This window comes from Pecten maximus, chromosome 18 (assembly GCF_902652985.1).
Source record: "Pecten maximus chromosome 18, xPecMax1.1, whole genome shotgun sequence".
Lineage (NCBI taxonomy): Eukaryota > Metazoa > Mollusca > Bivalvia > Pectinida > Pectinidae > Pecten > Pecten maximus.
The window spans coordinates 23,221,700-23,336,059 of record NC_047032.1 but is presented as its reverse complement, the minus strand read 5'-3'; the positions used below and the strand labels follow the sequence as shown (position 1 = coordinate 23,336,059).

General features: G+C 35.5%; 4 protein-coding genes across 8 annotated transcripts; 3 read left to right on the top strand and 1 right to left on the bottom strand.

Annotated features, from left to right (window-relative positions):
* Positions 1-6,614: 6,614 nt before the first annotated feature.
* LOC117316880 (opsin-VA-like) lies at positions 6,615-10,746 on the top strand. The gene is made up of 2 exons (XM_033871665.1): positions 6,615-6,683; positions 9,139-10,746. The coding sequence occupies exon 2, from the start codon at positions 9,139-9,141 to the stop codon at positions 10,144-10,146; it is 1,008 nt and encodes a 335-aa protein (XP_033727556.1). The 5' UTR covers positions 6,615-6,683; the 3' UTR covers positions 10,147-10,746.
* A 9,242-nt stretch (positions 10,747-19,988) lies between these two features.
* LOC117316318 lies at positions 19,989-22,772 on the top strand. The gene is made up of 3 exons (XM_033870858.1): positions 19,989-20,012; positions 21,920-22,085; positions 22,384-22,772. Exons 1-3 carry the CDS (start codon positions 19,989-19,991, stop codon positions 22,770-22,772), a joined length of 579 nt encoding a protein of 192 aa, XP_033726749.1.
* Positions 22,773-23,141: 369 nt separating this feature from the next.
* Positions 23,142-24,428, top strand: LOC117317034. The gene is made up of 2 exons (XM_033871816.1): positions 23,142-23,543; positions 23,924-24,428. The coding sequence occupies exons 1-2, from the start codon at positions 23,255-23,257 to the stop codon at positions 24,208-24,210; spliced, it is 576 nt and encodes a 191-aa protein (XP_033727707.1). The 5' UTR covers positions 23,142-23,254; the 3' UTR covers positions 24,211-24,428.
* Positions 24,429-42,307: 17,879 nt separating this feature from the next.
* On the bottom strand, positions 42,308-113,086 carry LOC117316530 (potassium channel subfamily T member 2-like). 5 transcript variants are annotated; one of them, XR_004529871.1, is made up of 32 exons: positions 112,515-113,086; positions 93,035-93,144; positions 88,535-88,633; positions 78,308-78,390; positions 73,374-73,470; positions 72,869-72,952; positions 72,227-72,335; positions 71,347-71,421; positions 70,909-70,995; positions 70,102-70,205; positions 68,428-68,614; positions 66,628-66,792; positions 62,860-62,996; positions 62,253-62,316; positions 61,579-61,687; positions 58,595-58,703; positions 56,145-56,294; positions 55,102-55,301; positions 54,608-54,875; positions 53,172-53,277; positions 52,602-52,774; positions 52,012-52,083; positions 51,651-51,785; positions 50,947-51,058; positions 49,600-49,704; positions 48,982-49,065; positions 48,224-48,361; positions 47,715-47,883; positions 46,827-46,911; positions 46,111-46,370; positions 45,904-46,024; positions 42,308-45,837 (listed from the first exon to the last, which is right to left on the bottom strand). XR_004529871.1 is itself a non-coding variant. In XM_033871161.1 (31 exons), the coding sequence occupies exons 3-31, from the start codon at positions 88,615-88,617 to the stop codon at positions 45,996-45,998; spliced, it is 3,579 nt and encodes a 1,192-aa protein (XP_033727052.1). In that variant the 5' UTR covers positions 88,618-88,633; positions 93,035-93,144; positions 112,515-113,086; the 3' UTR covers positions 42,308-45,995. The 5 variants fall into 5 exon arrangements, 4 of the variants coding, with proteins under 4 accessions (XP_033727052.1, XP_033727054.1, XP_033727053.1 ...); XM_033871161.1 differs by having other exon boundaries at positions 42,308-46,024; XM_033871163.1 differs by having other exon boundaries at positions 42,308-46,024; positions 88,535-88,619.
* Positions 113,087-114,360: the final 1,274 nt, after the last annotated feature.

The window sequence follows — 114,360 nt, the reverse complement described above, 5'->3', positions numbered from 1 at the left end:
TTAAAAGATTTGCACACTACGTCTCAGTGGTTCATGCTCTTTCAAGCGAGATGAAAAAAATATTTAGTTTCAGAATTTTTTTCCCGACATTTTGTTTACCCCATAGCGAGGTCGTGACCTTGACATATTCTCTCATAAGATGGCATGGATAAAAGTTAGCCCCGACCATGATCTACAATACGCACTGGGTTCGTATGGAATCGAACGATTTTTTGATGAAGTTATGGTCGTTCTAAAATCGTTTTAAAAAAATCTATTTTTAGATCTGTGACCTTGAACTTTGAACGTACGATCACCAAAATGTTAGTGTAATGTTCGGCTCGAAGTTCTCTATCATGTACTAAAATATGAACGTTTTGTCCGTTTCCGTTTTCGAACGAAAGTGTTATCAAGAAGTGTTAAGAATAATAATAATAATAAGAAGAAAAAACATAACAATAACAATAGGGATTTCCATCCGACATGGAAATCCCTAATAAGAAGAAAAAACACAACAATAACAATAGGGATTTCCATCCGAAATGGAAATCCCTAATAAGAAACTAGATTTGATCAAGATCAAAACACGGGATTTCCAACAAGAAAATGATCGCAGACATGTTCTCGATCTGACAAACGCTTTTGTTCGTTTTACCTACGATTTGTCTTCGTTTTCTCTTCGCTTCCCTTCTTAAACCAATCTTTAAAATAACGTTTTCTTTCACATACGATGAAAATAAACCGTTTTAAAAGAATTTGAATTTTTCGATTTTGTATCATTTGATGTCCGTAAATCGTGTATCTCGTACCTTGTATTGTGTTTACTGAACAGTGAATCGTGTATCTCGTACCTTGTATTGTGTTTACTGAACAGTGAATCGTGTATCTCGTACCTTGTGTCATGTTTACTGTATTGTGAATCGTGTATCCCGTACCTTGTATCGTGTTTACTGAACTGTAAATTGTGTATCTCGTACCTTGTATCGTGTTAACTGTATCCCGTATCTCGTACCTTGTATCGTGTTTACTGTACTTGTATATCATACCTTGTTTCGTGTTTACTGCACCTGTATCTCGTACCTTGTATCGTGTTAACTGTACCTGTATCTCGTACCTTGTATCGTGTTTACTGTACCCGTATCTCTTACCTTGTATCGTGTTAACTGTACCTGTATCTCGTACCTTGTATCGTGTTAACTGTACCTGTATCTCGTACCTTGTATCCTGTTAACTGTACCTATATCTCGTACCTTGTATCGTGTTTACTGTACCTGTATCTCGCACCTTGTATCGTGTTAACTGTACCTGTATCTCGCACCTTGTATCGTGTTAACTGTACCTGTATCTCGCACCTTGTATCGTGTTAACTGTACTTTATCTCGCTCCTTGTATCGTGTTAACTGTACCTGTATCTCGTACCGTGTTTACTGTACCTGTATCTCGCACCTTGTATCGTGTTTGCTGTACCTGTATATCGTACCTTGTATCGTGTTTACTGTACCTGTATCTCGTACCTTGTATCGTGTAAACTGTACCTGTATCTCGTACCTTGTATCGTGTTTACTGTACTGTTAATCGTGTATCTCGTACCTTGTATCGTGTTAACTGTACTGTGAATTGTGTATCTCGTACCTGATATCATGTTTACTGAACAGTGAATCGTGAACTCGTACCTTGTGTCCTGTTTACTGTACTGTGAATCGTGTATCCCGTACCTTGTATCGTGTTAATTGTACTGTGAATTGTGTATCTCGTACCTTGTATCGTGTTTACTGAACAGTGAATCGTGTATCTCGTACCTTGTATCGTGTTTACTGTACTGTGAATTGTGTATCTCGTACCGTGTTTACTGTATTGTGAATCCTGTTCCATGTATCGTGTATCCCGTATTGTATCATGTATCCAGTAACATTTATCGTCTATCCCGTATCGTGTATTCCATAGCGTGTATACCGTATCTGGTACCTTGTATCGTGTTTACTGTACCCTGTATCTCGTACCTTGTATCGTGTTTACTGAACCGTGAATCGTGTATCTCGTACCTTGTATCGTGATCGTGTTTGTCATACCGTGTATCGTGTTTACTGAACGTATATCGTGTATCCCGTACAACGTATCGTGAATCCCGTAACGTGTATTGTGTATACTGTAACATGTATCTCGTACCAAGTACCGTGTATCTCGTATCAAGTATCGTGTATAACGTACAGTATATATTATGTATCTAGTACGATGTATCATGCATACCGCAACGTGTATCTCGTACCAAGTACCTTGTATCTCGTACCAAGTATTGTGTATAACGTACCGTGTTTCGTGTGTACTGTACCGTATATAGTGTAGCCCACACCATGTATCGTGTTTACTGTATCGTATGTCGTGTATCCCGTAAAAATATCGCGAATCCTGTACCGTGTATCGTGTATACCATACTGTTATCTTCGGGGTTTTTTTGGTTTTTTTTTGACGATTTGACCTTGAAACGTTGCATATATCTTCATAAGAGCATTTTCTTCTATAGATGATCAAACTAAACAGATTTTAAAAGAATTTGATTTTTTTGATTTTTTGTCATTTGACCTCGGTGACCTTGAACGAAGGTCAAGGTCAATGAAAAGTAATAGAATTTATAGGCATCCGTACATGCTATCACTGTGCCAAATATCATATCTGTGTATGTAAAGATATTGGAGCAGAGGGTAATTAAGTGCATTTTTGGGACAAATTTGAATTTTGGCGGGAAAACGAACATTTTTCAAAGTGCCATTTCTACGCCATTTTTTATCGCACGACCATAAAACTTGCACAGTTCCTCTGCATTGAGGATGCACTTCAAAATTAACTCAATTTTGTTTTTTAATTTTTGACCCTGATTTGACCTCATGCTTAGACCTTGACCTTGACATATTTTCTGATAACATGTTACGGAGCAAAGTTAGCCCTGACCATTACCTACAAGATGAACCGATTGTGAAAGGAAAAAAACGAACTAACAAAGAGCTACAGTTAAAAGATTTTTTTTAATTTTAGTTTTTGGGACTATTTGACCTTGAATGAAGGTCAATTTCAATGAAAAGTAATTAGTTTTGTAGCCACTTGTATATATTATTGTTGTACCAAAAATCAAGTCTGTAGGTGTATAGATGACAGAGAAGAAGCATTTTAAGTGCATTTTTGCCTGATTTTTGAATTTTGGCGGGAAAAACTTTGAAATTTTCAAAGTGCCATATCTCCGTCATTTTTTATCCGATTATTAAAATATTTGCACGCACCGTCTCAGTGGTTCATGCTCTTTCAAACGAGATGAAAACATATTTAGTTTCAGAATTTTTTTTCCGATATTGTGTTTACCCCAAAGCGAGGTCATGACCGTGACATCTTCTCTCATAACATGGCATGGATAAAAGTTAGCCCCGACCATGATCTACAAAACGCACTGGGTGCATATGGAATCGAACGATTTTTCATGAAGTTATGGTCGTTCTAAAATCGCTTTTAAAAAATCTATTTTTAGATCTGTGACCTTGAACTTTGAACGTATGATCACCAAAATGTTAGTGTAATGTTCGGCTTGAAGTTCTCTATCATGTATCAAAATATGAACGTTTTGTTCGTTTCCGTTTTCGAACGAAAGTGTTATCAAAAAATGAAAAGAATAATAATAATAATAATAAGAAAAAACATAACAATAACAATATGGATTTCCATCCGAAATGGAAATCCCTAAAAACATAACAATAACAATAGGGATTTCCATCCGAAATGGAAATCCCCAACCAGTAAAATTGTACATAAAATATATTTTAAATTAGAAAATCATTTTCAAAAATTAATTATAAGCGCTGATGTCAATGTTTTTTTAGTTTCATCGGGGTATGAAACAAATTTTGTTTGCAAACTGTATGAATCCGCGTAGCGGATTCTTACAGAAGTTTTATTAACTTCTGTAAGAATCCGCTACGCGGATTCATACAGTTTGCAAACAAAATTTGTTTCATACCCCGATGAAACTAAAAAAACATTGACATCAACGCTTAAATAATGTCCTCCGCGAATATAATGAAATAATGTCCACACCGAATATTACCAGCTGTACCTACGTTTGGCATATTATTCTGAAATCTGATTGAAAATGTGTTGTTACTTTATGTGATGTGGTTTGTTTCCATCTGAGTTATCCTATATAAACCTTTTACATAAAACGGTATATTCAAATGGACGGCTCGAAATATCAATCGATCAAAATGATATTTGAGGAATTGAGGAATTAGCGATACCACAATGCTGGCTATCGAAAATAATGTAAAGAAACTTAACTTACCGCCAACTTGATTAAGATGAACATTTCAAGCTTGAACATAGCTAAAATAATAATTGTATATAATTCATTATACAAACTTACCCTAAGTCAGTAAACAGTTTTAGAAATCCTTGTATCTAAAAAATGATAATAATAATATACAACATTATCACAACACCTTACCTAATTCGCAAAAAATATTGCAATGTCCTTTACGTTGCATTGTATGATGATATATCGAGTGTTGTTAAGGAAAAGACATAAATCACATACAGTGGAACTTCGTTAACTCGAACTCGGATAACTCGAATACCCCGCTTAACTCGAAGTACCTCGCCGGTCCCGGCCGAATTCTCTCTTTATCTTAGTAGAAAAAACTCGGATAATTCGAATTCGGATAACTCGAAAAACTCGGATAATACGAAGTAAAAATTTGGTCCCAACAATAAAAATCCTACTTGAAATGTTCGAATAACTCGAAGTATAATTTTCGTCGATCGGTGGCAAACTCCGACATTTTTTAAGAGCTAAATTCCGTGTGTAATACTGAACATATCGGCACTACTAACCTACATGCTATTATAAGTGTTTCATAAATTCATAAAAGAAATTGTCGGTTGAATCTTATAACAACAAGTCTTGGTGATAAAAAGTACTGCTTTACTTACATCAGGTAATTTCCCAAGGCGGTCGCCGATATCAGTACACACGATAGTCAACAACTCATCTAACCGTTCGCTCAAGCGGAACTAATCTCTGACACACCGGTAGATCTACCCGGCTGATGTTTTTACAGGTGTAGAAATGACAGTCATCGGCGCCTATTAAATCTTTAAACTGCTGAAACAATAGCGTAATTACTGCCGAGGTGTTCAGAGTACAACTGTAACGGTCAGTGCTGTCTATTAATCGGATAAAACGCCAACTCAGTTACAGTAACATTTTATACGCACATGCGCAGCCCAACTTCCGGTGCTAATACACATGGAAATGGCGTGGTTATCAATAAAAAGTAAGTAGGCCGATCAAACAGTATTTTATATATGTCCAATAAAAGATAATGGTTCTGTTACGTTTTGTATGCAATTTGTGTTAAACTTAAACGGTTATTTGTTTTGACATTAATAACTTGTTATTTTGTCGAATTCCGTTTTATCGTTTACCTTTTGCAAACATGACTTGCACATCAGATCGTTATTGAAGTGACTAAGTGAAAGAAACTTTATCGTGACTGTATATCGGCAAAACTACACCAAATTACAAGTGACATAACGAAACATTACATATATATTTACATGTATTGACCAGTCTTCACACTAAACTGATGAGCGACAGAGCGAAGTTATTATGATTATATAATGTTGACAAATATTGACCAAACTTTTCACCAAAAACGATAACTCGCTTGATTCGAACACTCGGATAACTCGAAGTTTTTTTCGTGGTCCCGTCGACTTCGAGTTAACGAAGTTTCACTGTATATTTTGGACATTTGTTAGGGGTTTCGTCTCTTTGTAAACTGATGGTGAGCTATTCTATAAAGTGACCGCTACCTTTCCAAAGCACTTGTTTCTATAAGTCAGAGTACGGAAGTTTGGAACATAGGCCGCGCTTCTGTCTCCGTTTGCAGTAATCGGGACAGGTAGTGGTCCAGAGGCTGACAAGTTGTCTGTTTCTGAAGCATATCAATTTGACACTACCACAAAGAATTCTTTTCCATAGAAAGGTAAAAACAAGTATTGACGCGTGCACATTGTATATGTGTTTTTTCACAGTTAACCTATATATTCGATTTCCATTATCAGATATACAGACTGGAAAAATACGTCGTTGTTGTCAATTACTGTGATAATTAATGACGCACGTTGCCTTTTCAAAAATCAAGTTGATATAATGTGTCCATTCAACATATTCATTTAAATAAACCCCTAGATGTTTGTGATTTATAATATTACTTACCTCAATATTATTAGATTCTTAGCTTGTATGTAAGTTACTACTAAATATTCAGTTTTGTCTGGGCTGAAAAGTATACCCTAATCATTTGTACATTTCTACGTAAATCTTCAGTCTGTCACTTCTCATGACTAGGTAATTGGCCATTCCCAATGTTGGCACATTCCTACAGTCGCAGTAATTCTATATTATACCATGTAGTATATCATCTCTGATAATCCCATTTACCATATTACGTGTAAGCTGTTTAAATAACGTAACATGCCCTGACCTCGGTCTGAACTTCATTAATTACAATTCATAGATATATGTGACGTAGCTGTAGTGATATATATAAGTATGTTCTCTGTAAGCTACAGTACCTAGTTTCTTCTGTCGATACAAGCTGACCACATCTTTGTACTCCCATTACAGAAGCCTTCACGTTCAGACCGCACCATTAATACAGGTATGTATCATTTACTTTTTATGTTACAATCTTATCGACATTTTCTCTGCTGTTAGTAACTGGTCTCATCGATGATGCTTTATATTAAACACATTTATATCCTAAGCTGTCTCTGGAATATTTTCACATATAATTAGTTGATATATAACCAAACTCTATTTCTATGTTTTATCGTTGTCTACGCCAACACTATACAAAGAAGAAGTCCCGGTCAGACGTATTTTGCGTGTATTAAATTTCGCACAACCAATCCTTGTAAACGTTCTGTGGTAAATATTTTTTATACTTTTGTGAGAATATATAAATATTCGTTGGTAAATTATTTCCACTCTATTTGGTATGACAGCGAATGTAGCAAAATCACACCATTCACAAATACAGGAGCTGTAGTACCAACCATACAGTACACTTTTGTTTGTCTTTGGAAAAATACAAGATGATGTTGATATGGATTTTGATTGATGTAAACAATGGCGATATAAGTTAATATTTAAAGAAAACGTTGGACCATAAGCTTCTCTGTGCAACGTAATCAAATTCAGTAATTTTACATGATGGAAGGCGATATTTTTGTTTGTCGAAGTTTACATGAAATGGGGACCTGGGTAACGGATAATCTTAAAGTTTTCACCATATTGAAAAAGTTGTGTCAAAAAGTATGCTTGAATTTTTACATGTTGGTATATAGATTTAGCAAGGTAACAGTACTAAGGTCATTGTAAATAAGTTTAGTCAGAAGTCAATTGAAATTTGTGGCTTGGTCACCACACCAAACGCATTTTACACCAGCTAGAATCAGATATTTTTTGTTGATTTTTTTGTTAAGGAAATCAAAGCACTCTTAGGCAATTTAAATTTCCATAACTATCCTTATTCTGATATATGTAAACATTATAATCTGCCTTCTTTGAAAAGCAGACAATATCTTGATATTAACCTCCCTTTTTCAATGTATTCATTGGTTGTTCAATTGTTCTCTTTTGAACCTAAAAAAGATTGATATTTTGGCTCCGAGAAAATCTCTACGTTCTTCTAGGATTCGATCTTTTAGTTGTCCACCTAGTAGGATTGATATCCGAAAAATAACTACTTTTCATGGTGCAGTTAAAACTTTACAAAACTACCAGTGAACTTCACTGCATATTGACTGTATTTTGCGTACCTTTAAGTCTGACGCCTAAAACAGTATGTTTTAGATGAATATTATGCTTATGTAATACCATATGCATTGTATGCTTGTCTTAATATTGTTTGTATGTGTGTATCTATATGTTATACTTTGTTGCTATTGCTATAAATTCTGTAATTTGACCCTTGGGTCTGTTGAATAGAAATAAACAAATAAATATACCGATACAATATTATATCGTTGGCTACACCATCGCTATAAAAGAATGGTATATGGTATTATTTTCTGGTGTGTCATTAAGGAAAAGTTGAAGTGATGACGCGAAGCTTTGATATGATGGCATGTATGTTTGGCATCGTAAACTAATGCGCACTTATACATCTTGGCATTATATCGAAAAATCTAGTTCATTCTAAAAATTTCAGGATACCTTTAAGAATCTGTATAATACGTGAGACATGGCGGGCTTCATATTATACACAGGCAAAACTCCGTCACATATCATTCACATGCGCGAGGGTACTTTGTCTGTGTAGCGACAATAATATCATGTTTGCGCTAATTGTTCTTTCTACCTCATTTTTTGCTGAAGCGCCATATCAACATGGCGCTGATATTTTTATTCTGTGTCGCGCATCAAAATATTTACATATCAAGCCATCATGCATAGTCAGAACTACTCACAGATTACGCTTTGGAACAGAACCAATAGCCTTCCTCTTAAAAGTGAACGCTTTAGAACAGAACCAATAACCTTCCTCTTAAAGGTGAACGCTTTTGAACAGAGACAATAGCCTTCATCTCAGAGGTGAACGATTTAGAACAGAACCAATAGCTTTTCTCTCAGAAGTGAACGTTTCGAAACAGAACTAACAGCCTTCCTGTCAGAGGTGAACGTTTCTGAGCAGAACCAAAAGCCTTTCTCTCAGAAGTGAACGCTTTTGAACAGAAACAATAGCCTTCCTGTCAGAGGTGAACGTTTTTTAACCGAACCAAAAGCCTTCCTCCCAGAGGTAAACGCTTTGGAAGAGAACCAATATCCTTCCACTCAGAGGTGAACGATTTGCAACAGAACAATTAGACGTCTTCTCACAGGTGAACGCCCATTTCGAAGGCAAAACCAAAGGAAGTTATCGTGTGCCATAAAGAAACTTACAATGAAGACAAATGATAAGACCCCATTTTTTCTTTTGAATAACGTAGTATATGATACATTACACTTTACCTGAAAGACAATTTAAAACCTGTATGGGAATAAGAAAATATGGAATAATCTTTCATTGTTGTTTCTGATGTTTGATATTAGTTTTTTTATGTAATCAACAGATGGCGACACATTGCTACATATCGTCGAATTCCAGCGATCCCATAGACTACGACACGGACATTGCGCCAATGTGGATTAGAATAAGTGTGGTAGTGGTTGGTGTGGCCACAATACTGGTGAATATCCCTGCTATCATTGCCGTCATTTTCACTAAAATTCGGAAGCCTGTCGTCCGGAATACACATCTTCTAATATTGGGGATAACTGACATTCTCGCTGGGGTATCTCTGTTTCCAATTCTTTTAACCTTTATGGATCCTAATAACCAAATAAGCCATTGGTCATGTTTCTTGCGAATTTTCTTTTTCACATTTATCTACTACAACTCGATAGGCCAAGTATGTGTTATTTGTATTGACCGCTTTTTCCTGTTATCGAAGCCATCTTGGAGGTATACATCCAAGTATGAAAGAAGATACTTTCGAATGCTCAGTGTTATGTTCTTGCTAACATTTGTATCGGTTTGCCTGATATTTTTTATCCTTGGATATCCAAAAGGTCATCAAATTACATGTAAACTAGATACTCTCTTTTGTAACAACTTACATCAATTTAGTGCTATTAGTGGCGGGGTTGCTGTACTTATTCAGTGTTTGATTATAATATGTTGTATAGCTATGATTGTGGTTCTGCAGCAACACCGTCGCAAATGTCGACAAATAGCACCAGCAATCAGGACAGAAAGGTTATCAGAAGATACTTCAAACAATCAACAAGAATATCGTCGAAAGGAACATCAATATGGTAGAATGAACGCGGAATCGAAAAGTACTTTGACAATGATTATAATCATCGTCAACCTTTTTGTCTGTGTGACGCCATTGAACTTAGGATTCGTGATGCAAGGTTTGCATTTGGTGGAAACAACCAGCAGAACAACAAGACACCTCTTCATAACTTTATCAAGTGTGAATTCGTTAATCAATCCCTTTATTTATTGCTTCAGAACACCAGAGGTGAAGGCCACTTTAAATTCTGGACTTGCTAAATTTAAAGCATTGTTTTAAAGATAAAAACATCAATTTTATTGATGGAAACACCAACCCCTAATGTAAAAAGATTATTAAGCTTTCGATTTTATGCTTTGTGAGCGACCTTTATGTTAACTGTTGGTGCTCTGTACCCTACATATCGTTAAATGGCACAATTGGTGCCTGATGGGTACATATGTGATCGCGTTCAGTATGAACGGGTTTAATTCATTTAGATTTTTTTTTTATTTCTCCACGCGGACTGAGTTAAACAATATGAATCTAGATATACTTTCTGAATTGTGATTTTGGTGAAATTTGGTTTTTCAGACTTGTTGTCTGGACGATATATTAGTGTGTGGTTGTAATCAGATTACTAGCGCTATATACTCCTCTTTATTGTTGATCATATTTCAATATCAACCTCTGTACGATACAATTTTGGTATACTTTGCCGACAGGAAAACATTAACAATGTCTTGCTTCATATCTCCAATGTATGTTACTCTGCCAATGAATAAAACTGTGTTAAAATGACACTGTATACTCAAACGATGTACTATATTATGATATAGTGTAGTTTAGTGTGTAGTGTAGTGTAGTTTAGTGTGAAGTGTAGTGTAGTTTAGTGTGTAGTGTAGTTTAGTGTGTAGTGTAGTGTAGTTTAGTGTGTAGTGTAGTTTAGTGTGTAGTGTAGTTAAGTGTGTAGTGTAGTGTAGTGTAGTTTAGTGTGTAGTGTAGTTTAGTGTGTAGTGTAGTTTAGTGTGTAGTGTAGTGTAGTTTAGTGTGTAGTGTAGTTTAGTGTGTAGTGTAGTGTAGTTTAGTGTGTAGTATAGTGTAGTTAAGTGTGTAGTGTAGTGTGTTCGTGTGTTTGTGTGTCGTCGGTGTGTGTTTGTGTTTCGGTGTCGTTCTCGTGTGTCGTTGTGTGTTTTCGTAGTGTCGTTCGTGTTGTCGTGTCGTTGTCGTGTCGTTTCGTGTGTTTCGTGTCTGTCTTTCGTGTTGTGTCTGTGTTCGTGTGTGTCTTGTCGTGTCGTTGTTCGTTGTGTGTCTGTTGTTTCGTGTGTCTGTTTGTGTGTCGTGGTCGTGTCGTGTCGTTTCGTGTGTCGTGTCGTGTTTCTGTGTGGGCGTTTGTTCGTGTGTCGTGTTCGTTTTCGTGTGTGTCTGTGTTTTTGTCGTTGTGTCGTGTCGTGTCGTTTCGTGTGTCGTGTCGTTTCGTGTCGTGTCGTGTGTCGTGTGTCGTGTCGTTGTTCTTTTCGTTGTTTTTGTGTCGTGTGTCGTGTCGTTGTTCGTGTGTTCGTGTCGTGTCTTGTTTCGTGTGTCGTGTGTCGTTGTCGTGTCTGTCGTTCGTTGTGTCGTTTTCGTTGTCGTGTCGTCGTGGTCGTTCGTTGTCGTGTCGTGTCGTGTTGTCGTTTCGTGTGTCGTTGTCGTTCGTGTGTCGTTCGTGTCGTTCGTGTCTCTGTGTCGTTCGTGTGTCTGTCGTTTCGTGTGTCGTGTCGTGTCGTTTCGTGTGTCTGTCGTGTCGTTTCGTGTCGTTGTTTGTGTCGTTCTTGTGTTCGTGTCTGTCGTTTCGTGTGTCGTGTCGTGTCGTTTCGTGTGTCGTGTCGTTGCGTGTCGTGTCGTTTCGTGTTGTGTCGTGTCGTGTTCGTTTGTCTGTGTGTCGTTGTCGTGTTGCGTGGTCGTGTCGTTTTCGTGTTCGTGTCTGTTGTCGTTTCGTGTGTCGTGTCGTTGTTCGGTTTTCGTGTGTCTGCGTGTCGTGTCGTTTCGTGTGTCGTGTCGTGTCGTGTCGTTTCGTGTAGTTCGTGTGTTTGGTCTTTCACATATGAGTTCGATTCCCCGATCGAACGTGAAAAGGTGTGGAGTCGTCTCTGCACGACCACATTGGTTTTATCAGGGTACTCCAGTTTCCTCCCACAGTAACACACCCTCGCGCACTCCCATCACGGCCAACAAGAGTGATTAATATACGTTGATATAACTTGTTTCGCAATTGTTGTAAAATAAATAATGTTTACATTTTAGCATAGCATAGCATAGCATAGCATCGCATCGTTAGTAACTTTGATTGTATAATTCATCATGTCTTCGCCTTCTTTAGCACTTATATTATGTATAATCTATCACCCCATCGACGTCGTTAGTGTCTCGCGCATAAAATTAACGATTTTTATATGTCTCACAGACTACGTTAGCGCTGTTTTGTATGGCGTTTAGATCTTTTGTACGTCCATGAAAAATATCTTCTTACAAGCTAGATTAAGGATATTTAAACAATTTATTAAATTTATGGAATCTATAATTTTTACTGTTATTTGTATTGTATGAACGCCCAGTATCTCCCCTATGGAGATATAGTATTGATTAGTAAAGTGAATGGTTTCCATAACACTGGTTCTACGTACGTATCTGATTCTATGTTGTAACTTACGTGAATGACATGGACGACTTAGGAAATGCGTCTATACGTCCTTGATGCCCTTTCGTATTAACTATACATTAATATCTATTAAGATCAAAGAAAGTAATTTGCGCGCGCCCACATTCCATTCATTAGGTAGTTTTATGCATCCTAAATAGAAGTAAAAATCAATCCTCGTGTCTCCATGTTGTCGTGTTACTGTGTGGTATTCTAGTGTCTCTATGTCAAAAGATATATTTTCCAGTATATTGTCGACTTTTAGTAAGTGGTACGGATCTAATTTGATGTTCATATTCTCTGTTGTTTTCCAGATTTTATTTGTGTATTAACGAAGAAGCTGGTAAATAAATGTGTTGATCTTACTTGTTTACATGGTTTTATTTGTTGACAATAAACTTCGTTTAAAGTTACCTGGTGTGTTTGTGTTAAGTAGAAAAGATTTATACATAGGCAAGATGTTATTTTTACTGAGCATATCTATATGTCAAGCTCTTGTAAAATAACAGTGTAGGCCCTGTACAGAATCCGAACTTAAGCCTTTCAGAAACTATTTAGAAATAGTTTAGCTGCACATGTTCAAAACAAATACACACGTTTGACATCCTGATATATTTTGCGATAACAATTGCATGTAAGAAGCATTTTGATTCGCTCAAAAATGATGTTTTCAGCCCATTACTTAAAAAATGACGTCGCTGTTTGTAACGTCACTTTTAATTGGCTCATACAAGGGGAAAGAATTTCAAAGAAAAGAGTTTATCAATAAAAGTAGATTTTCACTGGGATTATGTGCAGTAGATTAAACTACCCATGTAGTAAGTATTAACCGGAATGTATAACATGTATATTTACTTATATAAACCTATATAACTATTCTACTCAGGTCTCACAACTATCAATATGTTACTCGTTTTTAAGTATCTCAACTCTCGTGTAATAGTTTGGCTGGCTAGTGCTCGGCAATCCTCGTGCTGACCAGCCAAACTCTTACATTAAGGTTGAGACATCCCTGTCCGCGGAACAGATCCATGTAGAATTCTTTCTTACAGACAAAAGAAAGAAATGTACATAGGTTTTCTTTATTATTTAGCGCATTCCGTAATTATATACAAACATCATATCGCTTGTTTGCCATTCGTTCAGTTGTTCAGTCTCTGTGAAGTCCCCAACACAAAGGTACGGTTAATGGTATTTTTATAAGCATAACACATCAAGTTCACCATTACCTATACCAATATAAACTACAACAATTCAAAATTTCGAAATGAATAGTCCTAAAGAATAATATATTATATTGGAGTTACATATGATCCAACTCCCAAATCCTGTCATGGAATAACAAAAAAAAGTTGTAAATTATTTATTTTTTTTCAGACATAATAGAAGTGGTTAATTCAGGTGAGGGTAGATAAATTCGGATCTGATTATAATTATGTGTCGTCATTATAAAGCCAATTTTTCCTGCGTTATTATTGCCGCAGGTAACAGAAGAAGTCGATTTGTAACATTTTTAGATAACAATGATTTCAGCAAAATATGTCAGTAAATAGTAATTCTACCATGTTTGCTATGCAATGCCAGTTTTGATTGGTTTAAAACCATGTATTATTTTCCAATAACCCACGCTCGTGACAATAATACACGGTCGTGAGTCACGGCTGTTACAATTTTATATATCTAATATTCACCCCTTTTATGAAAGGTTACTATAGCCGAGTGGGTTAATGGGTTAGTCTTTCAATAATTTTTATCGCGACGCGAGTTCGAATCCTACGGAGGCCCCCCGTATTTTCTTTTTTTTTTATTCTTTTTTTATTCTTGTTAATTTTCAAAATCAATGCCATATGATAGATGCTCTTGATCGTAGTACTGTATTACCTGTATATTTCATCAGCAAATAATGCAATAAGAAATAAATTTCAAGGTTTTCTCGGGGTTTCTTTGCTGTTTTTCTATTAGAAAGAGGTCGATCTCAGAACTAAACAGTACATGGTAGAATAGAAATAATCAACTTTGAATCGTGTATTGTTGCAGGATATACACGAATCATCGTTAATTATTTCTTAAATAAAGTTTTTTTTCTATAGTTACAGAAAAATATACATGAGAATATATGAAAGCCTTCAATAATATAACAATTGAACGGATATCAGAATACATTCATTGTTAATATGAATGCAATGTATGGAGCAGATCATTAATCAAGACTTTCAGTCGGATGTAATTATCTTTAATTGTCTCCCTATCAATCAGGAATACCTACAGGAGTTTTATATGTTCATCTCCCTTATTACATTCATAATGACAATACGTAAAGTAGAATGAGACGCTCACCTGACGTGGTTGACTTATCGACGCTAGATTTACGATTTTGTATGAAGGAATGTCGGTATTCTCTTGCAGTTATCGAAATACATGTAGTTATAATCGCGATATTGATAAATATGTATAATTAAGCATGATTAATTAAAAAAAAAGCACAACGAATAAACTTGGGACACAGATGATCCTACATTTGAGAGTAACGTTGATATGGAAATTATTAAGTACAATAATCAATTATGTCACGAGCTTTTTGTGTAAGGTTTTATTGATCACATAACCCAATATTCATTAAAAAATAAGCGAACATTCGGAATTGATTTTAATCCCTTAAATTGTCCAATTTAAAATTAACGGTAATTTTAGCGCCACCAACTCATCACACCAGTTTTTGATAACGTAACTTTTAGTTTATTACACACGTGTCTTAATTTTCATTTATAAAAAAGGAATTTTGCAAGCACATGGCAACAATAAAACATGACAATCACATTGTATATGACAATAACAACGATTAATGAAAATAACAATGATTTATGACAATAACAATGATCTATGACAATAACAACGATTAATGAAAATAACAATGATTTATGACAATAACAATGATTTATGACAATAACAAGGATTAATGACAATAACAACGATTGATGACAATAACGATGGTTTATGACAATTAAAAGGATTTATGACAATAACAAGGATTATTGACAATAACAACGATTTATGACAATAACGATGATTTATGACAATAACAATGATTTATGACAATAACGATAATTTATGACAATAACGATAATTTATGACAATAACGAGGATTTATGACAATAACAATGATTTATGACAATAACGATGATTTATGACAATAACAAGGATTAATGACAAAAACAACGATTTATGACAATAACGATAATTTATGACAATAACAAGGACTAATGACAATAACAACGATTTATGACAATAACGATGATTTCTGACAATAACAATGATTTATGACAATAACGATGATTTATGACAATAACAACGATTAATGACAATAACAACGATTTATGACAATAACGATGATTTCTGACAATAACAATGATTTATGACAATAACGATGATTTATGACAATAACGATTTATGACAATAACGATTTATGACAATAGCAATGATTTATGACAATAACAACGATTTATGACAATAACGATGATTTCTGACAATAACAATGATTTATGACAATAACGATGATTTATGACAATAACGATTTATGACAATAACGATTTATGACAATAACAATGATTTATGACAATAGCAATGATTTATGACAATAACAATGATTTCTGACAATAACGATTTATGACAATAACGATTTATGACAATAACGACGATTTATGACAATAACGATGATTTATGACAATAACAACGATTTATGACAATAACAAGGATTAATGACAATAACGATTTATGACAATAACAATGATTTATGACAATAACAATGATTTATGACAATAACGATTTATGACAATAACAAGGATTAATGACAATAACGATTTATGACAATAACAATGATTTATGACAATAACAATGATTTCTGACAATAACGATGATTTATGACAATAACAAGGATTTATGACAATAGCAAGGATTTATGACAATAACAATGTTTAATGACAATAACAAGGATTAATGACAATAACAAGGATTAATGACAATAACGATTTATGACAATAACAAGGATTAATGACAATAACAATGATTTATGACAATTACAATGATTTCTGACAATAACGATTTATGACAATAACAATGATTTATGACAATAACAAGGATTAATGACAATAATAATTATTTATGACAATCACAAAGATTTTTGCCAATAACAAGGATTTATGACAATAACAATGTTTAATGACAATTACAATGACATAAGACAATACCAATGCTATATGAATCATTGTAACCTGTAGATCATCTGATAGTTATCTTTTTTACTTTGGCGTCCAGGGGTCCACTTCCTTCTACATCATTGTTATATGTGGCCAGATGGCAAAGTATGCACGCGCATAACGGATGACACGATTTAACCTTCCTGTAAGCTATTTTTAGAAACCAAATCAAACGAATGCACTCGGTAGAATTTTCCTAAAATCTGTGACCTATCACAATGTAAGTTTCTATCATTGTTACACTGTATTAAGCTCGTGTAGTTTATTGAGCTGTCAATAAGTAGGGAAATAGCTAGCTGTTTTATTTTTGTTGTACCTTTTTATCGCTCCTTCGTCATACGTTCGACACACGCGCGACACAAGCGCGACACTCGAACACTCTGTCATTGTATACATGTTCGTTTACTGGAATACACGTGAATAATAGCAGAGCTGGTGTTATGGCTATATTTTCTGCCTACATGCCCCTGCTATGTCAGGAAGAACATAGACCTATATAGATTAATTATATACTATACAGACATATTTTCATCAACCTATATATATTTATCAATACTATATGGCATTCATTGTATATTTAGTTCCTGTGCTCTAACGTTTATTCAATGGAGTATTTTGTATGGCTTCTTTATGTGACACCCGACATTTCACGCCTCGATGACGAGTGATAATAAATAAGGTCATGGACCGGAACCATGTTTGATCATAAGCCGCTGTTATCTACAGTACTTGACAAGACTTTCCTTTTTTTTCCATTTTTTTTAATTTCTAAAACAGAATCCAAGATGGATTTGCTAGCATATATAATTCCATGTAGGATATAAGCTATACATCTTAATCGATAAAATGGGGACAACACAATATATAAGAACAGTGAGAAAGCACATGTCAATACTGCTAGGAGAAGCTAGTTGGCCTAAACAAGAATACGTCGGTCGTCTGAGAAGCTTCAGTTTGTAATCAAGAATAATTTATTTTTACATTTATCGTACCAAAGATAAAAAGATCGAGTTTAAATATGACACATCAATGACGTCTGAATTCATATCGTAATGAGAATTAATCTGCTTATCTGTTTAGGTACAAATGTATCATTAATACAAACGGGAATAAGTACGGGGATTAGTCAGGTTTAGCCGTATTTCCGAGTTAGTTAATGTCATTTATGTAAATTACACATTCTGTCGAATCATTACCATGGAAACCATTGATTTTGTAGTCACTGATATCTCTGAAGAGGCAATACGAGGGAATTTCTTTATTTTTCGACAACTGGCCCTGTAATGATATCTTATTTGCTCTTTCTAAAATAATGAAAAAAGGGCCATCTTCGAGAAAACATTGACTAAATTGGTATTTTGCTCATGAAAAGTAGCAATCAATTTAGTGAGAGACAGCATATCAAATATCACCAAAGTTTTTAGTTGTTTTAGTGGTGCAATACTTAGTATATAAAAGCAAATGTAAAATCTAGGTTATGTTCAATATATTGTCCCAAAATACTAATGTACATGTATTAATCTAGATGATATATTATACATACAGAAAGTACAAGCGTAGTCAGCTAGATGATATATTATACATACAAAAATTACAAGCGTAGTCAGCGAAATAATGTATTATACATACAAAAAGTACAAACGTAGTCAGCGAGATAATGTATTACACATACAAAAAGCACAAGCGTAGTCAGCGAGATAATGTATTATACATACAAAAAGTACAAACGTAGTCAGCGAGATAATGTAATATACAAACAAAAAGTACAAACGTAGTCAGCGAAATAATGTATTATACATACAAAAAGTACAAACGTAGTCAGCGAGATAATGTAATATACAAATAAAAAGTGCTAACGTAGTCACCGAGATAATGTATTATATATATACAAAAAGTATTAACGTAGTCAGCGAGATAATGTATTGAATTGAAAAAGCCATGTTATACAAGATGGCAATTTATTATAGAAACATGAAAATTATTATCATTAGAAATATTTTGAAAAGCTCCTCATAAGAAGGCTAATTCCGCATCAGTATTAGAACAAAATACAAATCTTATGTAAATTTACATTATTAGGTGGATATTTGACAGAATTACGCAAAACCGTATTACTTATATAAGGGTGGAATGAGGGTTGGCTTCAAAATAGCTTAATTTTAAGATTTAGTGCTAATGTAAAGAAGGCCAAAGCTGAGGTAAAAGCAATACAACAAGAACATTATCTTTATTGACATACATGGAAAAATAAAATAAAATACTGAACAAAATTCTATAACAGCTGTACACTAAAATGCACTTTGCAAACCTGAGGCCGGCTCAAGCAGGCCAAAGCTTAGGTAAAAGCAATATAACAGGAAACATTACTTATATTGATATAAATGAAAAAATAAAATACTAAACCAAATTTTATCAGCTGATGTCAACTAAAATGCACCTTGCAAAGCTGAGACCGGCTCAAGCAGGCCAAAGCAAACAGGTGAAGCAACCTACGGTGTCTGGAAACCTTACGGATATTGCTATTCATATACAAAACCAAGAACATTACTGAAGTATAATGTATACAAGATGACAACTGTGATATATAAACATGCGTGGAAACAGGCTAAAGCAGGTTCAAAGAGAATAAGCTAATTTATCAAGCCACATTGTTAGCTCTAATGTACTTGCGGAAAGCAGCAGATTTCCAGCGACCCATTGCACAAATTTTTGCATCTGAATACCCTTGTTCAGCAGCGTAAAAAGTAGCCCCTTTTCTGAAACTATGGCCTTTGTAGCGAGAGCTGTCTTATTTGCAAAATTTCAGACAAGCATGTAATTGCTTATCAAACTGAGACCTAGTGACTGGGGAATTGGTGCTTTGGACAAATAATGCGCCTGGTAGATTTCCTCTAACAGTAACGTACTCCCAAAAATCGTTTGAAGCAGATTACTGTGTAGGACCATGACCGAAAACGATTCTATGTTTGGATCAATTGCTGTTATGCTTAAAACGCTGAATAGTTACATGGACCTCCCTTTTTATTGCATTATCTTCAAATGAAATATCCGAAAGAAGCAAATTGTTTTCAGGGGATCCAGAGAGTGTAATTTCACAAATTTTGGCAAAAGCATTAAAGGCAAAAAGAAACATTGCCTGAAACAGAACTTTACAATAAACTGATTTTTTTGTCAAACTTACTGCCCGAACCATATAATTGAGAACACGCACTATGATTGGCAAACACGTAGCTGAAGTAAGGTTCAAACGACGGGTACCAGCTACCAATTTTTTCACTAAAAATGTGTTTGTAGGGTCGCTGTTATGAAGTAATTTGTGAGAATATCCAACTGCTGATAAATATGTAGATATTATGGAATGGGAGAGCTTTAGGTGAAACAAATGAGCAATGAAAAGAGCTATGTGTGAATTATTGACATTGTTACTGAATGGATCAAAACAATGTATTATTGCAAAGGCATGGAACATTGCTAACGCTTTATCATAAACCACCCTCGTGGATGGTGCTATGGAAGAATTCAACAGCTGTTCAATGACTTGAAAAAGCTGGTGGGTCTCAAATGAGCTGGGATTTCTGTAGGCTGGGGATCCGCCAAAGGAGCCAGGGCTTGGAATATGTGAATCTGTAACCGAGAAAGGGAGTTTGCCATAGTATTTCTATGGCCTGGTGTATGCCTAGCTTTAAATGACAAATGGATCTCTAAACATTTTTTGAACTAAACAGCGAACCATCTTAAGGAGCATGTTATCTTTGCTTGTCTGCTTATTAATGACAGAGACAATAGCCTCGTTGTCAGTGTAAAACAACACAGTATGATTAGCCCATGGATCACCCCAGATGAACACTGACAATAGGATGGGGTTAAATTCCAGAACAGCAATGTTGTAATGCTGATATATTGTAGGAAATTCACCAAAAAACCGACCCCTCCAAAACCAAAAGTTGTAGAAGCATCAGTGTAAAGCTGCAAAACATCACTAGACAAAAAATGTTCAGGTAGGAAAATTGTGCGACCATTATAACCAGTAAAAAATTGAGCAAAAGTGACAAGTCAGCCTTAACCTCAGAAGTAAGTCTGATATGATGATAGGGCTGAGTGACACAGATTGTGAGGTCTAAGAAAAGGTCGACCTGGTCTGACTACAGAACAAGCAAAATTTAACAAACCTATCAAAGATTCAGTTATGTTAGGGTGCCTTTTGGCTTACAGAGAAAGGATTTTATGACTTCTTTAGCTTTCTAAACCTTGTCTTGTAGAAGGGAAGCAGTAGAAGTAAGAGTATTTGGTTCTATTCCTACAAATGACATATGTGTAAACGTTTTTCCTCTGCTTAAAGGTATTACTATGGTATTACACATATCAATAAATGAATTGAGAGATTGCTGATCTGCCTCATAACTTTTCTCAATAAAGAAAAAAGTCATCCAAAATATGAACGACATGTGAACAACCAAGTTTATTTATCCCTCGTTCTCCATTCTAGAGCTGTACTTAAGGTTTCAAAAATTTTGGAAGATGAAGAACACCCACTCTGCTCTGATCATTACCAGTATTATTTGCAGACTTATTTCAGTACAAATGTTTGTAAAAAAACAGCTTTAGACAGGAAATGAGCCGAGATTTCGTATGGGTATGTTTGATTTTTTGTTAGTGCTGCAAAGCTGCAATAATTTCCATCTGAAGCGTGTATACATGCAATATAAAAGCAAAATGACGTTGTCCCTTTCTACTGGATTGGCCATATATCGGCAATAATTAATTGCATTTACAACTATGCTTTAAAAATATTTCGTGGATGAAATCAAACAAAAGACACTACAAACATGTATTTCAGATCAATCTTTATTGAATAGATTCTACAAATCAAACTTTTCTCTGAAACAAAATTCTGACAAACTATGGAGCATAAACCAGCTGTTAGTGAATTTAGTCAGGTTTTTTCTATGTATTCCGGTCTTCCTCCACCTCTAAAAACCAACACGCCCATAAATGACCCTGGTTGTTAAAATGAAATTGACCAATTCTTGTCTCTTATATATAATGCGATGTGAATACTATGTCAAGCTATTATATAATCTATGAAAACTACAATTTTGGAAGACCTAGTTGTTATTCTAGTGCACATTTGTGGGTTTTTCAGGTTCAGAGAATTATTCCTCGCGTACGAAAATGCTTGATGGAAACACTTGTGCCGATACACCTTAGATTTGGCCATTTGGCCCACAACGACTTTGTTGAAAAACACACGACGCCAATTGCCAAGGAGCTGTTTACGACAGGAAAAGAAGCCGTCCTTGTACTTGATGGTATGTTTTTCCACGAAGCTATTATCTTAACACTAATATATCTGGTACTGAAATTCAAGGATAAATGTTAAATATTAACAACCATAATATGCGGTCAGTTAACACAGTAGAACTATATATATGTATATTTGTAAATGTACGTTCTTCATTTACCATTGACTAGTATTTTAATATGTGTCTGAAAAAAACCAAAATTCATTTGTAATATGATACATCTGTTTGAATTGAATGATGCGTTAAAATGTAACCGTAAAAATAGTACCATGCCCATATAAGTATATTATTTATGTTGTTTTAGGGACATACCTATACATACAAAAGAGTATGGACTACAAATTCCAGAGGATGTCCTACTCACTACATAAGAACAGGCCATTGGTAAAGCCTATGATGGTGGTAGGAACAGATGGATACATCCTGAGTGTACTGGGTCCATACCTGGCTGACTACGGCAACAACGACGCCAGCATCACCAAGCATGTACTGAACCACAACCCTGAAGAGATTCGGACATGGTTGAAGAGAGATGACGTCTTCATTGTTGACCGTGGGTTCAGAGACGCTGTGGAATACTTGGAAAAGATCGGATTGAAGGTAGAAATGCCCGCTTATCTAGCCAAAGGGAAAAAACAACACACTACGGAAGAGTCCAACTTGTCCCGGTTGGTGACAAAGGTAAGTTGTTGAAGAATTTGCGATGAATGGCAACTGATAAAGTATTCAGGTTTTAAACACTATTAAACTGGATACCAACATTTTTAGATAACATTTGACAAAAATACGTGTGCGAAAATGTTGAAATAGCCTTTATCAGTGATTACATAATATAAACCATGTACTTCGTTAATTGTCTGTATACTTAGTCAGTTGTTTGAACTCGCGTTCACCTGATGCCGTGCTGTTATTCATAATTCAAGTTAATCAGGCTGCGTTCATCATGACAATAAAACATTGTACAAAGCATTTAATTGTTAAAAGTACTAGAAAGTAAATAGAACATCTTTATTTCCTTATTTTAGGTACGGTGGGTTGTGGAAAGTGTCAATGGGCGACTGAAGCAATTCCGCCTCTTTGACAAAGTGTTGCCAAATACACTTGTCCCTCATATTGGAGACCTTGTCAAGATCGTATGTGCCATTTGCAACCGATACAAAAAGCCCCTTGCCAGCATGGATCCAGAAACGCAGGCCGTTGCCGTGCAGATGCTCGAGAGAGCAGGAAAGATCAACAGAGTCCAGGTACTGATAGAAGAGAATGGCTTGTTGAACAAGAGGTCGATTTACAAACCGTTGGACGGAACTTCCTCTACAGACCTGGATGACTTTCCTCACCTATCACTAGATGACCTTAGGAATATAGCCATGGGTGTTAACCAGGTGAAACAGGCTCCAGCATACACTAAGGAGCACACTGATGATGATGGGGGATATGAACTGATGGCATGCCGTGACTTTCCCGGTAGGTAGTGATTAGATTATCTCTATTACTTATATAAACACTTATGTTTACATCCTTACTATATAAAAGCAGCAATATATGCATGAGGGTGAAATATAATTGTGCACGTCGTCGAAAACCGAACATTCTTGACAATGTAATGCATTGGTTACTCTTGAAATCCTTTAATATTTTGCTCCTTATTTACCACGTACCAACCAAGTTTGTCTTCCGATGATCAATGCCCGCGACTGTGACATAGTAAGCATAGTCTTTGACATGCAATATTAAAACAGGGTAACATCTTTGATAATATAAATATTGTGGCCATGGTGGGTTATAATTACTTCAGTCACAAGGAACACGGCAGATATAATTTCAATTTCTTGTTTATTCTGCAGATTTGCTGAGAGTAAAGATACAGTCCAGACACTCCAAAAATGCGGTCCACACCCTCTGGATTCAGTACACTACAGACACTGGGAATATTCGGGGCTGGTACTGTACGTGTAAAGTAGGCGCCAGAGTTGTTGGGTGTTGTGCACATGTTGCCAGTGTCCTTTGGTTTCTTGGCTGGAAACGACACTTGCCAGAGGAGCAATTGGGGAAGCCTGGACTAGCTTCATCTTGTTTAAATGCTTCGTCTTCGTCAGGAACATTCTCTAGTAACGATCCGTTGGAGGAGTGAAGATTGCACTGTGAATGACTATGATTGATATATTTTCTGAACATACAATGAACTATATTTCCTGTTGTATGTTTCCTCATTTTGTTTTTATTATTTGCCAATGAACGATTCGCAATCTGACACAATTTAATGCCTAAAATGTTTGTTTATTAACTGTATGTTGTCTTTCCTGGCTTCAAGGTTTGTTTTAATTCTTATGCAATACTCCATTGAAAATACATTATTTGCACATCATGTACATGTAACTGGTTTTTTTTCAATGTATTGATTTAATCTAACATATTTCATAAAAATGAGTTGCAAACTCAATTCTTTGCACTTTATACCGATTCCATAATTATTTTCCCGCAAAAAACTTAAATTAGCTTGTGGTTGCTAGGGATTTAAAACGGTTGCTATGGAAGAAATGCATGTTTTTGTTATAAATAACAGTTTTTTTCATGATTACTTACAATTCACGTATTGCTAAAAGTGTTTATCAGAATTTGATCATACATTACAAGGCTATGTCAGACAAAATCTTCTCAAAATATAGCAAATATGCATACTATGACTACATGGTTGTTATGGACCGTTGCTAGGCAACGAAAAAGTCGATCGCCTCAAATCATGCATTTTTGCAAATACTAACACTAGGTCTATGTTGTGTGTGATAATCAATTATATCGGATGTGGAGCCAAAAATAGCCTATAGTGCACTTAGTCCTTTATCTCAGGTAAATCTTATGAAGCTCGATACGACCAACATTTTGGTAAATATATTTCAGGTAAATTTTATGAAGCTCGATACGACCAACATTTTGGTAAATATATTTTAGGTAAATTTTATGAAGCTCGATACGACCAACACTTTGGTAAGTATATCTCCGGTAAATCTTATGAGATGATGGTAACATAAGATTAATTCTCGCAAGATATACATTGTTTTTCTCTCTCAGAAACGTACAGAACAAAAACACTTTGCTGCATATCATATTTACAAAATAATCTTGATAACATTTTCATAATACTTTTTAGGTAAAAACAAGATAATAGATTATTTACCCAAATTTTTCCAGATATGGAAAAGGTTATATCCGGTACAGACGCATTCAAGCATATGGAAGTCGTCTCTCTTTCGGGTACAGCCGCACGTCTGAGATCCTCCATCTGGCTCTCCGCTACCCCATGACCTCACTGACGTATTAACGGGTCTGTCGTTGCTGAGAAAAACCCACACGTTTACATCGTACTTTTTACGTCCGGTATATAATATGTCACTTGTAGCTGAAAGTAACAAATCAAATATATGTATGCCAAGTACAAACAACATGCATGATGTAATTTCAAAGTCACAAATACATAACTGCCTTTTGATGTTTCACCAGTTTTAGACAGTATAATATGTAATTGTAAAGTTATATGATCATATTAGTTAATTGTATTGAACTAACTGTTGAATGTAGATGAACTGATATTAGAATATGTTTAATGATTTGAATTCCTATTTATTAAAATATTTATGACCGACTCTCTGTTTTTCAAAATTGTAACATATTCATTTTGCGTTCGTTTTATGCTAAACATATAAGTTACAACAATATGTCAATGTGTTTTTTTTTTATATCAGTCAATCTGCAATCGCAATCATGATGTTTCGAACGATACTTAATTTGCATGGACATTCTTTGATGATGTCTCATTTAGTTCCCATTGTCTACCAGTCGGTTTCCTATGACTTTCTTATTGATGGTTATTTGGTGATCATGAATTTCATTTTATCTGGTTTGTTATAGATAAAAACATTGAATTAGGATTAGATTTGAAACAGTAATATGTTTACATACAAACACGGCCTGGAAGATTTCGCATCACGAACAGATCCTCTTCGTCTATTCGGAACTCCACTAATTTGGCTCCTATATGTCAGAACAGCGATTCTGCAGAGTAAGTAAATGTAAGCAAACTGAACGAATTTTTAAAGGTTGAATCAGTATAGCCGAAATATACGTTCTATCAATAGTTTTTGGGGAAAATTTGGTGCCTTTTCATAACTTCTGAAAAATGTTGATAATTATTCGATATCAGTAATGCAATGAACTACCGATGCGATATCGGGATCTGCTAATATTTAGAACAAAACGAAATTAGCACAATTAAATCAATGATCAACAAAACAATTTACAACAGCTGTACTCCAATTAGTTTTCTCAGATGGAGTGGAAACTAGTAACACTTATTCCCCGGTAATGTTATCAAGCCATCGTCACACACTGGGGCTGTGGTTGTAGAGTGGTGGAGGCGGAGGCGGTGGTAGTGGTGGTAGTGGTTATGGTGGTGGAGGCGGAGGCGGTGGTAGTGGTGGTAGTGGTTGTAGTGGTGGAGGTGGAGGCGGTGGTCGTGGTGGTAGTGGTTGTAGTGGTGGAGGTGGTGGAGGTGGTCGTGGTGGTAGTGGTTGTCGTGGTGGAGGTAGAGGCGGTGGTCGTGGTGGTAGTGGTTGTAGTGGTGGAGGTAGAGGCGGTGGTCGTGGTGGTAGTGGTTGTAGTGGATGCGGTGGTCATGGTGGTAGTGGTTGTAGTGGTGGAGGTGGAGGCGGTGGTCGTGGTGGTAGTGGTTGTAGTGGTGGAGGTGGGGGCGGTGGTCGTGGTGGTAGTGGTTGTAGTGGTGGAGGTAGAGGCGGTGGTCGTGGTGGTAGTGGTTGTAGTGGTGGTGGTGGTCATGGTGGTAGTGGTTGTAGTGGTGGAGGTGGATGCGGTGGTCGTGGTTGTAGTGGTGGAGGTGGTCGTGGTGGTAGTGGTTGTAGTGGTGGAGGTGCAGGCGGTGGTCGTGGTGGTAGTTGTTGTAGTGGTGGAGGTAGAGGCGGTGGTCGTGGTGGTAGTGGTTGTCGTGGTGGAGGTGGTCGTGGTGGTAGTGGTTGTAGTGGTGGAGGTGGTCGTGGTGGTAGTGGTTGTAGTGGTGGAGGTAGAGGCCGTGGTCGTGGTGGTAGTGGTTGTAGTGGTGGAGGTGGAGGCGGTGGTCGTCGTGGTGGTAGTGGTTGTAGTGGTGGAGGTAGAGGCCGTGGTCGTGGTGGTAGTGGTTGTAGTGGTGGAGGTAGAGGCGGTGGTCGTGGTGGTAGTGGTTGTAGTGGTGGAGGTAGAGGCCGTGGTCGTGGTGGTAGTGGTTGTAGTGGTGGAGGTGGAGGCGGTGGTCGTCGTGGTGGTAGTGGTTGTAGTGGTGGAGGTAGAGGCGGTGGTCGTGGTGGTAGTGGTTGTAGTGGTGGAGATGGAGGCGGTGGTCGTGGTGGTAGTGGTTGTAGTGGTGGAGGTAGAGGCGGTGGTCGTGGTTGTAGTGGTGGAGGTAGAGGCGGTGGTCGTGGTGGTAGTGGTTGTCGTGGTGGAGGTAGAGGCGGTTGTCGTGGTGGTAGTGGTTGTAGTGGTGGAGGTAGAGGCGGTGGTCGTGGTGGTAGTGGTTGTAGTGGTGGAGGTAGAGGCGGTGGTCGTGGTGGTAGTGGTGGTAGTGGTGGAGGTGGGGGCGGTGGTCGTGGTGGTAGTGGTGGTAGTGGTGGAGGTAGAGGCGGTGGTCGTGGTGGTAGTGGTTGTAGTGGTGGAGGTGGAGGCGGTGGGCTACTGTTAAGGTGCAACCTGACTATAGTATATTCTCAGAGCCGCAAAGTATACACTTAATTGCAAAGACAAATTAAGCGACACCACATAGTATAAAGACATGGTATAAACAAGAAAAATAGATGTGTATAAATATATGTTATAAACTAGGTAAATAGATGTTATACACTAGGTAAAAAGATGTTATAAACAAGGTAAATATGGATGTAAACAAGGTAATATATATCATAAACAGTTAAATATATGTTATAAACTAGGTAGTGTAAATAGGTGTTATAAACAAGGTAAATATATATTATAAACAAGATAAATATGTTATAAACAAGGTAAATAGATGTTATAAACAAGGTTATAAACTAGGTAGATCATGTAGATGGTATAAACTAAGTCATTAGATGTACAGTCATACATGTATTTAGCGGTCATCTAAGGAACCGACAGAAATTTGCTACTTAAGACAGGTGGCTGATAAAACCAGGTTCATCAGAAAAAAAATTATATAGTTTTTTTCTTCTGAAAAAATAATAATTGTAGATTGCTTGCTACATTTCACATAAAGTTTGTCATCGGTTCGCATGATAACGCTTAATCCCTCGAAGACTCAACAAGTATGAAGGGTCTGAATATGAAGATTATCGTAAACAAAACAAATCACGTGACGATCGATAATTAAATCTGGTCATGTGATCATCTCGGCTGTATACCTCCGAACACAATTGCCGCTTAATACGGGATGAGATATAACGACTACGTGTAGGTCCAGATTTTAGTGATCACTAGCCGCGTTAGACAGGTGACCGCTTATTTAAGGTCATTAGTATTGTTTTTCATCGGGCGGACCACAGACTAGCCGTGTAACGGAGGTTGCCGCTTATTCAAGGTGATCGTAATAAACTAGGTGAATAAATGTTATTAACTATAAAAATATATGTTTTAATGATAAATAATGTTTTAAAGAATGTCACTCAACAAATAAATAAAATCTACTCACGGTCAGCTTTCGACCACTACCTGGTGGTCTTCTTAAGCCCAAATTGTGGTCAATCAGGGGCTACAGACTAATCTGGTGTTGGATTCAGTCACGTGACCCAGGGATCATGTGACTGAATCAATTTGGCGTAGACCGGTGGTCCTATTTTATTGCGAGTCTAAATGCCGAGATGTAGATGACCTCTTAACCCCCTCTCTGAAACAAGCGGAGGTCCTGGTCAAGCACATTGATGCCGTAAATGAGTGGTTCATGTGTGCTCCCACAGGTGGTGATTCCCTGCGGTGTTCTATGACCCTCTTCCGGAGAGCTCTCCCTGTCCCGCCTACATATGAAGCTGGAGAGCCTGCACACAGTGGATGTGGTAGATAGCTTCTGACTTATCTAGTGTATTGGTCTTATCCTTAGGAGCCACTAGCATGCGACGGTTGGTGGTTGACTGGTTTGGTGTGGACCATCATATCCAGCTGTCGGATCTTTCTGGCTATAGCCTCTGACACACCGCCCACATAGGGAATAGTGATATGTCCTTTATCTGGGCGTTCCCTAATGATAGAAGGGTGGGGTGTCTTCTTCTTGCTGTTATGATTGTTCCCATGCCCAGTTGTTGTAACCGGATATACTCAGTACCTACGTTATGTGGTCAGTCTCCTGCTCCAAACTATCATTCGTAGAATAAACGTTGTTCGGGCGATGAGTAAGAGTTCTGATAACCCCAAGTGTGTGTTCCAGAGGCTAGTGACTGTCATACTGAAGGTACTGATATGTATAGGTCGGCTTACGGTACACACGGAATCATGTGAGGCTGCCATTATCTCGCCTGGTAATGATGGTGTCCAATACTGGAATCTTATCAGCATGAATCTCCTCCATTGTAAAATTTATGGACTGGTAGCAAGTGTTCGGGTGTTTTGAGAAGGTGTTCAATATACTGGACTTCATGATAACAAGGATGTACGTAGCGGCCCCAGTATCGAGACCGTTCAATGAAAGAGGTCAGCGCATGTGATTCAAAATGTTCCACGAGCAAATTAGCCACTATAGGGCTCACTTTGGAACACATGGCTGCCCACTAAGTCTGTTAGTGAATATCACCCTCGTACACAAACTAGATTAGATGAGACAGATGTCCAAGACTTCAGCGATCTGTAGAGGAGAGAGTCCGTTCTGACAAGGTGGTGTCCATCTCAAGCCTATCCTTAATCATCCTGATGCTCTCAGCCACAGGTACGCTAGTGAAGAGGGCTGTGACACCGTAGGATACCACACATTCCTCATGCGAAAGAGAAATATCTTCCAGTTCCTTGACTAAGTCAGCACTGTTCTTGCTATGGTGCTCTGCCATGCCTTCTACCGGTGACAGTATTTTGGCTAAAAATTTGGCAAGGTTGAATGTGATAGACCCCTAGATAACAGTAGGGATCTGAGAGGGACATATATTTTTTTTTTTTTTTTTTTTTCCATTTTTTTTTCTTTTTTTTTTTTATTTCACTCAGATAAGAGAATAATTCATTGATGTGAGCAGTTTTCTTATCATTCTTTACATTAATTTTGTGTTAACATTTCCTTACAATCATATAAAAACACCCATATAAGCACCACACATGTAGTTACAAACATGGGAATGGTACACATTACATACATACACATATACACACATGCACACACATGCACACACACACGCACGCACGCACACACACTCACACACACACTCACACACACACTCACACACACACACACACACACACACACACTCACTCACACACTCACACACTCACACACACACACACACACACATACATACGTACATACATACACTTGCACATACATACATACATACATACATACACACATACACACATACATACATACATATATTGTATTATTATATTTATATATCCATTGAAATATTCATAATTTATTATTGAAATGATACAATGCTCACACTTCATATTCTCGTTTCATCATAGTGGTTTGTTATTTTATTTTTCAATTTTCACATTTTTTAAGAAATGCATCATAAAGAAATTATTATATTGTTACAATTTTTCTTTTGATTTTACGTAAGTTCAGCAATGCTTGCCTATTTTTAAATGTATTGTATGCACTATACCTCAAGTCTTTTACAGAAAGTTAGATAATAGGGACATTTTTTTGTAAACTGTCAGGTACAATTTTCTTCTCAATTCGTACCTAAATAGCTGCAGTATATCCACGTATTTCGTTCTTGACTCACTGAGATGGAACCATTTGTATATTACAAAACCAATCAATGATAAAAGGGTGTTAATATCATTATATGCATTATAAGTAATTTTGTAGCCGAAAACTATATATTTCAAGTTTCTTAAATCAATGGTGTAGCCTAGTCTATCCATCGACTGCTTTATGTGTTGCCAAATTGGATCGACACAACAACAATCAATAAAGTAATGATTGTAGTCATCCTTTATATTACAAATATGACAATTTTCGCTATCTTTAATGCGCCATCTTTTTAACAGAATACCGTTAGGGATAATGTTATGAAGCAATTTCCAGCGAAATATTTTTTCATCGTTTTCAGGTATCATTTTAAAGACAAAACGAAATAGGTTTCTTAGATTGTGAGTCCCCTCTCCGATGTTTAGTATATCTTTCTTTATAACTGAATTAAGGGTATCACAAGTTTTTTCCTTTCTGAGTATTGCGTAAATGTGATGGTTATTTAAATTTGCCAATGACACTACACACTTTTTAATAGAATTGTATAGACAGACCTCTTTCCATAAAATCTGCACAATTGATTTAGAGTTCTCTGTTTTCAGCTCCTGTAACCAAATTCTAGGTATTGCGCGTTTAATTGTTAATAATTCCACAATCCAATTTCTTTTGCAAGTTAATTTTTGATGTATAAGATTTTCATCGATAATTCCGTCCTTTCCAATAATGTCATTTACATAAATTAAATCAGAATCGCACCAATGTTTAAAGAATAAAGCTTTGCCATTAAAAGTGATGTATTTATTTCCCCAAATCACCTGCTGTTTGATTACTCTGAAGTTTTTCTTAACATTGGTATCGGACTGAGCTTTATACCATGCAATAAGTAGATCCAAATAAAAATCTGTAACTCCATGGTGTTTTGGCAGAAGTTTTATAGTACCAGTGTTCATTTTGAATAAAAGATAATCATCTCCAAACTTTTCAAAGTATAAACTTGGAATTAGTTTCCAGTTAGCTTCCTGTTTGTCTAACAGACGTTTTATCCATGATATGCGTAATACATTAACATGGCAATCAATGTCCCTAACGTTTAGCCCACCTTTTGCATAATCGCCAATCATTATACTCCGCTTTATCTTGTCGGGTTTTCCATCCCATATAAATTGGTATGTCATCTTTTCTAAAACTGCTATAGTCTTGCTATCAATTCCGATGGTGTTTACAAGAAATGTTATCATTGGTATGATCAGACTTTGTATTATAATAGACTTTCCGAGTAAAGTAAGTTTTCTTTTCTTCCAGTTCTTTAGTAGAAGGTCTATGCTTGTTATTTTTTTTTTCCAACAAAGGTTTGAGCATGTTTTACTGTTTCTGCCAAAGTAAACCCCAAGCGATTTAACCATAGTGACCCATTTGATACCTGCATGACTTTCATCTTTATTTTTATTTCTTCCGACAAAAATCCCTTCTATTTTATCCTTGTTCAACTTTAAGCCAGATACTTCACCAAACTCCTCCACTAACTTCAACGCCATTTCAATGTCATTATATTTCATGAACAACGTCGTATCATCAGCTAGTTGAGATAACTTTATAACTTTTTTTCGTACTTTGACGCCATGTAACTCTTTTTCATTACGCAATGTACAAGCTAAAAGTTCTGCTGCTATTACAAACAATAAACAAGACAAAGGACAGCCTTGCCTTATACCACGTGATATCTTATAACTTCCGGTTAGCCAATTATTGTTTTTAACACTTCCTCTAATATCATTATATAACGTTTTTACCCAATTAATAAAAGATACCCCAAAACCAAACTTTTCTAAACTTTTGAACATGAAATCCCACTCAATCGTATCAAAGGCCTTAGAAAAATCTAAAAATAATATGCAGGCATCACTGTTATTTTTTTCCGAAAAGTCAATTATGTCTTGAATTAGCCTGATATTGTAGCCAATAAACCTATTTTTTATGTAACCATTTTGATCAGTACTGATAATCTTTGACATGAGAGGTTTGATTCGAGATGCCAAAGCGTAGGCAGCTATCTTATAGTCTGTATTCAAAAGAGAAATCGGCCTCCAATTACGTAAACTTAATGGGTCATTTTTTTTTTATAAATCAGTGATACAATTCCTCTTTTTTGAGAAGAACTTAATTCGCCCCTTCTATAACAGTTATTAAGGGATTCTTGTACAATTTTTCCTATTTTTCCCCAAAATGTTTTGTAGAACTCGGCAGTTAAACCATCACTTCCCAGACTTTTATTTAATTTCATATGTTTTACAGCATCTTCACATTCCTTCATGGTCAACTCTCCTTCACATGAAGCTTTCTCTTTTTCATTAAGTACATTATCTACCTTACAATTTCCGATATAAGTGTTTATTTTGTTTTTATCAGGATTGTCGGATTGGTATAATTTTGAGTAAAACAATTCAATTTCACGAAGGATTTTTTCTGGATCTCTTTCGATTTCCCCATTATCCGATCTTAATTGTGTAATCGTGTTTTTTAATTGTCTATGTTTTTCTATGCCCAAGAAATACTTGGTATTTTTCCCCCGTTTTCTACCCAATCCACCCGTGCTCTTATTTGGGCACCTCTAGCTCGTTCTTGGTAGAGAAGGTTTAACTGATTCTCAAAATCATTAATTTTATCTTGTGTTTCTTTGCTGGGATTTTCGTCAAATTTTACAATCTCAATTGCCAATTCCCTTTCTAGACGATTTATAATGCATAGTTTTTTCTTGCTCTTTTCTTTACAGAATTCGATAGTTTTATGTTTAATCATAACTTTACAATAATCCCATAAATCAGTTGGATTCAACTTTTCATTGCCATTAATAACATCATCAATGACTTTTTTAACAAAGTCTACATATTCGTCATTCTCTAAATAACTGTTATTGAGTTTCCAAATTCCGCTTCCCTTACCTTTTGAACTATTATATTGGATTTTTAAAGACACTGCCAGATGGTCTGTATGTTTTATTTGTGCCGGTCTTATGTCACAACTTTTTATGTCATTTAAGCAATTTTCAATCAAAAAATAATCTAACCTACTAGCATCTCCTGTCATTTTTCTTCTCCATGTAAATTGTTTTTTGTGAGTGTTCCGTAATCGCCATATATCAATTAAACTGTTGTTTTTTGTTAGTTGCTTATGCCCGTATGTGTTTCTAAACACTCTGCTTACATTTTTTGAAATTCTATCTATTTTATCATTAGTTTCGTTAAAATCCCCGCCTGCTATAATTACTCCTTGTTTAAAAGCATTCAATTCGCTGTTCACGTTTCTAAAAAAGGTGTTTCTGTTCTTTTCATCGTTTGGAGCATACAGATTTAATAAAGTATAGACATTATCATCCAATTCTAAATTGAGCATGACATATCTGCCTTCATTATCGGCCTTACTATCTATTACAGATATTGGTACGCATTTTGAAATCAAAACACATACACCCCTACTATTGGTTTTCCCAAAGCTATGAAAAACTTTAGCAAAAGAACATATTTCTCTATTGATTTGTTCAAACAAATCCTCAGAAAAATGTGTCTCCTGTAAAAAAGCAATCCCAAATTTTTGATGTTTTAACCATTCATATAGTCTATATCGTTTTTCCTTGTCGCGTAACCCTTGTACATTTAATGTTAATAAATGTAATACGTTCATGGCATTAATTTCATTTTAGGTTATTTTTTCGTTTTTTTGTTTTCTTTCCCCTCAGCGGGTGTAGGTGGGGATCTATGTTTTGATTGACTTCTGTCCCTTGCTCTGTTTGGTGTCTGGTCCTTCTGTTGTGCAGCTGACTTAAGGAAACGTTCCATTGGTCCAGCGTTACCTTTTCTGCCTTTCCTGTCTGTTGTACTTGTCCCCTTACTCGGAGATCGTGTCGTGTCCTTTTTGTGCTTTTCTTTCCGCTTTTCTTTCTTTGTTATATCTTTTTCCTCAACGTTACTGTCCTTGTCTGCGTCGTCCTCATCGCTGCTATCTGACGAATTGGCGAAACCTTCATATTCGCATTCATTCTGTCTATGTCCAACTTCATGACAGAAGTTGCAGACCCATCCCTTTTTACACTCAAAAGAAGTGTGGCCTTCTTCTTTACATTTCACACAGACGGAATTTTTTGTTACAGTATTTGTATTAGAAGCTTCTTTGGGTTGACCGTAGTACCAGAGACCGGCATTGTACTTACCAACTTTAATGAATTTAGGAAGATGGTTTGTCAGCTTTTCAACGATTACTATTCTGTCACCAGTATCACAGTTAGTAAGCTTGTTATTCACTCTCAACTTTTCACGGTACATGTCGATAATTTTACAGTTTTTGAGTGTTAGAGCTCGGCGTATCTGACCGTCATCAGCGGACAACGGGACGCTTGATACGCGTAACTTCGTGGTCGTTTCAAGATCGTATTTTGGACTGTTTGGATTCTCTGGTAATAGCATGATTTCTTTCCCTCTGACTACAACCCCTTCAGTTAACAGTTTAGTTCTGTCAGCCGTATTATCAACATATAACCTCCAAAATCTCCCCGTGCGTTGAATACCACTGATATGTTCGGGAGAGACTACATTTCCGAGAGACAGATAAAGTTCTTCATGCTTCAACCACATTTTTTTATCAACATAGCGAAAGCCAAAAACCTCTTGTTCACTAAGAAAAACAGGCTTAGCTTTTCCGTATCCGACAGGGTATACAGCATTTGTAGGATCATTTTGTTTAGACACAGATTCTGAAAGGATATGTTCATTGTTTATATTACTTACCATCTCTGTAGTGTTCGAACTTTGTTTTGGTGTAAGCTCCCACTCACCTGCCTCGAGGAACTGTCGCACGGACTCAGGTAAATCTGACATACCACGGCCACTGTTCATTGTGTAACCTACCTGTTCCGCTTGATTACCTCTAACCTGTTCACTATCCCCAATTTCTCCAAATTTCGACACTGTTGACTTGTATCCAACCTCACAATCCTCTGTAGAAATGCTAACTAAATCGCACTCCAAAACATGGATCAAAACATGCAGTATTTCAATCGCAATTTCGAATATTTTTCAGAGCTCAAAATCACCGGTCCATACCGTAGTCAGGTCCGATCACTCTCCCATATTTTTTGTGTATCTTGGATAGCCCATACAGTTAAGGGACATCAGTTGAAGTAGGGTATACGTGTCTGTGTTGTACATATGTGATTATACCACTGTAATTAAGTTTCCTAAGAGCCTGTACGACTTTGGTACAATACGAGGATTTTGGATCATTTTTCGGCTTTTTGTAGGTGTTACTTTCCTAGAGTAAATCCCTCACTTTCTTTTGATTCAAAGCTTTGGACATGATGACCATAGCCCGTACCTTGTCCGCTGGAAGGATCATGATGTTAGTGTTATCCTTCCTAACCGTTACCCTATCATGCAGTGGATGGCTTTCTGGAAAGCCAAGAAAAGGAGTTCCATAAAAGTGGCATTGAGCCCCTCAAACACCGCTGGCAAAAGTGTATAGATACTGAAGGGGATAATGTTGAAAAATAATACAATATGTCCGGAAAAATTCAAATCCTTCAATATGAGGATCATAACATATTAATCAGCCCTCATAGCTATCATGACCAGATCCTTCCCTAGCCCTCAGGAAAACCTCCATTTGGAAAACAAGGCGATTTAATTTCAGGAGGAGTTTGGAGCCGTATCTTAAATACCATACTCAAAATCAAAGTATACAGTGAATGTTTGAAGATTTGAAGACAAAATATTTCAATAAATGAGCCAAAAGATCCAGGTTTTTATTTGAAGACCTGTTCATTATACCGTAGCTTAGAAAAAATACCAATAATGCACTGTTAATAGAAATCGCTTTGGCGCCTTGGTATGTTGGAGTGTTAGCGCCTTGGTATGTTGGAGTGTTAGCGCCTTGTTGCGGTTGAAAACACCAAAGTGTATCTATTGAATCTCGCTTAGGCGTAGTTTGAAAACGTGCCAACTACTTTCGCAATGAAAAAAACAACTTTGTTTTGTTTATTTTTATGACTTTCTTCAAAATGTTTTATATCAGATATCGAAAAGAGATATACTACTCTACATTAATATTTAAACCGTGATGAAATTAAATGTAAAAACTATGGAATGACATTTTTGTTAATGGAGAATAACTACACTCATTTCTAATTGCGTAACATTAAAATATTTTAAATTGTTCATTAACTTCCATTCCTTCTTGGTATTTCTTCAATATGAGGATCACAACATATCAATCAGCCCTCGTACCTATCAGAGCTATCATAAACAGATCCGCAAGGTCTTTTTTCACTTTCTATTTATATTATACATTTAAGTTCGTCGCCTCAATTGACATATTTTGGGCCAATGATTTTAACAAAAAAAAACAAAAACAAAAAACAACAAAAAACAACAAAGCTTACTAAACATAGTCCTAACAATAATACCAATAGTATTACAATACATACTGATATAAATTTGACCATTCTATTTCTGATATATATTGATACGGCTACTACATTGGTATGAAGTATAACAGAAAACGTAACGATCATATAATTATAACATGATCCTCGTCTTATGTTAGGTTTGCTTTGGTTTGGATCTGTATCGTTTAATGTGTAAGATTTGGATGTGACGTTTCAGTGTCTACACTGTCACCTTCATTAGACATGACCAGTGATAGACTTTGGTATATATCACAACCAGTGTAGAATTTGAGTGTGAAGTTTCAGTGACTACACTGTCACCTTCACTAGACAAATGACCAGTGATAGACTTTGGTATATCACAACCAGTGTAGAATTTGAGTGAGACAATTTGGTGTCTACACTGTCACCTTCATTAGACATGACCAGTAATAGACTTTGGTATATCACAACCAGTGTAGAATTTGAGTGAGACATTTTGATGACTACACTGTCACCTTCATTAGACATGACCAGTAATAGACTTTGGTATATATCACAACCTGTTTACATTTATAACGTAAGATTTTACCAACTACACAGTATTTTGTCTCATAACTTTGCAAAAGATTTAAAGCCATCATTTTTGGCGTCATATTTTCGACAAGTATCATGAATGGAAAATGGCGATGCATGTTTGACAAAGATAAGAAAACAAGTATATCGGGATTATTTGCAAGCATGGTTCAATTTGTTTAGTTTACAATTGGCTGAAATTATTCGACTACTCCTCTTAGCGCAAATTTTACTAAATTATTCTCATTATATATATCAAATTTTAGCTGTCTATTTGTTTTTGTCTTTGGTCGCCGTTGGTCGAGATATTTTTACAATGTTGATCAAGACATCATATCCTTGCAATGATATATGATTATGTATATGTACACTACATAGACCGTAATTAGTCCACTATTATCATTTTGAATAAAGCAAATGCTCCAGACAATTATATATACAGTGATATAGATCAAGGCCATTATAATACGAAGTAGCTAATCAAAATTTGAGAGAGTATTCAATGTCTGTTGTTGTCAGGGGCCGCAGTGGCCGAGTGGTTAAGGTGTCCCGTCACTTTATCACTACCCATCCACCTCCGGGTTGTGACTTCGAAACCCACGTGGGGTAGTTGTCTGGTACTGACCGTAGGTCGGTGGTTTTTCTCCGGGTACTTCGTTTTCCTCCACCTCAAAAACCACACATGTCCTTAAATGACCATGGCTGTTAATAGGGCGTTAAACTAAATAAACCATAAACTCTTGTTGTCAAAAAGATGATATTACTTTTTCGGTGAAGGGTAACCTGTTAGTTCTTGTTATGTCAGTAAATGAAATGGTTATGGTTTTGTTACCAGTATTTGCTGTGATGATGGTATGCTTTCAATATTTGATGTGATCATGCTGTTTAAGACATGATGCAAGTATTTGATTAGGTTAAAGGTATGAGTTCACTTTTTGCTGCGGTTAAATGTATGATGTCAGTATTTGCTGTGGTTAAAAAGTATGATGTCGATATATGTTGTTGTTAAGGTATGATGTCAATATTTGATTTAGTTAAAGGTATAATGTCAGTATTTACTTTGTTTAAGGGTATGATATCAGTATTTGCTTTGGTTAAAGGTATGATGTCCATGCATGTTGTGGTCAAGATGTATGATATCAATGCTGCAATACAAGTCGTGGTTTGATATTTTCCTTGATTTTTCTTTAAATAATATCAGCATAGAAAACGCAATGATATTGCCTACGTTTTGTGGTGGTCTTTGCTATCACCTTCGTGTCAACAATTCCTTAATCTGTCATAATATCATCAGTCACCATAATGCCTTACACAAGTTATGATAACCAGCTAACATATAGGACATATTAATAACCATTGATCAATACCATAGTACTGTTTAAGATCGAATTTAAAGAATAATCCTGTATGACGAATATATATATAAGCTACTGACAGGCAACAATAGCGATGGGAATAATTAAGGTACGGACTTAACGCAATCATCTGTATTACGCTAAAGGCTATCTATATTAATCAGCAGCAAAGGTGGAATACAGTATATCAATTATGACGTCATATCTTATCCGCTTTTATCATTATAGCGTTGAATGTGTTGACATTTCTGAACATTTGGTAACTAATAATTTTATTGTGAGGATCAATACATATTATTCTGCTCAAAGTCTTATGATAATAAAATACTGATTGCATTATATGGTTCGACTTTATTTAAACTGGGTGTTTTTTCCTTTCCCAAAATGTTACCGACACCTAGTCTGAGCCTTAATGAATATAATATTTCAATCAGGACGTAGATTCGGTTTAAATGTGATATGAACACTCATAATATGCTACTCCTCAAGAAAAGGGGTTCCAATGGAGTCTCAAACCTGTTCATAAATGAATTATTTTGTTGTGCCACTATGAAGCAATATTTGTTGGATTTTAACAAATGTCATTTGATCAAAGGTCAAAGTCAATGCCTTATTTGTATCTTTTCCCTTAAAAAAAGTTATTTCACTTTCAAGCAATGTTGGTCAAGATTTAACAAAGAGTGTGATACTTTGATGATTGTGAAGTATTGTTCGATTTGATCGTTTTTGATAAGTGATAGTTTGAAATGTCACGAGTGCATTGGCATGGGTAGGAAATATTTACATATAGGCATGATGCATCAATAGTCTTATAATAACAGACACGCACCCAATAGTCTAACAATAACAGACACGCACCCAATAGTCTAACAAAAACAGACACTCACCCAATAGTCTAACAATAACAGACACGCACCCAATAGTCTAACAATAACAGACACGCACCCAATAGTCTAACAATAACAGACACGCACCCAATAGTCTAACAATAACAGACACGCACCCAATAGCCTAACAATAACAGACACGCACCCAATAGTCTAACAATAACAGACACGCACACAATAGTATAACAATAACAGACACGCACCCAATAGTATAACAATAACAGACACGCACCCAGTAGTCTAACAATAACAGACACGCACCCAATAGTATAACAATAACAGACACGCACCCAATAGTATAACAATAACAGACACGCACCCAATAGTCTAACAATAACAGACACGCACCCAATAGCCTAACAATAACAGACACTCACCCAATAGTCTAACAATAACAGACACGCACCCAATAGTCCAACAATAACAGACACGCACCCAATAGTCTAACAATAACAGACACGCACCCAATAGTATAACAATAACAGACACGCACCCAATAGTATAACAATAACAGACACGCACCCAATAGTCTAACAATAACAGACACGCACCCAATAGTCTAACAATAACAGACACGCACCCAATAGTCGAACAATAACAGACACTCACCCAATAGTCTAACAATAACAGACACGCACCCAATAGTCTAACAATAACAGACACGCACCCAATAGTCTAACAATAACAGACACGCACCCAATAGTCTAACAATAACAGACAAGCTACTGACATGGGTATAGCCATGTATGTCTTTCAAAATAGTCCTTTTCTTAGCGTATCGAAAAACACAAACTGCCAAGGGTAGATAGTTTCGAACTACATACTTTAGATATTCGTCTGAGGTTATGAATCCAACGCTCTAACCAATTCGAGGTCGTTTGGATCCAATAGTCAAAGACAAAGTTGATTTCTACGATTCTGAATGTTGATCGGAAAGTTTGGAATTAAAACCAATTCAAACTAATAAATAAATTGCGCCAGTATCTACATTTCTGTTAGCCCGGAAATATGGAGGTGGAAGAAAGCAAGAAAATAAGAACATTTAAATATTTTCCTTCCGGGCGTTTACTCTTGAAGTCCAAATGTCGAACATCAACCTCAACTATATGGGCAGATTTTTCTTTACGAAGTCCTTGCTGACCTGTCAATGTTCTATTTAATATTGTTTTAATAATCATTTGTCACAATTTTGATAAGTGCGATCCATTGTGGTATATATATTGCATATAACTAGTTATTTTCATGAAGACTTCCCAATACTGAGGCATTTCTATGTGTTTGCTATATATGCTTCAACTACACTTTCAAAGAATTCATAGACCCTAATATATATGTGCAGTTTTAATCACTAAATACTGTGTTTACTGAAGCATTAAAACAAGAGTTATGGTGTCAGTTTTGACCAATTATTTCGTATCATTTAGATCTGCATCGTTACTATTCTATTCCAACGCTTAAGTAGAATATCGAATCGAGTAGATATCAGAAAACTGAGATGTAATGACATTGTAATTATTCCTATTGAAACATATCTTGGAACGCCCAATATTTTCTAAGCATTCTATACAGCGGAGATAAACATTCATTCATCAGCAACGATTAATTAGATGAAATCGTAAATGGAATTTCCTCTCGGAGAGGACTTATTATTATTATCTCTGCAGGCCATGTGCTTAATTGTCCCAGCATTCTTGCTTGGTTGTATCTGTGTACGAGTTTTCTATACTCTAAAGTATAAAAGGCATATTTGATACATTTGCACGTTATATATCATGACACAATTTCGGTTATATTTATATAACTTTCTGTAAACTGTGATGTTTTAATTAATAAATAATATTCCTCAAAAGCCTTAAAATGAGATACGAAGATTTTCGAATAAAGATGAAGACATGAAAATAAAGATAACCTAGACATTTAGTACTTTTCCAGCATATTGTGGAGTGTAGGGGCTATACTATGAATGTTATTAGGCCTCAGTAAAATTGCACAGGGTGTCCTGATAAACTTTAAAGGAGACGACTGCCTAATGAGATCATGGCATTCCAGGATGTCACATGCTGAACAAATAAAAGATGGAAACAACTACGAGATAAAATATTCCTCGAACAAACTTTTATTCATTATTTTGGCCATCAAATCATACAAAAAACAACAACAATCATTTAATGACAGTTATACATAACAACATGGGAAATAGGAAAACGTCAAATATTGACAGAATAACAACAATCTCATATCAAATGGTTTAAATGGTAAAAAACAATGCAATATAAAGAAATACATGGTAATTTGCATAGATATGTTTCAGTATTTATTTCGTTTTCTCTCGATATATATGAGTGTTAAAACATAGGCTTAAGGAAGTGATCATTGCCCTTGTATTAGAGCTAAGTTAAAGAATTAAATGTATTTAAAGAGAAAATGTATGTATTTATCCTATTAAAATATGATTGTTTCAAAAAACTTCGTGTTTCCTAAAAACCATAACAATCAAGGCAATTTCAATTGATTTGATTTGTATAAAACGGCGGTGGCAAGTTTAAAATGGCATTTTTATAATCTGCTATTACTAATGAAATAATAAATAGATTCTTATTTCAAAACAATAAATCTCATAATCAGTAAATATCATAACAGCCACTTAAAATTTAAACAAAAAGTAATCGTAGCGTTCTGCCCTCTATATAACATGCTTTCTTTATGCTTGTGCTTAAAGAATCAAAGAATCGGGACTCGCTACATGTACTTTCTCTGTGATGAGGTTACTAACCTTCAAACTGCTACGGAAATATCAACGGATGCTATATGTTCAACGAAAGGATGATATTGACCAGCTTTGATTTTTCGAAATCGTCTTTATAATATTCAGTTTGTTTTGTTTTGTCCTGAAGACACAAGAAGAATGCTTTATGCGATTTTGCTGCACTGTATCTATAATCTTGTTGTGAAAAAAATATATTGAGAGCGAAACTCTTTAAAGAGACAATTTGAATAAGAAAGCGTAACATAGGTAAACAGGAGAAGCTATATACAGACGATGCCATCTTTATTGTGGACACCCTCGATGCCGTCATATTGGGGAACACAATATCAATGTTAAAAATAATAACTGAAAGGGTCTTAACAATACGATACAAATTAAAATGTTTTACATAATCCAATTCAATTGTTTATGTATTCACAGTTTCCGTGCCTGATATGGAACAATAAAAGAAAAGTAATACAGTAAAACAGTCTACTATCTAACACTGCAATCAGACGGAGCGGAGGTAACTAACCACAATAAGACATCAATCAATTGAAGAAATACCATGACTTCCATATGAACCTTTCAGGTTTACCAAGTGTCTTTCCATTAATGACTTTCTGGAAAACAACCATTAACCGAAAGATCTGTCGGAAGGATGGTTTACCTTAGCCTGAATGCAGACTCTGTAAAACACAAGAATTTACGTTTTTTTTAAAACAATTTCGCGGGGCTGATAATGCTGAGAATGTCAAAGTCAGAACTAGTTCGTCGATGTTAAATTTTGCTTAGTTAGCATTTACAGCAAACAGGCCAACTACTAAAATTAGCAGATGTGTTTCAAACTGAACTTGAGTTAAACTGCTTAAAACAACAGTTAATTAACTATTTTTATAAATTAACGATACTGTGTAAGAATACTTGAAACGAGACCGTACGGAACTGGCGTGCGCACTGAAACGCAAATAAATGGGTACATATAAAATGGAATGTTTGATATTGGAAATAGATCAGGATATTTAGGAATAATTAACATGTTAGAGAAACAAACTTTTATGAAAACGTTAGTCAACAAGTTCTTATTGTACTTATTGATATCGCAAATGTTTGAAGTGTCATACTACACATATATACCAAAGTTCATCACATTCAGGCAATATCTTAAGTTCGACTAATCAGATCTCGGTCTGGCTGACCGGTCAGTTGACCGATCGAAAAACGAAACTATTCTTGCGCACGGCCGGTCATACAAGACATTCATGCAAAGTTTCCTTGAATTCCGCCCTCCAGTTTTCGTGAAACATGTCGAAACCTCGTCGGCGGAAGAAAGTGGAAGAAACAAGAAACGGAGCAAAAGCCAAACCTAATAACATGTACATATTGGCGTGTTTTAAACGTACTAAAATGAAAGCGACATAACATTCACAATATAAACAACAATAAAAAATGTAAAGAACTCACTAACTTGCCGTTAACTTCATAAGAGTAGTCACGTGACATAACAAAAACTACTACCTTCGTTCAGATAATCAATCCTAAATTAAGATATCCAACGAGTCGATGTTTCACATCGGGAAGACACATTACAGAAAGGGAAGACACTTGTATAAATCAGCAGATGCGCAATGAACGTCTGCACATGTCATAAACACATGTCGATAAGTTATACCAATAGACACATTAAAATAAGGTTATCTCTGTCGAGATTTATAATGTACTATCGCTCACTGACCATTTATTTTTATTCATTTTGGAAGACGATAGACGCAAATGACGTCTAAAAATGGTAGTGGCGAAATTAAAATACTTATTCTCATCTATATATGTAGGAGCAGCTCGGTATTGAGAAAATTGATAATGTTTATTCAGACTACGAATCCATCTACACTCCACCAAAACGGTAAACTCGAAAACATACAAATGAGCGCTATTCAGGAATGCTATTCCAGAAATGAACGCAATATACAAAATGTACATGTTTATCCTTATGTCACATGTGACTAGTACCGATTTTACAACGTCCCTGATTTTCATTTACATCCTTTAATATAATGACTTATTAAATAGGGTCATGTAGTATCCTGTTACGCAAGGTGATTTACCTGAACAATACGTACTTTTTAAGACACAATAATTATTACGAATATGAGGAATTATCATAATATTCGCCAATCACCTTCCTCACATCAATAAAAGTAAAATGAATATACATTAATAAATATACATCAATTGTTTTTAATTAGGTCAAAACATAGTTGTGATTAAGAAATGAATACTCGTTCATATGCAAATCCTAAATTCATATCCTAGCACAACTCAGACATCGAAGTTAATGTCCATTAATACATGATTTAAAAAATGAATTTCCATTGATACTTTAATAGTTTGCTTCATACCACAGCACATTTGTCACTTAGAAATGGATATTCATTACCAAACCTTCGGCATCAAAACACTTCTTTAAGCAGCAGGGATAAACAGCCAGTATCTTACAACAGACACCCATTGTCTTTCAATCAGACACTCAATGTATTTCCATCAGACAACTAGTGTCTTTCCATTAGACACATAATGTAGTTCCATCAAAAACCCAATGTAGTTCCATCAGATACCCAAAGCATTTCCATAGGACACCCAATGTAGTTCCATCAGAAACCAAACGTAATTCCATCAGAAACCCAATGTAGTTCAATCAGACAACCAGTGTCTTTCCAACAGATACACATGCCTTTTCCATCAGACACCCATTGTCTTTCCATCAGACATATAGTTTATTTTTTCAGACACTCAGTGTATATCAATCAGACACCAGTGTATTTCAATCAGACACCTGCTGTATTTCAATCAGACACCTAGTGTATTTCCACCAGACACCTAGTGTATTTCAATCAGACACCTGCTGTGTTTCAATCAGACACCTGCTGTATTTCCACCAGACACCAAGTGTTTTAATGAGACACCCAGATCGTTCAAACACGGACACCCAGTGAACTTCCATCGCACACCTAGTGTCTTTTCCGTTGATTAGGTTGTTAGGATGACGGCACTACAGTGAATCTGCCATTTATTAGGTAGTTAGGATGACGGCACTACAGTGAATCTGCCATTTATTAGGTAGTTAGGATGACGGCACTACAGTGAATCTACCATTTCTGTCCTGTTCTGGACTTAACGTCGGCGTTAAGAAGTTCACTCGAGGGGAATGTTCTTTTTCGGTTTTTGGAGATGATGACCCTGGTGATGAAGATGTTGGAGACGTTGATCGAGGGGATGTTGAAATAGGTGGTGTTGATCTTGGAGATCTGTTGTTTCCATTGGTTTCCTTATTTCTTATTCTCACAGATCTGGTCCGATTCCATCGTTGTTTGTGAGGTATCGCAGCCATACTACTCGGTTGAACAACATACCTGAAACCAATAATGAATATCAATATGATAGTTCAAAAACAAACAAGAGCGCTAACAGTTAACACCCATTACCATATCTAATCTTAGTTATTTAAGCTACAATGTGAATTTGAACCTCCTAGACGTATCATAATTTCTTGAGAAAATGAGTTATTCTACTCCATTAAAATTAGATTTTATATCAATCAATGTTCTAATCAAGATAATACCGCAACCGTCACGCACCTACGCGCGCACATTCATCACGCGCATGGATCTCGTGCATGCATGAGGCGTTCTTATCTAACCCTACCTGTTGACAGGAAGTTAACTAATACAAAACCAATTCAAAATCGATCAAATATATTAAACCTTTTTGACAAATCCAAGCCACTTTGCGATGCCCATTTTTTCCAAACAGGAAACTTGATGCTGTTGGAATAGCATTGAACTATTATCTGAATAAACCATACTTACACAATATCTCCAACTCTCAATTTTCTCTTTGGCGTTGGGTTAAGTATAACGTATGAAATTTCATCATCTTTTGTTACCTCTTCGGCTGAAAGTTATAACGGGAGCAATTGAATATCCTTCTGTATTATGTTCACAAAACATGAAAAGTATTTCACTTTGACAATGAAACGACAATTTGCATCGCATAATTTCTTTTCTAATTTAACAATATTATTGAAATAATCAAGTAGTTAAACGGCACAAGTCTCTATACACGATATCATCATGCACAATGTACATTTTTATTCAACTGTACATACATGATGATTTATTTAGTTGAATTTCCGATTGTTTGTTGTCCCACTAAATACTTCGCTAAAATAAGTTTATCTCTTGGCATAACAATCTATTATTTCTTAATATTTTGTTGAAAGGAAGTATACATCACATAAAAGTTAACTAAACTATCCTATAAGCCTCTTATGATTCAATTCATTCATGCCTCTAGCGCAGTCTGTCTCGAAAATGGATTAGCGATATTATCCTTGAATTTTGGGTTCTCAAACAGACGATAGCGTTGTCACATTAGAATGGTAATGACAAAAGTTTCAATTTATGATATGTTGGTACAATGACATATTAATAACAATAATACAGTTCTTTTTTAGGAAATGCCACCCTTCTTCATTTTTTTGGGGATAAAAGTTTCATTATATTCTACCACCAACTCTTGTAGGTAAACGATGAACGATCCTGTTACTAAACAAAATTATTACATTTTAAAAAAACTATGTATTATATGTAAAAGGGTTCCTGGCACATCAAAGTATTAAAATAATTCAATCCATGGAATGTTGACAAGTGAACTAAGCATTACAAAAATAATGTTAATTTATTGATAATAAATACCATAATCATCTGCGTCCATGCCGAGACTTTGTAAACGATTCCTCACAAGATCGCACATGTCGCTATTCTGCATGTGGTTGCCCATGAAGGGGCCTTTCGGCAGAGACGGGCGGCTGTGTGATTCAGTAAGTCCATTCCGTTTTCCATCTTGGTTGTTGTTAACTGTTCCCTAATCACAATAAAATAAATATGGTTTGTCATAGTATGTAAGGAATAAGAATTAGAGAGTCGGGGAGCGAAGCAAGCCTCGACAGTAAATGAACGAGTTTTAGCATTGGTTTACATATCCCATATTGTCTTGTTAAAATGCTACATTCTTCTATTCTGACATTTTTATTGTACGTTGTAGATTACTTAATTAATAGTTGGGAGAATGTTGCTAATCCTCTGCTGAATCTACTAAAAACTTACTTCCAAAACGGAATCATTAAGTATATAATATATCAACTATCTGTACATTTACATTGGCTAAAATAAAACCCAGTAACACCATATACGAAATGCCTTACGTCTTCTCCCGATGTATCCGGTATAGAATTCTCAGTCCTATAAATAGCAATAGGGATTTCCCCTGTTGTGGTTGCCATTCCCTGGTATAGTTCTTCAAATGTCCGGTACCGTACAAGTGTCATGTTTTTAACACGAATCTGTAGATAAACAAATTATATCGTCATGATTTCATAATATAGCGAATATTAGACATTAAAATCCGATAATCATCTATATGTTATGAAGATATCTAGAACTGTTATTCATATCTGAACGTCGAGGTATATAATTATATGTGTGTAAAGGTTAAACTATTCATTGATAATATTCTAACATAACGTTGTAGACAACCAATCGTCAGGACGACATGAGCTACATGAACAACTGAAGCATAGCACAGTTGTATGTGTTTGAAGTTTTACATAATAATAGGACCTGTAGATTTCATATTCTATAACAACAGAGAGAGAAAAATCCTTCTATTCCCACAGAAGGAGATTGAAGAATTTGCTATATTTATCGTTTTGACCCCGTCCCTCTGGTCCCTTGGTGACAAAATCCACCGCTGTCAAAGTTTGGTTCCGCTTCATCTATAGAAGCTTCGGACCAAATTTTATCAAAATCCATTCAATCATGACAAATAGCGATTTTAAGGAAAAGTTGACGGACGACCGACGACAGACGGACGAAAGGACACGGCATGAGCTCACCTGACCTTCGGACCAGGTGAGCTTAAAATACTATGTCGAAAGTTACGGCTTTAATGTTTATAACTTACACTTGATAAATGACCTGAATTATCCTCTGCATCTATTCCAAGCAACAGCCGTACAAACGTGATGAGGTAGCCTTTAACGAACGTCTGGAAGAAAAAAAATCATCTTTTATGTCTTCATACTAGTATGCGAGACCATTCATTTAAGTTGGTTAGATTTTCTTTCATTTGTCGCTTTAGTTAAAGTTGTTTAATCATCACATTTTAAATTCGATATTTCAGAATTTTCAAAACATTTAAAAGAACACGCTTTTGTTTTGTTTTCTTAACATGACTTATCTAAATTCCTCTATAACTAATCATTTGTAATGTACATTGTATTTCATATAAAATTTCGTTGTAATTGACAATCTGTGTATCGAGTAACTGAGCTACATGTAAGAGGATATGTATATATTTGTGATGTAAAATAATGTTATTTATTGATACGGTATTGAGAAATGTTAATAAAGCACATTAGTAATTGAATAAAAATTGAATTTATTACCATTTTTTTTTTTTTAATTTTTTGAAAACCATGAAACCTGAGATCAATGAAAGAAACTTATTTCATGGCAGGTTTAGCTACACAAAGAGTAGAATAATAACACCATTTCTTGTTATAATCAAAATAAAACAAACCTGATATAAAAGGCTATCGAGCATGCTGGCACTGAATACCTGTCCTGCAGCAAAGGGAAGTCGGAATATGTGGGAAAGTGTCGAACTCATCCTTTCTTTCAGTTTCTACAATTAAACCAACACATCCTTCTTAGACTTGAAAAGAATTAAATCATACTGCAAGCGATCAGCTAAGCTTTAATCATTAGCATGACACAAAAATATATATTTCTAATTTATATTATATGTGAAAAATACATTTCAATTGTTCGATACAGAAATATTTATCTAAATTGTTGAGAGATTTGGGTAAGTGATCACTGCAATTTTTTAGGTGATTGTAAACCTTACATGAACATACCTCCCAAACATTCACCTCGCTTACATGGAGTGCAATCATTAAATGACCTTATATTGAAAAAGTAAGTCACCTCTTTTTGCAAATAATAAGTTCGGCATATATTGCTGATCCCAAACGTCAATTTTCATTGTTTTATGTTTTTTTCAGAAAAGTAGATGACAGTAGCCCAATTTTGGAAAAATAATTTTCGGGATCTATTGTTCATCTAAGATGTCAATCTTCATTGTCCTGTGCAATTGTTTTTAGAAAAGTTAGCCACATTGTCCCTATTTTATAAAATTCAAGTTAAGCATGTAGAGAAGTAGGTTAGAACACCACAGTCTCTGTTGATATCAAATTTTAACAGGTGAATATTTGGAAACAAAACATTTGCTTCATTTAATATCAATACAAACTGGATGTTATTTATCTTGCGTTTTGATTTTAAAATTTTCATAATCTGTTCACATTTACTACATTTAAAATTACTCAACACAAACTACACCTCTGTGTTTTACCTGATTTTATCTATTGATAATCATAACATCTATATCTAATCAATGCATATGTTTTCCGGGATGCCCTGTGTTTGACAATCAGTTTTACTATTGACAAAGAGGAAGGGAAGCTTATTCTAATTCTTTAAAAAAAAAACAACCCCACTGTTTGTTTGACCCAGGATTGTAGCAGCTCCGTCCTATCGTTAACTATTCGTTTTCTATTAAAACGTCCGATATTCTGTTCACTATATGCTTTTCAAATGGTTCACACTATAAACTATCAGTAAAAGTTTTACATTTTACATATGTTAATCTAAATATTTTCATTATTTCAAAAGATATTTCAAAATATAAATATATAAACATCACATACCATGTACACTCACACCTTATACAATTCCTATAAGCATTGTTTGTCAATCATTATTTTCGTTGCCATCCCTTTCATCATCATTTTCATCGTCACTGAATCTCATCATTAGCCAATGTAAACATTACATATTCTTGAATATTACATATAGATCTTACCCTTTCAAGTTTTGACACCTGTCGAGTATACTCATTGTTGGCTTGAAATTGCATGAAGCGGATGTTAGAAGCCTGGCTGAGTTCCGTAATGATGTTAGTATTCGGGAAAAGTCTATAAGAACAAAAACAAAAAAGCTATAAAAAGTCAATAAATATTATTCAACCTATAAGTACATATATCTACTAAAATATCGATTGCGATACTGCAATACATTATCTGTGTCACAATGCATGCTCTACCTGTTTTGGACAACTTTTCAAAATGTCCTGTTCCAATTTTTCATTTTGAAATAAATTTATCGAAAAACATACATAAGAAAACATTTGAATTTCTTGATAGTTGTTTCTGACGAATGGAAATTGTGAATATACAATTTGAACTTCGCTGATGCAAATTTATAAATCCGCATTCATCAATGCAAAAGCAGTTTGTCTGCGGTTTGATAATAGGGATGATGCTGGGAAACTAGGAAAGGTGAGGAGGTATTGAATATAATATGTTTTGATGTATATAAATATCTTATAGACCTACTCAAGTCTATATGTCCAGCTGAATATGGCATCAATACTGTTATGCACTTCCAAACATATTAAATTACTAGAGGGAAGAAAAGATAACTTTAACCGTCGCTATAATTACGTCATCACAAGCCATTGTCTTATTTGATATCAAGACGAGATCTCAAGAGATCTACACCACTCACTTCAGAATTGTTTGTACTGCTACCACAGATTCTGAATCCACCATTGTTTTCTCCATTTCTTTTGATTTTGACTCATGGTTTACGATCACAAGATGGCTGACTTTGTGAATTCCGGCTAAGATCAGATCGTCAATGCTGGTAACAAAATGAAAGATGCTTATTTTAAAACATAACAAAAATCAAAAATGGACAGATGGACAAATCTCCAAATACAAATGATCACTTGCCATCGACATAAAATATGAATTGCATCGATTTCAACTCTTTTATTATATTAAATATTACTCTGCCCGATTGCATCTTTCATTCGGAGAGTAATATTTCAATTCATCAGCGTATAAAATTTAAAAAAGAAAAGAACCTTGTTATCTTTCCTTGAATCCAGTAGACCAGGGGGAAATGTCCGATTGTTTCCAAAAATAGATTTGTCGGCCTGTGTAAACGATACAAAAGATATACAATGTAATATGTGAAAAAAATAACGAATTCAAGGCATATGAATGAAAGGTAGTTTTCTACGTTGTGTCATTGTAGTGATTCTGGTTGTGAATACAATTGTTCATTGTTTATACAAATAACGTTATAAATTGGTTTGTCATTCTTTCGATATGATTATGAAAAACGAAATTGATGAAATGAATGGACACTACTTCAAATACTTTATCGATAAATATAAACGTGTAACCACTAGCATTTCCACATACGTAATGAATTTACATGTTATGGTAGGATTCCTAAGACCTGAATTGCTGATATAAGGCACTTTGTTCTGAAATTGTTCACATTTCCATTAATATCATATCTACCGGAAGATCAATACAGGAAGCTTCCATCATTCGAGGTACGAATAGATATATTATATATTTTTTCATCACGAGTTCCTGCAATAACTTTATATGACGAGAAAAAAATGCACTATTGAATAAGTAGAGGTGCGGTATTGATCTGTACCTATCATTCAGTAGTAGGATTATCGGACTGAGGGAGTTCATACTGATGAAGTGTGATCTCAGAGGAACGATAAAGTTGTGGATGCCAACGCACGCGTGTTCTGCTGCCAATATAATCAGCTGATTGGTCCATCTACTATCACGTGCATTCTTGTATGTACAATGTTCGCAGTCCTGAAACATATATTTACATATTTACAAATGATTTAATTGGGAACATATACATAAGGACTTTGTTTATTCGTTTGCTGTTTATTGCCCCCTGAACAGCCACTGTCATTTCGGAGCAGGTCACTAAACAATAAAGATGGTCCAAGAAATGTTATTCAGAGCAATCAGGGTAAATGCCTTTTGACAAAGGACACACCTATTGCAGCACAACACGGTCAGTAATCTCATTGTAACTGAGAAACACAAATCGTCGTGGGACACATGTTTCCGTCGTTTCTGTTCATAGTTTAAAAACATAACTTCTTAACAACACATTTAGATAACGAAAAAATGGTTATTAACAAAATTAGAGCCTCCCTTATCCGGGATAAGGCTATGGTAAATCGGATATGAAACATACCGTGCCCCATTCCAAACAACATACGGGTCTTGGGGATTTCATCACGTGACACAGTGTTTTCTGTTTACTGGCATAGAGTGTAGGCGGTGGCGGGCCCGTCATAATACTGAAACATAGAGATAAAACAGTATATATAATACACAACTTATGATAGCACTACAAAATCCAACTTTAAAACTTTTGCCTGTCTACTTCATGGCGAAGATTTTTCATGTCGATGATCATTTACTTTTTTAATATTCACGGCAAAATGCCAGGTTCTAAGAGAAATACCATTATGGAAGTGGAGGCAAAAAAATGTTGAGGCTTATATTACGATGATAATTGCAATAAAACACCACCATATCGATGGAGACAATACATTTTCGTCATTTTTGTATTCCAGTTTGGTTACATAACTATATGTATATTGCCGATGACTTGTTTTGACATCTCCTTCTAGTATAGGTAACGCTCCATTTGGCCTGTTATTGCTAGCTTGGTTTTTAAAATATCCCATTTAGTATGTTTTTTGTCTGGAAAGTATAATGTGACATTAAGTGGGATTCCCTGTAGTCGTAATTTATTGGTATACAATACAGGTGGTTACGTGTAAATTTCGTTTGAAATGCTCTTCATAAGTAAGATAAGATTGGAAACACACTCCAAATGATCTCTTTTGGAATTTTGATAAACAATGGTCGGAGAGATTGTTGTAAAATAATTTGGGGAGCAAATCTAGATCTCATTAACCTAAAATTATTGCTTATGGCGTTTTGGAGCTCATAAGCAGTCAAAATATCATCAAATAATTTGTGTATATTATTTCAGGATAATTCTCAATGAGCATAGACTAAATATTTAAAACAAAAGGTATATCAACTAGATCTATCGGAGCGACACGAACGCCCGGGTCGGTAATATAGGACAAGTTTTGTGTAATTTTGTTCAGAACAAGTAAATTATTGGTTGACAATGGATGACTGTCTAACGACATTATCAGCTTGGTTGGTTAAAATTTCATTAAGGTGAGGTCTCTTTCAGTTGCACCCCAAACATTATCATTTTTAGTACTCATTTGGCCAAGAAATCATGCCATTTTTGTAAACCTGAAACTTTGTGAGACTAGAGATAGACAAGGCTTTCTCTGCAATTTCTGACCCATTGTTATTTTAAAATTTTAATTAAACCAATCTCCGAATCCCTCGACATAATCAACTGACCACAATCAAATTACAACACTTGACATAAGTTTTATCATTATATACCGACATCCCCAATAATGATTTCATATCTGTATCAGTTAAAGACTTGATGAGCGGAAACGAAATTATGATGGAATAATGAAATGACAGCTAATGCGCAAAACTGTTTACCTATCATGATATGGTGAGACGAAACATCATATCAAACTTTTAACTAACTTCATTATTGCTTAAAAAGTAAACACGACTAACCTTTCTTGTCCCATATCTTCATACAGTTGTAGGACTTTAGGTACGGCTGGATCTGTCTGACCGTGGGTGTCCACTTCCGTGTCAACCACATTATCGTCAAGGTCACTTTCTGATGCTCGGGGTTCCGGTGCTTTCGTACGCATACGCCGTGCAATCTCCAGACCCCACTGACAAGTGATAGTATTGTTGAATACACTTTCCTCCTGTTCGTCTTGTGGTGAACTCAGATCCTGCTGTAATAATTTTTCTAGGAGTTCCGATATTTGATCTGTAAATAAAGAGAGATGATTTTTTTGTGGAAATAATATAATGGACGATAGTTTCCGCATTTTAATTTCAAAGAATCAATGCTTCCGAATTTATTCCATTCCCAAGACAAAAAGGAAATATAGTGAGATCCCTCAGAAATAACATTTACAGCCGTTCTCAACAAAGCCTGCTACATCAATCGTATGTAGCCACACAGGATTATGAAGGCATTTAATCAAACGTACCTAGATTTTTGCTTGGTTCATTTCCTGTTTGTTTCTGATCGGTTTTTGCTTCTGAACATATCTTAGCATATTCCTCTTTAAACTCTGCTATATAGAAGCAATAATCCGAATCCTTTAGTTTGTAGTCGGCTCCAGGATTCAGCTGCAGCCGAGGATCCGGTTTGGTGATATCTAAAACGGCAACGAGACAAACTCCAAACCTGAAATATATAAGCAAAATAAGTTGTATAGACTATATATTCATCATTCAGCAGAAATGTGGACACATTTTTTTTATCCTTTTGAATACACGTTTTTGTACGTATTTGATCAAATATTTCATTCATATTCATATTATTTTGTGCAGCACTATCTTTTCGAACTTAGGTCGAAAAAGGAGAGTCTTCTTCTTGACATCTGTAATCTGTATTTTCAACGGTATATAGAACATAGTTATGAATTATATTTGATGCTACACATTGAAATATTAGACAGTACTATATCAACATATATATTATATCACTTAATCACGAACAAAGGACGATAAACGAATGAGTATGGCATTGACACGCCTGTTTCTAAAGTGCATGTAGTATTATGGACTACTAGAGTTTTAATTCTAAGTAAACAATTTATGACGTCTTTGTTATATAAATAGCCAGTTTTGATAATCATGTTTTCCTACTAAAAATTATCCCGTCGTATCGCCAGATTATTTCTAAATTTGTAAGTCATACCTCGGTATACTTAATCAATTAATAGTGTTTGTTTATCTTTACAATGATGTGACGAAATAGGAGGATTTCATTACAAACGTCCTTCGAAAGTGTGAAAACCATATTTACATGTTTAAGTGAAAATTTATGTCACTTTCCAGTCACAAGTAAACATATTCTCCCTGTTATGACGAACATGTTTTGCAGGATTATTTAATGAATTTAAACACTTCCCGAATGTGTTTTCGTTGAACTCATAGATATAATTATGTTATTGATAATGGGCATTAGTTCAAAGTGTGATAATTCCTATATATAAATATATATATATATATATATATAACAAACCGTTTATGGGCATTCGCCGAGGCGCAAGTGAAACTCTGTCCACTGTAACCACGAAAAAACATGCTTTTGCATAACTGTATATGATAAACAGCATTTCTGGAGTGACGCCCATACACCTGTTGCCATGGTTCCTGTCCAATATGCCCAGCCCTGAAACGAAAATATTTATGAAATTTAATCGCGTTATCCTGGGCAATCATTGAAACGATGAAAGACAAAATACAGGTCCAATTCAACCTACAATTTTATCCATGCACTTATTCATTAAATTTAACACTAACTTATACACGACTACGACAACATACCACTCAATGTACGACATTCTTGTCGCAATTTTGAGGTCTCTACTAAAATTTCTAACAAGGATATTTAATTGTCTATACATTTTTTTCTCACAAATGTGACGTGATTAACCTTACAATGTTAAATGTTATCTGACTCAGCAATATACATGTAGATATCTTTTTAAAAATTGGATCTTAAATTTTCACGCACGCTAAAACTATATGTCCAGATTTGAGGTAAAGGAATCTAAGGTTAAAGAAATGAACATAAAAAGGACATTTTATTGATTTGTTTACACTGTCATATATAAGAGTATTTGATTCTACTTTTTTGGGCGTTGAAAAGATTGATTTTTTTTTTTTTTTTTTTTGTAATTTAAGCTAATTTGACCCTTTTTGGTCCCGTCCATCAGTCCCTGGGGGTCAGTCAGGGCCAACATGTGCATACCATCAAAATGTCATCCGATGCTGATAATGTTAACAAAGTTAGAATTAATTCCAATAGAAATGAAACAAATGATAGTCTTAAATGTGATTTTCTTATATTAACTATAGCAACGTTTAGCCCCTCCCTAGGGGCAAATATGATACCCGAGGGTCATGAAAATCTCGATTGTTGTTAAGAACCTTAAGATCCTTCCATCTATGAAATTATTTGATTCTATCTTATTTGGGTTTTGAGAAGAAGATTTTTGAATTTTTAGTCAATTTGACCCTATTTGGCCCCGCCCTCTCGCCTCTTAAGGTTGGGATCACATATTTCACAATTTTGGTTCACATTTGGCCATGGAAGCTTCCTACCAAATTTCATTGAATTTTGTTCATCGGTTTTGGAGAAGAAAAATGTAAATTGTTTACAACGGACGACGCACGACGGACAAGCACGACGTCGTATCAGGTGACCTTAAAAGCGCGTCTCTTCCGAAATGGTGAAGCTGAAAGAAGGTTTCCATTTTTTTTTCATTACAAAATGTATCTATATTGTTATATCAATGAAAACAAACAATGGTTGTCAGAAACATACGAGGGATCATTGATATGTTGTGAGCCTCGTATTGAAGGAGGTAATCAAGGATGTTCTTTTTAGGTCCTACTATTCACTGACTATATAGGGCCGTGTACCAAAGGACTGGTTATATCGCAGAGGTAGCACACTAAAATAAACAAGACAAGCGGCTTTTGCAAAATTGACAAAATCGATGCAAGAGCAGTGATCTAATATTTGCATTAAAAAGGTGCAACACCTAAGGAGTGTGATATTGTAGCACATAGAAATGTGACGGAATTTAAGCGCGACCGACAGAGCCTTGATGATGACCCCCGTCCAGGAAGGGCTGTCAATGTTGCAACCCCAGAAATGGTCAATAACGTTCATGATATTGTTATCACTGACAGACGAGTCAAAAAACATATAGCTTGTAGCGTTGGCATTTCACAGGAAAAAGTACATTCCTTTCTGACAGAGAATGTTGCAATGAGAAAGATTTCGGCCCGACGGGTACCAAGACTTCTGACAACAATCGAAACAATGGAAGCACCCTAGCTCTCCCCGCCAAAGAAAGCAAAGACTGTTCCCTCAGCTGGGGAAGGTTTTCAAGGATGCAGATGGCATTCTGCTGCTAGATTATCTCCAAAGGGGACAAACAATCAATGGCACATATTATGCTTTACTTACGGGGAAATATTAAAATTAAGCGCCGCGGAAAGCTCACTTAAGGTGTTAATCCATCAGGACAATGCTCCTGTACACAAGTCTGTCATTGTCATGGTTGCCATTCACGATTGTAGCTTTAAATTAATTGAACATCCGCCTTATTCACCTGATCTCGCTCCAACAGACATCTATTTCCAAAATTGAATACAGCTATTTCAGGCACCAACTTTCAGTCCGATGATGACGTCATACATGCAGTGGATGACTTTCTGAACAGTCAAGAAAAAGAGTTCTATAAAAGTGGCACTGAAGCCCTTAAACACCATTGACAAAAGTGTATAGATACTGAAGGGGATTATGATGAAAAATAATACTATATATCCGGCAAAATTCAAATCCTTCAATATGTGGGTCACAACATATCAATCAGCCCTCGTACTTTGTTCAAATTCAGAAACGCAAGGAGCGATTTACATGAGTAGAATGTTAACTGAATCAAGCAGCTCACTTACTCCCCCGTAGATGTATGAAGCAACAGCGTAACCAGTGTGGACATTCCAGGATACAGACAGTTATTGGCCAACAGAGCATACTTAAATTCGTCCTCACAAACCACATGTTCTGAAATATAAAATCGTCAATGAAATCCATACCCAAATATATAACAGTTTTGTCTTGAAGTGATGAATATTGTAATATATGTCCGAATATATTTCATTTCTATAAAACCTGGAAATGATAAAAAGTGAAATCAATGCCCCAATAAATACAATTTCTGTAGAACATGAAATTGATGCGAATCGGAATTCATACTCGAATATATTCCATGTCTATTTATATTGAATCGATAAAAATTCATCCATGCCTCAATATGTATTATTTCCTCAGAACTTAGAATTAATGGAAAAAAATGAAAGAAATGCTAAAATATATTTCATCTATTTAAAAAAAGGAATAGATAAAACCCTACATCACAAACCCAGTCCCAAAACAAAACTGTTATTCTCTATAATTTGCATACGTTTAGCATGTAACACGATTAAAAACAGTAAACATTAAACTTTGACGACAGGCGATAATTCTAATCATTCTAATGCGGACATGAACCTGTCAAGAACTTATTGATTTATGACTAACTGAAAAAATCCACTGATAAAACGTTTTACATTGTTATTTGTCAGATATCGAAAATGCATACAGGGAAATCACTCTTCCTTGGCCTGACACAGTGAAGTTACTTACAAATTCTTTTACATTACGTTTCCCATACACGGGCGTATCAGTAAGTATATGGAATAAAGGTTCAAATGGCGCAAAATGAAATATTTTAAAAATCAACGGATATCCTAATTTTACAATTATCAAAGTGTCGAAATTTATTAAAAGTAAACATCAAAATCTTTTCACATGTTAAGTCTTTGTATTTTGTTACGCAATTTAAAGTTAATTGACGTCTTTTTAAAAGAACGGTATGATTTCTGGCATCTTTAAGGAAACATGTACACCAGGAATACTCAGCGACTAAATAGCAGTATAGCTTTATGTAGTCATAAAGTCAAATACAATACAGCAATGGGGTGGGTTCAAATAGAGTTCTGTAAGATTTTATAGGAAAAGAATATATTGTAATAAAAAAAGGTCGCATATCAAAGACAGAACTGACAAAAATAGAATACGATTTTATTAACTATACTTAATATAAAAAGACCTATTCTTTTGGTTTAGTTTCTTCACTACCACAATTTTTTGAGACATTTTGGTATGTCGACTTTTGTATCGCAATAGCCTTAGAAACAAGGGAAGGCCACATGCTTGATATCACATGCTATTGCAACCCCTGTTCAATTTTAGATAATGCATTAAGTTTTAACTACTGGTGGGTAGCAAAAAAAACACCAAATACATTCAAACCAAACGTAAATACCTCAAGCATCACGATCAAACATGGAAAATAGTCAAATTTGATGTATACAAATATGAGGCTTACAATGGTATATTGTATAAATACAGGGAAATTAAAAATATGGGATAGATACCAAGAACGTAAATAACTTATATACGTATATGCCAAGAAAAAAAGTTACATTGTTCGAGAGGAATATAAATAGATGAATCATAATATATAGTGATAATTTTATACTATTTACATTTAGCTATATTTAACATTTTACAGTAAATGTCATATTTACACCGCGGACGATTTTGATTATTATCTTGCCAAGAGTGGACTACATTTCTTTCGATATTCGGATATAATCTAAAAAATACCAATTGCTTAAATAAAGATTGGGAAGCACACCATTTTACTCACGATTTAGGCGACTCTCGTCTGTACAGAATATATTCAACTTTAGTAAAAATTACATGTCTATCAAAGTGGATCATATCTACTTATATATCACCAGGCCAATATGTAATTCACCAAATAAGTAACAATACTCATATTGAATATGAATATAAGTCCATATTGCTATTTTATATTGCAATGTTTCAAAGTGTATTTAAATTTTTTTTTTTTTTTTATTCATACACAAAATTCGATTCACTGCCCTTTTATTCATACACAACATTCACTGCCCTTTTATTCATACCCAACATTCACTTCCCTTTTATTCATACCCAACATTCACGGCCCCTTTATTTATATCCAACATTCACTGCCCTTTTATTCATACCCAACATTCACTGCCCTTTTATTCATACACAACATTCACTGCCCCTTTATTCATACCTAACATTCACTGCCCTTTTATTCATACACAGCATTCACTGCCCTTTTATTTATATCCAACATTCACTGCCCCTTTATTTATATCCAACATTCACTGCCTTTTATTCATACACAACATTCACTGCCCTTTTATTCATATCCAACATTCACTGCCCTTTTATTCATACCCAACATTCACTGCCCTTTTATTCATACCCAACATTCACTGCCTTTTTATTCATACACAACATTCACTGTTCTTTTATTCATACACCGCATCCACTACGTCAATAATAATTTCAGGAACATTTAATTATGAAGTTATTTCTTAATCTGAATCCTCTTCTTGTCATGACGAATACAATTTCAGATAAAGTCTAAGCGTGTCGACCTCTTGGCGCTAAATAGTCAATGCTGCTGTCCTATATTAGCAGTGAGGAGTTATTAAATAATGATGTATGATTTAAGAAACCAAACACTCCTGATCTAGAATAATTCAGCTTATCTATTCGGTCCATGATGTAGGATGCTTCAATGCCACCATCACCCACTTCTAACAAACCTGTACGCACTTTACAATAAGGCTGTTGTACAGAAAGACTCAATCGTGCATTTAGATATTTCTGCACTTAAAACCGAATATCAGTATTATTATCCAGAGCGTTGCCTTCTGCTTTTATCATCTTATATCATCTTACAAATTTCGTCTTCTTTGAGTTTATGTTTCTTGCTGAAAACAAATGACGTTATGAAATAGATATCACTAAAGTATTAATGTATACACACCAGCAAATTTGACATGGATCTTATTCTCCGTTTTGAATAGTTGAATGTATTGTCTACATTTTGGTGCAAAATCTTTAACAGCCCACGATCGCAAAATGGTGTGTTGATCCTAAAATGAAACAAAACCGATATCCAAACAATGAAGTTATTCGCTGTCACCCGACAATTATCCGGAATCTACTACATAAATAATAATATATCATTGTTTTATTGAAATATTGGGAGATACAGTTCTTTCTTTTATGTATCTTGATTAAACCAATATCCCAATGGAACGTGTTTCAGGACGTATGATGCTAAAAGCTGGAACTGTGCAAAGCGAAGACTTTGTTGAAAGGATTAAGGTGTTTTCGATAATTCGTTCCTATCAAATAGTATAACACTTATGTTTTGATAATCACTTTTAAGCCCTGCTACCGATAAGACTACTTCAAGATCTTTCATCTTAACACATCCAATAGTCTCTTTTTTGAACAATGGCTTTTGAGTAAATGTTGACACTATCTTATATAACCCAAATGACCCCTGTTACATTGAAAGAAGGTCACGATAATTTGTAACCGATGTTGAATGAGAAATGTACCAAACCACAATCGGCAAGGTAGTAGGATTGGGTATAATTTGTCTTGCTGCTGGTTGATTATGTAACGACTAGTATGTCTGCAATAACTCACCGCTTCATCCCTGTCGTTACAAGCCGTCGGTGTAAGGATAAAACAACCATCAGCCTCGTGTATCCTAAAATCACAAATCAGAAATATGTCTCGCCTTAATCTGTATATATAGCATTGAACTAGACATCTGAAACATTGTCTCTATGTTAAAAATCACAAATCAGAAATATGTCTCGCCTTAAGTTGTATATATAGCATTGAACTAGACAAATAAAACATTGTCTCTATGTTAAAAATCATAATTATGCATTGTTACTAGAAAATAGGAAACGCAGTATACAATCTATATACGAAGAAAACGTGCTAGCATATATGTTGGGTGGAAAAGTCACAGAGAAATAATGTAAAATACACCAGTATGAATACAAAAACAACAGACAATACCGACATACAAACGAAATCATATTACAAACTCCAAATCGGTAAAACGAGAGCATAATACAAAGTCTAGATTGGTATGGAGACCACTGAAAGGGACAGTCAGATCAGATGTAAAGGGTAAACGGAATTGGCTTCATCGACGACACCCACCATGGTATCAAGATATCTACCATATCAAGATCAAAACAATATATATATATATGTATCTACATTAGATACAACTTACCTGCATCGCTTCAGGTCAATGTCCTTTAAAGCCGAACCCCTCATGTATATAACACGATGGGCCCATTTCGGATCCTTTAATATCATCTGGAGACTGGTATCTCTTTCCTCGGAGCTCAGTAACACCACGATGTGATCCTGAAATATACATACATACTTGTACCGCATAATATTTTTTTTTCCATAAAAGCATTCTCTAAATACATATTCTTAGCAACACAATTTTGGAACGGGGATATTTGAGACATGAAGGCCTGTTGGGACTCGCTCACATTTTCAGTACCCATCGTTTTTCTTACTATTGAGACTCACGATAATTTAGTTGATGTTCTGGATTCGTCTTGAAAAAACCCTACCTACAGGTGTATGTCAAAGCATGATCGCACCGAATATTGTTTTCTAACTGTATCATTATAGTACATGTATTATATATATCATTTTCAAATACATAACAATACTACATGATCATCATTTCGGACTACATGTATAATCTTGATGGTGTGAAATCAATGAAGTTGTCAGTGTCACTTCAATAGATTTAACTGACAACGATGATTAAAGTCAATAGGATTGAATAACAGGCAAAGTCTATATAAACATTATATTTTGAAATGAAAGTTATGAAATACAACAGTCAAAGCGAGATAACTCTTCCGTAAATCGTAATTACAATTAGATTCAAACGTCGCACACACATATTCCTACACACATCAAACAATAACAGCAGTTATTTGATTATTATGAACATATATAAAGTACTTGCCACTCAGATATTGAAAGACATTAACAATAAATTGTCAGTGATCAGAGACAGCAAATGCTTTCAAAATAACTTCAAGGAAAAGTGCAAGGTGGGTACCTATTTTCATCAATATTCAATAAACAATACATCTTCATTTAACTTAATTATAATGATTCCTTTGTTTAAACTTCTGTCCTGCAGGTGGGGCGTAAGAATTAGACCTGCTTTGCCCTCATGATCAAAAGAGGCGACTAAATTTGGGATATTATCTTTACTCTTCTCTCTAGCATTTGTTCTTTCAAGTGTCTCCTTTGACAATGCCTCACTTTTGGCCTTTAGTTAAGCGTTCACCCCTTCGAGGAAGGCTTTGCGTTCTGTTCCCTGAACGAAAAATACCAGAGTCTATAAAAACGGTATTTGCCCCTCCTGCTTAGGGTTCAACATTTTTATGAGTGGGACGACTGGTTCGCATAATAATAAGATAATGTGACAGGTTTAGGCGTACTTCTGGGGGTGTTCGGCAGTATGTATTGGAGTGGAAGCACTATGAAGTTGGCAGAGTTGGGCACTATCACAAGGGGACACAAACAAAACACTACATGGACGCCTTGCGCACAAAGGGGAAGGCCGTCCCTAAATGACTTTAGCTGTTGATAGAACGTTAAACAATACTAAACCAAACCATCTTTAAAAATTAAAGTCGTAATTCGTTAAGATACTTCCTTTACAAAAAAGGCATCTTATTTCAAATGTTCAATGACATATTAACACTAATGACTGACGATATCATTTTTTTTATAGGTTTTCCTTATTATTTAATATTTCATTTGAAATGTTGGGATGGGTCTATGGATAGTTTTCATTTAAGGACTGAATGTTGATTTGGACAGTTTTATGGGGTGATGAATTGAGTTGTTTTTGATACAAATTTAATGAACTGCAAAGCATTCGGACCATTACCAGGGTCGGGATAAAATCCGACTGTTAAAGTGAAGATAATGGGCATATTTAAAGAATTATGAGCTAATTTTTAATATATACAAAATCAGGTATCACTCTTGGGCACACACATATAAGGCCTAGGCCTAATGTACGTAATAGTTAGGCCTACAAGGTCTGGCAGAAGTTGCCGTCTTGTGCACAATAATGTTGTTCATACTCGTCCATTGATGTTAATCTGGTCAAATTCATAGACAGTTTCATTGAGTGCACTGAGAAATTGAAATATTAGTAAATGATATCAATGTTAACATTTTAATTCATCACATTGTTAGACAACAATTGTTGATATCATAGCTGTCGACAATATTCTTTGTAAGTGACGCTTCTTATGACTCACACACCACAATTATGCTATTTCGAAACTATTAAAATGATCAAGCAATATAAGAAATGCACCGTCTTCCGTTACATAACTTCTTTAACGAACCTACGACCATTAATCAACAAGAGTGAATGTATCAGCGACTTCACCTTTGACGTCGACAGGCGGACCTTGATGAAGTGTAAATGTATTTTGAAGTGCTGTATTACTGTCATATGCAGTAGTTCAACACGTAAAAATTAAACATATTAATCAAAAGGCCAAAGGCCCTGAGAAACGTCAGGGTCTGAGGTCATATAATAGGTTTAAAATTGGATTTTATAGTCAGACAGTTACATTTGTATCAGATGAAATGTCTTAACCTGGTTATTCCTATTCTATATATATTCAGGAAAACATGTATAACATATTTATCTGCTGACAACTTTCCAATAGCTGGGTATAGTTCTTTCCCTATTTCTTTAATGCTTGTGGAAGATTATTGATATACTCCTGAATCAGTAAAGCTGCTTGTAAACTTTGAAAAAAGCAACTGAATGACAAATCGGTCTATTAACAGAACATTTTGTAGAACCAAAGATAAAATCCAAGATGTACAAAGCCAAAGTTTTTTTTTGAATTTTATTTATACTATAAGATGTTAATTAGGCCAAGCAAATATCTATTTTATGACTCCTAGTAACATATTTAACTCCGATAGAAAATTGCGGTCGCGTTGTCCGACGAGACATATCTAGTTTGGACATCGACGCCAGTACATCAGTCACGGATCATAATAATTAGATTCTTTTCAAATAAACAAATAATAACCTTATTTAAAAATATCCTCACAAAAAACGGCAATGTAGTTTGTTACAACTTGCCTTCAATTTCTGGTGATATTTCCTGCGTATTCTAGCGACATACAAATAAATATGAAACTGCGAACGGTCGGTTTAGTTACATTAGACATAACCGCCATTTTGGCCGATTAGTGATGAGTCACGTGAAAGCTGAAGTTATCTTGTGGAATGCTCGGGTGCATTTGACTAGTAAATAGGGTTGGTTTAAGGCTTGTATGAAATGTCCCTGCATATGAACTCAGGATGAACATATGAGTCTAAGACATGTGAATAGTTTCTCTGTGAATGCATGTAAATTTCCACGACGATCAAACTGATTTTTTTACTTTCGTTTTCAAGGCAGGATCGAGACAGAAAATTGCATATACTGACGAGGAAAATGTTTATATTTATACTCTAAAATAGTCTAGAACACCAAACATTCATATTTCATTTTTAATAATTGCAGTAAACACGGTTTACATCAGTTAAATCGTGTCAATAATTGCTATCAAAATAGGAACTATATTAGGCTGCGGATGTATATAATTTGTATGACAGAAAAGAGGAATTGTTAGCCGGAAACAAAAGTGTCACTAACAACATTTTCCCACCACGACTATAACGGCAGGTGCCAAAGGCATCCTGACGTTAAAAATACATGTTTTGAAATCGCAACTTGAAAAATAATGTGACGACAGATAATCATAAGCTCCCTTACTGCACAGTCCTGTACATATTTGATTTGATAGGTTGAAATTTCTTTTCCTAGCTTCACTATCGTGACCGCCACGGACGAGCCAGTCGTATTATTCATACATATAAATGTGTTATTAAAATGTGTTTTTTATTCATTTTAAGAGTGCATCACACAAATATTACCTCAAGTTTTGGGTGGGCATAAAATTCGATAAGAAAATCCATAATGCTTTCAGCTGTAAGATTGGTTGCGCAGACAACCACATGTCTGTGTCCTGCTGAGTGTCGCTGACTGTATTCTCCACCAATTTTCTTCCTTTCTTTTAACGTAGACGTTATGCCTTCAACCTAACGATAACAAAGGTACACATATTCATATGTATCGATGATGTATAACAATTCAACTGTATCTGTTTACTTATGTAAACGTCAGTCTTCAAGGCAAGTCTGTTAAAAAAATAAGGAATAAACTCTTTCAGGAAAAACGTATCTTGGAATAAACCATTTGAATTACAAAGTATAATGCTGTGGTCAGTTGCGTTGCATGTGTATTACAATATCTGAATTTATATTTCAAATGTTGTATAATAGAATCTTATTGTATTTTTAATTTTCTCCAATCAATGCATATTTATACAGGGACAACATAAATTTGCATACAATTCGCAGACAAAATAATCCAACAAACCGGTCGCGGACAAAAACAAGAGGCCCAAGGGAGTTACTCTCATCTGACTTGCATTACTGTTTGTAATTTCACTACATAATATTGTAGGCACCAAATTTGAACAAGATTCAAATTTCAGAGACCAGAAAATGTTATCCATTATGCTAAAATATTACATCCAAATTACGGAAGTGATTGTAGACCACGATACACCTAGATAACAAATATGATAAGAAATGGACAATATTTCAATGTTGACCAATCAATTTTTCACCTCTATACCATTTCATCCCAATCCAATGACATTTATATTTCAACTAATCAGATGACAGGAAATGTTGGTCAATTTGTTTGATTATGAAACCTACGACACAGAAGGGATCTTTGACATTTGATACACCTAAGTACCAAATTTTACAGAAATCGGACAATATTTAAATTCCAACCAATTAGAAGCTAGGGAATGCCAGCCATTCTCTAAAATTATACTAAATTTAATCTCCTCCCAACTAATCAAAGCACGGGAAATTACGGTCATTTTGTTGAAATATAAAAAAGTAATATCTTGGTCTCCATGATACACCTACATACCAATCTTTATCAAAATCAAATAATGATTTTGACCAATCAGATGACATTCACAAGTCCCTTCACTCTATGAAGAGTATTTAACACTACTATAATTCGGTCTTGAGAAGATTTTTTAAAAACTTTAATCAATTTGACCTTATTAGTCCCCAAAAACCCCTGGTGTCAGTCAGGGGTAATACGTTCAAACAATCAAACTGCAGTCCGACATTGATTAATCTAACAAAGATTAAATTGTGGCAATGGACATTAGACTGATAATGCTTAAAAATGTGATTTCCGTACATAAACTATACTAGAGTTTACCTTGGAAACTTGAGACATCAGGGTCATGAGTCTACCATTCTACCATAAATGGGGCTTAAAATTTGTGGGTTGGAACCATATCATTCACACATTTGCCTGTCCTTTGGGAACTAAAATTTTCTGGAAAGTTTAATTAAAACTGGTTCAGTGGTTTATGAGAAGAAGTTAATAATGTGAAAATGTTTACGAACGGCTCTTCGGGTAAGATGACCGAATAATGTTTCTCACCAGTCAGAGACAACATCATGTTTCCTACATATCAGGGACAACATTATGTTGCTCACATGCCAGGGACAACACAACGCTACTTACATGTCACGGACAACAATGTTACACACTTATCACGGACAACATCATGACTCTCACCTGTCACAGACAACCTCATGTCTGTCACGTGTCGGGGTTAACAAAATGTTACTTACCTGTCTGGGTATGAAGGCGAAGGCCAAACATATCATGAAGGTCATGAACAGCTGACCGAGCCAGGTATCTGGGGAAATATCACCATACCCAACTGTGCTGAATGTCACGATTACAAAGTACATGGCCTCGAACATGGACAACTGGTGGCCATTGCTTCCTCTCTGTATATGTTGTATCCCACATATCCTTTTAGCAACGAAAACAAAGAATGTTGTAAATCACTTCATGGTTGTGTATACAGAGACCTAAATCTACAGTTGAATAATGAAAATCAGCTGTTTCCGAAAATATTACCCATTATTACATTAATATATATGTAATGAAAATAATTCAGAGTACATTATTGAAGCTAGAAATCTAATAAATTAAAAATGCTTTTAATATCTTTTCCTTTTGTTTTTGTTTTGTAATACAATATGTTGAAATCGAAATTATAGGATGGTTTTAGAAATAGAACAAACCAGCCTTTAATTTTATATTACTTTATTGTCAAAGACATATTCTATAAAACTTTTATTTAGAGTTGCACCCCTTCCTATTCCATAATATCTTAAAACCATTATAAATGATGTACAACAGGGAGTGTTGTTGCGGTGATATCGATAATACGTGTTTAATGGTATGCATTTTTAATCGACAAGTATCTATTTTTGTATTGTATTTTTGTTCATACTACCTGTTATTTATCAAAAAGAAAAGTGCATCTGCCCTAATTAAGAAACAAACCTTTGAATTTCCAAAGCTTAAGATATGTTTGAATAGTCAAATTATCACCATTGTATCTACTCACGTGGTGAATATGAGGATGTCTGAATAGTCAAGTAATAATCAACAATGTATCTACTTATGTGTAAAATATGAGGATGTCTTTTTAGTCAATTAATTACCAATATATCTACGTACATGGTGAATGTGAGGATGTCTAAACAGTAAATAAATCACCAATGTATCTACGTACGTGGTGAATATGAGGATGTCTGAATAGTCAAGTAATAATCAACAATGTATCTACGTACATGGTGAATATGAGGATGTCTAAACTGTCAATTAATCACCAATGTATCTACGTACATGGTGAAAGTGAGGATGTCTAAAAAGTCAATTAATCACCAATATATCTACGTACATGGTGAAAGTGAGGATGTCTAAACAGTCAATTACCTACCAATATATCTACGTACGTGGTGAATATGAGGATGTCTAAAAAGTCAATTAATCACCAATGTATCTACGTACGTGGTGAATATGAGGATGTCTAAACAGTCAATTACCTACCAATATATCTACGTATGTGGTGAATATGAGGATGTCTAAAAAGTCAATTACCTACCAATGTATCTACGTACGTGGTGAATGTGAGGATGTCTAAACTGTCAATTAATCACCAATGTATCTACGTACATGGTGAACATGAGGATGTCTAAACAGTAAATTACCTACCAATGGCTTTACTTACGTGGTGAATATGAGGATGTCTAAAGAGTCAATTACCTACCAATATATGTACTTACGTGGTGAATGTGAGGATGTCTAAAGAGTCAATTACCTACCAATGTATGTACTTACGTGGTGAACATGAGGATGTCTAAACTGTAATATACCTACCAATGTATGTACTTACGTGGTGAATATGAGGATGTCTTAGTCAATTACCTACCAATGTATGTACTTACGTGGTGAATATGAGGCACCAAAGCGTGACAAGAAGTACCAAGAGTTGTTGTGACAGAGTTACTGATATTGTCTGGAATCTTTGTCTCGTTAAGTGGAGGTCATTCTGAAATGATTTCATTAACATTTACCTTGAAATGAAAGGATGTTCTGAAATGATTCCAGCGACATTTACCTAGACATAACTTTCATTCTGCAAATATTCACAAATCATTCTGGTTTCTAGACATATTAAAGATTCAGGATAGGTGAAGGTAATTTCGACAGGTTAAGTCGACAAGCTAACTTTCGGTGTGGTACAGAAAATTCCTGCACTTGTGTTAAGACAACATTTGATATTCAGTAAAGTACTAAGTGAATCATTATGGTGTTAAATATTAACTTGATGTATACAAACCGACAGCGACAGTTAAACTGATTGCTGAAGAGTTCAATTGTATTGACATGTATAGCCTTCTGCTTTCTTGTGATTATAAACATATTAACCTATATATCTTAGACTTTCATTAATATACGCTAAAGATGCCCATGTTCATTATTGACAGCATTAACTGGTGACCATATTGAGAGATAAAAGCATGCTTATTAAGATCATATTCCCTATCATTTGTAAAGAGATACCTAGCGAGTTGAGATAAAAATTATCATGCGAATTATCGCGTGTCATGCCAGAATGGAATGCTAAAATATGTACTCTGTACAGTAATTGGTGGGTTATAAAAATGTTTCAGTTTTGTTAAGCCTTTATCAAATTGGCGAACAATAAAATTAGCTCATTGGTCGGCTATGTAATACAATTAGGTACATACCAGGAGTTTCTGAAGGGATCTCCGGACAAGCCAACAGTTGAGAAAACAAGGAATAAAGATGTTGCTAAGCAGTGGTGGGTACGCAACCTATCGGCAAAAGGTAGAATACCAATTCATTGATCACATATCACAAGACATATTTCAAATTTCCCATAAAACTCATTACCATGTATACAATGTATTTAACAGCTTTGTATTCGATTGTATCTAGAGCTGTTCCAGAAAGTTAGAAATATCACTTTGGTTTTAACCAAATGCTGACGTATACAAGACGAGCTGAACGACCTAAAACTTATTATATGCATTAAGGACGCGTTCTGGTTCAGTTACTAAACCATCGTACCAACTTATAAAACACGATACATTTTTTTATTTAAAACACTGCAGAGCTAAAGCAATTGATATGAACAGCATAATTCTTCCTAACGATGGACTTACTGTAACAAGGAAAGGTACTGCACATATGAGATCCAGTATAAACCCATCATGAGTTAGTTTCTGCAAACAGGTGCCCTGAAAATAATAAAATGAAACGAAAACGTATTTTTGTCTGCTTAGTGAAACAATAATGTTTTAATTAAGAACATCTGTCTTTAAAATACAACATAATATTGAAATACAGACACACATATCAAAACATATGCCCACTTTACCTGTGGAGCTGTCTAAAATTTAAGGCTCTAGCACATATCATAGCATGTAATTATGACAATATGCTGTCTTCTTGCATTCCATTAGAAACATCTGCTCCATAATAAACCGTCTGCTCTTGTGTAGTATAAGCATAAGTTCGTGACGCATAAGTTCCTGACGGCAGGAACCATGTTATTACACTAAGATTTTATCATGAGTATAAACAATGTCATTGTATGCTTATCAGGGTAAGAAAAATTAAAGACATTATTCTTCTGAACTATTGATTATTTGCACAAGTGAAATCCTTCAAACAAGAAAAAATGACAATAAATTAATATAATTGAGTGAATCATATTCCATGCTAAAATAAGGTAGCCACTTTATTGTCAATTACTTATATTTCGCATGGGATTTATTCTCGAGTTAATACGCCAGGAGAGGAATCATGAATTCAAATCCTTCCCAATCATTTGTACGAAAACTACACCTTACTGATAGCGACAAAGCTATCGGTTATAGATATAGGAATCTTGGGTCCATGGCTGGAATAGCTCATCATTCGCGAATCAAAAGTCATTTCTAGATCAGCGTTCAGAAATCATTAATTCGCGTACATATCTGAAGAGGTTAATTTGCGAAACAAATTATTCGCGAAATTTAAATATAGAATGTCTGTCCTTACCTTTGATCCAATGTATATATCCAATAATCCCTTCAAAAATGTCATGAAGGAGAGAAGAACTTGGATTATCCATAAGACTAGTGAACGTCGAACCCAGATCAACACATACCTGTCCATATAAAAACAAGGTACTGTATAGGGGACAAATATAGGATGATAGGCGCTCCCTCTCAAGCAAGTGTAAATCCCTCCTACATATATCATGGATGCATTGTGCATGCGTCATAATTGTTTGCTGTCATTATCAATTCGTTCTTATTAACCAGGAGATATCGTCAAAATATAATTGACGATGAAAAAGTCTAGATATGCAGTAACTATCTATGTAGGGTAAAATGTTGATCAACCGAGAACATATCAAAATTCTAATGCATACAATTGTTTAAAATATAATGATATTGCTCATGTTTAATTCTTTGCTAAGTTTATACTGCACAGCCTACACGACACCAATGACTTGGCCGATGACACAATCTCAATATGCGAATTCAGCTTCCTGAGAAACGCTGGAAGGGATCGGACCACACACCTCGGGTTTTCAATAAGCCTTCATTAGACCAATTTCCTAACCCACTTATTTCCTTTTGTTCACGATTCTACTGTAGATTTGTTTAATACACAAAATCTGTCTAAAAGACTTACCAGTTGATCGCGTTCGATGAATACACCATCTTGTCATTGTCGACAGGAAGTGTGAGATTTCTTTCTGAGCAGCTGTATCCATAGCTAAAAAACATTAAGTGTTTATTGATCAAACTACTAATAAATCTTGGTAAAAAATATGAAGAAATATATTTTTTTTTCAGATTTCCATAATCACGGCAAATTAATTTGGCTGTATCACGAAACTTTATGAGGTTTTTCGCACATGTCAAGCAAGAATACCGTACACTACCTTCCATAAAGGAGAAATGAGCATCTGCTTCTTATTGGCAATAGCCCTCATATGAATCTAAATTAAATGTCGTGTTCTCAAACAAACTGAGAGCCAAAGTACTGACAACAGAACCTTACGACATACGAAGGATTAATACATATATCCTGTGTTGACATGTGTCCCAAAAACTATGAACGAGAAGAGTAAAAGACTTGTTCATTATGATAAGAACGTTTTGTATTGAATATACTTAGACAATTACGGACATACCACTGATACTCCAGATGGTCATCTAACTCAACTCTAACGACATAAAGTAGGCACAAGATGACTTTCAGAACAAGGTCAACTATTCGGCTTCCAAGACCTGAAAAATGGAAGGATAATTATTACAACCAATCAAACACCAAACATACAGCTGACAATCAAAAACCATATATACAGCTGTCAATCAAAAACCATATATACAGCTGTCAATCAAAAACCAAACATTCAACTGTCAATCAAATCCACGTATTTTTCAACCTTTATTTTATAATGTTAATAAGTGTTATCGTGTCATTTTGCTTATTCCATTTTCCTGATTCGTACCACAATGCAGTAACAAGGGAATTTCCCTCATTCTTGTGGCGTCGAAACTAGAAAATCAAACGATCAGCGACCTTCTAGAACGGCGGAGCTTAAGACATTCGTTGAAAAGATTGTAGACAAAATAACGTTCCCAACGGTAAACAATTTCGGAGTTTATTCTTTTAGAAATGATTAATTCCAAAACACTAAATAAACGAAAGACATCTCAGCAAAAACAATTAAATGTTTTCTACAGGAAAAAGAAGACAACTGTCATACATATATAAAAATAACTGAAACACATCAAACAACCAGAAACATTTTATTGACAAATGTATGTAGCTGTGTACATTGCAAATGAGTCGCAGTATACACTTGTAAACAGACAAACCGGAAGTTTGAGAAAGAGGGCTCCATTAACAATGGTAGAGAACATGACCGGATACACATCACATAGAAACAAATTATCCTCGGGGTCCATGTAGCAAGAGAAATTGATATCGTAAACCGTGGAACAGTTCATTTGCATAATCCGTAATTCCTGCGCATCCTGTACATGGATTAGGGACTGGAACTGGTGAACAGTGTTGGCCCCTGCTTCCAAGATATCAAATTTATTAATAAAATTGAGATTTCAGTTTAGTGGGAGATAAGCTAGCGTCAGAAAATTTATTTGCAAAACTGTGGGGGACGATAGCCTGTCAATTGTTTAACATATCGCCTGGATAATTCCAAACTTTAATCCCAATTTTTCAGAATAACACGCACTTTAGTATGCATCATTTTTATCTTCGTAGAGTAGACATTCATTATTTTTTTCAATTCCACTCATTTTTCTTTTCAAATAAAGATTCGAGTTTCACAATGAAATACATGACTCGGTGACACATTCTTTAATGTATAAAAACCAACCTAGAGTTTAAACCCAGAGATAAAACTTTATGGCTCAGAACAGAATAATATAATCTTGTAGGTATGGTCTGTTATTATGATCAACTCTTTATGCCTACAACTGATGAAATATATAATAAATAATAAGATCTTCGATATAACATGGTTATAAAAGGTTTGCTGTCCAACCCCATAGTTACCTGTCCTAGACCTGTACACCATGTGACCTGTGTCATACCTGGCACGGCAAAATGCACGTGTTTAATTTTAAATTACTTGACACAGCCTTATAAATATTCATTACCTCATGCCCTAGCATAATTCTATACATGTGACCATAACACTTTTACACTATATTTCTGCTATACAACGAACCGCAGAGAAGTTGAATTTGAGAATCATATAAAATATGAATGGCATTTACTATCAAGTTTTAGTGCTATACGGACATTCTTATCGATTTTATTAAGCCTTTTTAAACTTTAATAATCCTAGTACGTTTGAATTAATCCAGGTACTCAAAGTTGAAAATTGGAAATAGTTTTTAACATTAGCAACTAAATACAGGAAGGACTTGCTATCGAATCTTCATTAAGAATGTATATATGGTAATGATATTACGTCTCTGCCTAGCTGATTCTATCAAATGCAAGGAGGTATTTTTTGAAACATAGAATGTTTAAATTGGATTATTATCATTGTGTTGTACTGTGATAATTTTAACGTGTGAACTGCTATTATTCTGTTATTTGATGATATCAAGTATAAAGTTGTAACACTTTCGGAATAAAATTGAATTAGATGTATTTGAATGAACATGTGAATATACGTTTGCTAACACCACAATATACTAAGGATTTCATGCGTGACGTTTCGGTGACTAAACTCTGTCACATTAGTCAAACAAAAACAAATGCCTGATGAAGATTCTAGCACAACTTTGTCACATTCATCAAACAAAAACAAATGTCTAATGAAGGTTCTAGCATTGTCACTAAAACGCTTCGCCTAGAATCCATTACTAATCACTAATCATTAAGGGGTCTCACATATACATCTTACCACTTTAAAAAGTAGACAAGTGCACGTGGGTATATAGACCTTTTTCTGTTTATCTTTGACCGACCGAGGGACATCACACTACACCTTGATGGCATGATGTTGAAGCGTGAATATGAACACAATATGTCCAGTATTTCATGCATGATATATTTCGTAGTAAAGTGTTATGCAAAGAAACAGGCGCACGCACACAAGCACGTGCCAACGCATAGCATCTACCATCTTCCTCCTTATTTGTCAGCTAAACTTTGATTCTGGTTGTATTTTGTCTTGTCAAATGGAAACATCTCCATAAATACACTAAAGACAACTTAGCAATAGGTATGCTGAATACTACATGCATTTCCATAACAACACCATACACATAACGACGGAAACAACGAACGTCGTGTGTTCCGAATGGGACGGATGTTGAGTGCTTACAGACTAGTGACTTCCGATGTTGTCTGATATAATTGATAATATTAAAATGATACATATTTACAAAATGTACAAGCATTAAGATAACACAGTAGGAACAATGACGAGAGGTATCAAAGGCACGATATCAGTCCTAGTCATCAACATATATGCCAATGAGAATTATAGGAGCATAGTCCGTGTTATAGTTTTTTTCTAAAGAATAATTTCTTTACTGTATGATTTTTTTGCCATTCGCATTAGTGACTTGGTCAGGATTTTATTATATTAGCTTCTCGTATTAGCGCCTAATGATATCACAGTAAGGACGACTAGGGGAATGATAAACACAATATCAATCTATTTTTCAAAGATATCTTTGACATGATTATTTGGTCGTATGCAAAAGACTTTTGTACACTGTATCTATCTTAAGCAGATATTCATTATTATATTTTGAGTTTCCAATGACGTGTTCAATGTATCAACACTTTAGAATCACAAATGAATACCGGAAGTTCACCACAGCTGTATGACGAAGTTTAATTCATTTGTCTCTAACTATCAAACTATAGATCGGATGAGTAAAGCTAATGTATTGAGATTGAGATTGCGATTGCAGGTGGTAGATACTTAAGTCCTGGGATTTTCCGGAACCTGCACGTCTCGTTTTAAATTATTTACTATCATAATTCGCTCATTATATTCCTCATAAAAACCGATAACGGTACTGCAACACGCATGTGACCTGCAAAACTAATCAGTGGATTCGCGAATTCGCTTATATATACCATTATGCTATTGGGTCAGTAAATATAGTAAGTTTCGTGATTATAGCTGTCCCTCGTCACATCATCTGGACCTAATAATTGTACTGTTACACAGATGTGACTTGGAAATCGTATCAGTGACTTTGTGAATTTTGTTATTTATCCACATTACCTGGAACAAGCATATAATGTTATTGTAAGAGAGATATGACTTGTTCAGCCTAGATGTGACATTTCCTGTGATGGTCCTGACTGTGCATACATGACGATACACACACCAGATATGCAGAGACTAATTAACATATACATGTAAACGATGAAATAATGGGACAAGGCACAATCAGGTCTAAATAGCACACCTATTTATGATAACCGTGCGATGAGTCATTATTTCCCGTTTACCATCAAATAAAGATTGTATTAAAAGACAAAGCTCAATTTAATATATAATTGTAATTTTCTAGAGACAGGACTAGGTGACCAGTCTTAAAAGTTACTAAAAACAAATGATTAATATCAAACAATATTATACAGTTTCCCCGAGGACTCAACAGTGATCCTTGATGCCACAAGGAAGTCAAAGTCATGGAGATCAAAATGGCCATGAATAGCTATTAACATATAGAACGAGAGGTGCACCAACAAACATTAAAATAGAGCGGTGCATTTCCCCAGAATTAAGTGCTGATTTTAATGTTCGATAATTTTTAAAAGGAAATGTTTAATCCGAGCTGGTGTCTCTATCCATAAGAATAACTGACGTGCGATCTATTAATATAGCAGATTATTTGACGTGTATTGATTGATCGACACTTAAAAACAGAATGATAACGAGATAGCAATTATATATGCATTATTATTCATTACCGGATATTCTATACATTAATCGACACTTGCCTTTAACAACTTCCTGAGTAAAATCAACAGACGTCATGTGATTGAGAAGAAAGAAAACTGAATATATATTTAAGAGCATTTGTTTACCTGTTAATAATTATATATGGGAGGCAATATGTGGTTTTATTAACGATTGCAGTCCTTCATTGGTAAAATGATTCTGAAATGTTGTTGCATTGAACAATGTGGACTAAATAAAGAATTCGCCATCAGAACATTGCATTTTCGGCAATGTGAAGTTCCAATAATGTTTTAAGAATATTGATCCACTGTTTTAAAAATATATCAATGAGTTAACAATCAATCTTTAGGTACATACATATTATTTAACTAATGTTTATCAAAGTGCTGCACCAAGAACATTATGAATTATATAAGGGATAATCTAAATCAGGGTTAACTGGAGATCTTATGTTGTGTGCATTATATGTACCAGTGGTATTGAATGACGTTTAATGTCGTAAATGATGCAGAATTATTTCAACATTTTTTCAATTGAATTTGTTAAAATATTCACAAAAACCTAAATTTACATTTTTTCTATAAGGTTAGGTCACCAACTGCAAGTCATTGAGATGTATGATAGTAAGAACAATTAAACTGACATTTACTTACGTGTTTCCGGTTTTCGTAAAAATAACCTTTTGAGACGGCCCCTAAATGACAGTTCATTTGTAAAGTACTTCACTCGGGTGGAACTATAAACAAAATAATAAAAACAAAATTATCGCAACTGTAAAAGAACAGAAAAAAAATAACAATAAAAGGTAATGGTTTTGCATGTGAGAATTCAAAGGCAATTAAAAATCCATATTAAAACTTATTAATATTTGTTACTGATAAGTGTCTTTTTATCCTCCAGATAAAGATAAATCCATTTAAATTATAACATGCCTGTTTAAATAGTTTAGAGATTCCAGCGAGTTTTCCTCCGACAAATATATAAAATCCTCGAATACCGGCTCTTGGAATCGGACATTTCTATTGTTCTTGTCATTCATTGTTGTCACATTCGATCATTGTAAGATACACCACGATCATGTGAAATATTCCAATGTGTCCTCGTTTCCTTCTTATTTCAACTATATAATATATACACAAACACATTCACACACACATATATGTGTGTGTATGTAGGCCTATATGTATAGTGATAAACGAAACATCGCGCCTAGTTTGTCAAGCGTCACACTCGACACAGTATCTATAAATTCTAGGTAAGTGTTTTCTTATCTACATTACATTTCGGATATAATTATTCTGAAAATAGTTTATCTTATGAGATTGAAGTTGGATAATCTTACTGATCTGAACATAACTACTGACACACATCAGTGAATACAATAGTGCTCATGTTCATATACCATGAATACATATTAAGATACAGTAGAAAATAAATTAAGGTAACATCATGATTTATGCCACTGCACTTGTTGCTTGTTGCACAGTAGAAAATAGGTCAAGGGCTAAGACGTCGTTTGTTGCAAAGCATAAAGTAATAAAGGAAAATATCTAATACATATTTTACGGCCTTTCATCGAATTCGAAGGGATATGATATAGACACAAATATGACGTTGCATGCTAAATAACAGCTCACTGGTCAAGAAGGTGTCACGTCATAGTGGTTGGCAGAGTAGGACAAAAAAAACGACTATTACGTCATTGTTTTTTCTCAAATGAAATCATATTCATTACATGAACTGCACACACATAACAATAATACTAATACAAAAATAGAAATTAGGCTGGCAAGAAAAGAACAGTTAAGGCATCAAAAACATACGCTACGGGATTCCTTAGTCATATGGCTCTCATAAAAGCAAATTATTGCTAGAATGCCAAAGAAGATGTTCAATGATCATGTATCGCTCCATTTTTTCAAGGTTGAATCCATTATATTAAATTCTTGCGAAGGGCCTCGAAAACTGTGTTGGGCTTCATCTAAGGGATGAATCCCGCTACCACGCAAATATAATGGTTTTTTTAGGCTTTCGGTAATATGAGCATTTTAATAAAGTTTGCACCAATAACCTTGAATATGCGTCAAGATCATTAATTTCGTTAACCGTTTGAGCTTCATTCAAGAAGACCTTTATTTGGCTACACAATGTGCCAGCTACCAAACGAATATAAAGATTTTAAGCATTTCAATCAAAAAAAATATTCTACAGATGTTTAAGTAATTTTATACGTGTTAACTATTAGCAGCTGTGACCTTGAGATAGGTCACGGTAATTCGTTTTCGAAAACGTTCTTAGTCTCCATCCTAGGACGCCTCTAGTTCATTGTAAGGACTCTAGATTTCTTAGTGAATTGGATTATGCCATTTTTGAGAATGAGTAAATGGTATGGACAAACACAATACAGCCTAAGGTCTTTCGAGTAGGTGAGTCTAAACAAAAGGAGAATATCAATAAATGTTTTAAAACCGACTGTTAACTATATCAATGTTTCTCAAACAAGAGGCCCATGGGCCTTAACGGTCACCTGAGATTTGAAATATTTCAGTTAATTTAATTGACCCTTTTTGAGCCCTGCCATCAGCCCCTAGGGGTCAGTCAGGGCCAACAGGTGTATAACATTAAGCTGTCATCCAATGCTGATAATGTTAACAAAGCTAGAATGAATTCCGATAGAAATCAAACAAATAATAGTCAAAAATGTGATTTCCCTATATAAACTATAGTAAAATCTCCCCCCTCTCCAGGGGCAAACTTGTGACCCCCGGGTCATGAAGTTCATTACATTAGTAAAGCACCATAAGACCCTCCCATCTATGAAGCGTATTTGATTCTACCTTATTTGGGACTTGAGAAGAAGATCTTTGAAATTTCAGTCTATTTGACCCTTTTTAGCCCCGTCCATCAGTCCCTGGGGGTCAGTCAGGGCCAACATGTGCATACCATCAAACTGCCATCCAAAGCTGTTAATGTTAACCAAATTAGAATAAATTCAAATAGAAATCAAACAAATAATAGTCAAAAATGAGATTTCCCTATATAAACTATAGTAAAGTTTATCCCCTCCCCAGGGGCAAATGTGAGACCCGAGGGTCAGGAAATTCACAGTTTTGGTAAAGCACATTAAGACCCTTCCATCTATGAAGAGTGTTTGATTCCATCATATCTGAGATTAGAAAAGAAGATTTTTGAAGTTTGAGTCAATTTGACCCTTTTTAGACCCGCCCATCAGCCCCTGGGGGTTAGTCAGGGCCAACATGTACATACCATCAATCTGTTATCCCCTACTGATAATGTTAACCAAGCTAGAATGAATTCCAATAGAAATCCAACAAATTATAGTCAAAAATGTGATTTCCCTATATAAACTATAGTAAAGTTCACCCCCTCCCCAGGGGCAAACCTGAGACCCCAGGGTCATGAAATTCACAATTTCGGTAAAGTACCTTAAGACCCTTCCATTTATGAAGAGTGTTTGATTCCACCATATCTGAGAGTAGAGAAGAAGATTTTTGAAGTTTTAGTCAATTCGATCCTTTTTAGCCCCGCCCCGCAGGCCCCTGAGGGTTGAGGACCATATAATTCACAATTTTGATTGACCTTTAACCATAAAAGCTTCCTGCCAAATTTGATTGAATTTAGTTTAGGGGATTTGGAGAAGAAGTTGAAAATGTAAATTGTTTACGGACGCACGTCGCACGACGACGGACAAAAGGGGATTAGAAAAGGTCACTTGAGACTTTGTCTCAGGTGACCTAATAAAACAGGGATCGTTTAACATCGCCCATACACATACATCGATGCACCAATATCCGCTATGCTCTAGTGAGGTATGGCCTGCATATAAAAATGTAATAAATTGCACATTAACGAGACAGCGAACGTTTTTAAGGGTGTAATAATGCATGAGCTGCTGTCTCAACATGTAATTATTATACTTTAAACAAAGCGCATGTTCCCAAACTACCGTATTTATTTTAATGTTGCCACGTCTTTACCATATATCGCATATACAAACTTTAAGACATGGTTTACAAATCGTGGAGATCCAAGACCGATTTTGGCTCAGCATTTTATGATTTTTATTGGAGCTATTAAGTAAGAACAATTATGTGATCTAAAGCAACATATAAATACATTGTATGCAATATAATTGTCGAAAAATGACCATGAAAATGCATTATACAGCTGTTTCCGCCTTCTAGGACTCGTCAGTGATGCAAGTGATATCATACAGCTGTTCCGTCCTTCTACGACTTATCAGTGATGTGACGGATATAATACAGCTTTTTCGTCCTTCCAGGACTAGTCAGTGATGGTAGGAATACAACTATTCTTTCGTCCTTCTGAACTCGGAAGTGGAAATCTAGTAGGCAATTCCTTAGAAAACCAAATGGAACTTAACATATGTTTTGATATAGAAGGGAAGATATTTCTTTACATAATTTGATCGGAAATGAACAAAATGGTAACGAAATAACACATTCAAAATCATATTGCTGTGCTGTATACAAAAATTTCCAATTCCAATCACAATACACATATTGCCTGTTTGCTAAAATAATAATAATAATAAAAAAATTAAAAAAACCCAACAAAACACCCTGCTATTTCTGAGCTACCAGTCTCTAACTTACTGGGCAACTATTTCGATGAAGGGTTTAATATTATAAGCCGTCTATTGACATCCTTGTATGCTATATGAATGCATAAAAACGATCTGAAAATACGAACCAAAAAACCAACAAAACAGACAGAAACAAACAAAAAGAAAAGAAAAAAGAAACAAGAGGCCAATGGGCCTTAACGGTCATCTGACTCAAAATTAAATACCCTTATACTATTGTAGTATGCATTCATTGTAGTATGCATTCTCTGTAGAGCGTAAAGTGGCACTGTTGGCCATGGCGGCCATCTTGGATTTTTATCGAAGTGGAACTGGGGAAGAAGTTTAAAATGTGTTTTTCAAGATGGTTGCCGTGGCGGCCATCTTGAATTTCTGACCGACCTGAAAAATAACAACACTTGGTCAGGACCATCCCAGCATCATTTCAGGCAAGTTTCAGCTCAATCTGACCAGTGGAACTTGAGAAGAAGTTTCAAATGTGTTTTCAAGATGGCGGCTGTGACCGCCATCTTGGATTTCAGACCGACACGAAAAATAACAACACTTGGTCAGGACCATCCCAGCATCATTTCAGGCAAGTTTCAGCTCAATCCCACTGGTGGAACTTGAGAAGAAGTTTGAAATGTGAAAAGTTTACGCACGGCGCACGGCGGACGGCGCACGACGACGGACGAAACATAATTACTATAGGTCATCCTGACCCTTCGCCGCGTAGTTAGAGACATACAAAGAAACAAGCAAACAAATGATCCGGAGAAATTCAAGCATGAATGAAAAAACGACAGACCTGTATTCAACGTTAACAAGAAACGGGAATTGTTTAATGAACAGTGCCTGGATGATGGTGTGCTAGAACTATACAGGCATTCACTCTCCAATATATACCACAACATTACATGCAAAGAAAATACATTCGCAACGATAAATTACAACACATTATCTACATAAACAATAAAGTAAAGAAGAATACAAAATGTATCACATTATACCATTAAGACGGGCGAATGGTAGCAATATATGGCTACGACAACGCCTATTTTACTTTGACTTGATTTCCCCCAATATGTATTTATTAATGATTTAAACGTTTTTGCAATTTGTGTGCATCATTTTTCATTAAATCAGTAATTTGCGTAAAATATTAACAATCACAAAAGTTTTTTTTTGATGAAATCAGTTATTTGTTTTTAAAAAGTGTAGTAGTAAAATACAAACGTTTCCCGGTTAATCGGCATCCTAAGTCCTCACACATTCAGCAAGGTGAATATATCCACTGATATGTTATTCCGAGTAAAATCATACTCTTAAATGATAAGTTTACCTCTGATATCTAATGTTTACAGCAAGTCAGAAAAGACTTAAAGATAAATGAAATGGAACACAATTCCATTTTATCGAACGTTATTTTTATTGACTTTTTTCAAATTTACTTGTGATGAATTTTATTGTCGGACTACATCATTGCGACAATATTTGGCACAATAAAGATGCCAGCTCAACTACTTATAGAGAATGTTTTTAACGGCTTACATGTAAACTTAACACACTACTTGTAACTACCTTTAATGTGAAATTTCTCATATGAAATGATCCATTTTTATATTATTATCTATCATCCACTGACCGTTTAAGCATCAGGGATACGATATACTTGACTTTGAATGACGTAAAGCAGTAATAAATGTTTGATGAGAATATGTCAAAGCTGACAAATAAATGAACAGCTTTGACAGGAATTTAAATATTCTCGTAAACATATCCAGTAGATGCCATAAAATATGGTCAATTCGTCTACACCATATGCAGTTCAGACGAAAGTTTAAACAATACACTGCACGAAATTTATTTTCAGTCAGTTCCCGTTTTAGATATGACCTTGAATATTGAATTTTTGTATAAATTGCTTTCTGATGACTAGTGTTTATATTGTCAACATATGCGATACAATGTTCCAAATATCAAAATATTTCGGTTTTAATCCATACAACACTGGTCAAAGATATAAAATACAATATAACACAACATATGAAATCTTGGCAACAGTAAACCCATAGTATGAATAAGTCTTCAAAAATTGACAGAAAAAAAGAATGAAAACGACAACGAAATCAGCTGCAGATGCACGAAAGTAAGACGATAGAAGAGACAGCAACTCAAGACACAAAGAAGCCAATTATACATTTTAGTTACTACAGTGATAAAGCATAAGAGACCCATGGGGCCTGTATCGCTCGCCTAGATATGTTAGTGATTATGGCTAAGCGCTCTAGGATATATAACAAATACTTTTCTTGGATCTGCCTCTCAATATCATGTGTTGCAGTCAACACTTTCTTTTGACTACCAATTACCTTTCTGGTTCAAAATAAGATCCAAAGCATATTAAGTTACAAAGCATACAACATTAATACCCAAGTGACTCTCTTTATTGTTCCTCGACTACAATTTTCTAGGGTAAATATACTTATAAATAAACCATATTCATTTAATGTTCCCCAAGGGTTCTTGAGAGAAAATTTGATGAACTATATGTATTTCAAAAAAATGCCTCTTTCCCCCTTTTGGGCAAACCCACCATCAATTTAGACAACATTGTATATCGTTCAATCAATAATCCTTCGTACAAAGTTTTACCAAAATATGCCAGACGCTTTCGACCACATTTGGAACACATCCTTTCATTCGTATAATAAAGAATTTGCTCGATATCCCTAATCCTCCCTCCTGCCCAGGGGAGCAACACGCTCCATTTATAAAACACTGGATCTATTTCCCCCTATAATGCTCCAGACTAAATTTCATCAAAATTCATTCAGTAATTGGGGACTGGTAGGGATTCAAAGGATTAATATATATGTCTCTTGTTGGGCCCGCCCCTCCGGTCCATGGGGTGCCAAAACCTCCATTCATACAACATTTAATCAATGCTCAAAAACGATCCAGAACAAATTTGTTCAAAATTTATTTAACCGTTTAAGAAGTGTAGCGATTTATAAAAAAATGTTGACGGACGTCGGACGGACAACGGACGCTGCACCATGACAAGCTGATTGGTCCTTCAGACCAGATGAGCTAAGGTGAGCTAAGGTGAGCTAAGGTGAGCCAAGGTGAGCCAAGGTGAGCTAAAGGTATCCTTTAAACTGATGCGCTTTGGCATAGACAACAAATGGAAGAGCATAACAAGGAGAATTGTAACTTAGACAGATTTCCCACAAAACAAGAGCTGGAGAAACACTGTTTCAAACATATACACCATTAACCGTGAAATCGAAAAAGACGTAAACAATTGTTATGATAGTGTCAAGTCATTACCATATCTACTTTCTATTGAACAGTTATACATATCTTTATATCTTTTATCAGAGAGATTGTCTGTCTTATTTCTGAGACTAAACAAAATGGAATTATGAAAAAAGACTTCCTGGATTGTAACTGGCGATGACGCTTGTTCGACTTAAACTATGTGTACCACATGCCACAGAAATGCGTACTAATGACAACTGATAAAGCATGCATGCTGTTTCGTATAATTAATTTGAGGTAAATTTTACGTCATGCTAGTGGTCGTAAACATGTGTTATAATTCGTCATCGTTTGCTTTGATATTGTATTCAGTGCTGAAGTACGTAGATGTTTGTGTAGATCTGTCGCCCTGTTAAATGACCTGGCCATTTCGGGGCAGCGTGCCCGGGAGCTACCTCAATGAACAATATAACTAAGAAATAAAGTAGAAAACGACGGTAAAATTGAAACACTGATCTGAAAGTTTTACCCAAAGTCATATGAATTGCTTTATATCTAAACTATGAATATAACTGCAGGTAATACATTGACAGCAAAAATTATTTATAAATTTTAAATACGTCATGTATCGATCACATGCTGTTGAAGAAACTTTAAACTTACTCTAGATCATTTGTATATACGCTTAAATGAATACCATTTCGTTCAAATACAAGAGTGGGCTGAGTTGATTAAAATAAGTACAGGCGTCTGCTTCCGGTTAGTACTATTCCTACTATATCAAAAAGGTGTAACACATGAAGATTGAGCGGTGAATCAGCTATGGAGCGGAAGTAGTTTTTGTTTTTGTTTTTGTTTTTATCTAAGAGCTGTTTTAAAACGGATACTCGGATTATTCGCCGATTACAGTAAGTATTGTTTATAGACTTGTCGACCAATCAGGTTACCCCCTCGTAAAACCGCTCTAAAATAGATGCATCGGCGGCTTTCACAACCACTTTTGGTCCAACTTTCCACGAATTGATATTTAAGGATTCGTCAAGGTCACCGAAGTTTGTGTGCATTTAATATTTCAGTCGGATTGAAGCCAAAGTCAAAGTGAATCGAAGCCCCCCCCCCTCACTTCCGACTTTTCAAGTGTTACACCTTGTTGTTATAGTAGGAGTAGGGACTATTTTTCTATAAATAATAACCAGAAGCAGACGCCTGTGATATAAGCAGTTTTATTGCCCCTTTTCCTTTCATACTCCTCGCCATGTATCAGTGCCCTAGCTTTGTTCCTTAAGGTGATATCTATAGCCCTGAAAGTACGTTTGTAGGTACTATTTTCTAATTCAATCAACTTTTTATCCATCCATACATATGGCACGATATTATAATCATCAGGCGCTGTGACCTTGAAAAAGGTCCAAACTGACAGATTATGATAGCTTGACCGTTGGTCTTTTGGTCATCGAGAAGTCGTCGCTTATAAATTTCGATATATTTCACTCCTTTGAACTTGTATTTCATTACTATTTCGATCCTGTGAACTGAAACGTAGAATAGATTCAAACAAACTTGAAATGGCAATGTTGACGAAAACACTCAAAAATACAACAAAATTTAAATCCATTTGATTTGCCTTAACCATAAAAGTTGGAAGAGTTAAAGTATACCACTCATATATCAGAACGGTGTTAAAGTATGTTTCTTATGGTTGAAAGCAATAAATAGACCATAAAACACCACTCAATAACTTCCTTATAGCAAGGAAACTATCAATAACGTCAAAAAGTTGATCTCCCTGAGGAATGTTTTGAGAAGGGACCACTTGACAAAATTTGATTCTTCTTTAAAATATTTCCTACATTCAAATGTTTTACCGACAAAATCTTGCAAATTTATGCAGTTTGAGTGCACCAAAAAGTTGACTGTTGACTGTAGAATGTGTTCAGATTTCGCTAACAAATTGTATTCAAATTTGAATTAAAACTTTTGTGTGTCTGTCGAAACAAACTTTTATTTTTTTCCGAACATATGAGTGTCATGAAGCACATTCAAATTTAACTTTACAATGGTATAACTTTAAATAATATGTGTGTCTGCTTCGCTTTCGGTATAGTTCCTGAACACTTTGCCTCATATTGCAGACAAACCTTCTGAGATTTTATTGCCGGAAAATACGGTGCAGCAATGCAGTTCGTAAGTCATTCAAATTTAGCCAAGGGGAACGAGATAATTGGTATCTATTCCAATTTGATCTTAAACATACTTTACTGGGATCATATCCGCTGAGAGGGCAGGCCATAGTTGAATGTCTTCACAATTATGGCACAATGAGGTCGGGAATCGTCATCCATGAACAGAGAGTGGCTAGCAACCGGGTTGCTATCGAAATAAAAGACAATGCTGTCTCTAGAGACAGGGGTATATCTGACCATTAAAGGTACCATCGAGAAAATACATGTCCAACGTTTAGTCATCAAAAGGCGGTCATTTACTGACAAACCTCTTAATGCCATTGTGCCTATACTATTTCGGTCGTATGCAGCGTTCTGACGACGCCAAGCACGCAATCTACTGCCATCATGATGCAATAATCACTTTTGATCAATTGATGCGTCGCCAGTTCCTGAAAGTTCCAGGTCGTCGGTTCTCAGGCACCTTGCTCGTTTATGTCTCAGCACCAATGTCGGACGTTTGATTGAAACTGTACCTTTTATTACGGCGCTATTTAGCTATCGCTTTATTGTTCTGACAATTTCTTATTCACGGAACCTCGATATGCGATATTGCCAATATGTTCACAGTCGTAATTCGGACAGCAACAAAATATCATCTAACAAGATACCTAACTGAAAAAATAAGATTCAGGCATTGTCGATTTTTTTCCTTACAATTAGTTATTGAATAATACTACTTTGATTCGTGTTGGTATATTTACAGACTAATCTGCCCTGTTTGAGATATATCTATTTATCTGAACCTTCTTTCCCAACTGGTATTGCCAACCGGAAGTTTAACTTACTGAAGCCATTCCTCTTCTCCGTCACTTCCGGTTTCCTCGACAAAGTCCAAATCGATGCCGTCGCAAACTGTCTCGTACACCATCGCTAAAAGAAAATCACTGTGAAAAAGATAAACAATAATTAACAAAAATAAATACAGATGTTTGTTGTAATGACTGTACATATGCCGTAATTTGCTAAATAGGAAGTTACTAATTAGGCGGAAATCATTAATTATGTACGAAATATACAGAAAATCAGAAACAATTGCCCAGTTTATTTAAGAAATACAGAGAAAATCAAACTACTAACCAGTTTATATAAGAAATATAGAGAAAATCAGAAAAAGAAATATAGAGAAAATCAGAAATTATTACCCAGTTATTGGATTATCAGAAACTATTAACCAGTTTATTTAAGAAATACTTAGAAAATAAGAGATTTCAGATATACAGAAAGTCAGAAACCATTATCCAGTTTAGGAAATATATAGAAAATAAAAAACGTTAATCAGTTAATTTAAGAAATTTACAGAAAATCAGAAAACATCAACCAGTTTATTTAATAAATATAGAGAAAATCAGAAACCAACAACCAGTTTATTTAAGAAATATAAAGAAATCAGAAACAATCAATCAGTTCATTTAAGAAATATAGAGAAAATAAGAAAATATAAAGTAATGACTTCCAAAAACTCGTCTGGCTTACAGCTTATAAACCTGAAGATAAGACTGAATAGGCTTAGTTACATTAAATCATCACAATTATAAGTTATGTTTTGAATAGCTAAAAATTCTACGAAAATCCCAAGGAAATCACAATTAGTTATTTTCATCAAAATTATGTTCCCCTCTAAAAGTTCTATCACATCTTAGCGGTAATTTTTATGATGACACTGCTGTAATTGCTTACAGGGATTACACAACAATATTAAAAATAGCTACAGGAAACACATTTAATAACGTTGTGGAGTTCGGCAAGGCTCTCTTATTTTGGTCATATTGTTTTCATATCAATCTTATCTTACAGTAAGTTGAGCGGACATAACACAGAACTCGTCCTATATATTATCAACATACAAATACATATTAAATTACAATTATTTATCTGTATCCGTTAAAGTATAAATGGGCGAAAACGAAATCATAACAGACTGATGACTATGGGTAACACTATATGTCCCCGATCATGAACTAATTGGCGATTAAATTTATACATCTCAAGTAATAGAGACAACATTGAACTGACAAAATCAAAAATAGTCGCCTGTCAGCCATTTTCTTTTCCGGGTCGGACTAGAATCTGAAATTGGCACAACTAAGGACCAATGACAACCATTATACGATGTTAGAGAAATACGGACGGACTAAAATTAATAAAAAATTTTAACCAAAATCATCATGCTATACAAAGGACTCTTAGAACAATGGATGACATTACACCTATGTTTGAAACGTGTGTATAGTGTACACATATATTAAAACATCGTATTAATTCAAGACATACATCAAAGACGTCAATACTAGCTGTATGCCATACAAGTCACATGGATACTTAAGGCTCGCATGAATATAAATTGGCTTTTTATTATCAAGGCCTACATTTGATGACATCACTCCATAATCTGAAAGGCTACAGTCTTAACTAACTTGATGACGACAAACATGGAAATCATTGGATAAAAGGTGTTTATCATGAAGACCAATCAAGAACGAATTGTTTTAGAGCAAGTGACAACAAATACATTGCTTGTGGATGTCATAGAGTGCTGCATTATAAACAGACTTAACATTACTGTAAATCACCTATATTTCACGTAGAATTCACTTTCGTGCTAATATGCGAGGGGAGATAACTGCAAATTCAAACCCTTCGCCTTTATTTGTAGGAAAATAACACCGATATAGTTGTCTTATCGAGACCATGACTCTAATAGCTCATCATTCGCGAGTTTAAAGTCATTTCTAAAACAGAGTTCGCGAAATCATGTATTCGGTACATATGTAATATCTCGAGAAGTTCGCGAAATAAAGTATTCGCAAAGTGATTTATAGTATCATAATACCATTAAACGATCGCTAGAAGTAATAAAATATGCTCCACTTAAAATATCATATCTTCCGTTATAAAAGAACTTGACCGAGAAAATCATTTCGGTCACATCACTGTTATTTCAAGTGGACTGATATATCATACAAAATTCTTATGTTATCACAGTGACTATTTCATTTGTTAAATAGGTCATATTTTGGAACACAAAGGGCGCTATAGTCTTGCGAGTGTTAATTTTGAACTCAAATGCCTATTTGTAAACGTTGCAGTAAAGAGGCTATCAATAGCATATCAAGCTATCGTATTTTGATTTTATGACTATTTTGAAACCAGTCCATTGTTACGTGTTTTCACTACAAATTATCATTTTAGGTCAAGAATTACTATCCGCTTGCATTGAGATATAAATGACACGGACCTATATTATAGTTTTAGACACAAATTGTATGAAAAATTAATGTATTATGAACAGTTTTGTCAAGGTCATTTCTTGGTTCATAGGCACTCATCTGATTAAAACGGTAAGGGATCCTCAGAATATCTCTTCATATTAAATATTAAAACAGAACTGTCACAAGGAAAGCTGACTCTTACTCTCTCCCAAATCCAGCCTGACTCTCTGTCCAAAACTCTGTCTAATGTATACAAACAGTGAGGAAATAGAAGACTAAATCAGTAAGCAAAGTTGTACAACTTCAGTGTACACGTATGCAGAGTTCACACAAATTACGTGAAGTATGGATGGAAACTATTGGAAGACTTGTCCGGACTTAATGCTGCCTAAGAAAACAAGTAAATTGGCATAACTGCCACAGGAGGATCAAATAAAAGTCTGTAGTGTGTATAGGACGACAGCGTTCGAACAGTTTCGAAGGGTTTGGATGAAAACTGTAGGAGGATATGTTTGGTTTGGTCTAAAATCATAACTTCTACCTCCACAGAGCTTATAAACATAGTGATGAATACTGTAAAGTGGAACTCTCCGGACAAGATTCGTTTATGAATGTAAAAAGTATTTACAATGGTATTTGGGGTGTCCCAGCGGTTCACAAATATACGCAGCCGACGTAATTCTTTTCCTGTTAAAACAGCGGTTCCTTCTACACGGATACAAAGAAAATAGGAAATTGCAGGATTATCAGGGATTACTTTTTGGAATTATTCAAAGTAATGTGACATGGAAAAAAATAGTACAACAAGTATCATGACAGAAGAGAAGGGTCATTCGTTGTTGCTGAATTGGAGACTAAAATAGAGAAGACCAAGATACTACATAGAGACAACGGGGAATCTACCTTGAGTTGACAAGTATAAAACTAGTAATAGTGTTTTCATCAGATACATAGACGCTACAGTAAAAGTGACTAGTAGTAGTGTATCAGCACTATTAGTACATATTGTGTAGTGTTGATTCTATGATCGCATGTGTTGTGTTGCTTGAGGCGACCATCAACTACGACATAAATGGTTGGAAATAGACACTGAGTGACATTGAGTCATTTAAACGCTTTGTAGCGTCCACAGATCATTAGTGTTAAGAAGCATATTTTAGATGTTGATTGTTGTTAAAGTGACAAAGAGTTACATAGGAAAATATCAGCAAGATATTGCCCCGAGCAGAACAGACGAATCTCGTTTCTACATAAACTGTGTACACACTTCTTGTAGATAGGAACAAACTATAACACCAACAAGTTTCATAATGCCGGACTGTGAGAGATTTTATATACCATATTTCTTTGTATATAAAATCTCTCTGCGAGTTCTGAAGATAAAGCATTAATTTCAATCATGAATAAACTATATACGCAGAAAATATCAGGTAAATAGTCACATTTTGTCAGAGAAAAAAAATGTACCAGATGTATTTACAAAACAATTTCCTATTTCACAAGGTTGAATTTTCTACCAAATTAGTCAAAAAAATTTTCGGAACGTAGATTATGATAACAGCAATTGAAATTTAGGTATTGATTTAAACTTTAAAAACATGTGCCTTTAACTCTTAATCAATAGGTTAGAAAGATGGCATGTCAATGTTTAGACCGAAGAGATTGGTTTTTGTTAGTTAATTAAATTTGCAAAATATTAAGAATGCAGACATATTATACAACAGTATATATTTTGCCACGTTAAAATATAATTATTTCCAATGGAATTAGGACAGAACAAAATAATATTCCATTCTTAAATAAAGAATATTATAAATGCAAACTCAATGATATACAACATCATTAACAGCTGGTTCCTACTTTCCCGGCTCGTTAGTAATCCTCGGATCCATAGTATGGTAATTCAGGTTGAAAAAGCATAATTCTTGCGTAATTAAGGTGTCTGACGGTGTTTTATAACTTGATAAAACAGTTTTGACGATAAACAATGCATACAAATGTTTGTGAAGGATACTAATTGGTTACCACAGAAATGCTTCCTTCAATTAACATATTTTAAGTATTAAAATAATTTACCTCTATATTATCCTCTCGTGAACCAACTACAAGTTCATGTGTTATTAGTCTCGTGTCGACAGCAGTTCTTCTTAGTTTATGCATGTATTCTTCCACCTCCGGGCAGATTCCTGTGAAAACAGCGTTAGATAGCCTTTAAGATATTATGTAAAATATGTTCACTTTTCCACCACGACACTTTCAGTATGTAAAGTTTGCTGTGTTAAGGTTAATACTATTTCCGGCAATAGGTCTGGTGTCACAATACCTGCGACACCCAATGACTCCGTCAGCGGTTTTATCACGTGACACGCTTCACTGAACACGAGGCAATATCTGACATCAAAGGGTTACATAAACAATGTATCTAGTGTACTTACGTAGATAAGTATTTGTTTAATTAGCCAAGATAACATGTTAAACGTGTCTATAGAGTTTGGAAAAAAATTGTCCTATTTTTCTTATCGTATTTATTTTGCTAAAATATGTATGATGTTTAATTATCTATGGAAATAACGTCTTAACATCTTGGTACCATCGAGTTTTAAAGAATCAAAAAACTGCTCTACATCTCGGACTTGGGAAATATTCTGTTACATATGTATACGAATTATATCAGCATCAAAATTACATATTTTACTGTATAGTTTGAACTTCTTTTTATCTTTTGAATTGAAAGTGAATTAAATTCAATTGCAGTCGGAAAAATTGTATTCATTTCTGCCTCTATATTTGGTAGCGGCTTTCTGAGTTAAAAGTTTTGTGTTAAATTTGTTTGGGTGAATCAGAGACAAATCTTTACCGTATGATAATTTGCCTGTCTTGTTTTGTTTTTTGACAAGCATTGTTTTCGCTGTCGCTCGTTAAACATGAAGAATATTGGAAACTTCTAAGCTATGAGTTTCGATATATTTAAATATTCCTTAATTTGATGTGTAGCTTTTACAGTGACTAAAACAGTCTCATCAGTGTTAAGCGGCGGACATTAATCTCCAGGAGGCAGATCAATTATAATCTTTTCTACCACAATACCCTGTGTTATTCAACTCTCAGGCCATCAGTTAATCATTACAGCTGTTGATTAACAATCTGTTTATACCACACGTGGTATAAACTCTGTACGCATTTTGATTGGCTGACACGCTGAACTTTGACCCAAGCTGCACTTGTTATTGACGTCATCAATAATCTAATGACGTCACATCACCGGGTCCCGGACGTCACCGGTACACTTTATTTGCATACGCGAAATAATACTTGGCCACATTTCCCTTTGATTCAAGCCGATATTATTGTGGTAGAAACAGGTCACACGACTCGAAATTGTTGGATATGGAATTTATTTCACACTCGTAAGTTATTTTTTAAAAGTTGCAAAAAACACTCGCTAAAGCTCGTGTCTTTTGTAACTTTTAAAAAAGAACTTACTCGTGTGAAATAAATTCCATATCCAACAACCACTCGTTGTATAACCTCTATTTATATCTCTAACAAATTAATAAATCATGTGCCATTTTCTCAGAAAGGACAAATCAATGCAGAATGAACTTATCTACATCAACAATATTGTTGATACATGTATGCAATACAATATTACATATCAAATGAATTAATTACGAAATGTATCGTAACATAAACTGTAGAACGTAATACTGATATCGAGTTTTAAAGACACCTAATCAATAATTCATTTGCATGTGAAAGTCATTTGCATTCCTGGAGTAATATGGAAAATATATTCACACACATTTATTCATAAATACCGCAACATAATAACAAATACGTCATCTTTATACCGGATTTCATTGTAATAAGACAAGGGATCTTTTTGTCCACCATTGCATGGTACAGTATTGTAATAAGACAAGGGATATTGGTGGCCACCATTGAATGATACATTATTGTAATAAGACAATAGATATTGGTGCCCACCATTGAATGATATAGTATTGTAATAAGACAAAGGATATTGGTGCCCACCACTGAATGGTACATTATTGTAATAAGACAATAGATGTTGGTGCCCACCATTGAATGATACAGTATTGTAATAAGACAATATATATTGGTGCCCACCATTGAATGATACAGTATTGTAATAAGACAATAGATATCGGTGCCCACCATTGAATGATACATTATTGTAATAAGACAATATATATTGGTGCCCACCATTGAATGATACAGTATTGTAATAAGACAATAGATATTGGTGCCCACCATTGAATGATACAGTATTGTAATAAGAAAAGGGATCTTGGTGCCCACCATTGAATGATACAGTATTGTCATAAGACAAGGGATCTTGGTGCCCACCATTGAATGATACATTATTGTAATAAGACAATAGATATTGGTGCCCACCATTGAATGGTACAGTATTGTCATTAGACAAGGGATCTTGGTGCCCACCATTGAATGATACATTATTGTAATAAGACAAGGGATCTTGGTGCCCACCATTGAATGGTACAGTATTGTCATAAGACAAGGGATCTTGGTGTCCACCATTGAATGATACATTATTGTAATAAGACAAAGGATATTGGTGTCCACAAGTGAATGGTACATTATTGTAATAAGACAATAGATATTGGTGCCCACCATTGAATGATACATTATTGTAATAAGACAAGGGATATTGGTGTCCACCATTGAATGATACATTATTGTAATAAGACAAAGGATATTGGTGTCCACCAGTGAATGGTACATTATTGTAATAAGACAAAGGATATTGGTGTCCACCAGTGAATGGTACATTATTGTAATAAGACAATAGATATTGGTGCCCACCATTGAATGATATAGTATTGTAATAAGACAAGGGATCTTGGTGCCCACCATTGAATGGTGTACAGTATTGTAATAAGACAATAGATATTGGTGTCCACCATTGAATGATACATTATTGTAATAAGACAATAGATCTTGGTGTCCACCATTGCATGGTACATTATTGCAATAAGACAAGGGATATTGGTGCCCACCATTGAATGATACATTATTGTAATAAAACAAAGGATATTGGTGCCCACCAGTGAATGGTACATTATTGTAATAAGACAATTGATGTTGGTGCCCACCATTAAATGGTACAGTATTGTAATTAATAAGACAATAGATATTGGTGTCCAGCATTGAATGGTACATTATTGTAATAAGACAATAGATATTGGTGTCCACCATTGAATGGTACATTATTGTAATAAGACAATAGATCTTGGTGCCCACCATTGAATGATACATTATTGTAATAAGACAAGTGATCTTGGTGCCCACCATTGATTGATACATTATTTTAATAAGACAAGGGATCTTGGTGTCCACCATTGAATGATACATTATTGTAATAAGACAAGTGATCTTGGTGCCCACCATTGAATGGTGTACATTATTGTAATAAGACAATAGATATTGGTGTCCACCATTGAATGATACATTATTGTAATAAGACAATAGATATTGGTGCCCACCATTGAATGGTACAGTCTGGTAATAAGACAAGGGATCTTGGTGCCCACCACTTAATGGTACAGTATTGTAATAAGACAAAGGATATTGGTGCCCACCACTTAATGGTACAGTATTGTAATAAGACAATAGATATTGGTGCCCACCATTGAATGGTACATTATTGTAATAAGACAAGTGATATTGGTGCCCACCACTTAATGGTACAGTATTGTAATAAGACAAGGGATATTGGTGCCCACCACTGAATGGTACAGTATTGTAATAAGACAATAGATATTGGTGTCCACCATTGAATGATACATTATTGTAATAAGACAATAGATATTGGTGCCCACCATTGAATGGTACAGTATGGTAATAAGACAAGGGATCTTGGTGTCCACCATTGAATGGTACAGTATTGTAATAAGACAATAGATATTGGTGCCCACCATTGAATGGTACAGTATTGTAATAAGACAAGGGATATTGGTGTCCACCATTGAATGATACATTATTGTAATAAGACAAAGGATATTGGTGTCCACCAGTGAATGGTACATTATTGTAATAAGACAATAGATATTGGTGCCCACCACTGAATGGTACATTATTGTAATAAGACAAGGGATCTTGGTGTCCACCATTGAATGATACATTATTGTAATAAGACAATAGATATTGGTGCCCACCACTTAATGGTACAGTATTGTAATAAGACAATAGATATTGGTGCCCACCACTGAATGGTACAATATTGTAATAAGACAAGGGATCTTGGTGTCCACCATTGAATGATACATTATTGCAATAAGACAAGGGATCTTGGTGCCCACCATTGAATGGTACATTATTGCAATAAGACAAAGGATATTGGTGCCCACCATTGAATGGTACATTATTGTAATAAGACAATTGATGTTGGTGCCCACCATTGAATGATACAGTATTGTAATAAGACAATAGATATTGGTGCCCACCATTGAATGGTACAGTATGGTAATAAGACAAGGGATCTTGGTGTCCACCATTGAATGGTACAGTATTGTAATAAGACAAGGGATATTGGTGCCCACCATTGAATGGTACAGTATTGTAATAAGACAAGGGATATTGGTGCCCACCACTTAATGGTACAGTATTGTAATAAGACAAGTGATATTGGTGCCCACCACTTAATGGTACAGTATTGTAATAAGACAATAGATATTGGTGCCCACCATTGAATGGTACATTATTGTAATAAGACGAGGGATATTGGTGCCCACCATTTAATGGTGTACAGTATTGTAATAAGACAATAGATATTGGTGCCCAACACTTAATGGTACAGTATTGTAATAAGACAAGGGAGCTTGGTGTCCACCATTGAATGGTACAGTATTGTAATAAGACAAGGGATCTTGGTGTCCACCATTGAATGGTACAATATTGTAATAAGACAATAGATATTGGTGCCCACCATTGAATGATACATTATTGTAATAAGACAAGGGATCTTGGTGCCCACCATTGAATGGTACAGTATTGTAATAAGACAAGGGATCTTGGTGCCCACCACTGAATGGTACAGTATGGTAATAAGACAAGGGATCTTGGTGCCCACCATTGAATGGTACAGTATTGTAATAAGACAAGGGATCTTGGTGCCCACCATTGAATGGTACAGTATGGTAATAAGACAAGGGATCTTGGTGCCCACCATTGAATGGTACAGTATTGTAATAAGACAAGGGATCTTGGTGCCCACCATTGAATGGTACAGTATTGTAATAAGACAAGGGATCTTGGTGCCCACCATTGAATGGTACAGTATGGTAATAAGACAAGGGATCTTGGTGCCCACCATTGAATGGTACAGTATTGTAATAAGACAAGGGATCTTGGTGCCCACCATTGAATGGTACAGTATGGTAATAAGACAAGGGATCTTGGTGCCCACCATTGAATGGTACAGTATGGTAATAAGACAAGGGATCTTGGTGCCCACCATTGAATGGTTCAGTATGGTAATAAGACAAGGGATCTTGGTGCCCACCATTGAATGGTACAGTATTGTAATAAGACAAGGGATCTTGGTGCCCACCATTGAATGGTACAGTATGGTAATAAGACAAGGGATCTTGGTGTCCACCATTGAATGGTACAGTATGGTAATAAGACAAGGGATCTTGGTGCCCACCATTGAATGGTACAGTATTGTAATAAGACAAGTGATATTGGTGCCCACCACTTAATGGTACAGTATTGTAATAAGACAATAGATATTGGTGCCCACCATTGAAAGGTACATTATTGTAATAAGACAATAGATATTGGTGCCCACCATTGAATGGTACAGTATTGTAATAAGACAATAGATATTGGTGCCCAACACTGAATGGTACAGTATTGTAATAAGACAAGGGATATTTGTTCCCACCATTGAATGGTACAGTATTGTAATAAGACAAGGGATATTGGTTCCCACCATTGAATGTTTTATTGCTTCTATGTAAGACTAGTCTCTTCTATACGTTTCATGCGTTCCTCTTTACCCCTTAATAAGTTAAATAATAAAGAAACCTTTATATGAGCGTTTTAAGAAGAACATTATTAAAAAGAGCGATATTAAATTTCAATAGATTCTGAAAATGGTGAGATAAAATGTCTATGTGTTTGCTATGTAAAAATAATCACAGTACTAATACATTTTGTACTTTACAGTATACAATCCAGTTACATATTACAAAATATGTGTTCAGGGGAAAACATAAAAATAAATTACTGTAATGCATTGAAGCATTGATGTACGCGGATTCTTACAGAAGTTTGCAAACAAAATTTGTTTCATACCCCGATGAAACTAAAAAAATAATTGACATCAACGCTTATAATTAATTTTTGAAAATGATTTTCTAATTTAAAACATGTTTGATGTACAATTTTACTGGTTTTAAATGGGATTCTTTTTCTCAAATCAATACGCAACGTCAATTGTCGTATTGTGACGTCACATTTTTCGCGCCATTCTCGGAATTTCTTTCATAGAAGAATGAAAAGAATTTTTCGACCAATCACATTTGAGTATTTACCATGAAAACAAAGAAACATTAATTATTGAATAATGAATAACTTATTTATAATGTAAATACTTATTATGCTAGTGACGTCTTTTTATGAATTTTAAAAGGAGGGTTTTCCAGCTATTTTAATTTCCCATAGGGAATAATGAAATGTTATCCCTTTGAGGCAGGTGATCGTATCGCTTTGTTTTCTCGAAGATCATGACTTAGGCCACACATTTCACCAAAATCAAATGATAATTCATGTAAAAGATATAATAATTACAAATGTTTTTTTTCTCTTTTTTTGTTTTTTTTATTTCTTCGCAGTATGAACCATTAACTTAAAAATTCATCCATTGAGAACCTTCATATAAAATTCATTATTTTTAAAAACATTTTATACAAAATTTGAACATTTCTGGAAATGTTATATATTTGAAATGCATTCATCAGCCAGTCTATTCAAAATATGATGTATAATTAGCTATTTTTTATATCATAATCACCGAAAAATCTAAACTTTATTTCAGACATCAGTGATATGATGAGTATATAAGACATTCTATGTCATCCCTTGTAATTCAAGTTTACGTTTGGGTACATAGGAAACGAATAGTGGTGATTTTGAGACGTGCATTATCTGTTAATTGTTTTAGCAATTCTTATCAGATTGATGGCATTTGACTTTTTGTTGAATTGCTTGTTTTTAAGAAGAAGAAAAATGTTACTTATCCGTCAAGTAAAATATATTTTCCCCGTCTTATCTTTCTATTATGAACCATGACAACAGCATTACAATAGCGCCTATGGTGTTAACTCAGAAGTAGTTGTGTGAGGTTATACGAGTTTAGTATCAATTTAAAGAAAGCATTATTCGAACAGGCGCCTATAACAAAGGAGACAGCACGTTACAATGGTGACCGATCTAAAAATAGCATAAGCGGATGAGCTACCCAGTGAGAAGGAGGGGCGAAGCAATTGTCATAGCTTATTACAAAGAGGAACGGCGTACATTGAAAAACGGACGACCATCGATAACCTTTCTATTGGTGGCCTTACTGCAGACTAAGGTAATGTCGAGGTAGTGATTATCTGACAGGTAGACTTTAGGGCACGGGTTTACACAGATACATGTAACACAGAACAGTACACTTCTATGGAGTAAATATATAATGTATGTAATTACAATAAACGGGATATGTTTCAAACTCGGGAGATATATGCAGGTGACAAAATGGATTGTTTTACAACAGGTACATATAGTTTTTAGCTCAGTATTCTTCTCTTGGTACTTTTCAAATGCCTCCAAGCATATCTATCTTTTGTTCATATCTTAAGCTCGGTTTATCAATTGTGAGTTGGAATTACTGTGTCGTCTATGCGTCATTCCGTTGATTTTAATGATAACTATCCCTTTTCACAAACAAAGATTTTTTTTATTTTAAGAACTGTTTTATAAGGACTACTTTAGACAGACACTTAAACAGAACTACATATATTACGCGAGCACAACAGTTACGAAGTGATCATCAAACAGTATTATTTATTACATAATGCGTTTGGACTTCCTTATCTATACGCATAAAGTATATTTTGAACTATTGCACGGCTAAAATGACTATTGCACGGTCACGTGCGAACTATTGAACACCTGTGACGTTTCGGAATTTGGTCACGTGTGAACTATTAAACACCTGTGACGTTTTGGAATTTAGTCCTATCACTCAGATGTCAACACTGCCAGACGACAGTCATGGGGACTTCTAGGCATAACGGAAAATCGAGATTTCAGTGATTTAAGTGTGTTTTAGTGACTTTGTATTAAAACAAGTATATCATCGGTATCAGTACAATAGTCCAGAATATTTGACCCTCGGTAATGGTACTCGATCGACGTTCTATTGCACGCGGTCTTCGGCATCGTGCAATAGAACAACGGTCGATTACCAGTACTTCGTGTCAAATATTCTGGACTATTGCACAGACACCCGTGCTATATTTGTATAATATATTACGCTAGTACAACAGTTACGTATTGATCGTAAAGCCGGAGTATGAATCGCTAGCTAGCTCTTTTTGCATAGATACCACGTTCGTTCATGTTCATCTAGATTTAATTTATAATTTCACTGAAAATGATATCATTTACAATACAATATCTAACGGCCACTTAGTTTGTGTATGTTTATCTAAAGAATAAACTTGACGTCAAACGCATTCAAAATCAATTATATTGAAACAAATACTTTACGAGTTTCTTGGTCAAAATGATACTTGTTTCCGTGTACAAGAACGTCGACAAATACAGAAATTTGTAATTCTATCTCAAACTAAATATAAATCGTAACAGGGGCAAAACATGATTAAAGTGTATATTTTTATGTGATTTCGAAGGATAAGTACCACGTCCTCAAAAAGGGAACAAAAATTCATATTAACGACTACAGACGTCTACCTCCATATCGTATTAAGTATACGTATATATTTACCATTGTATAGCACTGCCACTACATAACCCTACCAATTCAGTTGCGAGTTCACCAGCTTATGAACTGCCAACTGAAATTTGAATTTGAAAATTTCAAAAAAAAAATCGCACGACAAATAAAAAATCGCAGATGGTAAATATAAGCATTGAACGGCTTTCAGTGCTTAAATATTTACATTTACACTGCAGCCCCACTATATAACCTTACCAAGCTCACTTGGAAGTTATGAGTCAATAACTTCCAAATCTTTATTATGACGTCATTATTATAGTGACGTCATAATTGTCACGTCGGCGATAACGAAAGATGGCTGTTGAAAAGGCTGTTCCGTCTTTGACGATAATAAGTTGTTCATTCATTGTCAGAGTAAAATTCCTGGATGTAGTCTTTCAAATTCGTTGTCAAATGTAAATATAAGCATTGAACTGCTTTCATTTGGAAGTTATTGGCTGATGAATGCCAACTGGACAAAGGCAAATTCAACATGAAGCGCTAGCGCGCTTCATTAAATTTGCCTTTGTCCAGTTGGCATTTATCAGTCCATAACTTCCAAATGAAAGCAGTTCAATGCTGAAATAAGTGTATTATTTCTAAATAAAATAATGGCGTCGGCCATAACACTTCTACATAGGCTTAATCAACCTGTATCATATACATCTGTATATTCCCATTGTGTTTTGTTCTTTATTCATTTGTAAAAAAAAAAAAAAAAAATTATGATTTACCAGATTATCATAATAGTGTCCATCAAATATTTACACGTTAGTCAAAGAGAAAATAAGAAAAAAAAAGAGAGAAATAAACCTGAGAGATGAAAAAAGTATCAAGAGAGGGCAACTGGCATGGAACGTCAAAGTCCCACTATTTATATGAGAGAAGACCATTTCAACAAGGCCACTTATATAATTACACGATAATGTCTTTCTGTGAGACATTATTTCTCATATGCATTTTTTACTAATAACGTAAGTACTGAAAAATGCCAGGTAGCAAAAACGACGAGATGTCCACTGATACGCATATATTCTATGCTGTTTGAAAAAAAAGAAATACGCGTGAAATGTTATTGACCTTCAAAAAGAGGTCAAGGGCAACTTTAATGCAAAGAAATACTAAGTATAAGCTAACTAGTATTCTTTGTATTTTTGTTAAAGGTTTTTTTTTTTTTTTATATTTTCGTGGAATTCAAAGTGTGTCAAGGTCATATATTTTTGTTATTGTCTGCTAACTTTGTGAAATCAATAGTAATTAAATAAATAGCAGAACCTCTAAGTACATGAAGATGACAGCAATCAGGTAGAATGATCGTTAGGTTACCTAATTAGCCAAAACATGTCTAAAATCTTTACCGTAGTTGTCAGGTACAGTACAATTGAATGTGCATTTTAACAATTATATAATTAATTCATCTCGCAAATTAAGATTTATGAATGAATATCTTCCTAGTTTAGGACACCCACTGTACTTTCTTATTTATTTTTTGGTCAATAAAACTCTTTGAATAGGGGGAGGGGGTGCATTTATATCAATAAAATCTAATATAAGCCTTTATCATGACAAGCAATGGACACATTAGAACAATTCAAAAGCAGGTTTGCGGAAGTATTTTAGGAAAAGCTTCAGTTATTGTTGGTAAGATATATAGCACATATAGATTTTGAAAATCACATACCGTATTTTACCTACCGTATTCCTGACTCGTAATCCATTGACGAAATATGTTCGCACTCTGACGAGTTTTATGGGGGAAATTCTATCTATTTGACGGATTTGCGTAAAAAGCGGCCGTGAACACCATGGTAACTTACAATTCATGATTGTACTAGACTTTGATTTTGGATTTAGTAAGAATACAACTGGTCAAGTAATTAAGGTGAGAGCGAGAAATAACTCACGGAGTGCTTCATCGGAATTGGATAACATTCTAGTGCGTCATACCGAAAAAAAGTGTTTGTCTAAACTGTATTATCGAGGAGGTTTCAAGAGTTTAAAAATGTGAATCAAAGGTAGGGTAAAGTGCACAGCTCTTACCGTGTTCGGATGGTGCTGGTCGACTACTTATGTCACAGTTCTGTCTGGACGAGTATTACGTGCAAACTACTTTTTCTCAGATACACGAGTCAAATATTACACATGTTGTCTAAAAACAATGTGACTGTTTATTCGCTACCTTCAACCAATCAAGATCAAATAAAAAGAACGCGAGTGTAAGTTCTAGATATTTGATTGGTGTAAACTACCGGATTGTTTTTAATTCATTGTATTCCTTTTTCATTGAAACCGACAGGACCCGGATACGAATGCATATATTTTGACAAGACTTACGGCGGGATCGTCATACCTGACAGGGGGAAAGTTGGCATTTTGTGAAGAGACATGGTGATGGTTTAACTTGTTACAATGATCTTGACATTCAGCATGGTAATATAAAATGTAATCTCAGACAAAGCACATTCAACAAGGCAAACACACATTGCATTACGTTTGACTGACACGCCGGAACTTAAAGTGTTTCATTTCGTGACCTCACATTACAATGTCAACAATCAATGTATAACAGCATTTGATCAGCTGATCAACCAAGTGCGGCGTGTGAATATACCCAAGTTTGTTTTGTCAACAAATAAACAAATATCGTCTAGACAAGTTGGTTTGCGTTTGACTTCTGTACTTCTCAAACAAACACTTCCTGCAATATATACATATGTATCAATATAAGGCTTTGGCTAGGCTCGGGCGAAGTTTACTTTAACAGTGAGCTTTGAGGCTCGGGCGAAGTTTACTTTAACAGTGAGCTTTGAGGCTCGGGCGAAGTTTACTTTAACAGTGAGCTTTGAGGCTAGGACTAAGTTTAATAACAGTGATATTTGAGGCTCGGACGAAGTTTACTTTAACAGTGAGCTTTGAGGCTAGGACTAAGTTTAATAACAGTGATCTTTGAGGCTCGGGCGAAGTTTACTTTAAAAGTGAGCTTTGAGGCTCGGACAAAGTTTAATAACAGTGAGCTTTGAGGCTCGGACGAAGTTTACTTTAACAATGATCTTTGAGGCTCGGACGAAGTTTACTTTAACAGTGAGCTTTGAGGCTCGGACGAAGTTTACTTTAACAGTGAGCTTTGAGGCTAGGACTAAGTTTAATAACAGTGATCTTTGAGGCTCGGACGAAGTTTACTTTAACAGTGAGCTTTGAGGCTAGGACTAAGTTTAATAACAGTGATCTTTGAGGCTCGGACGAAGTTTACTTTAAAAGTGAGCTTTGAGGCTCGGACAAAGTTTAATAACAGTGAGCTTTGAGGCTCGGACGAAGTTTACTTTAGCAGTGAGCTTTGAGGCTCGGACGAAGTTTACTTTAGCAGTGATCTTTGAGGCTCGGACAAAGTTTACGTTTACAGTGAACTTTGAGGCTCGGACGAAGTTTACTTTAACAGTGATCTTTCAGGATCGGACGAAGTTTACGTTTACAGTGAACTTTGAGGCTCGGACGAAGTTTACTTTAACAGTGATCTTTCAGGATCGGACGAAGTTTACGTTTACAGTGAACTTTGAGGCTCGGACGAAGTTTACTTTAACAGTGAGCTTTGAGGCTCGGGCGAAGTTTGATAACAGTGATCTTTGAGGCTCGGACGAAGTTTACTTTAACATTGATCTATAAGACATGGATTAATTTTAATAACAGTGATCTTTAAGGCTCAGACTAAGTTTAATAACAGTGATCTTTGAGGCACGGTCTAAGTTTACTTTCGCTAACACGTCTAGGAAAGATTTAAACAGTGATCTTAGTCTTAGTCTTCATAGGGTCCTTCCTTCGCTAACAAATGTAGGTAAGGCCTAAGGGTTGTCGTAGTCATCAAAGGGTCCTCTTTAATTTTACTAAAAAGTCTAGGAATGGTCTCAACAGTTATCTTTAATGCTCGGAGCCAAGAAGATCTTGTGGTACATGACATTAATTGAAATGTTGGCCAGATGATGGTTAAAGTGGCCGGGATATTTCTCTGCTGGAAAAAAAACAATCCCAAAAAAGAACGAGAGAAGACCTTAATTGGTGCCTTTAAACAGTTTGTTTTGACCCTGACACCATTGCATCCGATTGGAGGCCGTGTAATTGTCTGCCTACCGATCTCAATGGTGGAAGGTTAAAAGAATATCGTCAAGTGTGAAGTTATGAGGCTGCTTGTGAATTAACCATACTGTTTTGATGGTTATTCTAAGTTGTATTTAAACTTTTAATGATCTTCTCTAGATAAAAGTTCACGGAGAAGACAAATCTAGCCGGATACAAGAAGAAAAGTGCATAATCATAACCGCCGGTCAGAATGAAAAAAAATATGAACAGGGTTTACAATCGATGGAGAATTCAATTCATACTTCTCATTTGCAGGTTTGTGTAAGGTAAATGTGTTCGTCTTTAAACCCCTTAGTACAGGAAGTAATATAAACACTAGAGTTTTTTTTGTTTTTTTTTAATTCTTTTAGAAATTAACCCCATTAAAATTAATCTTCAGATTTCAAAGGTTGGATCAACATTTGGCCCCAACTTCATTTTTTTTCACAATTTGTAGGACCATGAAAATGAGCTATAACCATATTGTATAAGTTGAGTGAAGGGGTACCCTAACAATATATAGTTAACAACTCACTTATGCGATTATGGATTATTTTCATATGTCTACGTATGGTGGGAAAATGTCTACGTATGGTGGGAAAATGTCTACGTATGGTGGGAAAATGTCTACGTATGGTGGGAAAATGTCTACGTATGGTGGGAAAATATCTACGTATGGTGGGAAAATGTCTACGTATGGTGGGAAAATAACAGAGTTAGAGTGGGGCCTGCCGTAATGTTAAATCTCCATAGGCGTTGACCCCATCTTTACCGATTCCCGATTTTTTCTAAAATTTCCACCATCATCACTGGCTTACGCCTGCATGGCAACGCCTTTTGCTAGACTATATAGTCGGTGTTCTGTCGGCCTTAGTTAGTTACTGGTTTTACCGCCTACATTGCTACATGTAGGTTTCGTCTCTTTGACTATAGTCGGTGTTCTGTCGGCCTTAGTTAGTTACTGGTTTTACCGCCTACATCACTCCACCTATTAATAGTTTCGTCTCACCGACTATAGTCAGTGTTCTGTCGGCCTTAGTTAGTTACTGGTTTATCGCCTACATTGCTAGGTTTCGTCTCTTTGACTATAGTCAGTGTTCTGTCGGCCTTAGTTAGTTACTGGTTTACCACCTACATGACTACGCCCATTGCTAGGTTTCATCATACCGACTATAGTCAGTGTTCTCGGCCTTAGTTAGTTACTGGTTTACCACCTACATTGCTAGGTTTCGTCTCACCGACTACAGTCAGTGTTCTGTCGGCCTTAGTTAGTTACTGGTTTAACGCCTACATCACTCCACCTATTGATAGTTTCGTCTCACCGACTATAGTCAGTGTTCTGTCGGCCTTAGTTAGTTACTGGTTTACCGCCTACATCACTCCACCTATTGCTAGTTTCGTCTCACCGACTATAGTCAGTGTTCTGTCGGCCTTAGTTAGTTACTGGTTTACCACCTACATTGCTAGGTTTCGTCTCTTTCACTATAGTCAGTGTTCTGTCGGCCTTAGTTACTGGTTTATCGCCTACATTGCTAGGTTTCGTCTCTTTGACTATAGTCAGTGTTCTGTCGGCCTAAGTTACTGGTTTATCGCCTACATTGCTAGGTTTCGTCTCTTTGACTGTAGTCAGTGTTCTGTCGGCCTTAGTTACTGGTTTATCGCCTACATTGCTGGGTTTCGTCTCTTTGACTATAGTCAGGTGTTCTGTCGGCTATAGTTACTGGTTTATCGCCTATATTGCTAGGTTTCGTCTCATCGACTATAGTCAGTGTTCTGTCGGCCTTAGTTACTGGTTTATCGCCTACATTGCTGGGTTTCGTCTCTTTGACTATAGTCAGGTGTTCTGTCGGCTATAGTTACTGGTTTATCGCCTATATTGCTAGGTTTCGTCTCATCGACTATAGTCAGTGTTCTGTCGGCCTTAGTTACTGGTTTACCACCTACATTGCTAGGTTTCGTCTCTTTGACTATAGTCAGTGTTCTATCAGCGTCATCAGTTACAAACAGCTTGGATTTTGTTGGGGTCAGGACCAAGTGTCGTGCATCAGTGTGACATTATTTTTAGTGTGTAAACATTCCTACGAGCTGTGATTGTAGAAAACAAATCTTTTACAAATGTATAGCATCTGCCATCAACAAAAGGATCAGCGTTCGACCTTCAACCAGTCACAGGAGTATCATTTACATGTATAACACCAACACGAAATAGAAATAGTTACTACTTAACTTACTTACTACTTCTATAATCTATATTACAGTATATATCAACTTATCAATAATACATTTCTTTGTGCTGAACAAAGGGTCACATTTGATTGGAAAACTTCTTGACGTCGGCTTTTGATGGGAGGTACAACTTAATGAAGAGTGCGGGAACTTTATATGGCTGACATATGATTATTTCGACTTTCGTTAATACACGAAATCAAATGGTGCCGCCGCTGCTAGCCTGGTTAACATTTAGAGAACGTTGTATTATCTGGATTTGATTACCAAAGATCGCGTCTTTTGTGAATCAGAAGACGTTTTTTCTTTCAAAATCTCAATTTTCGTCATTCTTCGTGTACCTTTTCATGCATGAGAAATACAAAGATCGAGAGGTATCTACACATATTACTTATGACTACACACCCAAAGATCGAGAGGTTCATACATATATTACTTATGACTACACACCCAAACATTGGAGAGGTCCATACATATATTACTTATGACTACACACCCAAACATTGGAGAGGTCCATACATATATTACTTATGACTACACACCCAAAGATCGGAGAGGTCCATACATATATTACTTATGACTACACACCCAAAGATCGGGAGGATCCATACATATATTACTTATGACTACACACCAAAGATCGGGAGGTCCATACATATATTACTTATGACTACACACCCAAAGATCGGGAGGTCCATACATATATTACTTATGATTACACACCCAAAGATCGAGAGGTTCATACATATATTACTTATGACTACACACCCAAATATCGGAGAGGTCCATACATATATTACTTATGACTACACACTCAAAGATCGGAGGATCCATACATATATTACTTATGACTACACACCCAAAGATCGGGAGGTCCATACATATATTACTTATGACTACACACCCAAAGATCGGGAGGTCCATACATATATTACTTATGACTACACACACAAAGATCGGGAGGTATATATATATATTACTTATGACTACACACCCAAAGATCGGAGAGGTCCATACATATATTACTTATGACTTCACACCCAAAGATCGGGAGGTCCATACATATATTACTTATGACTACACACTCAGAGATCGGGAGGTATATACATATATTACTTATGACTACACACCCAAAGATCGGGAGGTATATACATATATTACTTATGACTACACACACAAAGATCGGATGATCCATACATATATTACTTATGACTTCACACCCAAAGATCGGGAGGTTCATACATATATTACTTATGACTACAAACCCAAAGATCGGGAGGTCCATACATATATTACTTATGACTACACACCCAAAGATCGGAGAGGTCCATACATATATTACTTATGACTACAAACCCAAACATTGGAGAGGTCCATACATATATTACTTATGACTACACACCCAAAGATCGGGAGGGTCATACATATATTACTTATGACTACACACCCAAAGATCGGGAGGTTCATACATCTATTACTTATGACTACACACACAAAGATCGGGAGGTCCATACATATATTACTTATGACTACACACCCAAAGATCGGAGAGGTTCATACATATATTACTTATGAATGCACACCCAAAGATCGGGAGGTCCATACATATATTACTTATGACTACACACTCAAAGATCGGGAGGTCCATACATATATTACTTATGACTACACACCCAAAGATCGGAGGATCCATACATATATTACTTATGACTACACACCCAAACATTGGAGAGGTCCAAACATATATTACTTATGACTACACACCAAAGATCGGGAGGTCCATACATATATTACTTATGACTACACACCCAAAGATCGGAGAGGTCCATACATATATTACTTATGACTACACACCCAAAGATCGGGAGGTCCATACATATATTACTTATGACTACACACCCAAAGATCGAGAGGTTCATACATATATTACTTATGACTACACACCCAAATATCGGAGAGGTCCATACATATATTACTTATGACTACACACTCAAAGATCGGAGGATCCATACATATATTACTTATGACTACAAACCCAAAGATCGAGAGGTTCATACATATATTACTTATGATTACACACCCAAACATTGGAGAGGTCCATACATATATTACTTATGACTACACACCCAAACATTGGAGAGGTCCATACATATATTACTTATGACTACAAACCCAAAGATCGAGAGGTTCATACATATATTACTTATGACTACACACCCAAACATTGGAGAGGTCCATACATATATTACTTATGACTACACACCCAAACATTGGAGAGGTCCATACATATATTACTTATGACTACACACCCAAAGATCGGGAGGATCCATACATATATTACTTATGACTACACACTCAAACTTTGGAGTTGTTCATACATATATTACTTATGACTACACACCCAAACTTTGGAGATGTTGATACATATACAGTATTACTTATGACTACACACCCAAACTTTGGAGATGTTGATACATATACAGTATTACTTATGACTACACACCCAAACTTTGGAGATGTTGATCATACATATATTACTATGACACACACCCAAACATTGGAGAGGTCCATACATATATTACTTAGGACTACACACCCAAACTTGGAGAGGTCCCAACATATATTACTTATGACTACACACTCAAATTTGGAGATGTTCATTATATATTACTTATGATACACACCCAACATTGGAGAGGTCCCATACATATATACTTATGACTACACACCAAAACATTGGAGAGGTCCATACATATATTACTTATGACTACACACCCTAAGATCGGAGAGGTCCATACATATATTACTTATTGACTACACACCCAAACTTTGGAGATGTTCATACATATATTACTTATGACTACACACTCAAAGGAATATATGCATGGTGTCTTTATGTATTATATTTGTGAGGTTTTTCGGTTGTTTGTTTTTAACACGCTCCGAAATTCCATGATAACCGAAAAATAAATTAAACAATCAAAGTGTTATTACCAAAAGCATGTATCCGTACAATCGAGAGATGTTTAGTTAAAGTCCTGAACAACTAGTTATATAATTGAGTAGTTACCTTGATCAGCTTAAAGAGGCAAAGTCAGTTTAACTGTTAACTATATTAAAGTATCAAGTACGCAAAAGGTTTACAAGTTAATTGAATTATGATGAATTCTGAAAAAAAACATTGTATCGTATTAATATTATAAGCCCCGCTATATAAGATATAAACCGATTCAAAACCATGTACACATACATTTATTAACTATTTTATATACATTGTATATCTAATGTATGTATACAGGTAATTATAATCAACATTCATTCTTATGAATATATTACAACTATATAATTACTACAACAACTTTAATACTTGTCGACACTTTAGAGCTATATATAGCAAGCACTTGACGTTAACATGTGCATAATATCATCAGTATTTAAAACACCGACGGCAAACTCTTATCATATATTATACACATGGTCTGCATGCGAACTTGACCTTTGACCTAGGTGAAATTTGACATGCTCGCCATAGCGTAATGCGACATTAATGAAATGCACATTATCCTGTCAATCATCCTATAACCCACGTGCTAGTAGACGCCAGAGTGTATATATACATGTGGTATATAGTTCTATATTATATTTAGGCGTGTAAAGCTTGTCGTGATCTAACGGATTCGGTTAAAATTCGGCAAAACGGTACTGTAATTCAGACGATTTTACTTTCAAGTGATCATATATTATTATCATTTTGATAATTTTTATATAAACCAGTCTTCATTTTCTTTCCGAGTTAGCTGCAGTCCATGTATATTCGTCTATGTACTGTGTGAAGTGTGTTTAATTTTTTTTACAGAAGTGGAAAAAACACAAATGTCAGTCGTAATTGTGTAAATATACGTCCACCCATGAATACTTAAACATGTTTACTTTGTAAACACAAAATAATATTTATCATACGGACTATCTTTCATTGAAGTTTAACAGATATGCTATGTAATATGCCTAGCAACCCATCAAATTACATGTAAAGGAAAATATTGGCAAATTAATTCAGTAACGTGTTTTAAAAAAGAATGTTATCAACGGTAAGCAATACCCTGCCTACAATCACAGCGACACCTCCTGTGTACAGTCTCGCGCCCAGTGTCGTTTGTTACTAATGAGAAGAATAGATTTTACCTTGAGATGTGACACTTGTTAAACACCTTTGCCGATCGGCAGTCCACGTGTAGGCATCAAGGGTCACTTCGTCCGGTAAAAAATAGCATTCACTGTATCACACAAAAGACTGAAAAATGTAAACATCACCGAAGATCACGTGCTTGATGTCAGTATCCCACATGTGCATGTATCCACGCGACGTACTCTTTTCTTTGTCTTGTATGGCACGTTTCCGCGCGCCATTTGCCGTGTATTCAGAACTAGAGAGCTGGCTTGAAGGGTCACAGTTGGGTAAACGCGGACACAAACACTCGTTACTTTAACCCTCTCTCTCTATGTTTACATTCAACAGTACGTAACACACCGCCTCATCAAACACTACACGTAACTGTTGGTCGTCATCTATTCAGCAGAAGCAATCAGCCGTTAATGATATCTTTTCATTTCGAGTCACATTGACATGCGTTAGGGCATATTTCAAGCCATTTTAGACATCCATGGTGGTGGACTTTCTGTACCCCTCGTAAATCATCAAGATAGCCCCTGTCGTGTGGTCCAGAACACGTGTAACGCGTCTCCCATGTATGCCGACTGTAAATGGCCTAGTTGTGTACCACACACTTTTGGTCTAAGTGGGGAAAGTTTCAAATGTCACTCTTCCGCAACCTCTGAAATTTATTGCCTGGTATTTGATATGTATGTGTACATAGCTATGGCCCACTTCAATTTAACAAACAGTACAAATTATAAATGTCATGTCTTTCTTTCCCCCTCACGACGGAGTATCAAATATATTATAATTATGTTTATTTAGAAGTTATTCTAAAGGTTTCTAGTGATCTGTGGAAAAGCAGCAGTTAGGGGTTTTGTTCATGCAGTTTCCGTTGTTTCAGGAAACAGTGGCTAATTACTCCTGTAGATTGAAGGGAATGTCTTTCGTCTTCTGATACATACAGTGGGTAGTACTACTAGGGTTAAAAACCGCGCTCACAGTTTAAGGGAAGTACATGCACATGTACGGTTGGGGATGACCGTAGTTAGGGATGACCGTAGTTGACCTTTGTTAGGGATGACCGTAGTGGGCAGTTAGGGATGACTGTAGTGGGTCGTAGTTTACCTTAGTTAGGGATGACCGTAGTTGACCTTTGTTAGGGATGACCGTAGTGGGCCGTAGTTAGGGATGACCGTAGTTAGGGATGACCGTAGTGGGCCGTAGTTAGGGATGACCGTAGTTAGGGATGACCGTAGTGGGCCGTAGTTAGGGATGACCGTAGTGGGCCGTAGTTAGGGATGACCGTAGTGGGCCGTAGTTAGGGATGACCGTAGTTAGGGATGACCGTAGTGGGCCGTAGTTAGGGATGACCGTAGTTAGGGATGACCGTAGTTGGCCGTAGTTAGGGATGACCGTAGTTAGGGATGACCGTAGTTGGCCGTAGTTAGGGATGACCGTAGTTAGGGATGACCGTAGTTAGGGATGACCGTAGTTGGCCGTAGTTAGGGATGACCGTAGTTAGGGATGGCCGTAGTTAGGGATGACCGTAGTTAGGGATGACCGTAGTTAGGGATGACCGTAGTTAGGGATGGCCGTAGTTAGGGATGACCGTAGTGGGCAGTTAGGGATGACCGTAGTTAGGGATGACCGTAGTTGGCCGTAGTTAGGGATGACCGTAGTTAGGGATGACCGTAGTTGGCCGTAGTTAGGGATGACCGTAGTTAGGGATGACCGTAGTTGGCCGTAGTTAGGGATGACCGTAGTTAGGGATGACCGTAGTTAGGGATGACCGTAGTTAGGGATGACCGTAGTGGGCCGTAGTTAGGGATGACCGTAGTTGGCCTTAGTTAATTAGAAATATATATAATAATC

Coding starts and splice junctions, on each gene's coding strand:
- LOC117316880 (XM_033871665.1), top strand. CDS start 9,139: ATGGCGACACATTGCTACATATCGTCGAATTCCAGCGATCCCATAGAC.
- LOC117316318 (XM_033870858.1), top strand. CDS start 19,989: ATGATTGGCAAACACGTAGCTGAA. Junction 20,013..21,919: donor TTGGCAAACACGTAGCTGAA/GTAAGGTTCAAA, acceptor TGGGTTTTTCAG/GTTCAGAGAATTATTCCTCG. Junction 22,086..22,383: donor AGCCGTCCTTGTACTTGATG/GTATGTTTTTCC, acceptor ATGTTGTTTTAG/GGACATACCTATACATACAA.
- LOC117317034 (XM_033871816.1), top strand. CDS start 23,255: ATGGATCCAGAAACGCAGGCCGTTGCCGTGCAGATGCTCGAGAGAGCA. Junction 23,544..23,923: donor GGCATGCCGTGACTTTCCCG/GTAGGTAGTGAT, acceptor TTTATTCTGCAG/ATTTGCTGAGAGTAAAGATA.
- LOC117316530 (XM_033871161.1), bottom strand. CDS start 88,617: ATGGTGTACGAGACAGTTTGCGACGGCATCGATTTGGACTTTGTCGAG. Junction 56,295..58,594: donor CTTCATACATCTACGGGGGA/GTAAGTGAGCTG, acceptor TTTTCGTTTCAG/GGCTGGGCATATTGGACAGG. Junction 54,876..55,101: donor TGAACCAAGCAAAAATCTAG/GTACGTTTGATT, acceptor CTTTATTTACAG/ATCAAATATCGGAACTCCTA.